The sequence below is a fragment of the Phoenix dactylifera genome, chromosome 8, assembly GCF_009389715.1.
Source record: "Phoenix dactylifera cultivar Barhee BC4 chromosome 8, palm_55x_up_171113_PBpolish2nd_filt_p, whole genome shotgun sequence".
Classification (NCBI taxonomy): Eukaryota; Viridiplantae; Streptophyta; class Magnoliopsida; order Arecales; family Arecaceae; genus Phoenix; species Phoenix dactylifera.
Genome location: NC_052399.1, coordinates 15,481,731 through 15,593,442, shown reverse-complemented (window position 1 = coordinate 15,593,442; position 111,712 = coordinate 15,481,731). Strand labels below are relative to the sequence as shown.

General features: G+C 44.5%; 12 protein-coding genes and 1 pseudogene across 14 annotated transcripts in view; 7 read left to right on the top strand and 6 right to left on the bottom strand.

The window, feature by feature from the left end:
• Positions 1-307, top strand: part of LOC103702459 (monothiol glutaredoxin-S3-like) — a 1,091-nt gene extending 784 nt beyond the window's left edge. The window contains exon 1 of the mRNA XM_008784901.4: positions 1-307. This exon is cut by the window's left edge and continues 784 nt beyond it. Coding sequence (XP_008783123.1) covers positions 1-20 — 20 coding nt within the window. The 3' untranslated portion in view covers positions 21-307.
• A 9,401-nt stretch (positions 308-9,708) lies between these two features.
• Positions 9,709-11,358, top strand: LOC103702568 (zinc finger protein MAGPIE-like). The gene is made up of 2 exons (XM_039129592.1): positions 9,709-9,769; positions 10,937-11,358. The coding sequence occupies exons 1-2, from the start codon at positions 9,709-9,711 to the stop codon at positions 11,356-11,358; spliced, it is 483 nt and encodes a 160-aa protein (XP_038985520.1).
• Positions 11,359-11,655: 297 nt separating this feature from the next.
• Positions 11,656-12,964, top strand: LOC120111788 (zinc finger protein MAGPIE-like). Its single transcript, XM_039129682.1, has one exon. The coding sequence runs from the start codon at positions 11,704-11,706 to the stop codon at positions 12,595-12,597; it is 894 nt and encodes a 297-aa protein (XP_038985610.1). The 5' UTR covers positions 11,656-11,703; the 3' UTR covers positions 12,598-12,964.
• Positions 12,965-17,304: 4,340 nt separating this feature from the next.
• LOC120103846 (trans-resveratrol di-O-methyltransferase-like) lies at positions 17,305-19,835 on the bottom strand. The gene is made up of 2 exons (XM_008784896.3): positions 18,973-19,835; positions 17,305-17,796 (listed from the first exon to the last, which is right to left on the bottom strand). Exons 1-2 carry the CDS (start codon positions 19,768-19,770, stop codon positions 17,494-17,496), a joined length of 1,101 nt encoding a protein of 366 aa, XP_008783118.2. The 5' UTR covers positions 19,771-19,835; the 3' UTR covers positions 17,305-17,493.
• A 9,582-nt stretch (positions 19,836-29,417) lies between these two features.
• On the bottom strand, positions 29,418-32,186 carry LOC103702457 (trans-resveratrol di-O-methyltransferase-like). The gene is made up of 2 exons (XM_039129034.1): positions 31,287-32,186; positions 29,418-29,892 (listed from the first exon to the last, which is right to left on the bottom strand). The coding sequence occupies exons 1-2, from the start codon at positions 32,082-32,084 to the stop codon at positions 29,590-29,592; spliced, it is 1,101 nt and encodes a 366-aa protein (XP_038984962.1). The 5' UTR covers positions 32,085-32,186; the 3' UTR covers positions 29,418-29,589.
• Positions 32,187-55,654: 23,468 nt separating this feature from the next.
• On the bottom strand, positions 55,655-57,589 carry LOC103699585 (trans-resveratrol di-O-methyltransferase-like). Of its 2 annotated transcripts, XM_039129032.1 has the most exons (3): positions 56,732-57,589; positions 56,190-56,254; positions 55,989-56,097 (listed from the first exon to the last, which is right to left on the bottom strand). In XM_039129032.1, the coding sequence occupies exons 1-2, from the start codon at positions 57,581-57,583 to the stop codon at positions 56,225-56,227; spliced, it is 882 nt and encodes a 293-aa protein (XP_038984960.1). In that variant the 5' UTR covers positions 57,584-57,589; the 3' UTR covers positions 55,989-56,097; positions 56,190-56,224. The 2 variants fall into 2 exon arrangements, with proteins under 2 accessions (XP_038984959.1, XP_038984960.1); XM_039129031.1 differs by lacking the exon at positions 56,190-56,254 and having other exon boundaries at positions 55,655-56,097; positions 56,732-57,579.
• A 2,225-nt stretch (positions 57,590-59,814) lies between these two features.
• Positions 59,815-77,681, bottom strand: LOC103699250 (trans-resveratrol di-O-methyltransferase-like). The gene is made up of 4 exons (XM_039129029.1): positions 77,671-77,681; positions 68,306-68,309; positions 61,729-62,536; positions 59,815-60,292 (listed from the first exon to the last, which is right to left on the bottom strand). Exons 3-4 carry the CDS (start codon positions 62,524-62,526, stop codon positions 59,990-59,992), a joined length of 1,101 nt encoding a protein of 366 aa, XP_038984957.1. The 5' UTR covers positions 62,527-62,536; positions 68,306-68,309; positions 77,671-77,681; the 3' UTR covers positions 59,815-59,989.
• LOC120111599 (trans-resveratrol di-O-methyltransferase-like) lies at positions 68,357-69,669 on the bottom strand. Its single transcript, XM_039129030.1, has 2 exons — positions 69,385-69,669; positions 68,357-68,743 (listed from the first exon to the last, which is right to left on the bottom strand). Exons 1-2 carry the CDS (start codon positions 69,658-69,660, stop codon positions 68,447-68,449), a joined length of 573 nt encoding a protein of 190 aa, XP_038984958.1. The 5' UTR covers positions 69,661-69,669; the 3' UTR covers positions 68,357-68,446.
• Positions 73,484-74,320, top strand: LOC103703390 (histone H3.2). Its single transcript, XM_008786236.4, has one exon. It carries the CDS (start codon positions 73,593-73,595, stop codon positions 74,001-74,003), a length of 411 nt encoding a protein of 136 aa, XP_008784458.1. The 5' UTR covers positions 73,484-73,592; the 3' UTR covers positions 74,004-74,320.
• Positions 76,019-83,756, top strand: LOC103703389 (OPA3-like protein). The gene is made up of 4 exons (XM_008786233.3): positions 76,019-76,410; positions 79,965-80,099; positions 80,491-80,577; positions 83,270-83,756. The coding sequence occupies exons 1-4, from the start codon at positions 76,282-76,284 to the stop codon at positions 83,429-83,431; spliced, it is 513 nt and encodes a 170-aa protein (XP_008784455.1). The 5' UTR covers positions 76,019-76,281; the 3' UTR covers positions 83,432-83,756.
• A 1,086-nt stretch (positions 83,757-84,842) lies between these two features.
• On the top strand, positions 84,843-92,910 carry LOC103703388 (transcription factor VOZ1-like). 2 transcript variants are annotated; one of them, XM_008786232.4, is made up of 4 exons: positions 84,843-85,524; positions 85,621-85,800; positions 90,942-91,449; positions 91,601-92,910. In XM_008786232.4, the coding sequence occupies exons 1-4, from the start codon at positions 85,297-85,299 to the stop codon at positions 92,200-92,202; spliced, it is 1,518 nt and encodes a 505-aa protein (XP_008784454.2). In that variant the 5' UTR covers positions 84,843-85,296; the 3' UTR covers positions 92,203-92,910. The 2 variants fall into 2 exon arrangements, with proteins under 2 accessions (XP_008784454.2, XP_008784453.2); XM_008786231.4 differs by having other exon boundaries at positions 84,848-85,524; positions 90,924-91,449.
• An 8,047-nt stretch (positions 92,911-100,957) lies between these two features.
• Positions 100,958-106,193, top strand: LOC103703386 (annotated as a pseudogene).
• Positions 106,194-106,738: 545 nt separating this feature from the next.
• Positions 106,739-111,499, bottom strand: LOC103703385 (acyl-coenzyme A oxidase 3, peroxisomal-like). The gene is made up of 13 exons (XM_008786229.4): positions 110,866-111,499; positions 109,733-109,850; positions 109,532-109,639; positions 109,177-109,349; positions 108,988-109,087; positions 108,717-108,791; positions 108,489-108,619; positions 108,169-108,304; positions 107,969-108,088; positions 107,737-107,883; positions 107,561-107,665; positions 107,374-107,475; positions 106,739-107,132 (listed from the first exon to the last, which is right to left on the bottom strand). The coding sequence occupies exons 1-13, from the start codon at positions 111,366-111,368 to the stop codon at positions 106,881-106,883; spliced, it is 2,070 nt and encodes a 689-aa protein (XP_008784451.2). The 5' UTR covers positions 111,369-111,499; the 3' UTR covers positions 106,739-106,880.
• Positions 111,500-111,712: the final 213 nt, after the last annotated feature.

Genomic DNA, 111,712 nt, shown 5'->3' with positions numbered 1-111,712 from the left:
CCGGCGCGTTATGGCTCTGAATCCTGTTTTAGTCTTCCAGTCTTTCTATACAATGTGATTTAGGTGTAATTTATGGAACGATAGTTAGGAAACGATTGGGTGTGCTTCTGCCACATCTCCCACTGTATAAGAGAGATATATATGTATCTACTCTGCGCCAGATGGGCGAGCGCACGCAATTAATTCCAGTATCTGCAGTTTTTTTTTTTTTTCTTTAACAATGCAATGTTTAGTTTGATGGGTTATTTGTGCTCTATGCTTGCAATTAGGAAGAAGGTGGAAAGGATTGAGGTAATGTTCTCTTTGATGGGTTATCTTGATTTGTTAGTTTGTAGTTATTAAGAAGGTGGAGCTCTGAAACGGGGCGATCTTTTTTATATATGCACGTGTCCTGCCACCGGGGATATGATCACTGTCACACAGGTGGTGTACTGTAGCTATATTTTGTCCCATATCTCGCTGATATTTTGCGGGACAAGCGTCTTCCACATGAAATAGAACGTGATCGTGAAATCATAAATTTTGGTTTTAAACTTGATAGTTTTGTTATTTGAGCCAAAAGACAGCGAAGTGATAGATAAGACTTGGGAAAATACAGTAATCATGTGCGACCCTCATTCGTTGTTTCCCATGGAAACGAGCTAATAATTACCATTATAAATCCGAGCTAGGAATGTGAAGGATTCTCAGGCCTCATGTATGACAAAATTTGCTGGAAGTTTCAAAAAAGTCATGGCAATTGGAATTTGTGCCATTCTAAGAAGGAAAAAGGTGAAAGTTGTATGGCGAGCAAATAGAATGTCAGCTGGTAGAAAGCAATGCGTCTGTCTTGGCTGTCATAGTGTATTCCCACTCACATGCAGTCAAATCTGATTTGGTCGCTTGGCACGTTCTTTACGCTATTGCGATGGGATGTTTCAGCAGAGCTAGTGCTTTTGGTATTGTTAGAAGGTGGAAGAGCATTCTGTAAGTAAATTAACTTTGCTATTGATGTTGTCCCTTCCACAACAATCTCCTGCTTATTAACCTTGCTATAGAGATGGTCTACGCCGCATCAACCTCTAGAATAAATATTGAAGGGGTATACAATTACCTATTTATTCAAGTTCATCTTAAATTTATTTACCAATAATTTGTCAAATTGTTTCGTCTCTGAGATAAATTTTATAAGGGGGTCAAATCTTGAGTTTACGTGAACAAGGACTTGTTTCAGTGGGCTTACCCCTTTCCTTAGCAATTAGAAGTTATGGATGAAACCTTAGATAACCTAGGTAATTAGAGTATGGGTGGTCTCTCTCTCTCTCTCACTCAAGAAAAAAAAGGATCATCAATGCATATTTTATTAGCATTCCATGTTAAGAAACATAAAGACAAAGAATGCCATAGGCAAATTAGCCTATAACAAGAAAGTAATTCATTCTAGAAATCTTCTTTCTGTGGGTGGTCACTGTGACTCGGAGATCTTGACATGGCCTTTCGTGGTCATCACCTCCTTTTCATTACTCTTTGATTAAATAGGATCGACTCATGGAAAGATGAACGCACAGATTTTCCTTAATTAGGCGAGAACTGCAGATACATATTTTGCATCACTTAATTAATTTTAAAGACTTTCTAAGAGAGATAGGGACTCTCCTGATAGATTATGGAAGTTTTTTGACAAATCTTCAATATAATTAGATCTTTGGTCCTGATTGAGCTTGCAACACTTAGAAATGGCATGCAAATGCACACACAAGCACAATCAAATGCACAGACATGCACCGTTAGCATGCTCAATGAACACACGAGCACATCTCTAAACCTAGAGAATAAGTTTTATCACATCAACCTACAGTTGGCTTGACAGATTCTTCTTTACTATTAGTTCTCGAGGCCACATCCTCCAGAACTGGAGATCCTATTTATTAAGATTCCTTCATACCATACTTTAGAACCCTTCATTCCACATCTGGGATCCTCTCAATTTAACAATAATATATGCGTTTAAAACTTCTTCATGTTAATTAAAAAGATTTAGCTTTATTCAATGCTGCAAAATCTAGTTCCTTTTTATTGGAGATGAAAACATTCAAGTTTTTTTCTTGTGTACGTAAAACTTATCTCAAATTGGTATTACAATCCACTAAAATTGTTGAAGAAGTGCAGAATGCATCGGGCGATTGAAAGACCATGGTGCCTGTTGTCGTTGAAATTTGGCCTAAGGATGACCACGCCGGAGGAAGCCGAGAAGATGCTGGCCGGGACGAAGAAAGACGGCCACCTCCAGCACTCCGGGGTACTTGCACAAAGCCTTGGCCGGGGATTCCGACAAAAGCCCTCCAATAGCTAAATTATCTGGGCTTTTTTGAGAGGTTTCTGAGTGCCTTTGATAGACTCTTATGGCTTAAAAATGGCTTGTGATAGCTTTCCAAATGATCCAGGGGGTCGGATGAGCCATCATACGACTCGATTTGCGGCAACTTGAACCTCGAGGGGATCGGCTCGTCAACAATCCATCAAGGGAATGGGAACTCAATTGTAAATTCGAGCTCGACGTCACGCTTCGGGCCTTGGTCGCGGAGCGCCTGGATCTACAGCTCCAACTCCTCGACTTTCTTGTCGAGCTCGGCGATGGGTGAGCCTTTTGTTGCCACTCGGCATGGGATGGACCCTGCCTCCGATGGTTGTTCCCGAGCTTGGGGTTTCAGACTTCATCACAGGCTCTCATGGCGATGGCTGCGCGACAAGCCCTTTGGGCTTAAGGATCGAGCTCGGTGGGAGCTTCGGTAGTGGCAACATTCCCTTTCATCGGCCATCATGCGCTGCTTGGCAGTGGAATGACATCGCAAGCGTCGTCCTATGGATTCGCGCCCGCAAGGAGGGGGTGCAGGTTGGGCTCCCGCCTGCTACATGCCTTGAATGGCCGCGGTGAGTGTCTGGACTTGCTGGACGAGCAGATTGAATTGCTCTGAAAGGACCTGGGGAATTTGATCCGTCGGTGCCGCAGGGGGTGGGCTTTAGAGCGAGTTGACGGGAGTTGGTGCCCGGCGCTTCGATGCGTTAGAAGCTCCTCGACTCTTCAACCTCATGATCATGACACATGACCCTTCCTCTAGCGCCAAATTTAAATGGCAATGGACTGGTCGAGATCGCGAACCTCCCATATAGCCGAGACGAAACAATTGATGTAGTCTTTTAAAGATTCTTCCTCCTCACTGGCTCGACGCTTCAGGTGCCTCTACTCGCCCCCTTTAATGGTGTTAATGATGCCCACGATGGGTCAGTTGTCGTTCTACTTCTCGCGCAGCTCTGGGTTCTGTTCCTTGGGCTCCCTCTCGTCGGCTTGATCACGGACAAACCGACCCAACCGTCCTCAGTGGATGAGTGCCTCGATCTCATCACGGAGCTGGTAGCAATCCTCCGTATCATGGCCATAATCTCTGTGAAAACGACAATAATTCTTCAAGCGTTTCCACGACTCTGACGGCTGCATCCTTGGTGGGGGACGGAGGTAGCCCTGACCCTCGATCTTCATGAGAAAATCTACTCGGGTGGATGTGAGGGGAGTATATTTTTCGAACTTCTGGAGGAAAGACCTTAGGCTAACCGGGCTCTTGGGTTGAAGAGGATTTTTCTTGCGTCGGGGGATCTGTTCCTTGGTCGGCCGCGCTCCTCGTGGCACTTCTTCCGCATCTTGGAAGGCCGTTCGGCCGCCTCCCACTGTGAGGCCATGGCTTTCTCAGCCTTGGCATACTTTCGAGCTCGGGCCAGCATCTCTGCGAAGTTAGCGGGGAAGTTCTTCTTGATGGAGAAAAGAAACTTGTATGATAGGCCATTTTTAAATCATAAGAGGCTATCAAAGGCACTCAGAAACCTCTCAAAAATGTCCGACTAACTTAGCCATAGGAGGACCTTCGCCGAAATCCCCAGCCAAGACTTTGTGCAGGTACCCTGGAGCGCAAGAGGTGACCCTCTTTCTCCGTCCTGGCCAGCATCTTCTCAGCTTCCTCCGGCGTGGTCACCCTCAGGCCAAATTTAAACCACAACAGTGCCAATTCACTATGAAGTCAACAAAAATCCTCTTCAAATTGAAACTAACCAGCACCATGCTGACTTACAACGAAAAGTTTGTTCTGATAGAGGACGAACAAATATAAACTTCTCTTAGGCTCTTCTGGAATAATTCAAACAAACACCAAAATGTCGACTAGCAGAGATTCAGAAAGCAAGCATCGAATGAACAAAGCTGAATGATCCAAAAATGTCTTATGAGAAAAAGTGCTATGAGAGAATCAAAAGGTAAATGCAATCCTCAAGATGCTTCAAATGGCTTACCATGTAGAGCTATAGACTACTAGAGCTGGAAATCAGAGATCAATCAACCTAATATATGCAGAAGATGGCAGGCGGGTAAAAACCTGTGGCTTTGGTCCTGATGAACGGTGTCATCACAGAGGAGCTGCAGTCCGCAGGCCAGCAACTGTAGAAGAATAAAACATTATACAACTGAAGAAAATTAATTTTTTGGAGTAAACATGCACCATAGAAACATGTGGGAAAATAATAATTAAAAGCATTTATGTACATATTCCCAAAATCAAATTAAGCTTACTTAGCTCTATGTGCATGGACAGATCACCACTTCTACTGTATTCCGGTATGGGCTATATTCTTGCAAAGACACACACGAGCACACCCACATATACACATGCATATACATATAAGCATACATGCATGCAATATAAATCTAAGAAAGATTTTTATCGTACATCATGTTGAGCATTTTCAAAACCTTCAGCCCATCTAAGTCTTCTTAGATCTTCTTGTCTTCATTGTAAAATCCTTGACAGTTGACATGCATCCATCCCTCTTAATAGAACCATTCTGCGCTTCTGCTACATATAAGCACACACCATCTAATTCAGTTCTCCATCCTATTTCCTGTTACTCTTAGTGCTATATAAGAAGTCCAATTCCACTCTTATTGGTTCTATATGTACATCTCTTGGTGTCTCATCTCTACTAAGCCCATTCTGTGTATACAAATCGCCCTCATCACCCATCACTCTAACCTGTATCATGGCTAATCAAATAATACTTTCTGCTGCTGAGGCATCTCTTACATGTAATAATTACAGAATATTTCAAAGGGCCATAGATCCACAATCTTCAGCATATTTTATCCAAATTGAAGACATCCTCAACTAAGTCTCCATCCATTTGTACACTAAACCTGAGACTACGACAGGTAACAGTATATTAATTTTTTTATCAAAGCATTACCTCTCTAAAAATTTACAGAATGACTAGACTCGATCTTTGGTTCCCTTTATTCCTAAATCTTATCCTCCACGATATTTCTCCATTATTCCAACCGAACTAGCTCTCATACTCTATCTTCCTCCCAGCTAAAGTTCCAACAACCGGTATTGCCTAATCTTTATTGACCGACTGCTGATTAATTGCAAAATTCAACAGGTAAGGTCTCTAGAACTAACCACTTATTGCAACCTCATGTTGGTATCAGTCACACACTTAAAAGAATAAAAGTGGCCTGGCATAAAATAAGTATTTTTTGGAACAGAATTGGTGACTTTTCTCCTTAAATGACTTGGAAGCTTTCCTGTTTGCAGACTTCTCTGTTTTCTTGATTGCCCCTTTGCTGGACCACCTTATCTCTCAGTAAAAGGGACTTGACTCTTAATAGTTAGTCTAATTGTCGAGTATTTCTAACTATTCACAGTACTCAAATCTAACTAGAACCAGTTACCAAGAATACAAAGAAAAATATTAAGATTAGGTTTTTCTCTATCCGATTGAACAATTGTTTTCGAGCTGAGGAGGGCGAGATAAACGAACAATTACATCGAGACAGTATCACAATTCAAGATCATTAGAGAATTTTTAGGGCTAGGAAAAGAAAAACCGATTTTTTTGAAAAAGAATAAGAAACTAAGATTGATGGCAATGCGAAAGAAACTCCACCAGACATAAATCCAATTGAAGATATACGTAATTTTCTGGTATTAAAAATAAGAAAAAAATTGCAGAAATTCTGACCTCCATTGCTCGATTTGTGCTCTCTAATCTATGAATCCTTGCAAGAAAGGGAAGCGAGAGGGGGCAAAAGGAAAAAGGAATTTTTCCGCAGAAAAGAAACGAATTAAAAGCGAAAAACTTAGAAAAGGATTCGAATCACCGTATGGATTGGAAGTCTCCAATCCGGAGCCTCACACGACAGTTTGAGCGATCCCTTGGGAGATCTCTCTGGGCACATCTCTACTAATTGCTAAGAAAATTAAGACAAACTAGGAACGAATAAAAGCGGGCAATGGACTAAGAGGAATAAAAAGAGATGGCTGTTGTGGAGGGAAGAGAGATCATTGCCTTCCGCTAGCACAGGGATGGTTGATGGGCTTCCATGGCCTTGGAAGAGGAGGATCGGAAGAAGAGGCGTCGTCGGGCTCCGGTTAGCGTCGACGGACCTAAGAGGAAAGTCTAGTCCAGCTGGGGACAACAGAACAGTTCTCCATATCATAAAACGTTAATAAAAAGACCCCTTTCATTCTTTTAATTATATTTATATTGACGTTATACTTACATATGAATTGTTGAAATAACGATATGCACCTTGCTAGTTCTTGGATTATATGTAGATTCAAGATCTTATTTGCACGCAGACACGTTGCAATGAAAATTTCATGATAAACCCCAGAATAGCCCTTTTATGATGATGACTAATTTTACATTTCAAATTTTCATTATGTTTCGGCTGGTGCTTCTTATTTTGCACCTCAAAGAGTTAGAATTTTTGTTGCTTACACTCCACGGGTCGAAAAAAACGAAAATATTGTTCTTTTGCTGGTTTTTAATTCTTGTTTTAATCTCCACCTTTCTTTTTTTACTCTCCACATAAAACATGGGAACCAAGCAAATAGTCCTTCAATGAAGCTTTAATCATTTTTAATTTCTCTTTTAGACATAGAAGAAATGACTTTCCATATGGATTTTGTAGATTGAAAAAAATATCTGGATTCACAAATGGAAATGAAATAAATTTTAGATACATTTAACCTTCAATTATATCTTTCCTATTGTACTGGATTTTGTAGCTACTACAGTGCTAACTGAAGTGATTTAAAAGAAGAATAATATTTGTCATCTCATGGATTGAAATTTATCCCAATGTTCATACCCCTCTCCTCAGTAATCAGAGGTTTTATATTCAAGTCTCGGGTTGTACATCTGCAAGTATTTGATCCTTTGAGTCTTGAGTGGTATTATTCCAAGCATTTAGGGCTGCATAAATACAGTGAAAATGAGCCCACCTCCCTTTTCTCTCTCTCTGATTTCTAGTTTTTCCTTGTGCAAGATGTCTAACTTCTGTTAACATTTCTCTAAACAAATCGAAGATTTTCGACCCCAACAAAATCAAATTGTCCAGTTTGGGAATTGGTGATACCCACTGGCACTCAAAGTTTCCTTCTATAATCTTATATTATTCCATGTCAAAAGTCAGTTACTACTGAGCCTTTTTCTTAACAATGAGCAATGGATTAAGGGATTTGTTATGCTGAGTTTTAGTTACATGTAAGTGACTAGGCCACTGCTATTTTATATTACATATCAAAAGACAGACTCGTTGCCATTTGCTAGATTAGACTATAAGACTCGATACACAAAGGTTTCTGATTATCAAGAAAAAAGACCCAATGATTAATTAATGACTTGGAGAACATATAACGCAAAAAAAGAAGAAGAATAAGAAAGAAACCAATGGAATTTGTCAAGTTCAAAATCGGGAGTTATTTCTAAAAATTTCTGCCTAGGTTTTGATCAGCTGATGGCAACAACCCTCTGGTCCTGCAGGAAAGAAAGTAATGGGCATATATTTCTTAACCAGTCTTCCACAGAAGAGCAAGTCCTCAGCAACAGTCCAAGGCTTTTCAATGACTGGTCACATATATGCTCTCAAAATTAGTTGGTGGGAGTTGCAAAGCTTTGGAGTTTCATTCGTCGGCAGAAAATATCACATATTCGCTCCTCATGACATTTCAAGAGTGGGTCTGTGAAGTTTCTTTGTTCCATCAAAAAGAAATGCGAATGTACCAAGTAGTCATTTGATTCAACTTTGTTGTAATCTAATGTTTCTGGTAGCTGCAGTCTCAAAATGAAGACATATATGATTACCATTACAGATGATCTTGCAACTATTTGTTACACCTAAATCCTAGTATTTCAACACAAATATTGGTCAGTTAGAGTCTGTTCCCATTAACCAAATGAAGGCAGGACCATTTCAGCAAGCTCTTTCGCTTTAGATTCTCTGAATAATGGTTTGTCCTGCCATATGCCTCATCCCGGCTCCAAAGAAAAACAAAAAGGAATGAAGTGTCTCCTGGCTTCTTTGTCAAAGTTGGGGTCGTGAGCTCGACACATCCAACTCCTGGACTTTGGAAATATGCTTCTGAGTCTCCTCTCTTTTGGGGTTCCTCCGCATCCGAAAAAAGCCAAAGAAACAAACATCCCCTTGGTGACAAGGTTTCTCTTTTTCCCATACCCCTCAAGCTTTTTAAACCCCCTCACTACTAAAACAGAGACTTGGGACCATGGGTCCCCGTTCCGATGAACAGTAATTCTGGGGCCTTGGAAAGGAATCTGGTGTCGAGAAAGGTGTGGAAATTTGGAGCCGAGCCAAGTGCAAGGAGAGAATATCTTAGGGGCTAGGATAGTTCATACACTAAACTCCAAAAACTTAGTTCTAAATAGAGCCCTAAAGCGAAGTTATCGCATCAAAGTATCATTAGTTTATGTCCAAGCCTTGGACCAAAGTCAGCCCACAGGCCGACGACTTCACGCACTACCAAAAATTCACTGCCCTCTCTGCTGCTTCCCTTCAGTCCCATTCCTTTCCATGCTCTACACCATTGTTACTACTTAATTCACTCTATTCTTTACTTTAATGCAATTTGAAGTCTAAAACTAACCCCACCGCTTCCATCAAAGGGAATCAGAGGTAAACACCAATAGCATGTGGAGTGCAAGTATTCATAGGATGCCTGCACTAATGGTACAATGTACATGCAATTCTCGGACCACTTGCTTATAATGCCATTATGTTATTTTCATCATTCTGATCATTTCCTTGTTCAGAATGACAACAACCACTTCCCTTATATTGAATTTAATTTTTGAAGTACATATCCTCATACCACTCCTCTGTTTCCCCACACAGGGACTAGGGTATCCGATATAGTTGTCTGCTGAGATCCACACATTTGAAGTAGCACTCATGTTCCCTGAGAAAACTAATTTATGTCTCTTTCTGCCTATAACATAGATTAATGCTGCAAAAGCTTGGAAGAGTGAATAAAAATAAGGAAGTTTATCGAGTAGCAGAACTGAGCCAAGGCAAGGTTTTGTGGTGTTCATGGACAAATATTCCTTCCTCTGTCTCATCGGCCGTCGCCTAGCCATGGAGTTTGGCAGCCTCCATTGGTAGCACGTGCATGCCGCGTAACAAGGAATCCGAGGACGAGAACCTCCCCCCTCTTGCCATTATTAAACCAAGTAGCTAACCGGTTTGGCAGTTATTTTATCTGAGAATGCGTAATTTGTCCCTGAAGATGTTCTTATGTAGATACAGAGGAAATTTATGCCATTTTAATGAAACATTTTGGGACACTCCTAAATGGAAAAAGCTTCAGAAATTCGTGACGGATTCTAATGTACCAGGTGTTAGGACCGCAAATTATTGCTGATCTGGTGAAGGATGCAGATGCTGATGGTATGTATTCTTGTACCTTGGCGTATGATTGATCAGGATTTTGGTGCCATGAAATGATTTTAAGTTACAAACAAACTAGTAGAAGGAAGCATAAGCGAAGCATGAAATGTTAATTACAGTAAACAAAAGACAAGATTAGAGTCAGTGTTCACTGATGTATTAAATTGAACATAGTGCTGACAACGTAACCAGAGGCTCCTGCAACCTCATTGACCTCTTTGGTTTTTTTGATCATAAAGATGGCACAGCTACTAACTTTATGGAGCAATAGACCATTCATTTTAATGGCATTGCAGTGCTCTATCTTTTGGGTTGGTGTGTCAACAAGCTTGCCTACGTTTCAGTCGTTCGCTTTAACCATCAGGTCCCATTTCGCATGTCACCATGCAATGAAACTAAAGAGATTGTGCAAAATAATTCACTTGAGTTTCTTATTTCGAGCTTCACTTTTGATAGCCATTGGTCAAGGCCCTTATATATATACATTCATACACATATCCATATATATACATATATACATTCATACACATGGCATTTGAATGGAAGACCTTAGGATAGCTAGGTGTCAAATATCCACTGAGTGCCGTCACTGCTGTATTGAGCTGATCAAAAACAAGGCAAAAGGAAAGCAGAGAATTATGGGGCAATCATTCCAAATGGGAAAGGCAGTGCAGCTCAGCTTTTGCCCCCACCTCATCATATGTGTCATCATGCACATCAGCCCATCAACCAAGACCTTCAACTTTCACCTTTTACACCGCCTCTGCTGAAAACAAATACTATTCTATTGATTAATAAAGTTCATATACACACACACACACACACACAACTATAATTCTCTCCTTGTGCTACTAATACTAGCCTCAGTTTTCTTGGCCATACCAAAGAGAAGGCCTGTGAGTTTTCTTTTAGGAAGGAAGAACCAAGAGAAATGGCTGGACAAGCAATTTCAAATGTTTTCCCACTAAATGCGTGTCAGGATCCCAATCCTCCTCCCGTTGTGAAGAAGAAGAGAAACCTACCAGGAACTCCAGGCAAGGAATTATAACAACATATCCTCTCTTTCTCCTCTTCTCAAACTTTTCCTCTTTCTCCTCCCAGGATGTCATTTCTTTAGCTCTCAATAATAACTTATGTGGTGGTTTGTATGTGTATTCTTACGAGCAGATCCTGAAGCGGAGGTCATTGCCTTGTCTCCAAGGACCCTCTTGGCCACCAACCGGTTCTTGTGCGAGATTTGCGGCAAAGGCTTTCAGAGAGACCAGAACCTCCAGCTCCACCGACGGGGGCACAACCTCCCATGGAAGCTGAGGCAAAGAAGCACCAAAGAGCCGAGGAAAAGGGTCTACGTATGCCCCGAGAAGAGCTGCATCCACCACAATCCAGCAAGAGCGCTTGGAGACCTGACCGGCATAAAGAAGCACTTCTGCCGGAAGCATGGCGAGAAGAAGTGGAAGTGCGAGAAATGCTCCAAGCGTTACGCCGTGCAGTCTGACTGGAAGGCGCACTCCAAGACCTGCGGCACGAGGGAGTACCGCTGCGACTGCGGTGCCCTTTTCTCCAGGTATATTTTGTATTACTACTGTTAGGCCACTGGTTGGTGCTTCTTCCACATTAGAGGCTGGTGCTTTGGTAGTTAGGCTGCGCCATGGATCAGTGAGCCTATTGGAAGAGGAAACTCTATGGTGTTAAAGTGACAAGTAGGCTATGCTTTCTATAGTGACTAATTGGCTTGTTTTGATGACTATGACCACCCGGGCAACTCTCCTTTCTGCTTTGTTTCACTTGGCTTTTAGTACCATAAAGATAAAAGGAAAGAAGAATATGAGTTTTAGCAACAAAAAAAAAGAAAAAGAAAAAGATGAAGAATATGAGTTCTGACTACCATTGTTGCTGCTACCATTGCCATCATCTTCACTCCTAGTTTTCAACTAATGATACGGACTTTTGCTTTCACAAACAGGAGAGACAGTTTTATAACACACAGGGCCTTCTGTGATGCCTTAGCTGAAGAGACCGCAAGAGTTTCTGCAGCATCCAGCATCAACAACATGGCTCCGATGAGCGAAGCCAATTATCTTTTCACTGGCGGTTCGGGGAGATCTAATATGCTGCAGAGCTTCTCCTCCAATATTGAGCCTAATATATCCAACTGCGAGGCCAATGATCAGGCTAGACCCGGGCTTTCGTTGTGGATGGGCCATGGCATTCAAAGCGGTGAGCCCTTAAGCAGCACTCCCACCCTCTCAGATATCAATCAAATTGGACCGGTGGGTGCCGGAACCTTGTATGGCGATCTCTTCACTTCATGTTCAAATGCGCAGCAACTCAACACCCAGTTAAGTTGGATGTGCGGCAACAAGCTCTGGCCTACAAGCACTTGTGAGCTAACGGGCACCTCAATTCCAACAACCCCCATGAAGGAGGTCGGCTGCTCGCGGTCTCTCCTCACAAGCATTCCTTCCTTGTTTAGCACTCAGCATCAGCAACATCAAGCACCAGTATCGGATATGTCTGCGACGGCATTGTTGCAAAAAGCCGCACTAATTGGTGTGACTCCCACCATTCCATTTAGAGGGAGTTCCGGGCCATTGAAATGCCAAGACACTCAGATCGAAGATGCTGGCAAAAATGATGGATTTTTCAATTCAAACCAACTAAGCAATCTAGAGAACATTGTAAATGGTTTCACAGCATCAAACGGTATGCTCATCGAAAGACACCGCAGCTCTCTAATGGATGATCTGAAAGGAGGAGGAGAGACCAAGGATTTCTTAGGTGTTGGGGTGCAGACTCTCTGTCCCTCATTAATCAATGGATGGATCTGAGACTTGTTAGGCTCGTATGTTACGAACTTACCCATGGAAAGCATATAGCTGTTAAGGGAAAAGGAATTAGTATGGAGAACTAACACTCCTGCAAATTTTGCAAGAAAGAAAAGGTTGTATTGTTGCTTGATGGGAACTGATGGATGTGTTCAGAGAGCCTATATGCATTTCAAAGTGACAGTAAGAGATCCATGCATATTCTTCAAAGACCCTGAAAAGCACAGTTCTATGGTGCTGCTTTAGTTTTGGAAAGAGTGAGTGGTAGGGCAGGCAAAAAGAAAGAGCACCATCTTCTTAGCTTTATTATTGCATTTCATCTCTTTTGGTGTGGTTATCTGTTTAAGCTGGATTTTATTAATTTTAGTGTTCTCACAGCGAGACTTACTTTTCTTTTCTCCTTCAATAAAACAATGAGCATATATTGCTTACAAGCTGGACTACCTGTCAACTGGCGAGGAGTCCTTGAATCTGAAAAACGTTTTGGCAACCCGCTCATGGCATTCCCAATCCCTTCTGTATGGTTGTCTGAGGTGGCCCAATATCCAGTGGTTAAAAAGTGAGCTTCTCACAATATTATATAGACAAGCTAATCCAAGTCCAATTAATGTAATGTAATTAACCATGCCCGGGTTGAATTCTTAGATTAGCTAATCACAAATGGGCAAGTATTTAACTTAGATAATTGTAGTTAGTGGTGCTCCCATTGTTATTCCATCAAAGGAGGGGGGAAAAGAAGAGTGCTTCGCAAGTGCAAGCGCAGTTACTTGGTCTAGTGCTATCTGTGGACAGGAGAATAAAGCACGGCCTACATTTATATAAACCACTCCCTGTATCGGTCTCCCATTATATATTCTTCAGGTAGTCAAGAATTTTATCATATATCCTTCTAAGTGGGATAGATGGTGCAAGCTGATCTTTTTGAGAAAAGATTTGAAGATTAGGTTTTGACAATTAGGTTTGAAGATTCTGTAGGTCACCGAGCTATGGTAGGACCTTTTTTTCGAAACAAAGTATCGTATAGGCTGAGCTACATGGAGACTCATATTAAAGAGAAGAAAATCACTCCAAATTGATCTAACTCATTGCATCAAGCAGGAAGGCCGAGCCGTTTCGGATAGAATTGAGCCTCGTTATGGTGACTCAATCCATTTGCATGCCTAATTGTCCAATGCCCCATAAAATTGCATGCATTTCCTAACAAAATGCATGTTCCTATAACTTAATCATACAATGCAAATCATGACTATTGGATTATTAAGGGCCTATCAGTTATCATTCTTGGTTCCATGATTTACAAATCAGTAAAATGCCATATATAGGTTGATTTTTTTTTTCTAAATGAGATTTATAGGTTAAGTTGAATATAGCATATGCGTTAAAAAATTATTCTTGGTTTTTATTTTATTTTTTTAAAAAAATATTGTCACTTTTTTATGAAAGCAATAAATATTTGCCACAAAAGCTCTTGGATTTTGCAAACAATTTCAAAGAACAAAAAAGGTTCATCATATGTGCCGTACAGTCTCCTTCATTTTTTTCAATTGGATTTTTGAAAATAAAACGATAGATAATAAGCAGTGCCAAACAGGCCCATGTTTTTGCCATTTTAATGAGCTCTGTAGGAGAAGTGTTTCGCTTCTTCCATTTTCCATTAAAAAAATAATTTAATGAATATTATGAAGATATAGTATAATATTTTTCATGTGGGCTTGCGTTGAAGAGGAAAGTACCCCCGTATCTGCAGCCGTTGAAGAACTCTCATTCAAAGTAGCATTAGGCATGCACTCTCATAATTCTCAGAGCGGATGCAATCTTGCATAGATTAAACCAACTGTACTTTCAGTACTATTTTATATAATCTCAGCGTCGACGGGACCCAACAGCCCAACCCAGAAATGGCAATCTTAGGTTCAAAAGTCGGCAGGAGACATAGTCCAAAAGATGCTCGTTTCTTTATTTTTCTTTACTTTGTATTTATCTGCTAAGCTATAAAATAACTTCTATAAAAGCCGGGGGCTATCTGTGCCTCCCTTTTACTAAAAAAAAAAAAAGCCTAAAATCTACAGAGCCGGGCCTGAGCTCTTATATTTCGTAAAGGTGAATTGAGCTTATCGAGCATGGCCTGGCCTCAGAAAATAAGGATGCTTTTCTTTTTTTTGGTTAAAAGAAAAGTCGTGTTTTGGATGACTTGGAAGTTGGGACTGTCGTTCGAGTTCGGATTCAGCATGTGCCAGGCGCAAGCCCAGAATTGAATCTCTGTTCAGAAGTCAGAATTGAGCCCGGCATGGGCCATGGACCATCTGCTATCCTTTGGAGTTTAACCAAGTATGCGGCTGGAGATGGCCATGATTATTGGCGTGAATCCACCGTAGGATCATCAAAGCTCGCTTTGAGATCCATGCCGATGGATGGATGATATAGCTCGGAATGCTTTAAAATCTGTGCAGTGGCTGATCAAATACTAGATTCTTGCGAAGGAAGGTGAATCCTTCCTTGGTGGAAAAGATACAAGCCTGTCCCTGGAAGTAAAAGATATCTCATTTATTTCAATATGGGCCAAATAGATTTTGGTAGACTTTTGTACATCTTCTTAAAATAAATAAATAGCAAGAAAAGCTTGTGCGATTTTCAAAGGTAGCCGGTCAAGCTACAAGTAATTTGCGAAATATTACTTTTGACCTCATGATCGTTAATGATTATTTCTCATTGAGTAAGTATGATATGACAAGATAACCTAGAATCGGAATCATGGATGTAGACACTTCATCATCTTATTCAATGAGGTATACAAATTCTTATTTGAGATTTGAAACAAAAAATTGCCATCCTCGTAAAAACACACCACATACACTAATTTCAAACTCTTTTAGATAACTAATTAGATTGCAATAACTAGGCTCATAACTAGTATGAAGCCACTAATAATCAAGTGCAAGACATTTATTGAAAAACAATACAAGGTTTGCATGAATATTTTCATGCTATCACATGACTAAGGGTAAAGCTCAATGACGGAGTATACATCTGGAAAAATTTTGTAGCATTATTGAAAAATTTTCACCATTCATGTTCTTCGCGTTCCATTCCTCCAAGGCCAATCATCATATAGATATCATCGAAGAGATGTGTCTCGGTTATTTTTGGATTGTAAGAGTTTATTACCATATCCACTTTTATGACTTTTCCACACTCTTCTTTAGGCGGAACTGCTTTCTTACACCGTTTTAGAATCTTGACATAATTCTCGTCACTCCAATTATGAAGAATGCTCTGCGTGCGCACAATTTACAAGTGAAGAATTCTGTCAATGCAAGGTAGAATGCAACAAAATATCCAAGATATCATATATCAAATACTGCTACCAGCCTTAAGTGCGTTATGTTGTGCGACACAACTCCGTAAACTCATCATAAGAACAAAATCTAGAGCTTTGGCATTCACAGGTATAAACCTAAATTAATTAGTATATATAACGTTAAGCTCTTTCACTGTAATATGTAATTAATACAACTATAATAGCACAGCATATTATTGAGATATGGATAACGAAGACCATCCGTTTATAGCATTCTACAGTGCCGTCCACTCACGACAGTGCATCCATGCTCTCATATATCATCATGTATTAATTAAATATGTAGGCCATGCATAATGGAGAGGTGGGATCGGAGAGGTCCAGCCTGCAATAATGAACCTTTCGTGATCTCCTTCAATGGCGTCTCGCAGGCCTCATTCAATCATGGTTCATCGCCTGTTCAATCACGGAACCGATGGCGACGCAACCCGTCCGGCAACCTGGGGGATAATATGGAGAAAGAGAGAGACAGAAAAAAAAAACAAAGGAGAAAAGCAAGAGCAAACCGAAGATAACCGGAGACCGTTCAATCCCTTCGAACAAGCATAGCCAGATCAGGGGGAAGATTCGAAGCTTCTGAGAAATTGGGCAAAGTATTGAAGGGAGAAAAGATGGCGATATATGGAGGCTGACGACGTTCCTACCTACCGGTCACGTAACCCACCTTGCTCGTAATTAAGTTTCGGCACATTTGGGTCGAATAATTTCTGTCCTATTATTATTGTTAGCCTCCACCAGCTCCGGCACGTGAGAGCAACCCATTTGTAACGGCACGCACGTGAGACCATTCTCTATCAGCACGATTAATTCCAAAGGAAAATTTGGTCTTGGTCCCGTATCACTCTTTGGCATCTTATCGTATCATCTTATTGTATGAATTCCAAAATGGCCAACTGGGCAGAATTAGACATATGGCAATAGTTGTGATGGTGACATAACGTCACATTAATACCTTTAAAAAAGAGGCCAACAACAGCAATAGATTGGCTGCAATTCTGCTAATAGAAGATTAATTAACTATCTAAATAAAATGTTAAGTCGAATTTCTTTGCGCTGATATCCATTCTAAAATAAAATCTTTAGCAATTTCCAACCTAATGAGACATTTAATAATTAGTTGCTTATTTTATCTGGAGGGAATACGGGCTGCCTTCTACATCCCATTCATGCTTAATTCTCACAAATTAATTATATAGCATTATAAATGTGTACCAAGTCATTTGACCCCACAAACTCCCGTAATCCTACAGGGCTCTAAACAAAGCATGCGTTGGGGCATAGATCGATAGACTATATAAAATAACGTATCCATTACTCTACAGTGGACAAGTAATATAACGAAAGAAAACATGTATAACAAACAAAGTAATATTGGATTATCAAACAACATATATTGCAGCAATTACTTATGATTAACAAAAACTAGCATATCAAGCAAGGTAATTAGGTGTTTATCCTTATACAAACCAATAGCTAACAATATAAATAGAAGCATGTCCATCCAAAATACAAGAAGCCAATCATGGCACTTTACCTAATACCTAGTTGTACAACTCGATGACCGAGCGTAAACCCATGGATGATGTTATCTTGTAGTCGCTAAAACCTGCGGCAAGGAATAAACGTTTCCATTCGGTTTCACTTCGTTCCTTTCCCATAGTAAGGATCATCATCTCTATGTCAATGAGAAGCTGTGGTTCAACTGAGATAGAAACATCAGTAGTAACACCAACTACCATGTCTATTATGATAACCTTTCCACCATCTTTTTTAGGAGGAATGGCTTCTTTGCAACGCTTTAGTATCCCGATGCAGTCCTCGTCACTCCAATCATGTAATATCCACTGTAACACGTTAATTTTTAATGAATTAGAATAGCATATTGTATTGTTTGCAGAAAAATTGCTCAAGTTTAAATCTTTAGTTTTTTTTTTGTTTCCACGTTTCAGAGAAACCCAATCAGGAGAATTACCAATATGATGAATACCTTGCAGGTAGCAGGTGTGATTTAGGTTTGCAACATAGTAAATTCCAGTTTTTCTTTGGACATGGTTGCGAGGCATGTAGGATAAAGCCTATGATGCAGTTGATAAGTGCAATAATGAGAAACTATTGATTGTACCAGGTCCACCAACTTACCCGTGGATCGGTGCATCCACCATAAAGGGACGCGCAAATGTGCATGAAAAAAAAATAAGAGGGAAAGAAAGAAATATAGGCATGTTTCTTTATAGTTGGACTGGTCCACTGCTGAGCTAGTGGACTTGGTTCAAACAATAATTTCACTGTAATAATAGTTTTCATTGAAAGAGGACTGTCACTGCCAACCGATGGTGAGAGAACAACAAAATAACCAGGCACGTGACTACACCTTGCTCACGTGAAAATATGCTTGATGGGTCTGCAAGTGAAGGGATATGAGAAAAGTTCTCTCACAAGCATAGAGGAGACACAAAGAAAGATGAGGAGAGAACCCATCTAATATTTTTGATTTAATTTGGGTAATCGAATCTAAAATTCGGGTCAGGTTGGATCAAATCATAGATCAGTTGGGTAAGATGACAGAGCCAAGCATTACTCAGCTCGGGAGCTGGGGGTTGTATCATATGGGTAAAAAATGGATTCATCTTCCTTGCAATGAATCCACCATTGGATCATGTAATGGTCGCTTCGAGATTGGTGCAGATAGTGAATGAAAGAGTTCAGAATACTCTAAGATCCGTATGGTGCGTAATCCAATGGTCAACATCATGAAAGAAGATCGATCATGAAAGATACAACTGGAACCCTCCAATATGAGCTGGAGCAGATAATGGGCTGAGCTTTGATATAGAAATGCCCAATTTTAAATGGACCTTGATTGAAGACTCAACAAAAATGGATATTGTTGAGCCTCGGCCCGTGATAAGCTATTTTCGGAGGTTTTTCTGAGGTACCGTAGCATCGGTCATTAGTATATCATCAGCATATCATACTTAAGCAAAACCTGGTAATCTTCTCTAACGGGGAGGTTACCGTACTTTGAGCAAGACGGCATCCGCCGGAGGGATGTGCTCGAACATGTCCCCTCCGATGAACTCCACGCCCTCCCGCTCCTCCTCGTCCACCGTAGCCACCACGTGCGGCAGGTCCAGCACCGCGCAACGCACCTCGGGCAACGCCTTGGCGATGGCCTTCGCCAGCGTGCCCGTACCCCCGCCCACGTCCACCACCGACCGCACCCCGCGGAGCACCTCCCACTGCCGCCGCAGCAGCGCCACCTCCGTCACCAGCTGCACGTCGCTCGCCATCCCCTCGTGGAACAGCTCGTTGAAATCCGCCCTCGCGTCCATCTCCTCGAACAACCCCTTGCCGTGCGCCATGTCGAACGGCGTCGCCCGCGCCGCCCCGGCCCTGAACCACTCCCCCAGCAGGTGCGCCGGCCCCAGCATGGTCCAGTTCAATGCCATCAGCGCGAGCGGCGAGAGACACGGCTTCTCCTCCTTCACGAGGAGTTTCGAGGCCGGCGTGAGGAAATAACTCTCTTCTTCTTCCCCTTCTTGGTCTCGGTGGCTCGCGAAAAGGCCGGAGTGGACGAGCAGGCGCATGAGGCTTCCGAGGGCGGGGGCTTTGGACGGGGGGATGGAGAGGGAGGTGGCAAGCTCGGAGAGGGTGATGGGTTTGCCGCGTTTGTGGAGAAAGTCCGGGATGCCGAGCTCGATGGCGCACTTGAGGGACATGGATCTGAGGAAGCTGAGGGCGTGGTTCCACAGCTGGGCTGTGTCTTGGTGTTGCTTCTTGGCTAGCTGCTTCTCCTGGATGAGTTCCATCGCTTGCATGTGAGCTAACTAATTTCAGAGATGTACTGAGATTAGTTTTGCAGAATCGTGGCCTTGAACTTCAGCTCTATATATAGCCATTGAGAGAGTGATATAAGCAATAATATTTTGCAAATGGCGCCGGTCGTGCATCAAATATTTTTTTCTTACGATATGAAAACAGTATTGCCGACAACTGTAATAGTACAAAGTTTGGGAAAGCACGTGCGACACACGAAGGGGTTCCCATAGGCTACGCCTCTTCTTTTGTGCTCGAGTAGGGCTCATCATGAATATTTAGTTTTAATGGAACTTCGGATCAGGCCAATACAAATTTGATTTTTTTAATACTCAGGCCCGACTTATGAACAGCTTTATGTTCCGGCTACAGTAAGAACACTACATCAATTTCAGGCATTGCTGACAATGTTTATAGGCATTGATATTTTATTCTCAATGCTTTCTAAAGCGTCAGCTATATAGGCATTGAAAATCAAATTAGCGACGCTTTCAAAAGTATCGGTAATTGCCAACGCTTATAAGCGTTGGAAATTAGTAACTTAGTGGTGCTTATAAGCATCAGTAATGCTTCTTTTAACGACGCTTTAAAGCATCATAATAGTTATTTTTTTAAAAAAACTATTTTTTAAAAAATAAAACTCTATCTACATTTTCCAAGTATATACACAATAAAAGTCATATAATAATACATGTCACAATCAAACAGATCATTCGAACTATTCATGTATTCAAATATAATCAAATTTACATTATCAATTTATATTTACAATATTCTTCAAAAAATATAAAAAAAAAAATACATACAAAACTTCTAAATAAATAGTTTAAGAGCTATCAGGGGTCGATGGTGTGAGGACCCATGTCGGCGTGTATTTAGTCCCACATCAGTTATTCGCCGAGAAGATCTTGGGTATTTATATAGAACTAAAAAATTCAAATAATATTTTCTAACTAGCCATGTTGGGTGAGGTTTGAATTGTTACAAATGGTATTAGAGCGGATCCAGCCCATAACCTATGTAGACTAGAGGACACTGCAGCACGAATTCATTGGGGCTGACCATGAGTTGATCGTAGTGTTTGTGATTAGATTTGAATGGATTTGAACCCTTAGCGTGACGAGGATGTCAAGGCTTGAACGAAGGGAGTATGTGAGAACCCGTGCGGGCGTGTGTTTAGTCCCACATCGGTTATTCGCTGGGTAAATTTTGGGTACTCATATAGGATCAAGAAATTCAAATAATACCTTCCAGCTAGCCATTTTGGGTGAGGTCCTGGGTTGTTACAGATGGCATTATAATAATCATTTCTATGAGTAGAGAAAGTATCAAGAACCTACAAGAAAAAGATAAAAACTTTAGAAGTTAAGAATATGAAAATCATTAAGCTCATACAAAAATATATAATAATTATGTAAAATATTCAAATAGATATAGTTATTTACCTGAGGAGGGATAAACCTATAAAACATAGATGCAATCTAGTCAAGCTGAGCTCTCAAAGATTATATCTCTGTTTGATGGCTCTGCTTCATCTCCTCCATCTCTGTTTGATGATAAGACCTCATCTTCTCCATCTCTATATGATGGCTCTATCTCATCTCCTTCATCGCTGCCTTCAAACTACAAGCCTGCCATCTTGGGTATATCTGCTCACTACAGACAACTAAGTAGGGGTAACTCCAACGCCAAAACTCCTCACTCGACCATAATGCTCCGGGCCCATCAATTTGGCGAATACCTGAGCTTCGACGCGACTAGTCTCACCTCATGGAGCTGCCATATATTGTCTACCGTAACTCGTATCCATGCACAAGATAGCAACAAAATTTCAAAATAAAATTATTCATTTCAGTATAAACGAATAGCATCAAATTGGGCATTTAGACAAAGTTTCTCTAGTAATCTATACTTCTCCTAGAAGGTCAGGGATGCAAGTTTCAAGATCTAGATTTGCAGAGGTGTGCTTGTAATTTTGTTAGAGTACCCCGTCACTCAATTGTTTTCTTATGCGATCGAAGAAAGGACCAAATCTTCAATCGACTACTAGGGTATGAAGATAGATGGCATAAAATTTATTCGATGAAAAGATCAAAGAAGTGGATGTTAATGAACATGTGGTTGTACCAATGTGCTCCGCTTATAGTTATCTTTATCGATGTGAAATCCTTTTTATGATATCATCATTTGATGAGTCTATTGTATAATGATAATGGGAAAAATTTTGCTGAGTAGGAACTTTTCTTGATGGACATTACTTGTGGAAGAGAGAGTTGGTTGGTTATGGAGTTGTAGAATCAGCAATTCTGAGGCTTGATGAAATTTTGCATTTTCTAAAGAAAATTTTCTTGTGTCATGGTCTAAATGGGCCTCTTTCCTCACGTTTTCCATAAAGTCATAATAGAACAAAAGATTATTTCTTGCAATGGTGCATATAATTTGGGAAATTGCTATTATTTAACAATTGAGAATTTTTAAATATAATTTTTAAAATTTTAGGCCAAAATCCCAATAACTCAAACGGAGAATATTTTGAATATAGAACTTATTGGGGGAAGGCCGGCAGAGATTCGCAATGGAGGAGGCAGTGGATCGAAGGAGAGTGGTCAGTCGGATTTTTGAAGAACACCGCAGATTAGCAGTGGGTACGGGCAGCAACGAGGAGAAGGAGCAGGAAGTTGGCAAAGCAGAAGGAGGCGCCGAAGAGGGGGAGGAGGAGAAGGAGACCTGCACAGATGGGCGGAGGCAGAGCTCGGGGAGTCGGTCAGTTGATTTCGGCGTTAGAGAGGAAAGAGGGCTGAAATCGGGATGCCAGGGTTGTTGGGTCGAGCGATGGGGGTTTAATATTGGCTTCCGACAGTGCTTATAAGTGTCGTCTTAATTTTGGCTTTTGTCTTCCCACAACATTTATAAGCATCGTCTTAATCTTGAATTTGTCATCTTAGTCCTGGCTGATTACTCTTAGCTTTCGACGACGTTTATAAGCGCCGTCTTAATATTTGCTTCCAGTAACGCTTATAAGCACTGTCTTAGTTTAATTTCTGCCGACGTTACTAAGAAGCATCAGTATATTTTGGCGCAGTGATTAAATTGCCGACCTTCTTTTTAGCATCGGCAGATTACAGCTGAAAAAAGTTATTTTTTTTCTCTCCTACAGTGGAATGATGACCAGGGAGGTGATGCTGGACTCCTCAGCAACCAATTTCCATGAAACACGACCAAAGGAAGAGATCGATATCATTGACATCATTGATTGCAACTAAATTTATGGGAATCAGAAATAAATAGCGCTCCCGAAGCGTGAAAGGAGTGGCATCTTATAAAAAAACTTTTGGCAAGTTGTATGCTAGAAACTTTTGGCAATCTGGCCCGGTCTTCAGGTATTTGTTATTATTTTCTCCCTGTTGGTTTAATTTTTATTTGACCGTGTGGAATCCCAGGCCAGGCTGCCAGCTTGAGCCGCTTGCATTCTCCGGGACAGAGGGATCAGATCGACAGAGCGATCGATGGAACGTGACAAGACACTCGATTAGAGAGATCAGGTAATAAGACACTCGATGGCGTGCCCCAGCCGGTTATAATTAATCGGACAACGCCACCCTATCAGCAACCCACTTGCCATATCGAACATGTGATCCACGGTCCTTAAAGCGTGCGCATAGGCGCGAGGGCTTTGGACATCGAAAAATTCCGAGGTGCACTCGATCATCCGATGCAAGCTGATACGTTCCGAGATACCGGTATATTGCTCGAGAGTTTGTAATGAATTAGTTTATGAGATACTGCTATCGATCCCCTGATTGCTTGCGTATAGCATCTCCATCAATCCGTAACGTAACCAAAGAATCAAAGGAAAATAGGAGAGGGGCTGTTTTGTGTGGGAAAGACAGAGAAATTAGCAATAGGGAAGCAACGAGAGACTTCTAATCGTCTTTTATAACAGTGTGGGAGAAGAAAATATGAGGTAGAATAATCTGATCTGCAAGCTTGGTGTTGGTGGAAAAATGGACCACCCCACAAATGCAATTATAGCACCCAAATCCGTCAGCAAGCTCGAGCTCATCCAAGTGATCGGGCTCTTCCGCTCTCGAGCTCATCCAAGTGGTCGGGCTCTTCCGCTCTCGAGCTCATCCAAGTGATCGGGCTCTTCCGCTCTCGAGCTCATCCAAGTGGTCGGGCTCTTCCGCTCTCGAGCTCATCCAAGTGATCGGGCTCTTCCGCTCTCGAGCTCATCCAAGTGATCGGGCTCTTCCGCTCTCGAGCTCATCCAAGTGATCGGGCTCTTCCGCTCTCGAGCTCATCCAAGTGATTGGGCTCTTCCGCTCTCGAGCTCATCCTAAGTGATCGGGCTCTTCCGCTCTCGAGCTCATCCAAGTGGTCGGGCTCTTCCGCTCTCGAGCTCATCCAAGTGGTCGGGCTCTTCCGCTCTCGAGCTCATCCAAGTGATCGGGCTCTTCCGCTCTCGAGCTCATCGGCCGAGACCAGAAGGCCGAGACCAGAAGGCCGAGACCAGAGAGCCGAGACCAGAAGGCCGAGACCAGAAGGCCGAGACTAGAGAGCGTCGACCAGAAAGGCAACCCCGCCGAGCCCATGCCTTAGCCAAATATCCAATCTCCGCCTAACCCTCCAAAGGATCTGACAACTAGATACATGACTCCACTACAATCCGCCACCATCCCTAAGTCGTCAAGGCACGAGATCTCCGCAGGTATTCGGCACGACCTATCATTAATGCCTGAGACCCCCTCAGGCCTCCGATGCACTCAGTCATTAAATGAACACGGCTCAAGATGATCTCCGGATCACTGAACCATCAAAGCGTATGGCTCTCCCTGACCGCCGGTCCACTTGGCAATCAATGCGCCTGCCATCTACGAACCCCAGGCCCACCACGGCCGGCGGTTCAACCACCCCAACGGGTCCGATGAACCGTGACAACTTCCTGACTCCGGTATGATTCGGCCTTATTCTCCACTACGCCATTAATGGGCCAAATCGTGCCCAATTATCACAAAAGAAGACAAATTCCCCTGTCACCTTCCAGGTAACATAATGCCCTTCTATAAAAGGGAACCTGGGAGGAAAGAGGAGGGGGACCGGGGGGAAAAGAAAGAAAACAGCACAGACACAATTGAACACAATATTCTCTTTATCTTCTCCACATACTCTCTTCCCTGCTCTCTCCACATACTGGCCCCCTCTGACTTAGGCATCGGAGGGCCGGCGCCGGGGAGCCCGGCCACCGGTTTTTCTTGCAGGGCACGCACCCACGCCCCACGGTGGAGGACGCAGCCGGCCGGTGCACCGCCGTCCGCCCCCTGTAGCAGCGGAGCTCCTCCTTCCCCGGCTTCACGGTGGCCCCCGGGTCCAATTTCCAGCAACAGTTGGCGCTAGAGGAAGGGACCGAGTTCGCTGCCATGAAGCTAAGAAGCAAAGGGGCTTCCAACGCCTCTCGACGTCCTCCACTTAGTCCTGGACACTCTGTCCAGAACTCGCCACCTCCGGCCGAGTCAACCCCTCAAGTTCGGCCGGAGCAGTTTCATGCCCTGGTGCAACAGGTGCAGACCTTGGCTACCGCTGTCCAAGGCTTGCAACCTAGGGGCGCCCCGACGGTACCGCCCCCTCCGGCCCCAGTTCAACCGGAGCCTCCTACAAGCGGACTTCCCTTTCGAGATCAGGACTCTCAAGTCCAGGCCTCCCTCTGGAGAGAACACCCAGCTAGAGGCCCTGGTGGCAGGCCCCAACCCTCAGAGGTCGAGTCAGTTCCAGGGCAACTTGCACCAGAACGGACCGCTGCAGCGATCCCCCAGAATGATGAACTCGACAAGAAGGTCGAGGAGCTGGAGCGCCAGATCCAGGCACTCCATGGAAGGAAACCGGGACGTGATGGTGACTTTGAGTTCACCACAAAGTCCCCCTTCTCCCAGCAAATTGATGACGAACCAGTCCCGCCGCGGTTCAAGATGCCCCAGGTGGAGCCTTACAACGGCAGGGCCGACCCCCTCGACCACCTGGAGAGTTATCGGGTCTTAATGGCCCTACAAGGAGCCTCGGAGGCCATGATGTGCAAAGCCTTTCCAGCAACGCTCCGAGGACCGGCCCGGCTTTGGTTCACCGGGCTGAAGCCGAGTACTGTCTCCTCCTTTGAGCAGCTCGGCAGGCAGTTTGCCAGTAATTTTGCCGCTAGCCAGCCCCAGCGGCGGACGTCGGACTCCCTCCTTGACATCAAACAAAAGGAGGGAGAGTCCTTCAAGGAGTACTTGGATCGGTTTACTGCCGCAACATGGAAAGTCCGGGAGCTAGACCAGTCAATCGCCATGTCGGCACTAAAGACTGGAGCCCGATCTTACAGGTTCCTCTTCTCTATCGAGAAGAACTTCCCTGCGGACCTCACCGAAATGTTGGCCCGAGCTCGCAAGTACGCCAAGGCTGAGGAAGCCATGGCCTCTCGGCGGGAGGAAGCCGATCAACCTGCCAAGATGCAGAAGAAGCACCAGGAGCACTCCCAACCAAGTAGCAGATTCCCCTGGCATGAGAAAGAGCCTCCTTGGCCCAAGAGCCTAGCTCGCCCGTGGTCTCCCCTCCAAAAATTTCAGACGTACACTCCTCTCACATCCACCCGAGCAGAAATCCTCATGGAGATTGAGGGTCGGGGCTACCTCCGACCTCCATTGAGAATGCGTCCGACAGAGTCGCGGAAGCACTCGAAAAAGTACTGCCGCTTCCACCGAGATCGCGGCCATGATACGGAGGATTGCTACGAGCTTCGTGATGAGATCGAGGCACTTGTCCGCCGAGGTCGGTTGAGTTATTTTGTCCGTGATCATGCCTACAGGAGAGAGCCCGAGGAACAAAATCCAGTGCCGCATGAGGAGCAGAATGACAACTGACCTCTCACGGGCATCATCAATACCATCAGAGGGCGGGCAACTAGAGGCACCAGAAGCTCCGAGCTCGGAAAAAAGAGCTTCCTCAAAGCATCCGTGCACTGTGAAAGTCACATCTCCTTTTCTGATGAAGACCAAAAGGGTGTTGAGCCCTCTTTATGACGACGCTGTAGCTATTTCCCTCATCATTGCAAGGCTTTAAAAAAAGAATTTTAGTATATAATGAAAGCTCGGCTGATGCCTTATTTTGTATGCCTTCCAAAGGATGAGCGCTCCTCTGGCTAGATTCATAGGAGATTCTACCCCAAGAAAGTACTATGAAGCTAAATCCTTTCATGGTCCAGAAGGCTGCCGAGCTCAGAAGAATGCCGAGCTCAGAAGGCCGAGCTCCGAAGGCCGCCGAGCTCAGAAGGCCGAGCACCAAAGGCCGTCGAGCTCAGAAGGCTGCCAAGCTCCGAAGCCCGAGCTCAGAAGCCCGAATGCAGAACACCTCCCCCAGAAAATCGAGCCAAAGAAAGCTAGTGCCAAGCTAAGTCCTAAGGGACTTCGAAGCTCGGAAGCCATCAAAATATCTCCAAAAGGTACAGGACGCCACTTTGGCTTCAAATAATTTCAATATTTTATCTATTTCCAGGTCGGAGAATCCAAAAAACGACCAAACGTCGCCCCGAATAGGGCGCACGATCGCTAACGGACGAAGTCCGTCTCCTGTATGCGTCTCCAATGACGCTCTGGCTAAGCTCGGGACGCCGATTCGACGACACTCCAACGCCATTCGACGCCATTCGACGACACTTCGACGCCATTCGACGACATCCAACGCCATTCGACGCCACTCGACGCCATTCGACGCCATTCGACGACACTTCGACGCCACTTCGACGCCATTCGATGACATTCGACGCCATTCGACGACACTTCGACGCCATTCGACGCCTTTCAACGCCATTCGACGCCTTTCAACGCCATTCGACGCCTCCTACGACAACACGCCCCGATCTGAGTAGGGGCACCCTGCTGAGTTGACCACAAGCCAAAGAAGGCCGCTGAGTCGACCTGAAGCACTTTTAACTCTTAACTGCATGAAAGGTACATCCTGCTTGGCACGCACATCTCCATATATATTTGGCTATATTACAGGATGATCGACGACTGGACTACTTCCTTCGTCCGAGCCAAAAGGCAGCTCGAACTCGGAAGTCGGGGGGTAGTGTTGGTGGAAAAATGGACCACCCCACAAATGCAATTATAGCACCCAAATCTGTCAGCAAGCTCGAGCTCATCCAAGTGATCGGGCTCTTCCGCTCTCGAGCTCATCCAAGTGATTGGGCTCTTCCGCTCTCGAGCTCATCCTAAGTGATCGGGCTCTTCCACTCTCGAGCTCATCCAAGTGATCGGGCTCTTCCGCTCTCGAGCTCATCGGCCGAGACCAGAAGGCCGAGACCAGAGAGCCGAGACCAGAGAGCCGAGACCAGAAGGCCGAGACCAGAAAGCCGAGACCAGAAGGCCGAGACCAGAGAGCGTCGACCAGAAAGGCAACCCCGCCGAGCCCATGCCTTAGCCAAATATCCAATCTCCGCCTAACCCTCCAAAGGATCTGACAACTAGATACATGACTCCACTACAATCCGCCACCATCCCTAAGTCGTCAAGGCACGAGATCTCCGCAGGTATTCGGCACGACCTATCATTAATGCCTGAGACCCCCTCAGGCCTCCGATGCACTCAGTCATTAAATGAACACGGCTCAAGATGATCTCCGGATCACTGAACCATCAAAGCGTATGGCTCTCCCTGACCGCCGGTCCACTCGGCAATCAATGCGCCTGCCATCTACGAACCCCAGGCCCACCACGGCCGGCGGTTCAACCACCCCAACGGGTCCGATCAACCGTGACAACTCCCTGACTCCGGTATGATTCGGCCTTATTCTTCACTACGCCATTAATGGGCCAAATCGTGCCCAATTATCACAAAAGAAGACAAATTCCCCTGTCACCTCCCAGGTAACATAATGCCCTTCTATAAAAGGGAACCTGGGAGGAAAGAGGAGGGGGACCGGGGGAAAAAAGAAAGAAAACAGCACAGACACAATTGAACACAATATTCTCTTTATCTTCTCCACATACTCTCTTCCCTGCTCTCTCCACATACTGGCCCCCTCTGACTTAGGCATCGGAGGGCCGGCGCCGGGGAGCCCGGCCGCCGATTTTTCTTGCAGGGCACGCACCCACGCCCCACGGTGGAGGACGCAGCCGGCCGGCGCACCGCCGTCCGCCTCCTGTAGCAGCGGAGCTCCTCCTTCCCCGGCTTCACGGTGGCCCCCGGGTCCAATTTCCAGCAACACTTGGTACCCCCACAACAGCAATAGATTGGCTGCATTTCTGCTAATAGAAGATTAACTATCTAAATAAAATGTTAAGTCGAATTTCTTTCCGCTGATATCCATTCTAAAAAATAAAATCTTGAGCAATTTCCAACCTAATGAGACATTTAATAATTAGTTGCTTATGTTATCTGGAGGAAATACGGGCTGCCTTCTACATCCCATTCATGCTTAATTTTCACAAATTATGCCGCATTATAAATGCGCACCAAGTCTCCCGGCCGTAATCCTACAGGGCTCTAAAGCATCCAGCTATTATTTGAGGAGCAAACATGCGTTGGGGCATAGATCGATAGACTATATAAAATAATCTATCCATTACTCTACAGTGGACAAGTAGTATAACGTAAGAAAACATGTATAACAAGCAAAGTAATACTGGATTAGTAAACAACATATATTGCAGCAATTACTTATGATTAACAAAAACTAGCATATCAAGCAAGGTAATTAGGTGTTTATCCTTATACAAACCAATAGCTAAGAATATAAATAGAATCATGTCCGTCCAAAATACAAGAAGCCAATCATTGCACTTTACTTAATACCTAATTGTACAACTCGATGACTGACCGTAAACCCATGGATGCTGTTATCTTGTAGTCGCTAAAACCTGCAGCATGGAATAAACGGCTCCATTCGGTTTCACTTCGTTCCTTTCCCGTACAAAGGATCATCATCTCCATGTCAAAGAGAAGTTGTGGTTCAACTGAGATGGAAACATCAGTAGTAACACCAACTACCATGTCTATTATGATAACCTTTCCACCGTCTTTTTTAGGGGGAATGGCTTCTTTGCAGCGGTTTAGTATCCTGATGCAGTCCCCGTCGCTCCAATCATGCAATATCCACTGTAACAGGTTAATTTGTAATGAATTAGAATAGCATACTATATTATTTGCAAAAAATTGCTCAAGTTTAAATCTTTAGTTTTCGTTTGTGTCCACATTTCAGAGAAACCCGATCAGGAGAATTACCAATATGATGAACACTTTGCAAGTAGCAGATGTGATTTAGGTTTGCAACATAGTGCACTAAACTTTAGTTTCTCTTTGGACCTAGTTGTGAGGCATGATGGATAAAGCCTATGATATAGTTAAGACATGTAATAATGAAAAATTATTGATGGGACCTGGTCCACCAACAATGCATCACTCCAACCACAAAGGGATACGCACAAACATGGATGAAAAAGGAATAGGAGGGAAATGAAGAAATATAGGCATGAATCTTTATAGTTGGACCAGTCCACCACTGAGTTAGTGGAGATTGGTCCAAATAATAATTTCACTGTAATAATAGTTTTCATTGAAAGGAAACTATCACTGCCAACCGGCCATGTGAGAAAGACAAAACAATCATGCACATGATAGAACACTAAGCTCATGTGAAAATATGCTTGATGGATCTGCAAGAGAATGGATATGAGAGAAGTTCTCTTACATGCATTGAGGACACCAAAAAAGAAGAGAAGAGAACCCATCTAATATTTTTGATTTAATTTGGATAATCGAATCTAAATTTTGGGTCAGGTCGGATCAAATCATAGATTGGCTAGGTTAGATCCAACTTGTTGACATATCCTAACACTACTCAACTTGAGAGCTTGGTATTGTATCTTTCGTGTGAAAGAAGGACTCACTTTTCTTCAAACAAATCCACTGTTGGATGGTGCAATAATCGCTACAAGATTGGTTCAGATCGTAAATAAAAGAAGTTCAGAATGCTCTAAAATCCGTATGGTGCGCAATCCAATAATCAACATTGCGAAAGAAGATCGATCATTCTTTCGCATGAAAGATACAATTCGAACCCCTGCGAGAGCCAGAGCCGATGATAGGCCAAGCTTTGATATAGCAAATGTCAAATTTGAAATGGACCTGGATTGGAGCCTCAGTAACAATGGAAATTGTTAAGGCCCCAGGCTCGGCCCGTGATAGGCTATTTCGGTCCATCACCGCAATTGCTGATCCAACAGTCGTTATATCTACACCAGGCTTTAATAAATTAATTTAGTAAGATACCCAAGCAGCTCAAAAAAGTCACTGAAAAGACACTCATACCGGTCTGGTGTATCGTCATCGCGTGCAGTCGTGAAGGGTGCCATGAAAAGGTTGGTTCATGAGCCCGTGAGACTATTTTCAGAGGCTTTTCAGAGGTACCGTAGCATTGGTTATTAGTATATCATCAGTATATCATAATAAGCAAAACCTCGTTATCTTCTCTAACGGGGAGGTTACCGTACTTTGAACAAGACGGCATCCGCCGGAGGGATGTGCTCGAACATGTCCCCTCCGATGAACTCCACGCCCTCCCGCTCCTCCTCGTCCACCGTAGCCACCACATGTGGCAGGTCCAGCACCGCGCACCGAACCCCGGGGAACGCCTTGGCGATGGCCTTCGCCAGCGTGCCCGTCCCCCCGCCCACGTCCACCACCGACCGCACCCCGTGGAGCACCTCCCACTGCCGCCGCCCCACCGCCACCTCCGTCACCAGCCGCGCGTCGCTGGCCATCCCCTCGTTGAACAGCTCGTTGAAGTCCGCCCTCGCGTTCGTCTCCTCGAAGAACCCCTTGCCGTGCGCCATGTCGAACGGCGTCGCCCGCGCCGCCCCGGCCCTGAACCACGCCCCCAGCTGGTGCGCCGGCGCCAGCAGGGTCCAGTTCAATATCATCAGCGCGAACGGCGAAAGACACGCCTTCTTCTCCTTCACCAGGAGTTTCGAGGCCGGCGTGAGGAAATAACTCTCTTCTTCTCCCCCTTCTTGGTCTCGGTGGCTTGCGAAAAGACCGGAGTGGACGAGCAGGCGCATGAGGCTTCCGAGGGCGGGGGCTTTGGACGGGGGGATAGAGAGGGAGGTGGCAAGCTCGGAGAGGGTGATGGGCTTTCCGTGGTTGTGGAGGACGTCCGGGATGCCGAGCTCGATGGCGCACTTGAGGGACATGGATCTGAGGAAGCTGAGGGCGTGGTTCCACAGCTGGGCTGTGTCTTGGAGTTGCTCCCTGGCTAGCTGCTTCTCCTGGATGAGTTCCATCGCTTGCATGTGAGCTAACTAATTTCAGAGATCTATTGAGATTAGTTTTTCAGTATCGTGGTCGTGAACTTCAGCTCTATCTATAGCCAGTCAGAGAGCGATTGCATGAGTTTTTTTTTTTGGGTCAACAGGGGCCTTCTGTTACAGTGGAGTCCTTAGAGGGATGGAAAAATAATTTTTTGTTTTTTTTTTGGGTTTAGGTGCTGCTCCTTTTTGGTGGAAAGGTGAAATTATTGGCTGATAGGATCCACTTGCTCATAACCAACCATAAGGGGAGCAAGAACATGTTCGTATCATTCCGTTTCATGTCCGTACCGGTAATTTCTCGGTACAAAGAGTGTCTTGTATTATAGTAAATTAGCCCTTCTTTAGGGAACGGCAGATATTGATACAGGTAACTCTCGTGCGTTATAAGCAATAATATTTTGCAAATGGCGCCGGTCGTACATCAAATAATTTTTTTTCCAGCATTGCTAATACTAATTTTGAGAATTGCGGCACAAGAAATCACGGTAAGAATGATGCCCAGAGAAATCACGTGCACCCGACATCCTTGATGTAGCGCCGCTCAACAACCAATTTCCATTAAATACGACCAAAGGAAGGGAACAACATCATCGACATCATTGATTGCAACTAATGTTAGGAGAATCAGAAATAAATTGCGCTCCTGAAACGTGAAAGGAGTGGCATCTTATAAAAAAAACTTTTGGCAAGTTGCATGTTAGAAACTTTTGGCACTGTAACCCGGTCTTCAGGTATTTTTTGTTATTTTCTCCCTGTTGGTTTAATTTTTATTTGTCCGTGTGGAATCCCAGGCCAAGGGCAGAGGGATCAGATCGACAGAGCGACGGGACGTGATAAGACACTCGATGGCGTGCCCCAGCCCGTTTTAATTAATCGGACAACGCCACCCAATCAACAGCCCACTGGCTTTATGGAGCATGTGATACACGGTCCTTAAAGCGTGCCGCAGCCCGTTATAATTAATCGGACAACGCCACCCTATCAACAGCCCACTTGCCTTACGGAGCATGTGAATGTGATACACGGTCCTTAAAGTGTGCACATTGGCGCGAGGGCGTTGGACATTTAAAATTTTTATAGGAGATATTTCCTCTTTTTTGTATTTTTTTATTTTTTCGTAATTAGACAAGATGTACTCAAGTTAGAGCTATATAAATACTGCATTTACCAAAAAAAAAAAAAATTTGTGGGGCGCTCGAACAGCTAATATAAGCTGATATGTTCCGAGATATTGGTATATTGTTCAAGAGTTTGTAATAAATTAGGCCCTACTTGGCATCTTTTGGTGGGCCAGAAAATATTTTCTTACCTTTTAAAAGTACTTTTGAAAGGAATAGAAGTGTTCGATAAAAATATTGAAAAGTTATTGTACTTTGCCATAAAACTAAAACAGCTTTGTTTGAAAAGCTCCAAAATAAAACCTCTTCAAAAAAGCACCCACTTTTTCAACTGAGATGTCATAGGTTCCAACATAGGTGGCGGCCAACAGTTCTTCGGAAAAAAAACTGTGATGGATGAGGTAAAAGAAAAAATATGATGCAAATTTCGGGGGATGATAGAATGTTCGCTTGGTGGGCATTAAAGAAAAAAAAAGGAAGAAAGAAAAATGAAGGCAAATGCTGAACAAGGAGAAAGCTTATAATAGCAAAAACGTTAGAAAAGGCTAAATGTGAATAGAGAAGGCCCAGTTTTGACTTTGGTTGGACAATGGAGAGAGCAGAGTAATCAAGGTGAAAGACATCCTCCCAGGCATTAGTGCAATCTTAGTGGGATGAGTTATGAAAAATGAAACATATATAATTTGCAACTTTTGTTGCTAAAGAATTGACGAAGACATCTCCTTGAAGACTTTATTTACTAGTGTGGGGGAGGAGATTATTTACTAGTCCAGGGGAGGAATTTGCTTGGATTCTTGTGCCTGATGACAATTAACATGTTGGAAAGAGTATTCCCCTCTTCAAGCCGAATTATGTTTCATTGTTGTGGTTTGCCTTTGCCAGGTTTCTTTATAGCTAGCTGGTGGATGGAGACAAGGAATTAAGTTTGATCATGATGGTCCAACGAGAGCACGCTAATTGGTGCAAAACGCCACTATTAGATATGTCTACAACAGCATTGTCTAATAAAACCACACGAATTGGTGACTTTCACTGTAACAACCCAGAACCTCACCCAAAATAGCTAGCTGAAATATATTATTTGAGTTCTTTGATCCTGTATAAGTACCCAAGATCTATCCAGCGAATAACCGATGTGGGACTAAACACACGCCCGCACGGGTCCTCACATGCTCTCTCCATTCAAGTTCTGACGTCCTCGTCAGGCAAAGGGTTCAAATCAATTTAAATCTAATGACAAATACCACGATCGGCCGTAGTCAGCCCCAATGGATCCGTGCTGCAGTGTCCCATAACTCACATAGGTTATGGACCAGGTCCGCTCTGATACCATTTGTCACAACCCAAGACTTCACCCAAAATGGCTAGCCGGAAGGTATTATTTGGTTTCTTTAATCCTGTATAAGTACCCAAAATATATCCAACGAATAACCGATGTGGAACTAAACACACGCCCGCATAGATCCGTACATCCACCTTTCCATTTATAGGGAGTTTTGGGCCATTAAAGTGCCAAGATACTCAGATTGGAGATGCTAGCAAATATGATGGACTATTCAATTCAAACCAACTGAGCAATCTAGGAAGCATCGTAAATGGTTTCACAGCATCGAACGATAAGTTCACCGAATGAAACCGCAGCACTCTAATGGATGATGTGGATGGAGGAGAGACCAGGGATTTCTTAGGTGTTGGGATGCAGACCCTCTGCCCCTCATTAATTAATGGATGGATCAAAGATTTGTTAGTCTTGTATGTTACAAACCTACCTATGGAAAGCATGGTTGTTGAGGGAAAAGGAGGCATGGAGAACTTATACTTTCGCAAATTTTATAGGAAACAAAAGGTCGTCTCCGCTTGATCGGAGTTGATGGATGTGTTAAAGAGAGCCAATGTGCATTTCCAAGTGACAGAGATCCATGCACATTCTTCCGAAACCCTGAAAGGCACTCTTGTGGGTTGCTGCTTTAGTTTTGGAAAGAGCAAGAGCGGGTGGTGGGGAAGGCAAAGAGAGAGCACTCTCTTCTAGCTTTATTATTGCATTCCAACTCTTTTGGAGCGGTTGTCTCTTTAAGCTGAATTTTATTAATTTTCGTGTTCACAGATAGCTGAATTTTTCTTTTCTTTTTTAATAATGTGAAGATCCATGCGGGCGTGCGTTTAGTTCCGCATCCATAATTTGTTAAGGAGATCATGAGTATTTATATTGGACTTAGAAAATTAAAAAATATCTTTTAGCTAGCCTTTTTGGATAAGATCCTGCATTGTGACAAATAGTATCAAAGTAAACTCGGCCAATGACCTATGTAGACTAGGGGCCCTGCAACACGAGCTCATTAAGACTGACTATAGGCCGATCATAGTACTTGTGATTAAATTTGAATGAAATTTAACCCTTAGCCAGATGAGGACGCCGACGCTTAAACGAAAGGAGTGTGTGACAATCCTTGCGGCGAGCGGGTGTTTAGTTGCATATCGATTATTTACTGAGGAGATCTTGAATACTTATACAAGACTATTTAACCAAATAATTACTTTTTGGCAAGCCTTTTTGGATAAGGTCCAACCCTCTCGTGGCACTCTCAATACCTATGGTGGCCCAATATCCGGTTTGAACGTGAGCTTTTTACAATATTATATAGACAAGCTAATCCAAGTCCAATGTAACCATGTCTGGGTTGAATTCCTAGATTAGCTAATGTGAAGATCCGAACTGAAGTCGGCAAGGAGTGCCGACTTCAGTTGGGTCATCGTGGTCTTCCCACGATGACCACGCCGGCCGAACGGCCAGCGAAACCCCCGCTCCCCCCCTCTTCTCTCTCTCTCTCTCTCTCTCCCTCCCTCTTTCTCTCCTCTGAGAGCCTCATCCGAGCCCCATCCCTTCCCCATCCCTTTAAAAATTTGAGTTTTCCCCTCATCTTCTTCCCTTTTCTTGAGAGGTTTGCCGGAGCCGCCGCCGCCGCCGGAGCCGCCAACGCCGCCAGAGATCCATTCGTCGACGACCGGAGGTGAGAAAGATCACTGATTTACTACTGTTTATGGATTTAAAAGGGAAAAGAATGAGGGATGTAAACCGGCTTTATTTCCCTGTTTTTGGGAAATTTTTTTTGTGGGATTCGGCCGGCCGACGGTGGCCGGCCGGGGTCAATCCGGCCGAAATGGGTTCGGCCGGAGGTGGGTGAACGGGGGCCGGGCTTCCAGCCCCGATCTCCCTCTCTTTCCTCCCTTTTCTTCCTCTCTCTCTCTCTCCTTCTTCTCTTCTTCTTCCCTTCCGTCGCCTGTAACCGTGGGGTGACCGACGGCGGCTGGCCGAGCGCCGCCGCCGAGGGCCACGGCGGCCGCCGAGGGCCGGCCGAAACCACAAGCCACCCTCCTCCTCCTCCTCCTCCTCCTTCTTTTCCTTCCTCTTTTCCTTCTTCCTCTTCTTCTTCTTCTTCCGCCTGGGTGCTTCCCTTGCATCGATTTCCATGCCCTGTTGGTGTCTCAAACCAGACACAAATGAACTTTGGGTGTTTCCCTTGCATCGATTTCCGTGCTCTGTTGGTGTCACAAACCAGACACAAATGAACTTTGGGTGTTTCCCTTGCATCAATTTCCGTGCTCTGTTGGTGTCACAAACCAGACGCAAATGAACTTTGATCTGATTGAACCATCTTCTAACTGTGGATTTGGTCTAGACTTGGGTTGGTCTAATTTGAGTGTAATCTGGTTTGTTAAGCTTGATCTAATCTAGGCTGATCAGAGCTGGTTTGGTGTGGGCCGGTTTGATCTGGACCTGTAATCTGGTTTGGTTCAATTGGGCCTAATCTGTTTTGGGCCACAATTGGCTGTGGTTTTAAAAGGTTTTTGATTTTGGGGTTTTAATTTATTTGTTCTTAGGGTCTAAGTCTAATATTAGGGGCCCATTTTAGGGATCTATGAACTTAAGGATTTAAGGGATTAGAAATAGTTTAAATTATGTTTCTTAGTTAATTAAATAATTAATGTTTGTGTTTTAATCAGGGGTTCGTGATATCTGTGGCAGGGATTCTTAAGCTAGCCCAGGTAGGTGACCTATTGCTTTAAAGTAGAATTTTAACATGTATCTTGCATATGTTGATTTATTGATTTATTATTAGCATTATTGTTAGATTTAGAATTAAATATTTAATTTCATAAATTGTTATGTGCTTTACTGTTGGGAGTATGATTATGACTTTGATATAGAAAGTTGATTTATTGATTTTTAAAATCCGCGTGACTATAGTCTAGGCCCCGCCAATGGGATAATACGTTGGCCCTGTCGACTTGTACTGAGGAACTAGTTCCGACACCGCGACCACCGGTGATAGAATAGTGGCGGCACAGGGGTGCGTTTTGCTCTTCGGAGCGGCTCGGTGGAGCGTGAGTTTGGCACCAGGGGGTGCGACACAGTGGTGCGTTGGCTCAGTGGAGCGGCTCTTCGGAGAGTTGTATTGGCACTTCGGTGTAACCATGCCACTGGGTGATGTGGCCGTAGTCATGCGGTTGAGTTATTTTGAGTCTCGGATCGGGTTTACGGATTATCGTGTGGATTTTTGGATTCATGAGTTTAGTTGCTTTTTATATGCATGACGACATGTTATATGATGACTTTATTGCATGATGTTGCCTACTGAGCTGTTAGCTCACTCCTACCATTTACATTTTTGCAGGTGATGATATATGATTATGGGGATTACGGGATAGAGTGATCATGATGTAATTAGCTAGTAGATATGGACTTTCTTTTGAATTATGTATATATGGACATTTGATATGAAAACTGAAAGTTATCTTTATTTAGCTATTGATGTTGGATCTGATCTATCTGCCTTGCGTGCCTGCGGGGTCTGCCCTGCAGGTGCGCGGCGTCTGCTCGCGCCCCGGACCCCGGGTTCGGGGCGTGACAGCTAATTACAGATGGGCAATGACATGCCTAAGCGACGATTCGAATCATAGAGATGAGTATTTAACTTTGATAATTCTAGTAAGTGGTGCTCCCATGCATTGTTATTCCAACAAGGAGGGGGAAGAGAAGAGTGCTTCGCAAGTGCAACCGCAGTTACTTGGCCAAGTGCTTATGCATAAATATATCTGTGGACAGGAGAATAAAAAACTAATGCAATAGATTAGAAATCTAATGCATCAAACTGATGTATTTGACAATACTGACGTAGCTAACTGGCGCGGCAGAGTAATATACCCACTGATATGGTTGACTAATATAGGAAAGTGGTGTATCTGACTGATGTGGTAAATTAACGTGTTTGCCGATATAGCTAATTGACTTGTTTGATGACGTGGTATATTGATGTGGCTAATTAATATATTTGATGATGGACTATTGTATCTAATTAGTAGCCAACGTGGCTCTCATATTGCAGAGATATATATGGCAGCTTTACGGATGGATAAGTGATAACGTGGCAAAGCATCATGACTGATCAATGATGATGTGGTTGGATGATATGTCTTATCTGTGCTCATGTGGTAGAGTATTGTGTCATTTATTATGGCTACTTTAGATTGCATGACAGTGAGAAGATACATAAAATATGACAGTTGCAGCGAGGTCCAAAGCTTAGATAAAAGGCAACCGAAGGTCGACGATTCTCGCAGATGGAGGCACTATGGAAGAGGAGCAAGAGACCTCGAATTGGATGGTGAAGGAGCAGGAGGCAGCAAATGAAATTGGAGATAGAGGGGAAGAGGCCGAGTGACGGTGATGTGAGATGTCCAAAGATCTAAAACTAAGGAGAAAAACAGTGGAGAGAAGATGCAGATCCATTAGAAAATAAAAGATTTTTGGATATTAATCTACTAGAAATGGAGGATATGCAGATTTACTAAAAGACATGGGATCATCTAATGCTGATTCACTAGAAAATAGAGGACCAGTGGAAAAATAGAGAATCTGCGAATTCACCAAAAAATAGAGGATCTTCGAATATTGATTTACCAAAAAATAGAGATAGATAGATCGGCAATAGGGATCTTAAAATCTTCTAAACATGGCAATGATGGCCATAACAAATGTGAAAGAGACGGCAACAGCAGATTAAGTGATCGGTGGCTTTAATACCATGATGAAATATTTGCATAAAAATAGAAAAACAAAAGAAAGAAAGAGAGAGAAAAATAATTTTATTTCTCTGCTTTCTCACATTCGGTATATCTCGAGAGTTAAATATATACTAGCGTATAAACTTTATACAAGAAAATAATATAGGTTGATAAAGAATTATTCTAATTAAAAAAAGTGTTATTGACTGATATAAGTTATTACATGATTCCTAAAATCACTTTAATAAGATTATACAAATAAAAAAATAATATTTATTGATAAAAAATTATGTTAGCAAAAGAAAATTATAAACTGATACAAATTATCATATGACGTCTAAAATTATGCTAATATGGAGAAATCTTGGGCACCGGACATCTTTGATGTGGCGGGATTTGTATGATAGACTCCTCAACAACCATTTCCATTTGATACGACCAGAGGGGAAGATCGATATCATTGACAAATAGCGCGCCTGACAAGAAAGTTTTTAAAAGATGTGCATATAATTAAAAATAAAAAAATAACAATGAGTACGAGAATTCGAGAGCTACTTCATTTACCGTGAAAGCTGTGGCATCATGGCTTTTATGAAGAGTCTGAAACGTGAAAAGAGTGGCATCTATGTAATGTACGAAAAAAAGAAGAAGAGAGTGACATCTGATAAAGAAACAAAAAAAAGATAACGTGAGAGCTAACTCTGATAGCAATCAGGCCCATTTTTTCAACGACAAAAACAAAAACATGACAACTTTAGTTCAACAAAAAAAACATGCCAACTTTTTGTTACGCCAAGTTGATGCTAGAAACTTTTATACCACGTCCCGGTCCCCGGGTATTTGTTATTATTTTCGATAGACGGAATGATTTTAGGCCAGGTCATAAGCCACTATCTTGATCATTTCGAAGTCATATGTCAGCGGAAATCTACGAATATCCTTATCCTTATCCTCAGCATCGAACGATAAGTTCACCGAATGAAACCGCAGCTCTCCAATGGATGATCTGGATGGAGGAGAGACCAGGGATTTCTTAGGTGTTGGGATGCAGACGCTCTGCCCCTCATAATTAATGGATGGATCAAAGATTCGTTAGTCTTGTATGTTACAAACTTACCTATGGAAAGCATGCATGGTTGTTGAGGGAAAAGGAAGTATGGAGAATGTTGCTGGAAATTGGACCCGGGGGCAATCTTCGGTCGAGGGAGAGGGAGCGGCGAGTCACCACGGCGGGGCGGCGACCGGTCAGCGGGCGGCGTCCTCCGTCTGGTGTGGTCGGAGAGAAGGAGCAGCTGGTCCTCGTGGTGAGGCGGCGATCCGTCAGCTGGTGACGTCCTCCGTCCGGGTGCCTGCACACGAACCGATAGCCGGATTTTCCGGCGCCGGCCCTCCGACGCTCAAGTCAGGGAGGGGGCAAATAGTGTGAAAAGAGAGATAAACAGTGTCTGTAGAGTGTATCCATCTTCCAACCCCCTCCTGAGAGGCCAAGGCTCCCTTTTATAGGCGGGGGTCGGTTTACCTGCGATGTAACAGGGCGAAGCCGTAGTACGGCTCGGCATATCGTTCAGGTCGGCGCACGGTCAGGCGAATCATTGCACTGATGTCGGCGGTGAGGGCGTCGTACAACCCGAACTAGCACACTACCAGGCGAATTATTGCATTGATGTCGGCGGTGAGGGCGTCGTACAACCCGAACTAGCACGCTACCAAGCGAATTATTGCATTGGTGTCGGAGGTATGGCCGAGATAAGAGATTTATCATAGTCGACTAGACTCTGCTGGGCTAATTTGCCGTGGAGAGCTGAGGGTCCGTAGATGACAGGAGCCATGCGCATTAATTGTGGAGTAAGCCGGAGATCCGCATTTATTGTGGAGTAAGCCGGAGATCCGCATTTATTGTGGAGTAAGCCGGAGATCCGCATTTATTGTGGAGTAAGCCGGAGATCCGCATTTATTGTGGAGTGAGCCGGAGGGTTATAGCGGCCATGCGCAATAAATGCCAGAGGGGCGTCAGGATATGGTCCTCGGCCGGACCTCAGAGGTGCACGGCCGTAGCAGGTGGTTGACAAGAGTAGACCTCGAGCATCGGGGTTTTTCTCAGATCGGAGGTCTCGAGGTCGGTCGTCTTGAGGTCGGGCGTTCCGAGGTCGGACGCCGACTTCGGCCGTCCAGGGTCGGAGGTTGTGCAGCTTCTTAGGGGCATTTGCGTCATTTGGGGAAAAAATCTTATTCTCCCCAACACTACCCCCCGACTTCCGAGTTCGAGCGGCTTGTGGGCTCGGACGTAGGAAGTAAAGTCCATTATTAAAGTTAGGGGGGCGCATCTCGGAGTTTTTTTGGCGAAACCTGCGCCCTTTGGCGCCCTGAGGTTGCTTTATTCAGCGAGCTTATGATGAAGCTCGTATCGTTACGCTTCTTGAAGCGGGGGTGGCGTCTCTTGAATCGCCAAGATTGCTTTGCGGCGGATTAATGATGGGGGTCCTCGAGCTCGTCGAGGCGGTGTCTCGATCCCGTAATCGAGACCCCTTGCTCATCAATGAGTGTGCCGTTACAGGATCTAAAGCAGACACGCGGCACGACCTAAGGTCGGACGCTTCCGATTTCGTGTTACTGGATCATAATTCCGGGGAGGTGGAGGCCACATCGGGGCTCCACGTGTCCCAGATCTTATTAAATGAGGGGAGCGGGGGCGGCGCCCGCTCGTTCCTCAAGACGATTTGATTCTGCGGACCCATGATGAGGCCCCGAGATCCGATGGGACAACGCTTCGATTTCGTACCCGATTTATTAATTCGGAGTGGATACGGTGCCTCGGCTTCCGAGGTCGACACGTGGCGCAACCCGGTCGGGGGATAGGGACCGACCCTGTTGATCTGGGCCGTCAGGGGGGTCTATATAAACCCCATGAATCTGCCCTAAAGGTCTTATTTGGCTGCCTCTCATTTTCGTTGTCTTCCTCCCTTGCTTTCTTCCTCAACCGAACTTCGTCGTTGGTGCCCGGAGCGATTTCCGGCGATGTCCAGTAGGTCCCTACCTTGTGATTGCTAGGGTTCCTCTTTCCTTCTTCTCCCCAGTTTTCATCCTCTGCTTTTAATTTTTATTTCGCTCTTCTGTGGGAATGGGTTTGGGTCCCGAGGAAGTAGGGTCGAGCCTGTCGGGGGAGGAGTTGGAGTTGATCCGCTCCCGGTTCTTCTTCCAGCCCGGGTTTCGCCTTGAAACTGCGGGGCCGGGAGACAGGGTGACGCAGCCGCCCCCAGGTCGGATCGCGGTCTACCGCGAGACGCTCTGGGCTGGCCTGCGTTTTCCTGTTCACGAGTTTGTGAGCAACCTGCTGGCCGAGTACCAGCTCGTCCCCGCGCAGTTGGCTCCGAACTCGTGGAGGACCATAATCGGGTTCTTGTCCTTGTGCCTCGGGCATGGGATCCCGATCTCGGTAGGCCTTTTCCGCCGGTGTTTTCTGTTAAAGAAGAACCCGGCGGACGCAGGGTGGCTATACTTCGCCTTTCGGGGCGGTATGTCACTCTTTCAGGGCGCCCCTTCCTCGATTCATGAGTGGAAGGGGAAGTTTTTCTTCCTGGCGTCCGAGGCGCCTTGGGGGTTTGACCCGACATAGGGGCACCCTCGGTTGAAGGCCCTCAACAAGCTCTCCGAGCCCTCAAGGAGGGAGCTGAGGACCCTGGACTCTGTGCGAGCCCTCGGGAGGGGCAACGACCTGACCGAGCTCCTGCGGGAGGACGCCCTAGCAAGCGTGGGTCTGAGCTCGGCGCGCCCCGAGGGTAAGGGTGGTTACGTTACTTTTTTTCCTCGTTCTTTGCTTTTATTGCCACTGGCCTAACACTTAACGAAATTTTTGATTTCAGATATTTCCCATATACCGACCAACAACACATCACTTTTTTCTCGCCTGGGAAGGCGAGAGGCCGAGGCCGGGGGAGCCGTGCCCCAGCCTCGGAAGAGGGCGAGGATGGACGGCGCTTCTTCGTCGGCCGGGACGAGTGGCCCCGAGGCGGGGGCCTCCACAGCTGTCCCGAGGCGGGCGCGGGTCGCCATTGTGGCGGGTCCATCGGCGGCCCCTCCTTGTCCCGCCCCAATTGCCCAGCGGGAGGGGCCGTCTGCGATCCGGCTGCAGCGCCCAGGGCCCGAGCCGACTCGGGGCCCCGAAGCGAGCGGCTCCGGGACCTCGGGCTCGGGCATGCCGGGCCCTTCTCGGGTCTTCCGGGAGGAGTCAGCCGAGCCGGGCTCCCCTATTCCCGAGGGGAGCTCGGCCATCTATGATGCCGAGGTCGCACGCTTCGTGTTGCGGCGCGCGATGCTTCCAGCGGACCGGGCCGAGTTCCGGAACATTTCGCTGGAGGAGGTCGTTGACAGTGCTTACTGCAACACCGCCCGGGTAAGCTTCTTTCTTAATTTCCTTGAGTTACTAGCGAACTTATGTGCTTTCCAACTCACAATAGCTTCGTTTCTTTCTTTTCAGCATATTCACGAGCTCGACACCTTGGCGTTCATCGCCCATGGGTGTCGGGAAGAAGTCCGACAGCTCGGCCAGTAGCTGGAGCCGGCCAAGAAAAGAGTCGCCGAGCTGGAGGCGGCATTGGCCGGGGCCGAGGCTCAAAGGGCGGCCACCGAGGCCGAGCGCCTTGCTATGGCGGGGGCGCTTGAAGAGGAAAGGGCTGCTCACGCCCTGACCAGGTCGGCCATGCGCGGTACGGAGGCGCGCTTGGGGGAGGTCCAGGCCGAGGTCGCGGCCCTCAAATATGAGGACGGGGTTTCCCGCCTCCGAATCGAGCAGCTTGAGGCCCGAGAGAGGAGGGCACTCGAGCGAGCTGAACATGCCGTGGAACTCTTCAAGGAGTCGCAAGAGTTCCGCGACATGTTGGAGGAGGAGACGGTGGACGGGTTCCTCCGGGGCTTCGAGAACTTCCGGCTGCAGATGCGCCGGTACTGCCCTCAGTACGACCTTTCGACGGTCCGTCCGAGGGAGGACCTGGGCTGGGGGTCCGACACAGAAGGCCTTCCTGCCATTTTGACATCCGAGGCGGGAATATACGAACAAGACCCCGCCGAGCCTTCGACGGGGGTGGCCGAGGCGGACGGCATCACGGAGGCGGCTCCGGCGGCCGGGACGGACGCCGTCCCGGAGGCGGTACCTGAGGCCCCTGCCCCCGACCCCGAGCCTGTGCCGGCTGAAGATCCCGAGATCATCAACGTGCCAGACGACCCCCCGGACGTTGCTCCCGCCGCTTAGGACTTAGCGTATTTTTTTTCTTTTTTCATTGTATCCGGGGTCGGCTTTTAAATGGTCGACCTCCAATTTTGTAATCGGCCTTCTGGCCTTTTGTCAATGAAAAAATACTTTTGTCATTCTGTGCTCGTTCCACCCTTTCTTGTCGTGAATGTGGCTAGAGCCTTAGCTAATCGCCTCGACGACCTCTGACTCCGTATTTTGATTTTCGGGCTGTTTAACGAAGGTGCCCCTTCTTTCTGAGTTGTGCCTTGGCCTTCTCGGATTTCAGTCATTCCGACCAGAGGGGGCCCCGAGCTTGGGTTTCTAGCAAATTTCTCTAAGTCCCATAACTCGGATCTTTGAATCGCGAAAGTCGTCGCGTTCGGCCTTCGGAGAAATCCCAAGGCATTGAGGTCGGGCCTTAGCCCTTCAAATAAGACCGGACTAGGTCTATGCATGCTGCTATTCGGGGAGTTTGGTCGGGTTTCCGAACTCAACTCCGAACCTCTCGTAGGGAGCGCGGGCTAATAAACAAGTTATTGCCGAATGTTTTCATAGTTATCGTTCTCGGACTCTGCCGAGGTTTCGGTAAGCAAGGCTGGGATTTCCAAAGGTTGTCTTGGTCTTTGTGTTTGGCTGGTATACTCGCGGCCGGGACCACTTTCTCAGCTAAACATCGGAGTTTACGTAGGGGAACCGAGTTGGACCCTAATCTGTGGAGACTTTGTACAAATTGTGGAGACTTGGCGGACGGAGCACGCATAATGTAGTTAGGAGGTCGGCCTTAAGCCGACCTATCGGAGAAGCCCGGCTTTGGGGCGAGATAAGACTCCAACATTGGATGAGATTCCGTTCAGCAGTACGTAGATAAAATTTGACAAGGAGGGCGTCTAGTTAGATGTACCTCTTGCATTCTCGGAGTTATGCTTCGCATGGTGGAGTAGGTTGCCTCCCTTCCTCGTCGACCTCCGGAGTCATTTTTGACTTTAGGGGGGGCTCGGGCTTCTCACGGACCCAACGGCGCCCGCCGAAGCTGAGAGGATTTGGGGAGGCTTTATTGGTTTGCAGCTCTTTGCGAGATCAAGGGAGCTTGAGACCCTATGATCGGACCTCGGGGTGTCCCAACCTTGGTCGAGAGATCTTGCGTCAGGTCAGCGGGTCTGTGGACGCTTTGCTGACCCGTAGTGCCTCCCGAGGTCGAGGGAGTTTGGGACTCTACGGTCGGCCCTCGGGGCATCCCGACCTTAGTCGAGGGATCTTTCGTCAGGTCGGCGGGTCTGGGCACGCTCTATCGACCTGCGACGCTTTCCGAGGTCGAGGGAGTCTGTTTCTCTACGGTCGACCCTCGGGGCATCCCGACCTTAGTCGGGGGATCGCTCGCTTCGGGGATCGGGGATCGTCGACCGCTCCCGGGGGTCCACTTCGTGGCGCCTCGGGTGAAGCCACCCTTTCCACCCCTCACGGCTTCTTTCCGAGGTCGACGGAGTCTGGTTCTCTACGGTCGACCCTCGGGGCATCCCGGCCTTAGTCGAGGGAACGCTCGCTTCGGGGATCGGGGATCGTCGACCGCTCCCGGGGGTCCACTTTGTGGCGCCCCGGATGGAACCACCCTTTCCACCCCTCACGGCTTCTTCCCGAGGTCGAGGGAGTCTGGTTCTCTACGGTCGACCCTCGGGGCATCCCGACCTTAGTCGAGGGAAAGTATCGTCCGCTTCGGAGATCGGGGATCGTCGACCGCTCCCGGGGGTCCACTTCGTGGCGCCCCGGGTGGAGCCACCCTTTCCACCCCTCACGGCTTCTTCCCGAGGTCGAGGGAGTCTGGTTCTCTACGGTCGACCCTTGGGGCATCCCGACCTTAGTCGAGGGAAAGTATCGTCCGCTTCGGGGATCGGGGATCGTCGACCGCTCCCGAGGGTCCACTTCGTGGCGCCCCGGGTGGAGCCACCCTTTCCACCCCTCACGGCTTCTTTCCGAGGTCGAGGGAGTCTGGTTCTCTACGGTCGACCCTCGGGGCATCCCGACCTTAGTCGAGGGATTCTTGCGTCAAGCCGATGTTTCATCGTCCTGCGATGCTTCTCGAGATCGAGGGAGTTTGGGACTCTTTGGGACTCTACGGTCGAGCCTCGAGGCATCCCGATTTTGGCCGGGAAATCTGAGGATCACAGACGACCCAACGTTAGAAGAGAGTTACAGCCACCAAGATGAGAGAATTATTTGCAAAAAAGGAACTGAGTCCATTGTCCTGATTGTTTTGAACCCCTAGGGGTTTTACTGGTAGTACATTCGTAGATCTCGGAGTTCCAGCTTCGCGGGATCAGGGTCCCCTCTAGGGACTTCAATTTGTACGCCCCCGGTCGTTGCACCCGGGCGATCTGATACGGCCCTTCCCAATTTGGGGCGAGCTTTTCTTGCTTGGTCGGTCGAGAAGCCTCGGCTCTCCTGAGGACGAGGTCCCCCATTTTGAAGAGCTTGGGCTTGACTCTGGAGTTGTAGTATTGGGCTGTTCGCTGTTGGTACCTCGCCATGCGGACCCAGGCGACCTCTCTTGTCTCTTCGACGAGGTCCAAGTTACTCCTGAGCTGGGAAGAATTGGTGTCGGGGTCGTAATACTCCACCCTTGGAGAAGGCAGGCCGATCTCCAACGGGATGACGGCCTCAGTGCCGTATGCTAGGTTGAAGGGGGTCTCTCCCGTGGGCAGTCGGAACGTGGTCCGATATGCCCAAAGGACATTGTACAAGTCCTCGACCCACTGTCCTTTGGACCGATCAAGCCTAGCTTTGAGTCCCTGCAAAATAGTGCGGTTAGTCACCTCAGTTTCTCCGTTTGTCTGGGGGTGAGCGACCGAGGTGAAGCGGTGATCAATGCCGAGCTCAGAGCAAAATTTCCTGAAATGAACATTGTCAAATTGTCGACCATTGTCAGATATAAGGATACGGGGTAGTCCGAATCTGCAGATTATGGACTTCCACACGAAGTCCCGCATCTTTTGCTCGGTGATCCGGGCGACGGGTTCGGCCTCGACCCATTTAGTGAAGTAGTCGATGGAGACGACCAGGAACTTTCTCTGTCCGGTGGCCAGGGGAAAGGGCCCCAGGATGTCGATCCTCCATTGGGCAAACGGCCAGGGGGCGATGATGGAGGTCAGCAAAGCTGAAGGGCGGCGCTGAATATTGGCGTTTTGTTGGCACCGATCGCACTTCCGGACAAAATCCGTTGCATCCTTCTGGAGTGTGGGCCAATAATATCCTTGTCGTAGGACCTTATGGGCTAATGCCCGACCCCCCAGGTGATTTCCGCAGATCCCTTCATGGACCTCTCGGAGGGCATAGTCCGCCTCGGAGGGGCGGAGGCATCTGAGAAGGGGAGAAGTAAATGATCGCCGATAGAGTATATTCTCGTATAAGACATACCGGGGGGCCTGGCGCTTGATTCGGCGAGCCTCCGTCTCGTCGTGAGGTAGGGTTCTGTCCTGAAGGTAGCAGACGAGCCCATCGATCCAGCTTGGCTCGGAGTCGATGCACATGGTGGGCTCGGGTTCCTCCGTGCTGGGGATCCGAAGATACTTGAGCACTGTTCCCTTGGGAAGCTCGCTCATGCGGGAGGTTGCCAATTTGGATAGCTGGTCTGCCCTGAGGTTCTCCGCTCTGGGAATGTACTGAATATTGAAAGAATTCAGGGCAGATATGAGCTCCCGCACCTTTTGGAGATACTTTTGCATGGATGGCTCTTTAGCTCCGAAATCTCCTTGGATCTGGTTCACTACCAGCTGGGAGTCGCTGAAGGCCGTCAGGTCTTCCACTTTTAGTTCTTTCGCCAGCTTGAGCCCGGCGATGAGAGCCTCATACTCGGCCTCATTGTTCGAGGTCGGGAATTCGAGGCGCAAAGCTTGTTCGGCCACCACTCCGTCTGGACTGGTGAGGATAAGTCCGGCCCCGCTGCCCCCCGAGGTCGAAGACCCGTCCGAGTGCAGGACCCATGGCTGCCTCGGGGCCTCCTCCACGGATTCGGGTGGCCGCTCGGGGTCGTCCGGAAGGGTGCACTCCACGATGAAGTCGGCGAGTATCTGAGCTTTGATAGCCGGCCTGGGCCGATATTCGAGGTCGAATTCCCCGAGCTCGACCGCCCATTTGGCGATCCTCCCCGCACGATCCGACCTCTGCAATATTTGCTTCATAGGCTGGTCGGTCAATATAGCTATCGTGTGGGCTTGGAAGTAAGGCCTGAGTCTCCGAGCCGAGATGATGAGAGCGAAGATGGTCTTCTCAAGTTTAGAATATCGGGTCTCAGCATCCCTGAGAACCCGGCTGGTGTAATAGACCGGCTTTTGGAGCTTGTCCTCTTCCCGGACGAGGACTGAGCTCACTGCAGCTGGGGAGACGGCCAAATATAAGTAAAGGATCTCGCCTTTCTGGGGCTTGGTGAGCAGTGGGGGAGAGGCCAAAAGGCTCCGAAGCTCTTCAAAGGCCTGCTGGTATTCTTCTGTCCACCGAAAGTCTTTCGGCCGTTTGAGGCTCTTGAAGAAGGGGAGGCAGCGCTCGACTGACCGAGAGACGAACCTTCCCAGGGCGGCAACCCGCCCCGCGAGCCGTTGCACCTCCTTAACTATCTTTGGAGGCGACATCTCTTGCAGTGCCCGGATTTTCTCCGGGTTGGCTTCAATTCCGCGCTGGGTCACTATGAAACCCAGGAACTTGCCCTAGGTGACCCCGAACGCGCACTTCGCCGGGTTAAGCTTCATTTGGTATCTCCTGAGCTTGGCGAATGTCTCGTTGAGATCGGCTATGTGGTGTTCCGCCGCTCGGCTCTTCACCAGCATGTCGTCCACATAGACTTCCATGTTCCGGCCGATCTGGTCTTTAAAAATTTGGCTGACCAGTCTCTGATAGGTGGCCCCAGCGTTTTTCAGGCCAAAGGGCATCACTTTGTAGCAGTAGGTGCCCTTGTCGGTGATGAAGGCCGTCTTTTTCTCGTCTTCTGGCGCCATTCGAATTTGATTGTGCCCTGAAAAGGCGTCCATAAAAGTTAGCAGCTGGTGTCCTGAAGTGGAGTCGACGAGCTGGTCGATGCTCGGGAGGGGGAAGCTGTCTTTCGGGCAGGCCTTGTTTAGGTCGGTGTAGTCCACGCACATACGCCACTTCCCGTTGGCCTTCTTTACGAGGACTACATTGGCGAGCCAATCCGGGTAGGAGACCTCCCGGATGAAGCCGGCCCCGAGGAGTTTGTCCACCTCCTCAGCCGCAGCTCGTTGTCGTTCCGGGGCGGAGCCTCTTTTCTTCTGCTTTACAGGCCTGCTGGTTGGCCTCACCTGGAGTCGGTGGGCCATGACCTCAGGGTCAATTCCTGGCACGTCCGCGGGCGACCAGGCGAAGATGTCAGCGTTGTTCCGCAGGAAGCTGACGAGGCGATCCCTCTCGTGGGCACCGAGGCCGGAGCCGACCTGCACGGTTAGCTCGGAAAAATTTTCTTGTAGTGGGATTTGAATAAGGAGCTCACCGGGCTCTACTTGCTTCTTCCAGAGGGTGTCCCTCGCATCGAGGGTTTCTATGGGCAGCGAAGGGCCCATCGGGTGGTCCGGCGTCTCGGTCGGTTGCTTTGCTGTGTGGGCTGCCATGTAGCATTGCTTGGCGATCAGCTGGTATCCGCGGACCTCGCCTAGTCCTTGGCCGGTGGGGAACCGCACGAGCAAATAGCGAGTTGAAACCACGGCTCGAAGGGCGTTTAGCCCAGGGCGCCCAAGGATGGCGTTATAGACCGAGGGCAGACGGACCACCAGGAAGTCCATCCTCACGGTGCTCTCCCGGGGGGCGAGGCCGACTGTGACAAGGAAGCTAGCCTCACCTTCAACCGGGACCGCATCTCCGGTAAACCCAACCAACGGGGCATTGACTCTCCGGAAATACCCTTCTATCGCTCCCATTTTCTGGTAGGCATGATAATACAAAATGTTGGCTGAGCTTCCATTGTCAACTAGGATACGCTTTACATCAAACCTGTTTACAATCATAGAGATGACCACAGCGTCATCATGAGGGGTTTCGACCCCTTCTAAGTCCTCGTCCGAGAACGAGATGACTTCATCAGTACGTGGGCGCTTCGGGGGTGCTCCCTGGGCGGCTGTTCCTGTCGAGGCCCGCCCAATCATGTTGATGGTACCGGCGATGGGCCTGTTGTCGCCCGGATTTTCGGTTGGTGCGACATTCTCCGCCGGCCTCCTTTCCTCATGTCGGTTCCTCACGAACCGGTTGAGTACTCCCCGTCGGATGAGCGCTTCTATCTCGTCCCGGAGTTGGAAGCAGTCCTCCGTGTCGTGCCCGCGATCCCGGTGGAAGCGGCAATACTTCCTGGGATTTCGGGGGAATCCCGTGTCTCGCATGGGGGGCGGGGGTCGGAAGAAGTCCCGACCCTCGATTTCCATCAGGATTTCAGCCCGGGGAGCGTTGACGGGTGTATAGTTCTCGTACTTCCCCGGGTACGTCCGAGGCCGTGGTGGGGACCTCGGTCGAGGAGGGGTCCTCTGCTGAGGTCGCCTCTGCTGTCGGGGCGGACTTCTCAGTCTGGGGAGACTCTTCTCTCGGCGGGGAGACCGGCTCCTTTGCCGGCCGCGCTCCTCGCAGCGCTTCTTCCGCTTCTTCGAGGTGGGCTCGATTGCTCCCCGCCTGGAGGCGACTGCCTCCTCGGCCTTGGCATACTTCCGGGCTCGGCCAATATTTCGGTGAAGTCGGCCGGGAAGCTCTTCTCTATGGAGAAGAGGAATCGGTAGGAGCGAACCCCAGTCTTCAGAGCCGACATGGCTATCGACTGGTCTAGCTCGCGAACCTCCCACGTAGCGGCGGTGAAGCGATCCAGGTACTCCTTGAGGGACTCCCTCTCTTTCTGTTTGATGTCGAGGAGGGAGTCTGACGTCCGTCGCTGGCGCCGGCTGGCAGCGAAGTTGGTAGCGAACTGCCTGCCGAGTTGCTCAAAAGAGGACACCGTATTCGGCTTCAGTCCCGAAAACCAAAGCCGAGCGGTCCCTCGGAGGGTTGCTGGGAAGGCCTTGCAGAGTATGGCCTCCGAGGACCCTTGTAGGGCCATGAGGGCCCGATAGCTCTCCAAGTGGTCGAGAGGGTCAGTCGTCCCGCTGTAGGGTTCCACTTGAGGCATTTTGAACCTCGCGGGAACCGGCTCATCCTCGATCTGGAGGAAAAAGGGGGACTTGGTAGTGAACTCAAAGTCTCCCTCTTGTCTTGCCTTCTTGCTGTGGAGCGCCGCAATCTGGCGCTCCAGATACTCAACTTTTCGGTCGAGCTCCCCCATCCGTGGGATTGTCGCTGTGGTTTGCGCCGGCTCACGGTGGTCTGGGGCTGACTCTACCTCAGAAAGTTGGGGCCTCCGGTCGAAACCTTCTCCCGGTAACTCCCTCCAGGGAGAAGCTCGTTCTCCGTTATTGGCTCTGGAGGAGCCATGCAAGTTTTGGCTTGGGAAAACCGGGCCGTTGGGGAGACACTCCGGCGGGGCCTGGGCCCGTGGGGGGAGCGTAGGTAAGGCTTCCTCGCGCCGCAGACCCTGAACGGCGGCTGCCAGGGCCTGGACTTGCTGTACCAGGGCGTCGAACTGTTCCGGCTGGATCTGAGAAGCTGGGTCAGCCGGAGTTGGAGAATTCTGGACAGAGTGTCCAGGGCTTTGCGGGGGACGCTGGGAGATGTTAGAGGCTCCCTTACTTCTCAACTTCATGACTGCTACTCGGACCCTTCCTCTAGCGCCAACTGTTGCTGGAAATTGGACCCGGGGGCAATCTTCGGTCGAGAGAGAGGGAGCGGCGAGTCACCACGGCGGGGCGGCGACCGGTCGGCGGGCGGCGTCCTCCGTCTGGTGTGGTCGGAGAGAAGGAGCAGCTGGTCCTCGTGGTGAGGCGGCGATCCGTCAGCTGGTGGCGTCCTCCGTCCGGGTGCCTGCACACGAACCGGTGGCCGGGTTTTCCGGCGCCGGCCCTCCGACGCTCAAGTCAGGGAGGGGGCAAATAGTGTGAAAAGAGAGATAAACAGTGTCCGTAGAGTGTATCCATCTTCCAACCCCCTCCTGAGAGGCCAAGGCTCCCTTTTATAGGCGGGGGTCGGTTTACCTGCGATGTAACAGGGCGAAGCCGTAGTACGGCTCGGCATGTCGTTCAGGTCAGCGCACGGTCAGGCGAATCATTGCACTGATGTCGGCGGTGAGGGCGTCGTATAACCCGAACTAGCACGCTACCAGGCGAATTATTGCATTGATGTCGGCGGTGAGGGCGTCGTACAACCCGAACTAGCACGCTACCAGGCGAATTATTGCATTGGTGTCGGAGGTATGGCCGAGATCAGAGACTTATCATAGTCGACTAGACTCTGCTGGGCTAATTTGCCGTGGAGAGCTGAGGGTCCGTAGATGACCGAAGCCATGCGCATTAATTGTGGAGTAAGCCGGAGATCCGCATTTATTGTGGAGTAAGCCGGAGATCCGCATTTATTGTGGAGTAAGCCGGAGATCCTCATTTATTGTAGAGTGAGCCGGAGGGTTATAGCGGCCATGCCCAATAAATGCCAGAGGGGCGTCAGGATATGGTCCTCGGCCGGACCTCAGAGGTGCACGGCCGTAGCAGGTGGTTGACAAGAGTAGACCTCGAACATCGGGGTTTTTCTCAGATCGGAGGTCTCGAGGTCGGTCGTCTTGAGGTCGGGCGTTCCGAGGTCGGACGCCGACTTCGGCCGTCCAGGGTCGGAGGTTGTGCAGCTTCTTAGGGGCATTTGCATCATTTGGGGAAAAAATCTTATTCCCCCTAACAGAGAACTTATACTTTCGCAAATTTTGTAGGAAACAAAAGGTCGTATCGTCGCTTATAGGATATAAATTATTACATTATCTAGGAGAACATCTAATCCAAGTCCAATGCAACCATGTCTGGGTTTGAATTCTTAGATTAGCTAATTACAGATGGGCAATGACATGCCTAAGCGACAATTCGAATCATAGAGATGAGTATTTAACTTTGATAATTGTAGTAAGTGGTGCTCCCATGCATTGTTATTCCAACAAGGAGGGGGGAGAGAAGAGTGCTTCGCAAGTGCAACCGCAGTTACTTGGCCGAGTGCTTATGCATAAATATATCTGTGGACCGGAGAATAAAGCACGGCCTACGTATATAAGCCTCTCCCTGCATCGGTCTCCCATCCCATGTTCTTCAAGTAGTAAAGAATTTTATCTTACATCCTTCTAAATGGGATGCCTTTTGCAATTTGATCTTTTCGAGAAAAGATTTGAATTATAGATCTAAAATTATGCATTAATGACAATTAGGTTTGAAGATTCTGTAGGTCATTGAGCTGTGGTAGGACTTTTTTTTTTCAAAAAATAAAGCATCGTATAGGCCAAGCCTTATCAACTTTTGTACATGGAGACTCGTGTTAAACCCATGTAAAGACACTGGTCGGGAAGAAAAAAATTACTCCAAACCGACCTAACTCATTTTATGCAACACGCGGGCCGAGCCACCCCGAGTAGAATTGAGCCTAGTTGAGGGGACCTAATCCCTTTACAGACCGGACTACAGTTAAGTTTGTAAATCCAATGCCCCATAAACTTGCCTGCATTTCCTGTAACTTGATCATGGAATGCAAATCATGACAGCTAGATTGTTAACGACCTAACAGTCATCATTCTTGAAGATAGCATTTGCACTAAACTTCTGATATTCTTTGTTTTTATTTTACTCTTATTTTTTAAAAAACATATTTTCACTCTTTTACGAAAACAATAAATGTTTGCCACCAAAAGCTCTAGGATTTTGCAAACCATTTCAAAGAATAAAAGAGCTTTGCTCAATCTACTTCATTTTTACTTTTGGATTTCTGAAAACAAAATGATAATAATAATCAGTACCAAATGAGTCCTCCATTTTCCATACAAAAAATATTTTAATAAGCACTGTCAAAATATAACATAATATTTCTAAGGTGGGCTTGCGTTGAATGGGTAAAGTAACATCGTATCAGCAGTCGTTTGAAGGAAAACTCTGATTCAAAGCTGCATCAGCATGCACTCTCGTAATTCCTAGAGCGGATGTAATCTTGCATAGATTAAACCAATTGTAGTTTCAGTACTAGTTTAGGCATAGATTAAACCATATATAGTTTAGGCATTCTCGTAATGGGATGGCAAGACCAAACAGCCTAACCCAAAAATGCCAATCTTAGGTTCAGAAGTTGGTAAGTGAAAGTCTAAAAGATGTTCATTTCTTTCTTTTTTTTTTTTTTATTTTGCATTTACCTACCAGGTTGTAAAATAACTTTTCCCCTTCTCTGTATTTTTTTAATAATTTTCAATAAAAGCTGGATGGCTATCTATACCTCCCTTTCACTCAAAAAAAAAAAAAAGCCTAAAATCTACAGAGCTGGGCCTGAGCTCACATATTTCGTGAAGTTGAATTGAGCTTATTGAGCGAGGCCTGGCCTCAGAAAAATATTATGCTTTTCTTTTTTTTGGTTAAAAGGAAAGTCGTGTTTTGCATGGCTTGGTAGTTGGGACAGTCGTTCATGTTCGGATTCAGCATGTGCCAGGCCCAAGCCCAGAATTGAATCTCTGTTTAGAGCCAGAATTTAGCCCAGCGTGGCCCATGGACCTATGCGGCTGGAGATGGCCAGGATTACTGGTGCCAATCCACCGTTGGATCATCAAACCTCGCTTTGAGATCCATGCCGAGGGATGAATGATACATCTCGGAGTGCTTTAAGAGCTGTGCAGTGGCCGATCAAATGGTAGTTTTGTATGAAGGAAGGTGAATCCTTCTTTCGTGCAAAAGATACAAGCATGTCCCTAGATGTAAAACATATCTCGTTTATTTCAATACGGGCCAAATAGATTTTGGTAGGCTTTTGTACACCTTCTTAAAATAAATAAATAGCCAGAAAAGCATGTGAGATTTTCAAACATAGCAGGTCCAGCTACAAGTAATTTGCGAAATATTACTTTTGACGTCATGATCGTTAATGATTATTTCTCATTGAGTAAGTATGATACGACAGAATAATCTAGAATCATAATCATGGATGTAGACACTTCTTCATCTTATTTAATGAGGTATGCAAATTCTTATTTGAGATGAAGCAAAACGTTGCCATCCACATAAAAACACACCACATACACTAATCTCAAACTCTTTTAGATAAATAATTGGATTGCAATAAGCAGGCTCATAACGAGTATGAAGCCACTAATAATCAAGTACAAGACACTTGTTGAAAAACAACACAAGGTTTGCATGAATATTTTCACGCTATCACATGGCTAAGGGTAAAGCTCAATGACGGAGTATACACCTAGTATTGGAAAAAATTTGTAGTCGTTAAATCCAGCATTGTTGAAAATTTTTCGCCATTCATGTTCTTCGCGCTCCATTCCTCCAAGACCGATCATCATACAGATATCATAGAAGAGATGTGTCTCGGTTATTTTTGGATAGTGAGAGTTTATTACCATATCCACAATGATGACTTTTCCACCCTCTTCTTTAGGTGGGACTGCTTCCTTACACCGTTTTAGAATCTTGACACAATCCTCGTCACTCCAATTATGAAGAATACTCTGCGTGCATACAATTTACAAGTGAAGAATTCTGTCAATGCAAGGTCCAATGCAACAAAATATCCAAGATATCATATATCAAATACTGCTACCAGCTTTAAGTGCCTTATGTTGTTCCATAAACTCATCATAAGCTCGAAATCCAGAGCTTCGGCATCTACATTCATAAACCTAAATTAATCAGTATATATAACTTTAAGCTCCTTCACTGTTATATGTATTAAATAAAACTATAATAGCACAGCATATTGTTGAGATATGCACAACCATAAGTGCTATAAATTAATGATTAGAAGATCGCTCCTCGACGCTGATCACATATCTCTATAAATCCAACAACATTATTTATACAACCAGAATCCTCTGCGATGCGGTACGTACACCATAGAGTATGTATAAATATGTAGGCTTGGTGGGTGACCTTGATATACAGCACGGCAAACTGAGAATTAATTTCTACGTCTATATTTGGTTTTTTTGACGTGGAACATCTATATTTTACCTGACTGCGCGCTAGCGCGCAGGTGCGTCGAGATATACATTTAATTAAATGGAACGTAATGCTTAGTTTCGATACTAACGACATCATGTTAAAAAGTCAGCGAGTTTTGAAGATATAAAAAAGAGTTGCTACCTTGAGAAAGATTGCATCGGCCGGTGGAATGGAGTCAAACATACTTCCACCGACGGCGTTGACCAGTTTACTCTCCGGCAAGGTGGCGACGACGTGAGGGAGGTCGAACACGGTGCATTTGACGTCCGGGAAGGCCTCAGCAACCATCCTGGCGGAGGCCCCCGTCCCTCCCCCGACATCCACCAGCGACTTGAGCCCTCGGAAGAACTGCGGGAACTCGGTCACCATCGCCTTCACCACCCAGCACGTCTCGCACGACATGGCATCGTTGAACATGTCGTTAAGCTCGGGCCGCTGCTTGGTGAGGTCCCAGACGCACTTGCCATCGTAGGCCACCTCGAAGGGAGTCGAGCCTTTTCTCTTGAACCAGTCGCCCATGTGGAACCATGGCTTCATGAAAGCCGGATCCGAGTTGACCCGGATGAAGGCCGAGAGGTTGGTGCCCTTGGTGAGGAGGAGCTCCGAGAAAGGAGTGAGGAGGTAAGCCGTCTCGCTTTCGCTATTTCCATCAGGCTCCGCCGCAAAGACGCCATGGCTCGCGAGGAGACGCATGAGGCGGCGGAGAGAGGGAGCCTTCTCGGGAGGGATGGGGATGGATCTGGCCAGCTCGGAGAGGGGCATGGGGCCGCCGTGGCTGTGGATGAGGTCGGCGATGCCGAGCTCAACCGCGCAGTTGAGGGACATCAGGCCGGCGATGCTGAGGGATTGGTTCAAAACAAGAGTGTGGGCTTGGAAAAGCTTGTCAAAGCTCCGGCCATTGGTGAGCTCCATGATGCTAGTTGTTGCAAGCACTTTGCTTAAAGACTGGCCTGCTCCTCCGGGAAACCACGCGGACTTATTTATGGCCATCATCCTCGGACAATACAGCAGTTTTTCAAGTCTGATGGGCCGGTTTTTGTCAAAATTATTTGGAGAAATTAATGGCCGGTCCATCCTTGGACCGGACTCTAACTTTTTAGTCTATGATGACCGGCGACATTTCGATATTTCATGTCAAAATTATTATGGCTTCCCGAGAGCAGTCGTCAGAAGCCGCACCAAACACATGGTTGGTGGTGCACCAGGACAACCGACTGTTCCAACTTCAAAGATTCCTATTATACATCTGCGTGAGCGATAAAATGAGATTAGGATCCTCTCCATCCAAGGGTCGGATTGGCGAGGTCCAGCCTGCAATAATGGTTCATGATGCTTTGGGTCGCGCACCTTGACCAGCGAACCATCTACGTAACGAGAAAGGGGGCTCCTTGCCGCATCACGTGTCAAAATCTCCAATATAATCCATGTAACCGAGCAATGCTAAATGGTTTAAAAATCACTCAAAAAGTAACTGGAATACCTTGCTTCGTTAGTTAAATCACACTTTTTTATATATATAAAAAAAAGGCTGCGTATACTAATCTCGCATGAGCAAAACTAGCTGAATGCATGAGAAAAAGATTGCACAGTCGCACACTTCGCTGGAAATAGCCATAAGAATAGAAAATACCAGCTAGGGACAAGGGTGTATCGTTCTTTCTCATGAAAGAATTGGATTCACCTTCCTTCCTGTGAATGCACCGACCGTTGGATCATCATCTGCTCGCTTTAAGATATATACCATCGGATGAATATTGTCTTTGTTTAGAGTACTTTAATATCTGTGTAGTAGGCGATTCAGTGGTGGGTGACCAAATTAGCAATATTACCTTTTGATTAAGAAAATATTGGACATCTTGATCTCGGATTAAACCGACCTCCTTAACCTCGGTATTAACCGAGGTGAACAATTTCCGTAAAAATTTTCCAGCAAGTGGACTTCTTGCAGGTCATCCTCGAAAGCGACTGACCTCCGTTCTCATCCAACCTCATTTAGTTCGGTTCTCACTGACCTTAGAACAAGCCGAGCAGCACTCAGTTCATGATTTAGGGGCAATACTTTTTTTCCAAAAGGCAACAAGAGTAAAAGTCCCCAAAAAGCTGCATTTCCTTTCAATGTAGCTCTCTGCTCGTGGCGACGTTTGCTCTACTTATATTTCATCCACAATTGATAGCATTGGTTCATGACTCTGGTACAAACATAGACATACCAAGGACTACCACCAGCATCACCATTATAAAGGTTTAACCTCTCAAGTGCATCTTCTAGTTCTGGTTCGTATTCAAGTTCCAGTTCGTCTACTAATCTGCCTTCTTAGGGCATTCTTCTCATATGGTGATTTGTGGCGGGAGCGCATCCATTTTGCTCTCGATCCTACAAAGACCGAGACCTATCATAAGGACATGGAGTGGTTTGAGAAATGGGTAGATCCTAATTAAATTACCAAACTTTGGCAATGTTTGAATATAGTCCTCCTAGATTTTACTACATGTAGATCAATATATCATCTTGATAGACCGCCACGACATCTTTTTTGATGATCATCAGGCACATGAAAGCAGCGAGGGCATTCAAATGGCAAAAGAATAGCATATACCATCCTCGAGTTATAGTTTATACCTACATAATGTCTCTAATCATCAGAATTTTAGTTGCTAAATTCATATTCAAGAACATGTCCGGCATGAGTTAGAATGCTTTCTAATCAACTGTTAAACTAAAGAGATGAGAAATCATTGATCACAAGCTGTCCGCATATAAATACATCTTGCAAGAATTTTTTATTAAGTATAGCAACATAAGGTTATATATCAGGCCTCATTCAATCATGGTTTATCGCTTGCTCAATCTCGGAACCGATAGCCTTGCAACCCGTCTGTTAACCTGGGGGCTAATATGGAGAAAGAGAGACACAGAAAAAAAAACAAAGGAGAGAAGAAAGAGCAAACAGAAGATATATAACCGGAGACCGTTCAATCCCTTTGAACAAGCATAGCCAGATCAGAGGGACGATTCGAAGCTTCTGAGAAATTATTTTATATAATTTCTGTCCTGTTATTATTTGTTAGCCTCCACCAGCTCCGGCACGTGAGAACAGCCCGTTTGTGCCGGCACGTGGGACCATATTCTCTATCAGCATGATTAAGATTTAGTTCCAAAAGAAAATTTGGTCTTGGTCGTGGATAAGTAGTATAACAAAAGAAAACATGCATAACAGGCAAAGTAATATTGGATTAGCAAACAACATATATTGCTGCAATTATTTATGATTAACAAAAACTATCATATCAAGCAAGGTAATTTGGTGTTTATCCTTATGCAAACCAATACCTAAGCATATATATAGAAGCATATTCATCCAAAATACAAGCAGCCAATCATTGCACTTTACCTAATAACTAGTTATACAACTCGATGACCGAACGTAAACCCAGGGATGCTGTTATCTTGTAGTCGCTAAAACCTGCAGCAAGGAATAAACGCCTCCATTCGGTTTCACTTCGTTCCTTTCCCCTAGTAAGGATCATCATCTCTATGTCAAAGAGAAGTTGTGGTTCAACTGAAATAGAAACATCAGTAGTAACACCAACTACTATGTCTATTATGATGACCTTTCCACCATCTTTTTTAGGAGGAATGGCTTCTTTGCAACGCTTTAGTATCCTGATGCAGTCCTCGTCACTCCAATCATGTAATATCCACTGTAACATGTTAATTTTTAATGAATTAGAATAGCATACTCTATTATTTGCAAAAAATTGCTGAAGTTGAATTCTTTAGTTTTGTTTGTTTCAACATTTCAGAGAAACCCATTCAGAATAATTACCAATATGATGAACACTTTGCAAGTAGGAAGTGTGATTTAGGTTTGCAATATAGTGCACTAAATTTCAGTTTCTCTTTGGACCTGGTTGCCAGGCGTGTTGGATAAAGCCTATGATGCTATTAACACGTGTAATAATGAAAAATTATTGGTGGGACCTGGTCCACTAATGGTGGATCACTCCGACCACAAAGGGACACACAAATGCGGATGAAAAAGAAATAGGAGGGAGAGGAAGAAATATAGGCATGTTCCTTTATGGTTGGACCGGTCCACCGCTAAGTTAGTGGAGCTTGGTCCAAACAATAGTTTTACTATAATAATAGTTTTTATTGAAAGAGAATTATCACTACCAACCGGCCATATGAGAATAACAAAATAATCGTACACGTGGCGGAACACTCTACTCATGTGAAAATATGCTTGATGGTTGTGCAAGACAAGGGATATAAGAGAAGTTCTCTCACATGCATTGAGGAGACACAAAGAACGAAGAGGAGAGAACCCATCAAATATCTTTGATTTAATTTAGGTAATAGAATCTAAAATTCGGATCAGGTTGAATCAAATCTTAGATCGGCTGGGTCAGATCCAACTTGTTGACAAATCCTACCGTTACCGAGCTCAAGAGCTTGGTATTATATCTTTCATGTGAAACAAGGATTCACCTTCCTTCGGACGAATCCACCGTTGGATCGTGCAATGGTCGTTTTAAGATTGGTGCAAATAGTGGATGAAAGAGTTTAGAATACTTTAAAATCTGTATGTGCGTGATCCAACGGTCAACATCACCAAAGAAAATTGATCATTTTTTTGCATGAAAGATACAACTTGAACCCTCGTGTCTGAGCTGGAGCCGATAATGGGCCGGGCTTGGATATAGAAAATGTTAAATTTTAAATAAAGCTGGATCGAAGCCCAAGTAAAAATAAATTTTGTTGAGGCCGGAGGTTTGGCCCATGATCACCAGCTCTAATCTTAGCCCATTACTGTAGTTGCTAACCCAACAGTTGTTGTCTCTACGTCATGCTTTAATAAATTAATTTATTAAGATGCCCAAGCAACTCAATAAAGTCAGTGAAAAAGTCACACAGCCGGTGTGGTGTATTGTCATCGCCTGCAATCGCGGAGTGTGCTATTAAGGGGCGAGGTGATTGCCTCCGGATCAAAGATATTGTGGATGGAGGTGATGAGATCTGGTTGCACTAGGAGTGGCTTTTTTTAGTGGTTTTCCTGAGTTATCGCAGCATCAGTCATTAGTAAATTATAATAAGCAAAACCTGGCAATCTTCTCTAACAGGGAGGTTACCGTACTTTGAACAAGACGGCATCCGCCGGAGGGATGTGCTCGAACATGTCCCCTCCGATGAACTCCACGCCCTCCCGCTCCTCCTCGTCCACCGTAGCCACCACATGTGGCAGGTCCAGCACCGCGCACCGAACGCCGGGCAACGCCTTGGCGATGGCCTTCGCCAGCGTGCCCGTCCCCCCGCCCACGTCCACCACCGACCGCACCCCGCGGAGCACCTCCCATTGCTGCCGCAGCAGCGCCACCTCCGTCACCAGCCGCGCGTCGCTGGCCATCCCCTCGTTGAACAGCTCGTTGAAATCCGCCCTCGCGTCCGTCTCCTCGAACAACCCCTTGCCGTGCGCCATGTCGAACGGCGTCGCCCGCGTCGCCCCGGCCCTGAACCACGCCCCCAGCTGGTGCGCCGGCCCCAGCATGGTCCATTTCAATACTATCAGCGCGAACGGCGAGAGACACGCCTTCTCCTCCTTCACCAGGAGTTTCGAGGCCGGCGTGAGGAAATAACTCTCTTCTTCTTCCCCTTCTTGGTCTCGGTGGCTCGCGAAAAGGCCGGAGTGGACGAGCAGGCGCATGAGGCTTCCGAGGGCGGGGGCTTTGGACGGGGGAATGGAGAGGGAGGTGGCAAGCTCGCAGAGGGTGATGGGCTTGCCGTGGTTGTGGAGGACGTCCGGGATGCCGAGCTCGATGGCGCACTTGAGGGACATGGATCTGACGAAGCTGAGGGCGTGGTTCCACAGCTGGGCTGTGTCTTGGAGTTGCTCCTTGGCTGGCTGCTTCTCCTGGGTGAGTTCCATCGCTTGCATGCGAGTTAATCTATTGGGATTAATTTTGCAGTCTTGAACTCAGCCCTTTATATAGCCAGCGAGAGAGTGATTGCTAATATTTTGGTATGGGTACTGCTCATTTTGGTGCACAGGAAATTTTTGGTTGATCAGGTCCAGCTGCTCAAGCCCAACCACAATGGAACACGCACGAACATTTCCTTCGCCTTCTATTCCCAACCAATAATTTCTCGGTACAAGGTGATTGCTATTTTCGTAAATTAGCTCTTCTGTAGGGAATGATACAGTTAAGTTTTATGCGCAACAATATTTTGCAAATGGCGCCCGGCGTGCATCAAACTATTTTACTGACGATATGAAAACAGTATTGCCGACGACTATAATCATATAAATTTTGGGAAAGCACCTGCGTCGCAAAGAAGTGTTGACTCGGTACGCCTCTTGCACCCAGAGTCATGGTAAAAATGAATGACGACGGGAACGATGAAATATTTGCATAAGAAAAGGAATAAATTCTCTGTTCCTCCTATCCATAATATCTAAAATGTTACATATAATAGCACATAGACTTAATATAGGTTGATATAAGATCACACTAATAAAAAAAAAATATTACTGACTGATATAAATTATCACATAATCTATAAAATTACTTTAAAAAAATCATCCTAGCAACAAAAAAAAAAAAATATATAGATCGATACAGAATCGTGCTAACAAAGAAAAATATTATGGAATAATACATATTATTATGTAATTTCTAAAATTACGCTAACATCCTCCCTCAAACTCAAGATGATATTGTAAGTGCCAACTTGAGTTAGTAAACTTAATTACGAACATACGCAGAAATTGACGTACCAAATCAAGTATTATAGTAGCAGATCTGAAGCTGATGTGATAAATTAGGAGCTGACATATCGGCTTAGAAGCTAACATATTGGTTTAAAAGCTGATGTGGTGGTAGATCATGAGCTGACATGCCAGCTTAGAGCTGAAATGATAGACCAAGAGTTGACGTAGCATTATAGTCTGATGTGGTGGATCAAGAGTGTTATAGAAACTCAGAAGCTAATGTAGCGGATTAAGAGTTGACGTAGCAACTTAGAAGCCGATATAGCAGACTGATATATCAAGCTGATGTAATAATACATAATTTGACTTGGTAGAACAGAAACTGACATAGTAGCTTAAAAACTAATGCAATATATTAGAAAACTAATGCATCAAACTGATGTATTTGACAATACTGACGTAGCTAACTGGCGCGGCAGAGTAATATACCCACTGATATGGTTGACTAACATAGGAAACTGGTGTATCTGACTGATGTGGTAAATTAACGTGTTTGCCGATATAGCTAATTGACTTGTTTGATGACGTGGTATATTGATGTGGCTAATTAATATATTTGATGATGGACTATTGTATCTAATTAGTAGCCAACGTGGCTCTCATATTGCAGAGATATATATGGCAGCTTTACGGATGGATAAGTGATAACGTGGCAAAGCATCATGACTGATCAATGATGATGTGGTTGGATGATATGTCTTATCTGTGCTCATGTGGTAGAGTATTGTGTCATTTATTATGGCTACTTTAGATTGCATGACAGTGAGAAGATACATAAAATATGACAGTTGCAGCGAGGTCCAAAGCTTAGATAAAATGGAGGCACTATGGAAGAGGAGCAAGAGACCTCGAATTGGATGGTGAAGGAGCAGGAGGCAGCAAATGAAATTGGAGATAGAGGGGAAGAGGCCGAGTGACGGTGATGTGAGATGTCCAAAGATCTAAAACTAAGGAGAAAAACAGTGGATAGAGGAGGAAGAGAATTTTGAGGTTGGCGCTGTGGGTATTACCGAGGAGGTCTTGGCATTTGCGAGGAATATCTCGATGCATCCGGAGACGTGGTTGGATTTCCGAAAAACGAAGTTATTCAAGTTCTTTTTACCAAAGAAGTCCCGCTCTGACGGCCCGACGAGTCATCAGATGCAGATCCATTAGAAAATAAAAGATTTTTGGATATTAATCTACTAGAAATGGAGGATATGCAGATTTACTAAAAGACATGGGATCATCTAATGCTGATTCACTAGGAAATAGAGGACCAGTGGAAAAATAGAGAATCTGCGAATTCATTAAAAAATAGAGGATCTTCGAATATTGATTTACCAAAAAATAGAGATAGATAGATCGGCAATAGGGATCTTAAAATCTTCTAAACATGGCAATGATGGCCATAACAAATGTGAAAGAGACGGCAACAGCAGATTAAGTGATCGGTGGCTTTAATACCATGATGAAATATTTGCATAAAAATAGAAAAACAAAAGAAAGAAAGAGAGAGAAAAATAATTTTATTTCTCTGTTTTCTCACATTCGGTATATCTCGAGAGTTAAATATATACTAGCGTATAAACTTTATACAAGAAAATAATATAGGTTGATATAGAATTATTCTAATAAAGAAAAGTGTTATTGACTGATATAAGTTATTACATAATTCCTAAAATCACTTTAATAAGATTATACAAATAAAAAAATAATATTTATTGATAAAAAATTATGTTAGCAAAAGAAAATTATAAACTGATACAAATTATCATATGACGTCTAAAATTATGCTAATATGGAGAAATCTTGGGCACCGGACATCTTTGATGTGGCGGGATTTGTATGATAGACTCCTCAACAACCATTTCCATTTGATACGACCAGAGGGGAAGATCGATATCATTGACAAATAGCGCGCCTGACAAGAAAGTTTTTAAAAGATGTGCATATAATTAAAAATAAAAAAATAACAATGAGTACGAGAATTCGAGAGCTACTTCATTTACCGTGAAAGCTGTGGCATCATGGCTTTTATGAAGAGTCTGAAACGTGAAAAGAGTGGCATCTATGTAATGTACGAAAAAAAGAAGAAGAGAGTGACATCTGATAAAGAAACAAAAAAAAGATAACGTGAGAGCTAACTCTGATAGCAATCAGGCCCATTTTTTCAACGACAAAAACAAAAACATGACAACTTTAGTTCAACAAAAAAAACATGCCAACTTTTTGTTACGCCAAGTTGATGCTAGAAACTTTTATACCACGTCCCGGTCCCCGGGTATTTGTTATTATTTTCGATAGACGGAATGATTTTAGGCCAGGTCATAAGCCACTATCTTGATCATTTCGAAGTCATATGTCAGCGGAAATCTACGAATATCCTTATCCTTATCCTCAGCATCGAACGATAAGTTCACCGAATGAAACCGCAGCTCTCCAATGGATGATCTGGATGGAGGAGAGACCAGGGATTTCTTAGGTGTTGGGATGCAGACGCTCTGCCCCTCATAATTAATGGATGGATCAAAGATTCGTTAGTCTTGTATGTTACAAACTTACCTATGGAAAGCATGCATGGTTGTTGAGGGAAAAGGAAGTATGGAGAACTTATACTTTCGCAAATTTTGTAGGAAACAAAAGGTCGTATCGTCGCTTATAGGATATAAATTATTACATTATATAGGAGAACATCTAATCCAAGTCCAATGCAACCATGTCTGGGTTTGAATTCTTAGATTAGCTAATTACAGATGGGCAATGACATGCCTGAGCGACAATTCCAATCATAGAAATGAGTATTTAACTTTGATAATTGTAGTAAGTGGTGCTCCCATGCATTGTTATTCCAACAAGGAGGGGGAAGAGAAGAGTGCTTCGCAAGTGCAACCGCAGTTACTTGGCCGAGTGCTTATGCATAAATATATCTGTGGACCGGAGAATAAAGCACGGCCTACGTATATAAGCCTCTCCCTGCATCGGTCTCCCATCCCATGTTCTTCAAGTAGTAAAGAATTTTATCTTACATCCTTCTAAATGGGATGCCTTTTGCAAGTTGATCTTTTCGAGAAAAGATTTGAATTATAGATCTAAAATTATGCATTAATGACAATTAGGTTTGAAGATTCTGTAGGTCATTGAGCTGTGGTAGGACTTTTTTTTTTCAAAAAATAAAGCATCGTATAGGCCAAGCCTTATCAACTTTTGTACATGGAGACTCGTGTTAAACCCATGTAAAGACACTGGTCGGGAAGAAAAAAATTACTCCAAACCGACCTAACTCATTTTATGCAACACGCGGGCCGAGCCACCCCGAGTAGAATTGAGCCTAGTTGAGGTGACCCAATCCCTTTACAGACCGGACTACAGTTAAGTTTGTAAATCCAATGCCCCATAAACTTGCCTGCATTTCCTGTAACTTGATCATGGAATGCAAATCATGACAGCTAGATTGTTAACGACCTAACAGTCATCATTCTTGAAGATAGCATTTGCACTGAACTTCTGATATTCTTTGTTTTTATTTTACTCTTATTTTTTAAAAAACATATTTTCACTCTTTTACGAAAACAATAAATGTTTGCCACCAAAAGCTCTAGGATTTTGCAAACCATTTCCAAGAATAAAAGAGCTTCGTTGCTCAATCTACTTCATTTTTACTTTTGGATTTCTGAAAACAAAATGATAAATAATAATCAGTACCAAATGAGTCCTCCATTTTCCATACAAAAAATATTTTAATAAGCGCTGTCAAAATATAACATAATATTTTTAAGGTGGGCTTGCGTTGAATGGGTAAAGTAACATCGTATCAGCAGTCGTTTGAAGGAAAACTCTGATTCAAAGCTGCATCAGCATGCACTCTCGTAATTCCTAGAGCGGATGTAATCTTGCATAGATTAAACCAATTGTAGTTTCAGTACTAGTTTAGGCATAGATTAAACCATATATAGTTTAGGCATTCTCGTAATGGGATGGCAAGACCAAACAGCCTAACCCAAAAATGCCAATCTTAGGTTCAGAAGTTGGTAAGTGAAAGTCTAAAAGATGTTCGTTTCTTTCTCTCTTTTTTTTTATTTTGCATTTACCTACCAGGTTGTAAAATAACTTTTCCCCTTCTCTGTATTTTTTTAATAATTTTCAATAAAAGCTGGATGGCTCTCTATACCTCCCTTTCACTCAAAAAAAAAAAAAGCCTAAAATCTACAGAGCTGGGCCTGAGCTCACATATTTCGTGAAGTTGAATTGAGCTTATTGAGCGAGGCCTGGCCTCAGAAAAATATTATGCTTTTCTTTTTTTTGGTTAAAAGGAAAGTCGTGTTTTGGATGACTTGGTAGTTGGGACTGTCGTTCATGTTCGGATTCAGCATGTGCCAGGCCCAAGCCCAGAATTGAATCTCTGTTCAGAGCCAGAATTTAGCCCAGCGTGGCCCATGGACCTATGCGGCTGGAGATGGCCAGGATTACTGGTGCCAATCCACCGTTGGATCATCAAACCTCGCTTTGAGATCCATGCCGAGGGATGAATGATACATCTCGGAGTGCTTTAAGAGCTGTGCAGTGGCCGATCAAATGGTAGTTTTGTATGAAGGAAGGTGAATCCTTCTTTCGTGCAAAAGATACAAGCATGTCCCTAGATGTAAAACATATCTCGTTTATTTCAATACGGGCCAAATAGATTTTGGTAGGCTTTTGTACACCTTCTTAAAATAAATAAATAGCCAGAAAAGCTTGTGAGATTTTCAAACATAGCAGGTCCAGCTACAAGTAATTTGCGAAATATTACTTTTGACGTCATGATCGTTAATGATTATTTCTCATTGAGTAAGTATGATACGACAGAATAATCTAGAATCATAATCATGGATGTAGACACTTCTTCATCTTATTTAATGAGGTATGCAAATTCTTATTTGAGATGAAGCAAAACGTTGCCATCCACATAAAAACACACCACATACACTAATCTCAAACTCTTTTAGATAAATAATTGGATTGCAATAAGCAAGCTCATAACGAGTATGAAGCCACTAATAATCAAGTACAAGACACTTGTTGAAAAACAACACAAGGTTTGCATGAATATTTTCACGCTATCACATGGCTAAGGGTAAAGCTCAATGACGGAGTATACACCTAGTATTGGAAAAAATTTGTAGTCGTTAAATCCAGCATTGTTGAAAATTTTTCGCCATTCATGTTCTTCGCGCTCCATTCCTCCAAGACCGATCATCATACAGATATCATAGAAGAGATGTGTCTCGGTTATTTTTGGATAGTGAGAGTTTATTACCATATCCACAATGATGACTTTTCCACCCTCTTCTTTAGGTGGGACTGCTTCCTTACACCGTTTTAGAATCTTGACACAATCCTCGTCACTCCAATTATGAAGAATGCTCTGCGTGCATACAATTTACAAGTGAAGAATTCTGTCAATGCAAGGTCCAATGCAACAAAATATCCAAGATATCATATATCAAATACTGCTACCAGCTTTAAGTGCCTTATGTTGTTCCATAAACTCATCATAAGCTCAAAATCCAGAGCTTCGGCATCTACATTCATAAACCTAAATTAATCAGTATATATAACTTTAAGCTCCTTCACTGTTATATGTAATTAATAAAACTATAATAGCACAGCATATTGTTGAGATATGCACAACCATAAGTGCTATAAATTAATGATTAGAAGATCGCTCCTCGACGCTGATCACATATCTCTATAAATCCAACAACATTATTTATACAACCAGAATCCTCTGCGATGCGGTAGCGTACACCATAGAGTATGTATAAATATGTAGTCCTTGGTGGGTGACCTTGATATATATACAGCACGGCAAACTGAGAATTAATTTCTACGTCTATATTTGGTTTTTTTTGACGTGGAACATCTATATTTTACCTGACTGCCTGCTAGCGCGCAGGTGCGTCGAGATATACATTTAATTAAATAGAGCGTAATGCTTAGTTTCTATACTAACGACATAATGTTAAGAAGTCAGCGAGTTTTGAAGATATAAAAAAGAGTTGCTACCTTGAGAAAGATTGCATCGGCCGGTGGAATGGAGTCAAACATACTCCCACCGACGGCGTTGACCAGTTTACTCTCCGGCAAGGTGGCGACGACGTGAGGGAGGTCGAACACGGTGCATTTGACGTCCGGGAAGGCCTCAGCAACCATCCTGGCGGAGGCCCCCGTCCCTCCCCCGACATCCACCAGCGACTTGAGCCCTCGGAAGAACTGCGGGAACTCGGTCACCATCGCCTTCACCACCCAGCACGTCTCGCACGACATGGCATCGTTGAACATGTCGTTAAGCTCGGGGCAAATGCTTGCTTAAATTACCTGGATGTGCCTGGATATCATTCATCCTTTCACAACGTTTTAGATTAGAGGAGTATATGATAGGCTTTGTTTTTCTTTCTTAGGACAAGAAATTAGAAAATGTAGTTAGATTGGGCTATCTGAACTTTCAATCTAACCTAACCAACTTGAAATCAAATTAACATGACCCAACCTACCTATCAAAAATTAGCATGTTCCAACCCAAGATTGTCATGGTACAAAGTAGCCCAACCAAATTATGGATTGGGTATATATCAACTTTAGCTGATATGGCAAAAATTGCTCTCCAACTTAATGCTTGTGTGTCTTAATGTCTTACTTGTTTTAATTGATCACTCAACCCTTAAACTTGCTTGGCCGGCATGATTTGGATATACGACCATAGTTGCAAGCTTGCTATGAGCTCGGTGCCATTAATAGCTTTCTTAGATAGTGTTGATATCTAAATTCTGCCTGGCCATATTTTGATGATCTGAATGCATGAAAGGCACAGATCAATCATCTCGATACACGATGGTGGAAGACATAGCACCAATTTACATTAATAGCTTTCTTAAATAGTGTTGATTTCCAAATTCTGCCTGACTATATTTTGATGATTTGAAGGCATGAAAGGTGCAGATCAATCATCTCGATACATGATGGTGGAAGACAGAACGCCAATTTACTGTAAAGAGTCGTGAATCTATGCACAGAGAAGAGAAAGATCCATTGGATGGCTCCAATCATACCTCCTCCGATGCTTAAGTTAGCAAAACTTTGGAATAACAGTGAAAATAGCAAAAGGAGATATAATAAAAGTTATTTGAGTAGAGGGATCTCCCTGGATCATTAGGCCTTAAGTGCCTCCCCTGAAGTACTCGACCTAGGAGCTCGGCCTCAGTCAGGTGGCACAAAAGGGCAGCCTCCAAGGACTCACATTTTGGTCTTGAGGAATCGGGGTCCCATACTCACAATGTTCGTGTCCCGGGTGGCATGGAAGGACAACCTTTAGGAACTTGAAGGGACTTGCATCCTAGTCTCCAAAGATGTGGGTCCTGCATGCATGATACTTGGAAGCAGCATGGAAGAGGAGTCAGATGCAGAGATAGCAATGAAAGCTGGAAAGCCTCTCCTTACTAGCCTCTCGCCATGACAACTTAAGAGCTTCTCCTTAGGAGCCTCTCGCCGTCTCTCTCCCTCCATTCAAGATCCTTTGGCCTTATTTATATAAAGGAGGGAGCATTGATCTATTACGATTTAAAGGTGAAAATTAAGGGATTGTTGTAACCTCCTTCATTATTTGAATTCAAATATGTCATAATCTCTTTTCTTGTTTGGACCCGCCAAGAATTCAATTTTTTTTTTCAAATTCAAAACTTCCAAAATGCTTGCCACATGTCGATCTATGATACATGAATTAGATTTAGGCCACACCAGATAGAATCACCACCATTTCTAAATTGTATGTCTAGAAAACTTTTTTTCTCAATAAAGAAACTATTTCTATCCTCTCTTAACTCCCTAATGCCACCCCACCCACCTCTTCTACCATCCACCACACCTCCCTTCCTATCTTTGCCCACATCCCTATTGCCACCTCCTGTTATTTTCCGAGGGCACTGCCTTCCCCTTCTTTCTTCTTTCTGTACTCCTTCTGTTTCAATATTGCTAACGGTGACCATTGCATGTTTTTTGGGTTTCCTTCCTTTCCTCCCCATCTTCTTCTCCTTCCATCGCGTGTAATCTATGATATTGTCATCACCCTAAACAATTGATACAAGTGTATTTTTGTCCTACAAGTTCGACCATGCAATAGGTAGCGATGGGGGGAGAAGGCAATAGCGACAATGGTTGGTATTGTAGTGGTGGAGTGGCATGTGCATGCATCTTTTCTCCAAGACTCTACGACGAAGGTTAAGATCATCTCCCCAAACAAGAAAATACTAAGAGCATTTTCATTCTACAATACTCTTATATTATCATGTGATAGTTATGTGCCACCTTTCCATGAATGAAGATGAGCGGCGGACCACTTCGGAATGATTTGGAAATTTGAAAATGTTATTTTTGAAAACTTTTTAAAGATAACGAAATGTATATGGAGATCTTCCAAACTTGAAAAATTCAAATTGTAATTTATGTAAAAAAAAGAGCTAGTGGCCCTAATTACGCCTCGAAATAAGCCAAGTTTGGGCTTAAAAGATGCAGATTTTGACCATCCTTGCCCAAGGGTCTGATTCATGACGATGTAAAGTCCTTGAGTGCTCATTTCTAGACCAACCCTAACATACAATGCAGCAGGATTGGACAATTGGCAATATCTACCAATTGGCCTTCAATGTTCTTGATGCTAAACATGGAAGAACATGCAATTGCAACTCAACCCAACTTCTAGTTTGGATCGAGTTGTTTTGTTTTTTGTTGAAGATTGAATTGTGCTCCGCTTCATTTTGGGTGTGGTGGGGTTGAAAGCTCGAGCAATTACATCCAACCTTATCACAATTCAAGTTCAATATCTTTTCAATCTAAATTCATATAAAATTAATTGAAGCTAACATTTTGTTTCAATGAACAATAGTTTACTCTAAAGTAGAGGTGTAAATGAGCTGAGCCATTTGCAAGTTGCCTGAGTTCAATTAAGATCCAAACTAGACTCGACTTTATTATTATGGAGCTCGAGTCGAGCTCAGTAGCTGGAACAATTTTTGAGTTGAGCTCGAGTAGCAAAATACTGGGCTTGAAAACTAATAAAAATATTATATTATATTTGTAATATATTAATAATTTGATATTTTAAGTGAAATATGCATACATTTTAATCTAACCTAACTTGGAAATTTTAACCTATTTTTTAATTATAACTAAGGCTCAAATTTGAGCTGGAACTCGAGCTCGAGTATGGCTCGATTGATATTCGACTCGAGTCGAATCAATTTCGAGTAGTGTTATTTTTTTCATTAAGTTGAGTTCGAGCGTAGATATTAAAGCTCAATCGATCTTGAATTGAATTTCAAGTCCGAGTATTTTGAATCGATTCGAGCTCGAGCCTCTGGCTGCTCGACTAGGCTTAGCTCGATTGCATCTTTGTCCTAAAGCACACTTATTTGCTTCGCAACAGAGATTTTCTATTTGATTTTCCGATGAGTTGTATGTCTCAAAATGATTTGGAGTCAAGCTGTATATAAATTTAAGCGGTTTAATTCCTTGCTGAAAAAATAAAGAGTTTAGATGATCCAACTTAATGCCAGTTAGGGTTGAATCTTTTGTCGGTCAAGTTGAGCTTGAGCGAACTTTTTTGTCCAACCCAACCTAGTCATTCACTCGAAGAGAGAGGACATGAATCCGCATCGTGAAACAGAATGGACTTCAACAATCAACATTGATAGGTTCCAATACCAAGCACCAAACCCAAATCAACCCATATGGTATATGGTTTGTGCAAGATCAAGTTGGTCCAATTTCGTCGAGCCAATTTCTGAATCTGGTTGGCTTAGCAATCCGAAGCCTCGAATAAATCATGAGCTCGTGGCCTTATTTCGTGGAATCTGCTCCGCTCGTCATTCCTTAGCCGTTCGATTTTTCTTTGACCGCTTTCTTAGCCATTAACTCACTCTTTCTGACAATAATTAATTTGCTGCCCACATCCACCGAGACGCCACGCTGGCGATCCGCGATCCGAGTGAATCCCTCTGAACGAGTCTCGGCGGTCGATCTCATCTCAGCACCAACGGCCACGATTCCACTTCATTTCCACCAGCCCGCCTAAAAACGCTTTGGATTTTACATCTTTCCCGCTGCTCAGCCGCTACAAATCTCTCCCAAATCCTTGCCTTCCCATCGCTGATCCAACCGCGACCTTCTCTTTCTTTTCGGCCCCGAAAACCTAGCTTTTCTCAGCGTTCTACTTGCAAGAAATGGCGCGGACGAAGCAGACGGCGAGGAAGTCCACCGGCGGCAAGGCACCCCGGAAGCAGCTTGCGACGAAGGCCGCGAGGAAGTCGGCGCCGGCGACGGGAGGCGTGAAGAAGCCCCACCGTTTCCGCCCCGGTACAGTGGCGCTGCGGGAGATCCGCAAGTACCAGAAGAGCACGGAGCTTCTCATCCGGAAGCTGCCCTTCCAGCGGCTTGTCCGGGAGATCGCCCAGGACTTCAAGACCGACCTCCGCTTCCAAAGCTCCGCCGTGTCGGCTCTGCAGGAGGCGGCGGAGGCCTATTTGGTGGGGCTCTTCGAAGACACCAACCTCTGCGCTATCCACGCCAAGCGTGTCACGATCATGCCCAAGGACATTCAGCTCGCACGCCGTATCCGTGGGGAGCGCGCCTGAAGAGTTTTGAGGCGGTCTCCTGCGGTTACGGGGTAGTGTGGTAGAGGAGGGGGGCAATGGGTTATCTGATGGAATGGGGTCGGGCGGAATGGCTGATGGTATCATTTGTATGATAGAAAGATTATGGCTTCTTAGTTTCTCTTCTTTTTTACTGGATGTTAGGATTTGAAAATCCAGGGTTTTTGGATGTTTTATGGATGATCTTGGCCTCTCCGTGGAGAAAGGAAATGTTTTAATTTTGTCTAGATATTTTTTTCCTCCTCCTATCTTCATTTCGGTTATTGGAAACGTAATTAGAAGCCTTTTTGTTTGTCTAATCTATTATTCTATTTTGGGTGATGCTTTTTGGAGAATAATGGCAATGACTTCTTGTGACCTTGATCTTGCTTGGAGCAGAATTTTCTTTGGTAGGGGGTGGAGATTTACAAAGTCAAAGAATCTCTCTTTTTTTTTTTTTGGCTGAAAACGGGAACCTATGTATTTTGAGATATTGACTGGTCCCCTTGCAAGTGGATTGTTATATAACCGGACATGACCTCTTCAATACATAGTTGTGCTTGGCGTTCCAAATGCTTCACTGTATATTTATTTTACCCTCATGGCTAGACGTCTGAATACCTAGTTGATAGTCTCCAACTCGAATTTTTTGCTGTTTTTCTTTCTTATTGTGATTGAGCATCATAAGCTGCCAATGTTTTGCTATGTTTATGATTGGAGCAGCAGCTCTATGTTCCACTTTCTGAATGCAATTACACAATGATTTTTGGTTGATGACCCATGATTTGAATGGCAGTCTGCGCAAGTAACTTATTCCTAAAAAGTGTGTGACGGTTTATAATTTTATTCTCTCTCTATCTACACCTCCTGCAGCAAATCAATTGATTCTTATTACAAGTAGGCACAATGCATCAGGTTTGTGATCAAAATTAGAATTATAATAAAAATCGAAATCAGCATAGTTATGTTTCTCAACATAGCATTTCTTTTTTGCATTTTGGAGCCTAACTCTTCCTAACTAAATATATGCCCTTAAAGAATTTGGTTGAGTGATAAACAAAGTATATAACTTACATAAAGTTGGCAATCACTTAATGAGTATAATAGGAAACTAATAGAGGCTCGAAGATCTTGTATTAGGAGAAATTTATATCACAATCTAATATATTTTGAGGTTTGAAAAACATCGTTTTCAGCACCGCAAAATTTTCTTTATGAATGCACATCTTCGCCACCAAGAGTATTAAAAGCAAAATTAGATCTTCATACAAAAAGAATAAGGAAATTAAGTTTTTTCTTTTAAATAATTTGGACCATAGCATAAGTAAGCAGATAGGTTAGATCTTAGACAAGTGAGATACGGATCTGGATCCAAAATAAGAAATTAAAGATGCAAGCAAATACGCTATTATGCTAATTGAATCGTAGAGGGATGGGAACAAAAAGGGTTTTTCAATATTTTTCGAGATATCCTCCACTAAGAGGCTTGCTCTAGGACCCGAGTTGGGAGTGGTCTGGGCAGGAGTCGACTATGCAAGGTCATGCTTACAAGCGAACATTTTTATTCTGTTAAAGGGCGACTCAACCACTGTAATTAGATGGATCCATGGGCAGTCTTCTAGTTCTGGACATCTAGTTGTGTGTTGCTTTTAGGACGAATTATATTTATAGGACGAACAGAGCAGCAGATTAGGTTGCACTTTTTTTTTTTTGTTGATCACTCTAATGAGATGTCCTAGGCGGAATATCTTATGGGTAATAGAGTGGCATGTTATGCTGAGGCAGTGCCAATCTCATTGGAATATTTGACTTTCTGGTTTTTTGAGTATTTATTTATAAAAAAATAATGAAAAATTATTTTTTCATCTCTCTAAAGACCTCACTGTAACATGAGGTTTCTGTTGACCCAAAAAAAAAAAAAAACTTCCGGTCCACCACCCAAAAAAACAAACCGGCACGCGTGTGAACCTTTCGCAGCCATTCGTAACGCGCAAGCCAGGAATAGCAAGAAAGGTTCTGGCTCTTCGGTGCTGGGTCCTGTCCGGAGCCGCTGCCGTCTGCCTTCTATTTTATTTTTTGGGCTCCCGGTCTTCTTCCGCTTCTTCCCTCGCGCATCGCGCTCGCCCGATCCAAATGCTCTCCAGAGTAACTCTCTAGGCCGCGCTCACCTCCTCCCTCCCCATCTACTCTCCTCTTCGCCAATAGAGTAAAGAAGGGGGGAGAGAGAGAGAGAGAGAGAGAGAGAGAGTAGAGATCGAATCGCGACCGCAAGAAGTTGAGGATGATCCTGCCGGTGGTGAAGCTGGGAACGCTGGCCTTGAAGACGCTCTGCAAGCCCATCGCCAACCGTCTCAAGAAAGAGGCTGGCATCCACCCTAAGTTCCGCCAGTTCATCATTAACTTTGCTCAGGTACGTCTCTCCACCTTTCTCTCGATCTCTCGCTTTCTTTACATTCCGGAAATCCGTAGGCTTCGATTCTGCTGGATTTTGGGCAACTCGGTTGCTCACTCCAATTGAAGAATTTTGGATGGAGACAACGAAATCCAATTATTTTGTCAGAGTCATTTCCATTCCTCTCCTGCTTCAGTTGAAGCTCTGTTCTTCTTGTGATATCCAGCGGTGCTTTCTTTCTGAACCCTAATTTTGTTTTACTAATTTTGGTCCATGCTGGTTGAAGTTTTTTCTGTTGCTTCTGATGATCTAAATTGCGCTAGAGGAGCTGTACAATCCTCAGGACACTCCAAGTAATGACCGAGGAACTTATTTGACACGAGAATCGTGGAGTCTTCAAACATAGAACATGAATCATAAAATCATAAGATGTTTCATCTCTGCCTGTAATTATTGGAGAACCACTATGTCAGTTTTCAGGACGAATTGCCTCCAAAATATCTTTATACTGTCATTGGAAATTGCAACTTTAACAATTCAGGTTTCAAGTTTTGATGGTGCACGCCATTAGCTGGTAGCTCAACTGGTTGGCACCCACCTCTTCAAGTGAGAGGCCTCAGGTTCCAACATGAGTGGTGGCCAACAGTTCTTAGGAAAATTAAGCCGTGATGGAAGCAGTAAAAGGAAAAATATGATGCAAATTTCAGTGGAAGATACGTTTTTTGCTTGGTAGGCATAAAAAAAAAGGGAAATAGAAATATAAAGGCAAAGGCCGAACAAGGAGAAGCTTTAATAGCATAAACGTTAGAAAGGGCTAAACGTGATGAGAGGAGCATCAGTTTTGACTTTGGTTGGACACTGGAGAGATAAGAGCCATCAAGGCGAAAGACATCCTTCTAAGCATTAGTGCAATCTTAGTAGGGTGAGATATGAAAAATGAACTTAATTTTCAACTTTTGTTGCTAAAATATTGACGAAGGCATCTCCTTGAAGACTTTAGTTACTAGCGCAGGGGAGGAGATTGGTTGGATTCTCGTGCCTAATGACAATTAACATGTGGGAAAGAATACTCCCCTCTTCAAGCCAAACCATGTTTCATGGTTGTGGTTTGCCTTTGGCAGCTTTCTCTATAGCTAGTTGATGAATGGGGACATGGCATTAAGTTTGATCATGATAGTTCAATGAGAGCATATGAATACAATGTTTGTGAAAGTTGTCACAGACAATGGTTATGACTAATGATGGATTGCCAGATTCTACATGGTAGATCTTTAAAACTTTTCTGAACCTTTTGTGAATTTGAGAAGCGAAAGGCAATTTTTTAATGCGCACGGATGCACAACCACGCACACGCTATGTATGTTTGTATGTATGTTTAACAACCTAGGATCTCACTCTAAAAGGCTAGTCGGAAGGTATTTTTTTGGTTCCTTAGTCTTGTATAAGTATCCAGTAATTTTTTGACAAATAACCGATGTGGGATTAAACACATGTCTGCACACATCCTCACATACTTTCCTTGTTTAAGTTTTGACGTCCTCGTCAGGCTTAAGAACCAAATTCATTCAAATCTAATCATAAGCACCTCAATTAGTATGTGGTCAACCTCAATGAGCCTGTGCTACAGTGTCCCCTAGTCCAAATGGAACATTGGTTGAGTCCGTTCTGATACTTTTTTAACAATCCAAGACCTCACCCCAAAAGACTAGCTGGAAGATATTTTTTGGATTTCTTAGTTCTATATAAGCACCCAAGATCTTTTCGATGAATAATCAATGTGGGACTAAATACACGCCCGCACGAGTCTTCACAATATGTATATATTTGTTTAATTGATACAACAAAATGGTTGCCTGGTGGAACTCAAGTGCAAATTATATAATTTGCAATCCATGCACATACTCATACAAACATGTATATGTGGTAAATTATGTACAAATAACAAGTTGCATATGCTTATAAATTATAATGCATCCTCTAAAGTTGTCGGTAAAAACTTCAGCAAAACTTTTGGAACGCTAGAATGTTGTAATTTCTCATATCTATTTTTTTCCATACATTGTTTGGTTGAATTTGTCGAAACAAGTGGAATCTTATGTCAAATAGACATGCATTTTCTGCATGTATATGGGTATGGTTGGTGCATGATTAATGGATATATGCATCAATATAGGTATGTATGCATGTACTTGTTGCATTTGCTCAGAGATTTGGTATGGGTTTGATAGGACTCACTACTTTATTATCTTTATATTAAAGCAATTTTTGTTACATTTTTAATTTAAAAATTGCAATTCATAATATGGAAGAATGATGGAACACGAGGGTTTGGTTATACAAGGATGTGCTATTTTGTCAAGAAACGACACCTACTTTTTTCACTTATCTGTTCTTGGCTGAAAGTCTATCATAAAATTAGATTCCTGACTTCCATTAAATCAACACATTGTTTTGATACTCATCCAAGCAGGAACTCCTATAGAGTTTTTTCTGGATCTTTACATATCTTACTAGTGACCTCCTGTGATTCCAGCGCATGGTACCTTACTGAGAAGCTAAGTTGACAACTATTGCTGAATAGCTTTCAATAAGCAGCTCAACAGAACCTTTCTCCAAGCATAATCTTAAACCCCATCTTGCTGCTTATAATTTGAGTAAGTTGATAAACTCTGATAAACCCTGTAATTCACCATCTTCACCTCTTGTCATTCTCTTCAACCTCGTATGCTATAACACAATATAATCGCCTATTTCATTTCAAATCCACACTTATCAGTTGCAATGGCTGGAGATTAATATCGAAATTGTTTGATATCTGTTTGTTTAGATTTAGGCCACCTCTCTGTGGTTAAAGCTAACCACTCTGCTTTTAGTGTTTCTTATAATTTTGGGACAGCAAAATGAATTCCATGCATCTATTTACATTGAAAAATTTCTATTGTTTCATTCATCTTATACATTCAAATCACAATTAAACTCAGTTTTTATATAAAAAGAAATTGATTTTCTGGACTCAAAGGTACCTTTGAATGTGCCACATAATTGATGCATGCACACAGCATATTAATGATTTAATATCCTGTCTGTATATAAAAATTGAATGGAGACTAATATGACAAACTCCAGTTGGTTTTGCATAGTAATATGGGATATCCACCAAACAGTATGATCTGTATCGATATCTCTATTTCATGGTGCTGACACAGAACTCTTGTTTCATGCCTATGCTTCCAGCATGTGTAAGTATCTTTTTTTTTTTTCTAAAAATTATCCAGACTTAACATTTTTTTAGCCTTTCTGTGGTTATGCATTAACTTTTCTTTCTTCTCTATGTTTTACTTATTTACATGCCTTGTCATGTAAGATAACATGTGCCAACTTTTATGTATGTTATTCCTTTGTTAATCTTGATTCTGCCTTTATTTTTGAAAATAACTGACAAGGCAGATCCATCTATTGCTTCTATAGCCACAGAATGTTGTAAATTTTATTTACCATGGTGAATGTTATGTTATGAACAGTATTTTGAATTGAATAATATGAAATGTGTTAATATAATATTTCTGTAACAGGCCAACCATCGTGTCACCACAAACATACAAAGACGCATTTATGGTCATTCAACTGATGTTGCCATCCGGCCTTTGAATGAGGAGAAAGCTGTTCAAGCTGCTGCTGACCTTATTGGGGAACTCTTTGTCTTTTCGGTTGTCACTAAACTGGCTATTCTTTGGAAAGTTGATCTATTAGTTCTAGTTTTAAATGTGCTTGTGAATGATGTCATGCTTATGCACTGGTATCTGGTTTTTCAAAAGGTCATGAGTTATTGGGTAAATGTGTACATGGGTATTGGCAGTAAAGTCAATCTCCTGTACTTATGGATGATTATACATTGCACAAGTTCTGATATGCATTATCTTGCTTTGTTAGCTTATGTGAGCAAGTGCATTTGTGTGTCTGTACATGAACTCCATTGAAATTTCTTAGCAACTGATCTTGCAACTACTTTTGACAACATTTTGACAATTTTGGATTTGGATTCCGGCATGCTTATTCTGGTAACTTATTCACTAATTATTTTCCTCTTTGGGTTAGTAGGTGGCTGGAGCTGCTTTAATCTTTGAGGTGCAAAGAAGTGCAAGGTCGGAAGCTAGAAAGGAGGAAATTCGCAAGCAGGAGATTGAGGTAATATATTGAGACTTTCCCTCATTGAAAAATTATTAAAGTATTTATTTCTTCTGTATGGTTTCCATGATGATATGCGACATAAAACTTATTTTCACTAGTCTATGTAATGGGACTATATCTTTTAAAATAGTCTTTGTAGGAGTTGTTTTTTCTCTTTTAGACTCAAAACTGACCTCTAACCAACTCAGTGTCTGATAATATCATAGCATGAGACTACAAAGATGAACACTTTTCTGCTAGCAGAGTTTTCGAAGCTAAACAATCCCAACCACATGGTAGATCTTGAGCACATCTTTATGACTAAATTTATCAAGCAATTAGGACAGCAGTAAATGTTCTGGCCATAAACCATTATATTTCTTATTTTTTCTTATTTTTCAGGTTCTTCTTCCTATACCCTTCTTTTTCATCTGAAAAGTTGATTGGATACATTCCAGTCGAAGGTTTGGAGGATCCTTCAGATTGTTTAATATAAACTTTGAATTTTTATTAAATTAAACTGATAATGTATCTCCTTAATCCTTGACTTTTTTAAGAAAGTGACAACTTCTTTTGGGTTGTGTTTGGTTTGTGAATAAGAAAAATAGGAACAGTAAAAGTCATGCCTATGGAATAATTATGCATTTTTTTTGGACTGTAATTTTTAAATAGCAAAAGGCATCTTTTTGGAATAACTTTTTAATGATAACTTTTTTGTTGAAGACAAAAAGGCATAAAAGATGCCTTTATACCCAAGAGTAGCTTATGAAAGCTATCTCTGGAATAATTATGCCTGTATAAGTAAGTTGGACTGGCATAACTATTACTTGGTTATGTATGCCTCCTTCCCTGATGATGTTCGATAGGCATAAGGCTTATTCCAAGCCTTATTTCTACTTTATGCTTGAATCAAATCCAGCCTTGGTGATTAAATTTAAACCCCAAATTGCCTGAAATAAGTGTTTTGGTCCTTCCAGAGAAATATAGAGGGCTGAAAGTCTCAGATCTGGTCAGCCGAAAGATACTTTGGATCACAATCTCTCCATTTGATTGCTTTAATTAGATGTCTTTTTCGTTTTAATCTGTATTCCCCCCCCCCCCCCCCCCCCCCCCCCCCCCCCCAACCCTTCTACTTTTCTTGTTTCTATTTGATTGATTCTATTGAAAGTTTGTCGGTTCAATGAATCTAATGGTACATGATGCAGTGTGCAAATGTATCGTGATTGGTATCAATTAACAACTTAAAAGGCTAGCTACTCAGTTATTTCTATCAACCTGATTGGGGGAACAAGCATGGCTTCATCGGGGATTTCTCTAGCCAATAACGAATACATGGTGTTTTGAAATTGTAGGGTTTCGAGTTCTGGTATTTAATTTTATTAAGGACCTATTTGGATATTCTTACAGGATTAGGATGAAAATCCGAAAAGATTCATGGATTGGGCAGTCCATGCGCCCCCCCCCAACACACACACACACACACACACACACAAAAGCTCAAATCCCGTGAGAAGAAAAAAAAAGATCTCCATAGATCTTTTTTTTCTTCCTGCAACCCAAAGGCTAGAATCTGGGCTGGGTTTGGATAGGCTCTTAGAAAATACAAGCTAGATGGACTAGCAAGCCCAATTCCTACAGGATTTTCAGCCCAATCCTATAGGAATATCCAAATGAGCCCTAAGTGGGAAAATGAAAGGGATATAAGTTGGCACATGCTAGCTAAAATCAAGCAAAGAAATCTGGATTATCTGGTCGAAAGTTTTGTAAGATGTTACTAGAGGCTGCTGTTTGTAAATAGTTTCAGTTAATGGTAGTTCTTTTGCCACTATTTTGTCTCGAGTGTTGCATTTTTTTACTTTGACCAGGCAACGCACAAACTAATATTATGAGAGCCCTGCTTTTGCACTGTTATTCTGGCTTTGCTTCCTTAGTAGAGTTTCTTGGCATGTTTAAAATTTTATGAATGCCTTTTGTGCATGCTTGTGTGTTTTTTTCTGATTTTAATTTGTTTGAGACGGTGAAGATGGGCAGCTAGTTCAACACATTGCAGTCAATTTTATTAATATAACTGTGATTGCCTAATGGCATACTTTTATAATGGAAATGGTGAAGGAATCTTTTCTTGCTGAAGTATATAATATACTTGTTTAAGTTAAAGAAGGATTTACTGAAAAGCGTTGATTAAGCCATTAGATACGGTACAAAGAGAAGATTATGATGACCTGCACAGACTCATGAATGTCACTGCACACCTGTTATAATAAATTGACGAGCCTGGCTCTGTATGCTGAAACAAAAACCCGGGTTTGGAAATCAGTCATAATTTTGAAGCAAAATAGTTCACTTGATAATTTCATGGATTAAATGGTTCCTCCATCCCTAAAACATGAAGGTTGTCCTTGATATTTTTGGACATTTTTGAAGTGATTTTACAGTTTTACAAGATGCATAGATTCCTTTAATGGCTTTCCACAATTGGGATGGAAGTAAGTACCCATTTTCCTGAGATTACCTAATTTTAGGTGGGCCACATTTTTCTTTGTGGGTTCTTCCTCATTCTCCCTTATCATTTGTATATGGATGGCAAGGAGCATGATATTGTATCACCTTTCTTCTTGTAATTCATTCCAAGCAGTCTTGCATATAATCCCCGTCTTCTATTATGATTGCCTTTGTTTGATATCTTACAACAATATTTTTCTTCTTAAAGGAACTGAAACAAAGAGAGGAGGATCTAGCAAGAGAACTAGAGTTACTCAAGCAGAAGCTCAGTGAAATAGAGCAACTTGCCAAGGGACGAGGCCTTTCAGGCATTCTCAACTTCAGGCATGGCCATGCACTGGAAGAGAGCAAGTCAGCGGGATCTGCTTGATTAGTTTGAACAAGTTCAAGTTGGATGAACTTAAACAGCCTGAGCACAATGCTGTGTTGTTGGCTGTTATTGAGTACTCAATTCTTCTGTTCAGAGTTGGGTATATTTTTTCCACTAACCCTGTCGTTATGGTTCTTTACACCAATTTCCTTTTTGTTTGTAACTATTGCTGATTCATTGACAAGTGCTGATGCATATCTTTTACCCTTGTTGCCTCATTGGTGACTACAGCAATGTAAGAGGCGTTAAGCTTCAACTCATAAATCAAGAATAATCAATAAATAAATATGAAGGGATAGGGAGTTGTAGAAGGAATTTGTCATAATGTGATCTCGTCACTATTGGTTGAAACCACAATGCATGCAGAAGTTGAATGATTTTGTGCTTTCGATGTAAACTGTCCTATGCTCAAAATCTCATCTTTTTATTATCGTATATCATGTCATATATTTGCAAAAGATTATTATTAATCTAGTACTGTGGTCTTCCAGAGTGCAGCTAATGTTGAGACAGCTGGGATTTATTATGATGCAATTGGACAACTTAAGAAATGTTTATCTTAGAACCTCATTGGCTTATAGCCAAGTGGTGTTTATAAGACTTTCATTGGAGAGCAGAAAATTCCATGATGTACTGTGGTAGCGCTGAGTTTATTATAACGCATATATTTTGAAGATCAGTGTTATCCAACTTACGGAAGTTGGTATTGCTTCTAGCTCGTCAGCACGCTGTATGCAGGTGATATTTCTCGCACCGGGGTGAATGCCTGAAGAAATACGACAGGATGCTGAAATCAGAGGATCAATGATCATCATGTATCTTGCAATCTTGAGCTTTTGGAGTGCAGTCACCTACTCAATGCCTCCTATTCAGACCAGCGACATCACGAGGACACACCAGTTTGGTGACTTCCAAACAGGCACTCAAAACACACCACAGCCGAAGCTAATGCTATCCAGTAAATCTCTTCAACCAGCCAACCCCTACATGTGTGACCATCAAGTGTCAAATTGCAATATGTTTTAGCTTGAGAAATTATATTCTACACTCTGTAATTATAGAGCAATATCAGCATTTTTCTGATTTGTGATGCCAAGGTTCCGCATGATAATTTACTTATTCGTCTGAACATATTCTGCGGAGAAACAGCCTTCGGGGCTAAGGAACGTCAAAGGCTACCAGAATTTATGAGGCCACCAGCTCATTATATTCTGATTCTGCATTCAAGTCTAATTTTTAAAATTACATCTAAATTCAGTTCTGCCACATTTGACTTCTCGTTGCCTGTTGCTGTTCCAACACAGTTGGTGAACAGTGAGTGCGGGTCAGGGACTCGGAATGGTTGCACGACAGTGCCTCTCCTGGCTCTAGGCGACGGCCCCTGCTGCCATCCAATCCTTCTCGCCGGAAGCACCGCCTTAAAGATGGAGACGTGCCACGAGTCTCGGTTGAGTTGCCAGCCGAGATGACTCGGAGCACTTACCCGTAACAAAATATAAAGATTAGGCGCGCGAGCATCATTCCCTCCCGCTTTTGCCGCTTTTCCAGGCCCCTTTCGTGCAGCGACGGCAGTTGTAGTAGGCTAATTCACAAGCCTTCTCGTCTCGAGACCAAGATTAGATCCCAAAATCAGAGTCCGCAAAGACAGCAGGAGAGCAAAAGCTAAAAGCGAGCACATCCCCACTCACTCCCATCCCCTCCGGGCTCCGGATTCCCCACACCACAATCCCCTCAAAAAGTTAAAATAAAAAAAAGAAGGAAAAAACGCACCCGGGCTCTTCCATCTCCTTCCATATCCCTCTCGTCCTCCTATCTCCACCGAATTCCCTTCAATTAGTGATCGGAGGATTAGGGTGCGGAGAGAGATGCGGAAGGGCTCGAAGAGCGGCGCGTGCCGGTCGGCGGCCCATGGGCTCCTCAAGGAGAGGGCCAAGAACCGGGTGGACGACCTCCAGGGCATGCTGTCCGACCTACAGGCCGCCCGCAAGGAGAGCCGCGCCGCCGACGCCGCTCTCCTCGAGGAGCAGGTTCACCAGATGCTCCGCGAGTGGAAAGCCGAGCTCGATGAGGCTTCCCCCGCTTCCTCCTTGCTCGTGAGCTCCATTTATTTTTATTTCCCTTGCCCTTTCTTTCTCCCTTCTTCCCTTTCTTTGTTCGTGATGTGTTTTCTTGCGGGAAAATTAATTTAGGGGCATAGCGATGCGTCTTCGGATCTTTCCTCGTACATCCGCCGCATGCTGCAGCTGAATGAGGAGGAGGACGACGCGACAAGCAGGCTGGCGGAGCTGCCGCCCGCCGCCAATCCGAAGCTCGAGCCGCTGCCGGTGCTGCGGTCTGACCTAGGTGGAGGGGCTCCCGCCTTCCTGGATGTGAGTAAACTTGAAATTTTTAAGGCCATTATGATGGACGCTGAGGCGCACCTTATATATATAAGAACGAACTATATAGGATGGGAATCTTTATGGAAATTAATTGCTGTAACTTCTAGAGCAAAGAAGCAGTTCTTAGGTTGTGCCGGTGATTGCTAGGAAGCAAGGGATGTCATGTCATGGGAAGGGTTTTGACCCCACACAATTCTCCTCGATGCACTGAATTCAAGCACCAGACAGATTCTATGACAGTAGTGCAAATCTGATCACTCCTAACCATTCCAAGTGCTAATTAAAGATCGGTTGTAAATATTTGGAGAACTCTGGTGCAATTTCCCAACTATGTCTTCTTTTGTGTAATGTACGGTATAAGTTCAAGATTATTTTAATATGAAGAAATTCTGACGGATATTTCAAGTTTTAATTCTTATTTTATTTTTTAAAAAAATTTCTCGACTTGTGTCGTATTGTATACTACGACGCCTAATAATTTTTCAGGGCCTCACTTGCTGCCATGATGCACATACCCACACTGGAAAAGGGAAGGAGGGAGGCTTCTTCCCCACTTTTCTTCCTTTTCCTTTTATGTTCTCTTTGTTGATTTTAATCGTTGTTTAGCGCTTATTGCCCATTATGCTGTGATCAATGATGCATCGTGAAACAAATCAACAAGGCCAACATTTTTTGTAGCAAACAAAAAAAGGTGTAGCAAATAACAAAGGCAACCAGTTGTTATCCTATAGTATTTTGAAAATTTACTCTTTTTGTGAGATTTTCTTTTCTGAATAATATTGTCCTGGTTTTTGTTTGTTTTTCAAAGTTATCGAGATGGTTTTGGTATATTTATTTAGGCATTAACTGGTTGAAAAAAAAGATAAATACAAAACAGCTATCATGGTTGCAGTTCATCTTCTTTCTCATTGTTGTCAACGACATTTTTTTTTTTTAAACTTCTCTTTGAGGTGGGAAGGGGGAGAGGTTAAAAATTTTAAATGCTCTGGTGGGCATGGGTTTTAGCCCTTTTTTTGTTGGCTCTAGGTAAATCCATCACCAAGCAAGTTATTATCTGTTTTTTTACATGCTATCTGTGCAAAATAAACATTTTAACCATAGATGACTGGCTAACTGTTGCAAAAAAGAAAATTTTCAGTTTTTATTTTTTAAAAGAAAATCAAATTTCTTTCCTTGAGTACTAAATTTGTTAAGTATAGTTGGACTATATTTTGAATGCATAGTCTTCAAAACTTTTCATGAATTTTTGATTTTGACCTTTTTAGCTTTCCAAAAATTATAGATAAATTGGCCCTTTTTCCTGAACACTTAACTTTGTTTAAATTAACATGTTATACAACTCATACTGTAAATTGGGGGAAAAATATACTTGAGTTACTAGAATCTTATTCGAGACTAAAAGTTATAAATACTAAACATGATTATTATTGATATGGTGCATAGACATGTCTTTTCCCCCTTTCTTATAGAGTCACAGCTGATATTAAATTTTTCTCTCTCTTTTTTTTTGTTTAACGTATTTTTTCAAGATTTTTGGGCTGCTTTATTAAATTTGGTTAAACATGTTACTCTAGCAGAAGCTTGCATATCCAATTAAAAGTGTCATATTCTGATGATATTTAAAGAAGCAATGCATATATTAGAGGATTCATAGCATTTGAGCATGTAATAAATATGTCCTTTCATAGCCATAGAGCTATATAAAAGAGGTTATGTAAAAGAAAGATTTTTCCTGCCATATGTGATACATTGTCGAGCATAATTGTTAGGATTTGTTTATTATTCTATTCTGATGCCTGCTGATATGTGAAAAATTTTGTTCTTTTAATTTTTGGTACATATTACTTGAACGATTACAGCATATTACTTTGGATAATTTCATCCCAGCTCCCTCTAGGAGAATAAAGAAAAAAGAAAAAGAAAAAGGCATTATTGAATGCTGATGCATGGTGTTACTTGTGTAGCAAAATGTTATCTCTTCCATGTTATGCAGTAAAGGTCTGTAGCTCTGGTAGTTTAAATCGCTTCAGCAAAAAGTTTTACACCATAAAATGATTCATTCTAGTGAAGGTCTAAGACTATTAAGGAGATTAGTGGTAGTACATTGATAATCAGCTAAAAGGAGATTTCTTGAAAACCATCAACTTCTTTAGCTATATATTTAAAGGCAGAATTAGGGGCTGAAGCTGTTCACACTAGTTTTGATACTGCTGATATTGGTTTAATGGAAAGTCAGAACATGCTTAACCAAGTAACAATGCATTTCTTTTTGTAAGTTTGACCACTCTTGTTTTAATCTCTAAAAGGGAAAAACTGTTGATTTAGAGATAGGGCTGAAAGTGGGTTGGATTATATCCAACCGTATCCGTTTCTATATTCGATTCGGATCGGATTCGGATACTATTTTTTTGGTCCGATCGGATCCGGATACGGATTCGGATAGTCAGTTCAAAAATCTTCTGGATACGGATACAGATACACATGATTTTTTCGGATTTGGATCCAGATTCGGATATCCATATAACAAGTGCAAGTGAAAATAAAATATTTAAGTTAAATTAAATCAGAAAATCAATTAAGTGATTAATCAAATCTAAATTAAAAAAAAATCAGATATTGGATGACCATCACGTAAGATAGCAACCCAAATATGGAATACCCAATTCAAATAAAATTCTTCGAATCATCCTACATGCCTGAAAGGCTCAAACGTCTCGTTCATCTGTTTCGTCCCTCTTTCCTCTTCGTCGTCTTCAAGCAACTAGAGTTTCGAAAGTTTCATCTATTTTCTAGTTTTCACCTGGCGATTGCAACCGGCTACAGTTGTGAGATGCTTTGGAGGTACCATAGATTTCGTCTACTTCGGTGACAAGCAACCTTTATCCTTTATGAAGTTGTTAGTTTTTATTATTGATAAATGCTTGTTAAATTATATTTTTTTAATTGAATCTTTTTTTGTGTGATCATGTCTTTATGCTAGTTTTCATCATTGAATTTTGCTCAAATTTAATTAATATTCAAAAAGTATCCGATTTATATCCGTATTCGGATAAGAAAATATGGATATGTTTAATATCTAATTTGTATCCGTATCCATTTAGAACAAATATGGATACTAATTTTGATATCTATTTAATATCTGTATTCGTATCTGTATTTGTTGAAAAATATAGAAACAAATATAGATATATCAATATCCGATCCGTATTCGATCCGTTTTCAGCCCTAGTTAGAGACATCCAGATCTGGTAGTCTCCTTGATGAATTTAGAGAATCAAGAGCAAAGCTTTGCTGAGAAATTGACTTGCAAAAAGTAAATTTAGAAGGAATATGGAGTCAAGGATCTTTTTTCTTGGCGGGCGAGAGAAGTAGAGACTCAAATCCATATGAGTAAGTTTGAAAAATGTGGATTCCTTCTGAAGGAAAGAGTTGGTAGAGTTAGTTCAAGAAGGGAGAAGTGAAGAATCTTATTTTTAGTATGGCAGGCAGGAAGCTGCTGAAGTGGATATATTTTGATTCTGTTTTATTAATGATATTGGTAAATTTTTAAAGAGGATGAAGTCTGCTATTCTTCTCTGCAAATATTTCCCAAATTTGGTCAGTCTGAAGGGCGATGAGTTAACTTTCTTTCATTTGATTTTTAAAAGGGAGGACCCTGCCCCTCTCTCTCTCCACGCTTGCAACAGCCCAACAAATACATGAGAACTAATTGGAGCCCAATTATTATGGATCCATGAATAGGTATAGATTTGGTATAGTAAATTGGGTTCAACATCAAGTCCAATGCGTGTAATCATATGCATATAACTGGACATGACCCAACACTAACCTGTTGCTAGCCTTTATGGTGGAAAAAAAAGGTTTTCTATATCGATGTATATCGAACAATATGTGTGTACCATACCGTCCTGGTGTAGTATCGGTATGGTATGGGGGCTCAATATGCCCGATACAAAGACATGATACAACTTTTGTTCAGACTCTAATAGTGTACCATGTAGTGGTATGGGTACATATAGTACCAACCTGACCCATACTGGTAAGGTATTGACATGGGCTTGGGTACCAAGACTGAAACCTTGGTGGAAGTTTTTTTTTCTTTCTGGAGGGGGGTTGGGGCAGAGAGAGAGAGAGAGAGAGAGAGAGATAATTGGACCACATACAATATATAGACAAAGCATGAGTTTCATCATCTTGAATGTTATCTTTTCCTTTTTGCCTCTTCTTCTTTTTGTATGGTGGCAACAATTGTGATGTAACCTACTTGTGCATTTTGGGCTTGGTTCCTTGTAATTGTCTTGCATCCTTGCTTGTTTATAGAGCCTTCTTTATATCCTATATGATGCATCTCAGGGTGCAGCTATTAGATACTACGACCAGTTGGACCATCACATGCTTCACTGGAGCCAGCAGATTTGGAGATATTTGCCAGATTTTCCTATAAATTTTTCATTGAAGACAGTGTCAAATTTTAGCTGGATTTCTATATTTGTAGCTGAATAATTGTAGCATGTTTTCTTATTATTGAGTCATTTCTAGTTTGATTTGTAGCGGGTTTAATGCTCAAACTAGGTTCATGTTCTATATATGCTTCTAATACATTGTATAAATGGTTGGCCTTCCACATATTGATAAAAGTTCTCGGCAAGAACTTTCTTCATCAAATGAAGGGTTCTTCAATCTAGTTTGCTTTCAATTTATGTGTTGATCCATGGATCATGTTGCTCTTTATTCTTCATGCTGCATCACTATCCTTTTCTCAAAAAAAGGATAGAACTTCCTATTGCTATATTGTTGTGCCCCTTCTTTATTTTAAGTGAATTTATCTTCAACTTTATTGAGTAATAGTATGTGATTATTCTATTGAGCCATACAAAAACACATTGCACTGTGAAAATTGATGTTACCTATGTAATCTTCTTTTATTTCTCATGTAGTCCCAGTAATAGAATCACTTTTTGCATTCTCTTTTTCTGTACGGTTATCATTATATATTGTGGAAGTTGAATTTATTTCAAGTTTCCTTTCTATGTTTTACAGCTTAATGGTGTTTAAATCTTGTTAAAGTGTTCTTTTGTTAAGTGTCAAAAGTTTGACGATTTGTCATGCAGGAATATTTTGTGTCTCAGGAACTACCTGAACATGGATGTCTAGGGGCTGAGCAATATAAAAGCTCTCTTTCAACAGGAGTGCAACAGGCTGCCTTAAATTATCTGGAAGGGAATACTAATTCTGACTATCAGCAGTTCAGTCTGCATCAGGAATTACATCACAATGTATTTATTGGTTTTGATGATAGCAGGAAGAATGGAGGGGCTGTTGTACCACTCATCTCTGAATTTATTCCAGCAATATGCCCTCCACCTTCTGCTTTCTTAATGCCAAAATGTGCACTCTGGGACTGTCCTAGGCCTGCTCGAGGATCAGAATGGTACCAAGATTATTGCAGCAGCTTTCATGCTACTCTAGCGTTACATGAAGGACCTCCTGGTATGACTCCTGTGCTGCGTCCTGGTGGGATTGATTTGAAGGATGGTCCACTTTTTGCTGCTCTGACTGCCAAGACACAAGGAAAGAATGTTGGTATACCAGAATGTGAAGGGGCGGCAACTGCTAAGTCTCCTTGGAATGCACCTGGTATGTGTCTATTGATATTTGTAGGCATGCCATGTGTACTCTTAGTTGACATAGTTGTCTTGTTTTATGAAGCCATTTCAGAAAAGTGTAATATAATGACTTTAAGTTTTGTTGTGCATTTAGTATGACAGGAACTTTCATGATTTTGCAGAGCTCTTTGATCTTCTAGTTCTCAATGGTGAATCACTTAGAGAATGGCTCTTCTTTGATAAGCCTCGAAGGGCATTTGAGAGTGGGAACAGGAAACAAAGGTCACTGCCTGATTACAATGGGCGTGGTTGGCATGAATCTAGGAAGCAGGTGATGAAGGAGTTTGGAGGATTGAAGAGGTCCTACTACATGGATCCTCAACCCCTGAACCATTATGAGTGGCATCTGTATGAATACGAGATCAATTACTGTGATTCTTGTGCCTTATACAGGCTGGAATTCAAGCTTGTTGATCCAAACAAGAGTGCCAAAGGAAAAGTAATGACCGATTCACTTGTTGATCTGCAGCAGCAGATGGGAAGGCTCAATGCCGAGAATCCTTTGGATAACAAGCAGTATATCAAGGGCAGGGTGAAAGTTAAACAAAAGGATGCTGATGAAAATGCTTGTTTGGCTTCAAACATGGTCAATCAAAGGGAACATTCCCAAAAGCTATACTCAACTTTGGATCAGAAAGCTCCTATAGATGAAAACCTTTGTTATGGACCAAGCATGCCATATGCTTACTCTGTTGATAACTTGAAAAACTATTACGGAACATAAGTCAGGAGACATGAGCAGCAAGATGAATGGTTGTCATCTTGCAAGAATGAATTTAGTAACTGATTGTTTCGCTTAATGAAGACAACCAAATGGCTCCAACTTCCTGATATACCCTGCTTTACTTTCAGGCCAGTTTCATTAGTTACTCTAAATGGGGCTCCTGATATTTAGGTCGCTATCATATGCAGAAAGTAATATGTATCCTTGGCAATGGTATTATGTGGTAGTAATTGATGAATAATGATTGACAGCGGTTCTATTAGAGCATCTACAGTCTCTTTTCCAAGATGGACAAAGACAAGCATCTAGCAGCATGCTCTCACCAGAACTGTATAGGTGAAGATGCTAAGTTATTTGTAGCATCACATGCTTATAATATCTCTCATATCTTAGTTGTATAGATTTTGGCTTGCTTTTAGGAGTTTGGAAAGATCTTTTTGAATGCATCTAACAGATGCAATCGGCATCCAATTGCTAGTTTCTCATGCAATGCCTGTCAATCACATGTAGCAGATTTGTCTGTTCTCAGATCAAAGGGCTATTGACTGGCCTTCTTCATGAGTTAGCCTTCTAAAGTATTGTGTATTGTGTGTATGCTTTTAAACACTTATTTTGATTTTTCTACATTGATGTTTATGTATGTTATATAAACTGGTGGTTTTACTATAAGAGAGGAAAAATTTTATATGCTCAGTTTCAACTTAGAAATACATCAACGTGTTTCAGATTCTCTTTTTTTGGCTATAAGAGCAAGTATTTAATGGATATACAATGCTATTGCACCATGCTTGCATAAGAAATGACCCCCCGGCAACATCTGTCTTGCTGCTACTTGATCCATAATTGCTATTAATTGCAGTATACAGCACTGGCTGTGCTTATTTTCTTGGTTATATGGCATGCTTATCTTTGAGAAAAAGAAAATGTTTTTCTATTGCATTGTCATGCTCCATACAATTATTTATGGAATTGATTGTCTTATTGTAATCCTTTTGTAGATAGATTCTGTTTCTCATTGATTTTATTCTCACTAAAATCCAACCCAACACCTCCATCCTTTTTTTAAGGGGTAGAACAACACCTCCATCCTTAACATTCTTGAACTTTCGAGAATGTCTGAATGACATGTATCATGACTCCTCAAATGGGCATTAGACAATCTTATAAAAAATGCCAGACCTCTGCAGAGTGTGTTTTGCAATGCCGAGAGTTAAGCAGGTACAGAGTTCTACAACCCTTCGTCACCCTCACATCATGTGATTGTGGAGGAAGATGGCTGTTAATTATCCGCACATGGCGGACAAGGCATGACTTATTGTGTTCTACATGATAGCCATTCATCTTTAAGAGTTCTACATGATAACCTCTTTCTCTTCTTCTTCTTTTCTTTTCTTTTTTTTTTTTGGTACAACAGCGGCCCACACCCAACAGGTGTGAATGCGGTTAATAAAATTAGAAAACAAAAAGCTATAAAAAAGCTCTGGCGCAGACTTGGGATCCATCCAGATGAACCTTCCGAGTGATGAGCAACGAAGGAGGTAACTCAGTAAGTAGCACCATTTGCCTCCCAATAAATATGTGTTGTCAGGTAGGAGCAACACTCCCCTAATAGGTGGCGGATGTTGTGAAGCAACAGCCGCTCCTCAGTCGCGCATTCTTGACCCCAGACCCACTCAATGATTGTAGTCGAGTCTTCCTTCAAGAGGATGCAGTCCGTGCCCAACACCCATCGCATATAGGTGATATCTTTTCATGCTGCACGGAGCTCGATGCACACCACGGACGTGTCGAAGATCCATCACCCCTTTGCTGCCACCAGTCTGGCGTTAATTTATCTTTAAGATCGGATGATGGTACAAAATATGCACTACAAAGGATCCGAACATTGGTCACGATAGTTTATCTTCTAGATTTTCAACATTATAACAATTTCTTCTAAAGAAACATCTTTCTATTACTTTCTTAAATTATCGCTTTCTTTTTCGGTTTTGCTATATTTGGGGCGATGGCCCAACGCTTAGAACCTTCGCCATCTTACCAATAGTTCAATAGCCTTTCTCCTCCTTTTTTTTCCCCAGCAATACAGTGGTCATTTTTGCCGCTACTCGGAATTAAACTTGCCTGGAAAGTGGAACCTCTTCTGAACAGGGAAGTCTTTTTATCAGAATTTGGGTGCAATCAATTAAGCTAATAGCTATTGGCAGTGCGGCAAAACTGCAGAAGGTTTGCGCTAGGCATTTTCCGTTTTAATTTATTGAGGGGAGTTTATCAGACAATTTTACATGATCCAAAAATATTGGGAGCCATGCATCACGATCTGATACAACTCCAATGTAAAATGTTTCCGGATCTATCATGGCTGCTATTTAAAATGTTTCCGGACCATACGATCTTCTAGCTCTCTTCACTAAATCTCGAGAGAAAAATAGGGTCTACATTTGCATACGGTGATTTTTGTAGTAGTTCATTGAGGCGTCGGGCAGAAAAATTAATTTGTCGATTCCACAGTGGGGAAGGAAGATTTTTTTTAACAGGCAAAGCTTAAAGCAAAAGAGAAGCAAAAGAAGGTAGTGGACCATCTAAAGGCTTGTAGCTGCCAAACGGCTAGTTAGAGCGAGAAGCTCCAGCGAAGTGCGAGAAAGTTAACGGCTAGCCGGCGGCGTCTCGTCGGTGCTTGGCTAGGTCCCTGCCTTCCGGTGTGGCATCCACGGCGGGCGGGCGGGGCGGTGTGAAACACAGGAACCTGGACTTCCCCTCTCTGCGCGTGCTCTCGGCTTCCGGTGGTCCTCGAGCGGCTGGGGGAAACCCTATGGACCGCAAAGGAAAGGCGCCGGCTGGGAAGTCGACGGAACCGACGGGGAAGACGACGGAGGGAGCGGCTAGAGGACCAGGTAAGTCCAAGTCATTTGGGCGCGGTGGTAACTCCGGCGCTTGGTCACGGCCGGGGCCATGGGTTACTCAACGGCCCACGGCCGAGGAGGTGGAGCGGTTGAGCCGCCGCTTCCCGGACGTCCTCCGACTACCGGAGGAGCCGATAGCGGCGGCCCGGCTGAAATGGGAGGGTTGTGCTCTGCTGGCGCGCAGCTTCGGCCGCCGCGTCCCGGCGGAGTGGGTGGCCAAAGATGTGGCCGCCCGAGCTAAACTGAAGGACGTGGTGGCCGTCCCGCTCGCGGACGACCACCTCGCCCTCCGGTTTCGGTCGACGGAGGACCGCGACCGTGCCCTGAGCGAGGGCCCGTGGGTGGTGGCGGGGCAGCTCCTCGCCATGTGCCCTTGGGTCCCGGATTTCGAGCCGGACGCCGACACGGTGAAGACCGCACTGGTTTGGCTACGACTGCCCCGCCTTCCGCCGGAGTATTGGTCGACTTCGACCATACTCCACATTGCGGCAAGGGCGGGCCGGCCGATTGCGGTGGACGAAATCACCGAGCAACAAGGGGCAATGGGCTTTGCCCGGGTGAAGGTGGCCATCGACACCACGGCGCCCCTGTTGCCGGGGGTTTTGATCCAGGGAATCAAGAAGGCACGATGGCAGCCATTTGTTTTTGAAAACGTCCCGGCGATCTGCCCCCGGTGTGGGCGCATGGGTCATGCGGACGCTGCCGCCTGTCGTTTCCCGGAGAAGGGCCGTGCTGCGGACGGCTCGTTCCCGGAGGCGGTGGACCCGGAGGACGGGACAGAGCAGTCTCCTTCGGCCATGGAGGAGGAGAACCAAGGGCCAGTCTATGGCCCTTGGATGGTGGCGACACGGCGGAGAGCCCCACGGGAGAACCCTCCGCCGCGACCGGGGGAGACGACTGGGCCCGATAAGGGGTCTAGGTCGTCTTCGACTCGGGTGCCACCCACGGCGGCTGGCCCGACCTCGCCGGCGTCACCGGCGGACACCGACGGTTGGCAGAAGCCAACGAAGGTCGCGCGCCGCCGGTCGCCGCTGGCCGGCGATGGGGAAAGACCGGCTATGGACCTCCCAACAGGCAGCGTCTGGGTTGATTTGGGAGGCGACCCGGACTTCGATTCGGTCGAACCGGAGGACCCGGGGCCGAGCTGGCGGGTCGACCAGATCGCCTCGGTCGACCCGGTTCTCCCACGGGCTGAGCCTGGGCCTGGTGGGATGGATGTGGTACGGGCCCAAGCCCAAAAACGGCCGAGGCCCCCAGCGGGCCGCGGCCCACAAGGGGGCCCAGGTCTGCCTAACCAAGCCCCTGGGCAGGCCCAACGCGCACGGGCCTAGCGGGCTGGGCGCCGTGGCCGTGGGCCGGCCCGCTTCATCGGCGCGCCCGGCGCCATTGGCGCGTCGTCTCCTGACGACGCGCCAGGCGCCGGTGGCGCGCCGAGGGCTGCTGGCGCGCCCCGCACGGGGCCCGCGCCTGTTGTCGCGGGCGCGCCCAATGACGAGGGCGCGCCGGTCGCGGGGATCTTCCCCAGTGAGCAGGGCGCGAGCCCTGTGGACCTGCAGGGCCCGCGGGCCCAATCCGACATGGGCCCGCTGGCCCTGATGGTTCCGGCCTCTGGGGCTGGCCCGGAGGCCCGGGCTGCTCAGGGTCTGGCGGGTGGGGGTCCTCAGGACTCCGCCCAGCCAGCCTTGGGTTCAGGGGACTTGTGTGCCCCGGTTTCCTTAGCCCAGGACGAGTTGACCCTGGCTGGGGGACCTGTGGCACTAGCGGGGCCCTTCCAGTTTAGCCCACAGGCCGACGGCCAGGACCACCCCATGGTGGGCGCTCCGAGTGAGCCGCGACTGTGGGGCGAGGTCGTGGGCCCTGGGGGGGGCCCGGATGGAGTCTTTCGCTTCGGCACACCGGCTGCGGGGGTGCGGGAGGACGCTGACCCAGGCACGTGCGTGGTGGGGGACCACCCCATCCCACATGCGGCGGGGAGCATGGCTGAGGCACCGCCACTAGGAGGGGGCATGGACCATTCCACTGCCGTGCAGCGTGTCAGGGCAGCCGTCATGGGGGTCATATCCGTAGCTAGTGGCGAGGAGGGGCGAGACTGCCGGGGCGCCGAGCCTGAGGGTGGTTCTGTGACCTTGGGAGAGGATGGGTCTGAGGCCGACTATGTGGACTGTGATCCATGACGATACTTGCTTAGAATTGCAGGGGGGCGGCCAAGCCGTCCTTCATGTCTACCTTCAAACGACTAGTCCAGGTCCATAGTCCGGAGATCTATTTCCTATGCGAGACCTGATTATCTGGCGACAGACTTAGCCGGTTGAGACGACGCATGGAGAGGGATTGGGAGACCTATGCAGTTGACTCTCAGGGGTTGTCGGGAGGCATCTTGGTTCTGTGGAGGCGGGGTGTGGGGACAGTTGATGTTTTCCACCACTGCTCCCAACAAGTAATCATGATAGTATCACGACCCGACGCTGCTCCGTGGGTACTGTGTGGTGTGTATGCCAGCACGGACCACCGAGCTAGGAGAGTCCTCTGGCAGGAGATCACCAACCTGACCGCCCAGGGCATCCCGGCGGTAGCAATTGGTGATTTCAATTGTATCCAGAGCGCGAATGAGAAGCGGGGGGGAGCTGTTTACACTAACCGAGTGGACAGGAGAGAGTTTCGAGACTTTGTGTCTCGGAACGGCCTTGTAGACTTGGGTTTCTCGGGACCACAGTTTACCTGGTGTAATAATCAGTTGGGCAGTGCTAGGGTTTGGGAGCGATTAGATAGGGCTCTTGCGACCCTTGATTGGATCCTCCGCTTTCCCACAGGCCGAGTTAGTCATTTGTCACGGATTGGCTCGGACCACTGCCCACTGCTATTGTCCACTTCATCAGGCCCCACGCACCGCAGCCCCTTCCGCTTTGAGAAGGTCTGGCTGTCGTACCCCCAGTCTTGGGATATTGTTCGCGAGGCGTGGCGGGCCCCGGTGCATGGCGATGCCATGCAACGGGTCTCACGCAAACTTGAGCTGACCAAACGGCGCCTCCGCCGATGGAACCGTGAAGTTGTGGGCGATATCTTTCGGCGACTGGAGGGGGTCGAGACCTCGATCGCTGAGCTGCAAAGGAAGGAAGACCTTAGAGGCGTGCTTCCGGAGGACGATATGGCCGACCTCCGGGGACTTCTTGCGACTCACCATTCGCTACTACGGCAGCATGAGATCTTTTGGCAACAAAAATCTCGGGTGCAGTGGGTAAGCGAGGGTGACCGCAACACCAGGTTCTTTCATCGGTCGACGGTCATCCGGAGACTGAGGAGCATGATCCACTCACTGCGAGATGGATCTGGACATCGTGTGGAGGGCGAGCCTGCCATCCGGCAGGTCTTACTCGATTTTTTCCGTTCTAGATGGACGGAGGATGAGGAGGCCAGTGATGGGGCCCCCCCTCTGACGGTGGATGCAGGTATTTGTGATGCTGAGAGTGTATCTCTGACCCGGCAGGTGTCGGCACAGGAGGTACAGGAGGCAGTCTGGGCCTTGGCAGCGGACAAGGCCCCGGGACCTGACGGTTTTCCCCCCTTTTTCTTTCGGCAGTATTGGGGTATTATTCGACTAGCGGTGGTGGAGGCTATCCAGTGTTTCTTTGCCCACGCAGCTATGCCTGTGGACTGGAAGGCCACATTCATCACACTAATACCTAAACGTCAAAATGCGGCCGAACCTTGTCACTTTCGGCCCATTAGTTTGTGCACAACCCTATATAAGGTTGTGGCAAGAATTATGGTAGGCAGAATGAAACCCCTCCTGCCTGGTATTATTAGCCAGGAGCGGGGGGCTTTTGTGGCCGGCAGGAACATTTCTCATAATGTCATGTTGGCCCAGGAAATGATGTGGGATCTTCGGCGAGCATCGAAGCGGCATAGTCTGATGGCGGTCAAGTTGGATATGGAGCGGGCTTACGATAGGATTAGGTGGAGCTTCCTTCAGCGGGTGCTGGAGGCATATGGCTTTCCCAGGCAGTGGATCGGCTAGGTTATGGGGTGTGTTCGGGAGCCAAGGTTTTCTATCTTGATCAACGGCACACCTACACCATTCTTCGAGTCCTCCATAGGACTACGGCAGGGATGTCCCTTATCCCCTTATCTGTTTATTATCTGTGCTGATGTTTTATCTCGGTCTCTGCAGAGAGCGTGTGCCAGCCGGGAGCTGGAGGCTTATATCCCAGCCCCGGGGGCCTACCCTCTCACCCACTTACTCTTTGCTGATGATTGTCTTCTCATGGCCAGGGCACGGACTTCAGCGGCTCGGGTTCTTCGCCGGGTGGTGGCGGCCTACTGCGCGGCGTCCGGACAGAGAGTGAATCTTTCCAAATCTACTGTCGTCTTCAGCCCCAGCACAGAGAGCGGAGTCAGACACGAGATCAGAGGGATCCTACAGATACCGGAGCAGGAGGGGACACTTACCTACCTGGGTATGCCTACTATTGGCCGGAGACTTCGGGTGGCTGAGTGTTCCGGTATGGTGCAGCGTGTTCAGAGCAGGCTGGAGGGTTGGAGGGCATCTTCCTTATCCATGATGGGGAGGGTGACACTGGTCAGAGCGGTGCTGGGATCTATACCGGTGTATCTCATGGCCAACACAGTGGTTCCGAAGACGGTCCTGTTAAGGATCGAACGCCTTCTTCGGAATTTCCTGTGGGGGTCATTCGGTGGAGGTCACGGAGTGCACTTGTTAGCATGGGAGCAGGTCTGCCGTCCCACTAGTGAGGGTGGTCTGGGAGTGCAGTCCCTCATTGAGAGGCGCGAGGCTTTCATTGCTCGGCATGCGGCTCGGTTCATATTAGAGCCACACGGCTTCTGGAGTCAGGTGATGGCAGCCAGATATGGCCGAGGGGCTTCGGGGGTGGCACAGAGGGGTCGCCGAGTATCCTACATGTGGCGTGAGATCGGGAGGTACCTGCCGTCAGTATCGGCACACGTCAGGTGTTTGATCGGCGACGGCCGGAGTATTGATGTGACCGGCGACTCATGGGTGGACTCCTTGCCCCTGAGCAGTTGGCCGACTATGTTTGACACAGAGGCAGTTGAGGGGCTACGGGTGTGCGACCTCCTAGCACCAGGAGGTGCTGAGTGGGATGAGGCCAGACTCAGGCTATTGTTTGGGGTACACCTATCCGCGAGGATTCGATCCCTCCCGTTACCAGGATGCGGGGGGCCAGATGTCAGGGTATGGGGCACCTCGAGCCAGGCCAGTGTCAGGCTGAGAGATCTCATGCGCGCCATTCAGCCAGAGTATGAGCCGGGGCCGGATTGCACGTGGATTTGGAGATCTGGACTTCACCCGAGGGTAGCTCTCTTTCTATGGAAGGTGTTCTGGGACCGCCTTCCTACGAGAGCAGAGTTGAGTAGGCGTGGGTGGGGGGTCCCGACTGAGTGCGGGACGTGTGGAGCTGCGGAGTCAGTGAACCACGTTATCTTCCAGTGCACATGGGCGAGGTCGACATGGCAGTGGGCAGGGATCCCGCAGGAGGCCCGGAGTGAGCGGCTTCAGTTTCTCCGGGTGATACGACAGTGGTTAGCCAGTTTACGGACCCGTGAGGAGGGCATTAGAGCTACTTGCACAGCACTTCAGATCTGGCTGGCAAGGAATGCCCGCACTCTCGGTGAGCGCAGGGTGTCTCCGAGGTTTGTGGCAGAGTTTGCTCGAGCATAGGCCTCGGAGATCAGACCCGCCTTTCACCCAGATCGACCTTTGACAGCTCGGGACACCTGGGGTTCCCCCTCTGCTTCGGCAGCTCCTCAGTTGGTGTTCTTCACCTGGGAGCCCCCACCCCCGAGCTTCCTCAAGGTCAACTTTGATGGATCGGTTCTGGATGGCGGCACGAGTGGCGGTGCAGGCTTTGTCATACGGGGCTCGCACTCCAGGTTGGTGGCCGCCGGTGGCTGTCAGTTATTCGACACATCTGTTCCTGGAGCAGAGCTGCGAGCAGCCTGGGCAGGCCTTCGACATGCACGGGTAGTATTGCGAGCCAGCTCGATCATTTTGGAGGGTGACTCGGCCACTGTCGTCCGATGGATACAGAGGGGATTGAGGGGTGAGGGCTCAGACCACCCCTTGATTCGCGATATTGTGATGTTGTGTGAGGGGGGGCCTATCTGGCCAAGCATGTATTCAGGGAGGCCAATGGGGCAGCCGATTGGGTGGCTGCCCATGCGGCCCACCACTCGGGGTATGCCCTGTGGTCGGGGGAGGCGGAGCTGCCATTGGCACTCCGCGAGATTTTGTATTTTGATCTTATTGGGTGTATTCATACCCGTACTGCATGAAGCACCCGTTCTTAAAAAAAAAAAAAAAAAAAAAAAAAAAAAAAAAAAAAAAAAAAAAAAAAAAAAAAAAAAAAAAAAAAAAAAAAAAAAAAAGAGAGAGAGAGTAGCAAAAGAGGGAAGAAAAGAAAAGAAAAGAAAAGGGTTTCCCGAAACCCAAACCCAATTAAAGAAATCCCTGACCACCTCCCGCACCCAAATCCGCGCCCCATGTGAGTCTCCTCCCTCCAATCTCCTCTCCTTCTCCGCCTCCCCTCCTTCCCTTTCCTCCCTCGACCCCCCTCCTCTCTCCCAGACTCCGCCTTCTTCTACCCTCAAACCCACATCCGCCGGCCGCCCTTCTTTCGCCTCCGCCGCCGGCCTTCAGCCGTCCTCCCCGCCACCGATCAGGAGCTCCTCCAGGGCCTCGCCGGGTCGGCCGACGGCGCCGGCGATGAGGCTAGGACTCACCTGCCGGCCGTTCGGTCCTACGAGGGCGACCTCGCCCGCCTCACCCTCGTTGGGGCCGTCAGCTATGACCAGGCCCTCACCGCCGCCGCTGCCGATGGCGGCGATGCCGCCGACGAGCACCTCTCTTCTGGCACCTCCACCATGGTCGTCGAGACGGTGTTCCCCGGTGGCTCCGACGAGCACAGCACGGTCTCCACCAGGCTGGTCAGTTCGATTACGCAATTGATTTTGATCTCAACTCCTTGCAAAAGCCGGTCGAAATTTAAAACTTTTTGTGATTATAATCTCAGATTTTGTTTTGAAAATTTCTTGATATAAGTACCTTAGAAAAAAGTTCTTGAAAATTATAAGTTGGCTGGATTTTTATACATAACCATGTTATCTAGAGGTCATAACTAGCTTCTGTAATTTTACTCTATGTTTCCCTTCTGGTTTAGTATTGTCAATTGACTTTCTCATCCCGTATGGCAGGATACAGCAGACATTACTGTGAGTTCTTCAGATGAAAGGTTTCATTCAGCTCTTGCTGAGGCCATTTGTTCTTACACTCTCGAGGACAGTGAGCGAAATTACCTTGGAAATGTGGGTGATTTGCCTTCAAATAATATATTTGGTTGGCTTCAGAAGCCTCAAAAGAACTGCTCAGTTGATTCGTCAATTTATGTATATAGAATTTCCGAAGGTAAGATAGTGAGAAATGCAAGGCAACATGTGGACAAACTTAATCTGGCAAAGGGGAAGTCTGTAGATAGAGAAAGGAAACTGAAGCGCAGCTTTTGCATCAGTACATCTCTTATGCATGTTCTGTTTTACCATGTAGTTTTTCTAAAGGTTCATTTCTTGTATTTATGTTCTCAGTTAGCCAGATTTTTGTTCTGATTCCAAATCTTTGGTGGATAGCTAGAAGCTTTGTGCAAATCAGTTGTAAAGGAGATCAGGGATGCACTTGGTTGGCCTGGGGATATAATGTTTGATGCAGATGTTGGTGCATGGACCGGAAAACTTCCTCATTGCTTGAGGAATAAGAATCTCATTTTGCATGCCATTTCTGGTAGTGAAGAAGATGCTACAAATTGTTCTGGTGATGTACAAACTAATGCAGAATTATCTTCCAGTATATCTTCTTCAGAGACAATTAACATGGACGCTCAGTCGCCTGTACAGGATATTGCTAGCTTTCAGGTATCATATTTTTATATTCTATTTCTCCTTTTTCCATAATATAATTAAAACAGAGTGTAACTGTGGTGCAGTTTGAGCTGAAGGCAAAAACTCAGATTGATATGATTTGTCCAATAATATTGCAATATTGGCATCCTTGATAAATCTATGGTACCAGAACTTAAGTGGTGGTGGAGGAGGGGGGGGGGGGGGCAGCCAGGATGCGCACCAAATGTTGGTACGCTGAACCAACCTCTATCGACACTGTACCAATATGGTAGTAGTACATGTACCGAAACTGGTATTACGAACCTTGATTTTAGCTAGTTTGGTAGACTTATTCCTGACTTGAAACTCTGAATATCAAATCAATCAAATGATTATTAATGAAAACTGTATGCAGACTTTCAGATCTATCGGATGATTATTGGTGAAAACTGTACGGAATTTTTTGTTTGTTTGTTCTGTTATATTGTCTCTCTTTTAAAGTTCTAAAGGTTCTCTTTTATTCCCCATGTACAAGTTAATAGCATCAGTATACTTAGAGAAAGCAGAAGCAACCACGCTAAAATTCAAATCCTTGAATTACATTAGCCATGACATCAATCAAGTCATTTCATCTTACGTACTTGAAAAGTAATGGCATTTTTACTGAACTTCCTAATTCATTACTGAGGTGATTGAATATCTTTAGTTCGCTCACTTCCGTCGTCTGCATCATTCGGTTCCATTAAGCTTTCTTGACTCGTAACCAATCTTAATCATCTTGAATATCATGCTTTCTATTGATGATGTCAAAATTTTTGATGTTTTCTGGCTTTAGTTGTGGGGAACATCCGCTTATCTTCTTATGTGAGTTAAAATAGGGTGTCCTGGTATATGAGGCTCTTGCCACTGCAGAGTATGGGGAGTGTCAACTGGAGCAACTTTGCTGTCACACCAAGGCTGCCCTATCATCTTCGTGTGTTTGTCATTAAAAATCAATATCACCTTTTATTGAGCCTCCTCCTCCTTTGTCTTTTTGTAAAAGATCTGCTTTGTTACTTTTGTTGTTATGGAGCTAGTTTCTTTTCCTAAAAGACCTGCTTTGTAACGTTTGTTGTTATGGAGCATCATCACAATGAGGAACTCCATGATTCACAGTTGTGAAAGATAAGTTGAAGAACACTTCCCCTGCACAGATTATAGCTGTAGGTTCGGTCCTTTAAATTTCAAACACTTTGCTCTTCTCTTGACCTTTCTTCAAATGCTATTATGTAGTTTTCTATTAGAAACAAGATTTGGTTGACTATCAGATCTTTATACCATAGCCGTAGTTAGGGTTGTAAAATGGGATGCATATTGCCACATATGCATTTGAATATCGGTCCCTTGACTGCATGGCATTGCCTATATGCAGTTAGTATATGTGGTCATACTATAACTAGACCAAAAAGGCGATCCACTTAGCATTGCGCAGCCACTTATGCAGCCTGTTTAGTTTTGTGCAGCTAATATTTGAACCTGCCTAATATTTTGGAACCACATATACAAAGCACTCTTAGGTGGGACCATGCAGGTGAGGTAGCATCAAGCTGATAATTATGTTTGATGCTGGTTTCAGAGGGCCAGATACGGATATTAATAATATTAAGATATTGATTATTTTATAATAATTGCTATTAGGTATGGGGCACTAGGCAACAAACACTACTTGTTAGTTGTTATTGTTATTAATATTTTATTACCTATCCAAAAAATATTACTGTCATTATTTTTCTTATTACTATCTTTAATGTATTATATTTATTTTTTACAAAGTTAAAAAATAGTATCAATCTAGTTTGAATATATCTGAGTATATTTTCTTTGCTTTGGTCTCTATGTGCTCCTTCGAGCAAGAAGTGCTCAATATAGTCCAGCTAGTCATGGCTGTTGTTGTTAAGATAAATGATTATAATCTACAAACTGTTTTGCATTTTGTTAAACTTGTTCAATTACATTTTGTTATGTTTTTTCTCATGTTGCTATGTTACATTTCCCTGTGCTTATTTAGGTGGTCTTGTCAGGAGATGGAAAGATGATTGGGTTTCAGCCAACGAGCCGTGTAGCTGTAAACCATTGGGCCTCCAATCCCCTAGCAAAGGTATTGTACGGGGGATGAAAGCTTTCCCCTGGTAAGCTCAACCATGAACTAGCATTTTATTCTGCATAAAAGGTAAGGCAGATTTCTTTTATTTTTACACTGGATTTTTCTGGGCAGGACTTTTAGAGCCAACCCTCAGAATTCCTTATCGACATGAGGTTGTTCTGATGGAGTTGCTGATGTCAGTTAATCCGGAATCCTCATTTGCATTGGCAAGGCCAACTGAGCAATCGTGCTATGTAAACCTACCCTCCTTTCTCCCAAAATTTACCTTCTCTGAGTTCAGATATTTAAACTTCTTTGTAATCCATTTCTAATCTAGGCTTCTAACTGCACCTTTATTTGCAGGCACTGTAATTTATATTTATTTGGTATCCAACAGCTGGCACTACTAACTGAAGGTAGCTCGTTTGGTGTATAAAATAGGCGGTACACTCTGTTATTTAAGTTCAAAGGAAACGAAGAGCTGTTTTCAATGATTTCGCGTGGAGCCAGATCACGGTCTCATGCTCTTGGTTCTTGCAGTTTTATTGGAAGCGATGGTTACCTTGTATCATTCAAATCAGACATTGGTGATGGATGGTGCTATTGCAGTTGACTCGTTTTATGATAATGGCATCATCTCACCATAGATAAGGGCTTCTGACATTTGCACCCACTACATTTTGCTGGATGGACCATCTAAAGGGTTGAGGTAAAGACTAAACTGGTGAAACCCATGTTCTGCAGTGGAGCTGCATCTCCAAAGGACAAGCTGACCAACAGCAATAATGAGCAAAAGCATTTTGGACTTTGCCAATTGTGGCAGAATGCTGAGTTATGTTTATAATAACAATTTTTACTGGTCAAATTTTGATTCACCAGTCACAAAAGTGTATGCCGTGGACTTAAAATTTGCTATTCATGGCTGTTACTAACTTGTTTTAACTTCTAGCTGGTCCTGGTTCCAGACTGTATTAATTTGTACTTCATCAAATGATTTATGAACAATGCCTGTGCAGAACATCTATATTTGAGATCTATGCATTTATGTTCTGAATTTGCAACTATTTTTGCTGGCAATCTTCTTCTTGTTGTGTGGCATGATGGCGTCTATCATTAATTTTGAGTACGGTTTCTTATTATCTCGAATTTATTAATGCAGGACGATGAAACCATAGATTGGCTAACAAATGCAAGTTGTTACGGCATCGCAACAATCACTACTAGAGCCGGTAATCGGGTTATCTTCACAATGGTAACTGGTAGGTGCTACGCATGTGCTGTGAGTTCTTAAAAATCAGGTAAGAACACGACCACTTTCCGTTGGATTAAAACAAGACTCAAGGCTGCCTTGAGGTTGGAATGTCGGGTCCACATGTACGCGGATAGAATTTTTAAAATAAATACAAGGCCTCAAACTCAAATGATTTTAAGGAGGAGTCAAGTACACGAGATCTTGCATTATACATGGAAGAAATATAAATGTGCAATTCATCATCTGACTTCAGCAACAACGATTGCTGGGGGTTCCCAAACTATTAATAACAAGGCCTCAACTTAAACTTCTCCCTATGTGCATGCCCAAAACCACAACAGCAGCTGAGGCGTCGGGTGATTTATTATGCATGTCTTTTTTTTATTATCATTTATTATGCATGTTACAGGAGAACTTTGTCTCTTTATTGACAGTATGAAATCCAACGCAACGGGGGGTGGCTGCCAGATTCGGACCCTGGAAGTCAGAGACGATAATCTCAATCGGTGTTCAAGAAAGACCACGAGTTTGCCTCAATCCAGTCAAAAGCTATTGGGCTCAGGAAAGCATCAGGGATCCCAAAGGAGCTGACCACTGCGAGTACATGAGGCCTCAGATCGGCGCACAGCTTCATCACTTCTTTCCTCACAGCAGCAGCATTGCCAAGTGACAAGTACCCATATCGGAGGAAAGATGCATCTTCTTCCACACAAACCAAGGCATACATGGACCTCAACAATCCAAAAACATCCTGCAAATGGTAATTTCATGTTTGAGATGATACATCTAACAATGTTTTCAGTTTAGTAGTGCTGAGCGAGTTTTGAATATTGTTTTGAAAGTAGAAGAAGAATGCGGCACTTATGAGTGAAAACGTTTATTTTCTTTATTTTTTCTTTGTGAGAAGAAAAGGCCAATCATTAGTGCCCATCGGGGAGATTAAAAATTCACACCAACAGAATCAGGAAATGCAAACTAATTCATGGATTTACCTTCAGTGCACCTGCAGGCAAGGTCATCTCAGTGTCCATGAAAGTTTGTAATATTCTGCGCTCAGTAAATGCTCGAGCTAGTTCTTCAGCAAGCTGATAACTCTGGAAATATTGAGGCCCAAAATTGTATAAATTCGAGTGAAATTTGAAAAGTAACACATTAGAGAAAGCTATTAAGGAAACTTACTAGGTTGACGGCATTCACTTTGCTTTCACCATGATTTTGATACTGAGATACTTCACTGGCAAAGCGGTTTAGCAAATCTCGCTCTCGCAAGCAGAACAGGTCAGTCTGGAAGATGGAAAATTATGCCTGAGTTGTCATCTAATAATGAAATAGATAACAAGGCTAAAATTAACTACCTGGAACATTATGCTTCTAAGAGTACAGCTTGTCAGATTAGCTGGAACAACAGGGCTAGGATCATTCATGTGTTCCAATCCCAACCCCTTAAATGGTTTCTTCCTCTTCTGAACTGCAATATATTCTCCAAGAAGTGCTTTGCTAACCTGATTCAATGTATCCAATTGCTAATCCTTGTATGTTCAACTAATAAAAGAAAACATATCCAGCAAAGAATTTATAAACTTGTACCTGTTGCATCAGTACATTATTATCTCCCTCAAAGGTGGACTGCACATCATATTCCCCTTTCAGAATCCCAATACGGTTCTCTGTCTTTAAGCCTTGTCCCCCACAGGCTTCACGGCACTCCTGAAACAGAGAATCATGTCTTGAGTTAGGAAAAATATTAATGCAGAAATAGGTAACTTTCTAGATAATGTATATGTGACCTGAAGTGTTCTCATGTTCTGCCAGGTTAATGTAGCTTTAAGAGCACTGGAGTAAATGTGTATGGTTTTGTTTGCCTCTGGAGTCCTTCTTACAAACATACTCTTCAGAAAGTTCGCTGCACAACTCATGGCACATCTGTAGGAAAAAAGGAAAGAAAAAAAAATATAACAATAAATTTATAATCTCTTCATGAAAACAAAGAGCAAGACGAACCCATATCCATGCACAAAATTCTTAAGTTCAAGGTATCCGACAATCAGTCATTCATGCAAAATAAGTCATACAAAGCTCTGCAGTCAAAATAGGCACAGCTTATTACGTCTTTGCAATTAGGGGTAAAAGACGTCGTTGATGACTAGGATAGTCAAGCAATAGAACTTCTGGGCCATTTGGTGAGATAGAGAAAGCTCGCCTTGTAAGAGAATATCTCATTGCAATCGCTAAACCTACCTGGAAGCAGAACAAGTTAGCAACCAGTACAGGTCATAAGTAACAAGCACTTTCCAAAATATGGATGATCCAAAGAGATCTGTATCAAAAGCAATACCTTTGACATATAAACTGAACTAACTGCAATATTTATACGGCCAGAAGTCAGTGGGGCCAGAAAAGCTGCAAATCGCTGCAACATCATAAGTGAATAAATTACATAATTATCAAGCAGGTCAATCATAGATTCCAACATCAGAATCTTAACCAAAAATTGTTTCACGTTCATTAAGCATGAGTTGAGAATTGAGATTACTTAGTTCAGATGGAGACTGATAACCAAAGAACACAAGCTAACATTGTAAGGTAATCCTAGAAGTTAACGACACCTGATCTGGGTCTTTTATTGAGCTAACATATTGCCCATCTGGCAATACATCAGCAACTGAGTTTAGCAAGTTCTCTCGAGGGACCCGGAGATTATCAAACCTGAAAAAATTAAGGGATCAAACTTGTCAAATGACCTTAATTTTTCAAGCAAAGTTACATATGGTAGCTTCAGAAAATTAGCCTCTCACCATATCCGGCCATTGTCAACTCCATTCAACCCAATCTTGTGACCACAGTCAGCTATGCGTATGTTGGGGCATATATTTCCATCTGCATCTCTGATCTGGGCTATGAATGCATGGACCCCTTGACTAGTTCCATTAATATGGAGCTGAGAGAAGATTATAGTATGTGTAGCATGCTGATAACAAAAATGGATGACAATATCAGAATCTCTCTCTCTCTCTCTCTCTTTATATACGCGCGCACACACACAAAAAGAAGATCAAGCAGCAGCACATATGTGAAGCTCTCAAGAACTACATGGCTGCCTCTTTAACCCAGACACCAAGAAAAGAAAATCAATCAAAAATATTTTCTTACTTTAGCAGCTCCTCCAATCCAATACTTCTGAGCTGATTCACAAGGAGTGCTTATAACAAATTCTTCAGTGTTTGAATCATAAGTGGCTATTGTCTCGATTCCACGAACCTTGAAAGATTAGCCATCAGTTAATTAGAGAAACCAAGAAAATAACCATACAAACTTGAAGCAAGTAATTCAAGTGGCACTATTTCCACATACATTGCTCCCATGCCCCAACTCGGTCATTGCAAAACAACCCTTGACAACATAATTTTCAGTGTCCTTCAACCACTTATCATGATGCCGCTTCGTGCCCAAAAACTGGATTGCACCTCCCCTGTAATTTTTCAGGAAAATAATTACAGCCAACTGCTAATTTGCATATCATAGCCATATTCTATGTCAGTAGAGGGCAGAGCGTTTTGCACGTCAAAAGTATCACCATGGCACATGAATAGCTAAGTAGTTACCCCACTATACCATTGGCAGGGATATGAAATTGGTGATAATGGAAATTAAATGGAAAAAACCAACCTGCATACTGACAGACACCTTGCACAATTCTTGGGCCCATGTCATAACAACTGGGGAACAGTTTCACACATTTATTACTGGGTGACACAGTTCCATAAACATAATTTTCTCCTAAGTATCAACAAACTTTTTTTTTTTTAATTTTTCGAGGAATAAGGTGTTCGTTGACCCAACTCAGGTTTGAATCTGAGACCTCTCTCCTTATGAAGAGAAGGGTTTCAATCAGCTGAGCGAACAGCTTGTTGGCATCAAAAAATATTTAATCCACTTCTTGTAGGGTGCCGCTTGTTGGAGGATGTATCTTTGTCCAGTTGCTGAAACTTATCTAAACTATGCAATAAACAGAATGAGAAATGGAAAAAACAAAACATTTTATAGATATTGACAGTTTAACAACAAACGGCCATTGGTAGTGAAAATCATTACTGAATTTCCAAAAAGATGACATTTAGATTCAGACATATGCCCAGAACATTGCGACACTCTTCCCCCTAATGATGACAATTAGATTGAAGCAAGACGAAACCAATTCCCTTTTGAACCATCACTGCTATGTGTACTTGTTTCACTAGAAAGCATAACATATTGTTTCGTCATGCTATTGTCTGCTTATTTTCTAAATTATCACATCATGCGAAGAAAAAATCTTTAATGATATCAATCAAATCTTTCACCAAAATTCCTCGTTTTTCAACAATCCCTCCAAATTACAACTGTATTTCTAACAGAACTAGCATATAATCAGAGTCAAAAAAAGACGTTTCATTTAAGAGATTAAAAAGAAAGAACAAGAAGGCAGGAGCTGGCGCTTCTCTCACCAGAGAAAGAACTGAACTCCGAGCTTGATGGCGATGGAGTGATCATAGATCCCGACACACTCGAAAAGCGCAAACTTTCTCATCTCGGCCTCGAGTCCCCGGCCGGTGAGCCACCCTTCGAACACGCCGCGGCCCAACAGGTACTCGATCCGGCGCATCGTCGCCTCGCGCTGCTGCTCCTTGGTCTGGTTGTAGTCCGGCGCGACGAAGGCCTTCTCCCCGCCCCGCCGACGGGGGCAGAACAGACGGTTCTCCTCCATCACCCGGAACAGCCAGTCCCTTGCCTCCAGATCGTGGTCGTCCATGAGCCGCCGCATCTCGCGCGAGTCGAAGGCCGCCTTCTCCGAGACCTCGGGAGGAGAGTAGCAGAGGCAGGCGGCAGGCACGAGAAAGGGGGAAGCGGATGGCGTCCCGCCGGCGTGCTCCCGCAGGTGCCGGGCGATGACGGCGGCCCGCCGGACGACCTGATCAGCGGCGGAGGAGGAGGACGCGGATGGATCCATGAAAACGGAGGGATTAGGATTAGGGCTTTGACGTGGGGAAGAGCGAGACTAGAGGAAAAGAAGAGGAGAGAAGAGGAGAGGAGTTCTTGCGAGGAAGGGGAAGAAGAAGGTAGGTAGCCTGGCGATCGGAGCCTAACCAACCCTTCGCAGGGGTGCTCGTTTACGTAACGTTGACCAGATTTTGATATACTCACCATGATAAAGTTCGCGCGCAATAGTCGTCACGCTGCCGCGCCGCTAGAGCTGACGTCACGAAGGAGTATGATCGTATGAATGATGGGAGGAAAATAAATGGCCCAAGGTTGGCGAATCAGATGGGAACGTTTCCAAAAGATTAGCGGCTC

Bases quoted from the DNA above. Each gene is read 5' to 3' on its own strand.
- LOC103702568 (XM_039129592.1), top strand. From the start codon at position 9,709: ATGTACCAGGTGTTAGGACCGCAAATTATTGCTGATCTGGTGAAGGAT. The intron at 9,770-10,936 runs GTATGTATTCTT...TCTTACGAGCAG, and splicing joins GAAGGATGCAGATGCTGATG to ATCCTGAAGCGGAGGTCATT.
- LOC120111788 (XM_039129682.1), top strand. From the start codon at position 11,704: ATGATACGGACTTTTGCTTTCACAAACAGGAGAGACAGTTTTATAACA.
- LOC120103846 (XM_008784896.3), bottom strand. From the start codon at position 19,770: ATGCAAGCGATGGAACTCATCCAGGAGAAGCAGCTAGCCAAGAAGCAA. The intron at 17,797-18,972 runs GTACGGTAACCT...AACGTGTTACAG, and splicing joins CGGATGCCGTCTTGCTCAAA to TGGATATTACATGATTGGAG.
- LOC103702457 (XM_039129034.1), bottom strand. From the start codon at position 32,084: ATGCAAGCGATGGAACTCATCCAGGAGAAGCAGCTAGCCAGGGAGCAA. The intron at 29,893-31,286 runs GTACGGTAACCT...AACCTGTTACAG, and splicing joins CGGATGCCGTCTTGTTCAAA to TGGATATTGCATGATTGGAG.
- LOC103699585 (XM_039129031.1), bottom strand. From the start codon at position 57,502: ATGGAGCTCACCAATGGCCGGAGCTTTGACAAGCTTTTCCAAGCCCAC. The intron at 56,098-56,731 runs GTAGCAACTCTT...GTATGCACGCAG, and splicing joins CCGATGCAATCTTTCTCAAG to AGTATTCTTCATAATTGGAG.
- LOC103699250 (XM_039129029.1), bottom strand. From the start codon at position 62,526: ATGCAAGCGATGGAACTCACCCAGGAGAAGCAGCCAGCCAAGGAGCAA. The intron at 60,293-61,728 runs GTACGGTAACCT...AACATGTTACAG, and splicing joins CGGATGCCGTCTTGTTCAAA to TGGATATTACATGATTGGAG.
- LOC120111599 (XM_039129030.1), bottom strand. From the start codon at position 69,660: ATGTTCAACGATGCCATGTCGTGCGAGACGTGCTGGGTGGTGAAGGCG. The intron at 68,744-69,384 runs GTAGCAACTCTT...GTATGCACGCAG, and splicing joins CCGATGCAATCTTTCTCAAG to AGCATTCTTCATAATTGGAG.
- LOC103703390 (XM_008786236.4), top strand. From the start codon at position 73,593: ATGGCGCGGACGAAGCAGACGGCGAGGAAGTCCACCGGCGGCAAGGCA.
- LOC103703389 (XM_008786233.3), top strand. From the start codon at position 76,282: ATGATCCTGCCGGTGGTGAAGCTGGGAACGCTGGCCTTGAAGACGCTC. The intron at 76,411-79,964 runs GTACGTCTCTCC...TTTCTGTAACAG, and splicing joins TCATCATTAACTTTGCTCAG to GCCAACCATCGTGTCACCAC. The intron at 80,578-83,269 runs GTAATATATTGA...TTCTTCTTAAAG, and splicing joins TTCGCAAGCAGGAGATTGAG to GAACTGAAACAAAGAGAGGA.
- LOC103703388 (XM_008786231.4), top strand. From the start codon at position 85,297: ATGCGGAAGGGCTCGAAGAGCGGCGCGTGCCGGTCGGCGGCCCATGGG. The intron at 85,525-85,620 runs GTGAGCTCCATT...AAATTAATTTAG, and splicing joins CCCCCGCTTCCTCCTTGCTC to GGGCATAGCGATGCGTCTTC. The intron at 85,801-90,923 runs GTGAGTAAACTT...TTTGTCATGCAG, and splicing joins GGGCTCCCGCCTTCCTGGAT to GAATATTTTGTGTCTCAGGA.
- LOC103703385 (XM_008786229.4), bottom strand. From the start codon at position 111,368: ATGGATCCATCCGCGTCCTCCTCCTCCGCCGCTGATCAGGTCGTCCGG. The intron at 108,305-108,488 runs GTAATAAGCTGT...TTTTTCCTACAG, and splicing joins TTACCCCTAATTGCAAAGAC to ATGTGCCATGAGTTGTGCAG. The intron at 108,089-108,168 runs GTCACATATACA...TCTCTGTTTCAG, and splicing joins AGAACATGAGAACACTTCAG to GAGTGCCGTGAAGCCTGTGG.